Raw genomic sequence first — 144,179 nt, forward strand, 5'->3', positions numbered from 1 at the left:
TCCAGAGCAGGAGAAGTCTGGAGAGCAGACAAGAGGAAGAGGTGGAGGGGTGAAAGACGACAGGTGAAGATTGAAAGAGACAGTTATGTGGAAGCAGGACTTCCTAGTACACATCCCAGTGAGAGACCACAAATAACCAACTCCCTTCACCAGCATTACTGCGACTGGACAACACTGAAGACCCCAATATCTGCTACTGAGTTCTCCAGACTTGATTTTATTTTTCCAACACTAGGGACTGAATTCAGGGCCTTCACACTGAGCTACATCCCCATCCTCATTTTTTATTTTGAGAACAAAGTCTAGCTAAGTAGCTAAATTGGCCAGGCTGGGCTAGAATCCTCCTAACTCAGCCTCCCAGAGTGCTGGTATTACAAGCATGCACCACACACCTGTTGGTGAGTTTGCTAAAGATGAGTCCACATAATTATAGTTCCTTTCGCTGGCTTCCTGCATCCTTCCAGCAATCCTTCACTTTCACTTGAGAAGTCCCTACAGGACATTTCTTTCTCTCTCTGGCTCTCTCTCACACACAGAGAGAGAGGATCTTATTTCATAGTTATGGCCGGCCTCGGGCTCACTTTGTAGGTCACTGGTCTCGAACTTACATCGATCTTCCTGCCTCACATTCTGCGTGCTGGGATTACAGGAGGGAGCTACCATGCCTCGCTAGGACGTTTCTTTTAGAAAAACTGCACACTGACAGATGTGATGTCTCATGCCCAACACTCAGGAGGCTAGGGCAGGAGGATCACTGTGAGTTCGAGGCCAACATGGGCTACAAAGTCAGTTCAAGGGTAGCCTGAACCTGCATAATGAAACCTTGTCTCCAAAAAAAAAAAAAAAAAGGAAAACAACAACAACAACAAAAGATACACAGCTAGCCATGGTGGTACCTGTGACCTCAGCATTAAGAAGGACAGCAGTGAGCTTGAGACCAGCCTGGGCTACATAGTGGTGTTAGGCCACTATGTCAGCACTACAAAGCAAGACCCTGTCTCAAAAAACAAAAATAACAACAAAAAGATCACACACAAAACCATGGATACTCAAATAAACTGCAGAAAACCATTCCACATTATCTTTTTCTCAATAAGTTGTCTTTAATCTACCAGTATTTGAATAGATAGTGTTACCTGACGGGACTTCAAAAAGCTGAAAACCAAACTGAGTTTAAGGTTAAACATTTAAAACTTCAATAACAGAACAATGTCTCTTGGGGAATATAGATGTCATTATAATCCTTAACTGCTACTGGTTTTAGTTAGATAAACTGGAGATTTCTGATACAGAAAACACGAAATACTTTATAGTTTAAAGCTGTTGCAATGTATGAACTGGCAAACAATTATTTAACAGGGGGTAAGGTGAGACAGAAGTTTCACCTCTCGGCAACCTTGCATCAGAAAATAATCATTATTAAATGCCTAAGTACACGCACGTGAAACCAGTTGTCACCTCTGATTAAACGTAGGGCCAAGTAGAACATTATTGGATTTATCACAAACATATGTGTACCATTTTAATATCTCTTCCAGGAAAAAATATTGGGGAATACATTTAATTTGTGAACCAGGGCTACTTCTGCAATTTAAAGGTCCAAGTAATATTTTCAAAATCCATAAAATAGTAACTGCTTTACTCAAGGGCACTTTAAATAGATTTCAGTTTGTGGTTGACGATCGGGCGGGGAAGTGCACGAAATCAAACGCCTGGGCAAAGGTTTCCCATAGATAACACGGCCGTCACTTTGGAAGCGGCTCAAGATTGCAATTCCCGGAAGCCTCCCCAAGCGCCAGTGGGAAACTTTCACAGGGCGAAGGTGCTGTGCGCAGCCGCCCGACGCGCCGGCCAGCTGCACGCACCCCGCACCATCCTCAGGTGCCCGCGCCCCGGCCTCCCAGCGCCACGTGCGCCGCCGCCCCGCCCCTCAGTCGCCGGCCGCGGGAGCCCGCGAGTCACAGAGGGCGCGCCCCGCCCCTGCGCCCGCAGGCCGGGGTGGCGCCGTCCGCCCTCCATCTCCTCCGCCAGCCGCTGGGGCGGGGCTGGGGGTCAGGCCGGCGGCACCGGGCAGGCTCGGCAGTCAGCCACCGCGCGCGGCCGCGAGGGGAGGGCGGGCGGGCGAGCGGCCACGTCACGCTCCCTGGGAGACCCCGCCCCGCCCTCCGATGGGACCGCCCCTGAAGCCCCGCCCCTCCACGCCCCGCCCCGTGAGCAGTTACCGGCTCCGCGACTCGCGCCTGCGGAACTGGACTGGAGCTAGCGCGGCCCGGCACGCTGAGGGTCGCTCGTGGCCGAGGGTCGGGCGCGTGTTGTGGGCTCCGGGCGTGCGCCGCCGAAGAGCGCCGGGCCGGCCGGCGGGCGGTTAGCTTCCCGCTCGACGCGGGGAGGGTTGGCACGCCGGGCGCCGCTCGGCCTCGGCGGGCGGCGACGGCCGGGCCCTCGGGTCCTCTGTCCCGGGCCGGAGCCAGCGGGTGCCCCGGCAGAGAGACGGGCGGCCGGGCTCCCTGGTCCCGGGCGCCCCCCGGCTGGGGCGAGGCGACCATGTCCGCTCGCGCCCCGGGGCCCGCCGCTCCGCGTCGGGAAGACCCGCCCGCGGTGGCCGCCAACCGGGAGCCGCTGTTGAGCTCGGTGAGCCGGCAGGCCGAGCAGCCGCCCCCTCCGGAGCCAGACGGCGGGGAGGTGGCGAGGGCGGAGCGCGTTGCGGCCGCCCTCAGCGCGGGGGCGCGGGGCGAACCGTCTCCGGCCTCGGTACTGGGGCGCAGCGTGCCTCAGGCGGCCGTGCCCGTGCGGCCCCTGGCGCTGCACCTGGCACACAAGGCGCGCGGCTCCGGGGGCCCCTCGGCCGGGGAGCCCCCCACCCCGCCGCCCACGCTCCCGCCACGGGGTCCGCCGGCCGAGGACGCCCGAGAGGAGCTGCCCGCTGCGGTCCCGGTGGAGAAGCTGCAGCCGCCGCCGCCTAAAGAGAACCCGTGGACCAAAAAGCCGCCACAACACCTGGCCCCCGCCGCGCCGGAGCCGTCGCCGCCCCCGCCGGACGCCCCGGGAGCAGGTCTGTGGCTGCCCCGCGGTGGGCTTGGCGTGGGCTCGGGAGAGGGTAGGCCCCGTCCCTGTCAGTCGAGGTGTTTCGTGCCAAGGTGTCATTCACTGTGCTTATTTACATAAATGGACATCTTGGAAGGGAGCGACAGGAAGAGGTGGGACCTCAGGTTCTCCTTGGCTGGTAGGGGAATCTAGGGGGAACTTGGCCTCGCGGGGAGACTGACACCACCACGCGTGTTTGGCCCCCACGTGCTAGGGACCTGAGAAAATGACTGTAGATATTGACTATGCATCGTATGGGCAGTTTTCTGTGGACCTTTAAAAAAGGGGTTGAAGCAAGTCGAAACAAGGGGATTTATTATCAGGGGAAGCGAGATTGAGATCTTTTGTGAATCGATTGATGAGCTGAAAGTCTTGTTTTCAAAATAGTGCTAAATAGTAACATTTAAACAGATATCCTAGCGGGGCGTGGTGTCGCATGCCTGAGGATCCCGTGAAACCCTGGCCCAATAAATAAATAAAGATCCTAGGGTGGAGGGACGGTGGTGGCATATGCCTGCAATCCCAGCCACTGGAGAGGCTGAAGCAGGAGGATGGCAGATTTGAGACCAGTTGGCCAACCCAAGGAGAACTTTATGGGGAGCTGGTGCATGTGCCTGACACAGCTTAATTCATTTTACTTAACCTTTTCTTTGCTAAATGTGGTTGGTATTAAAATGCTTTGATTGTGTTGGGAAGATTGAGATAGGAGAGTGGATTGCACAGGATAAACGGTAGTGTTCTATTCAGGTAACCCTTGCATTAGAGGTGAGAGTATACATTTTTGCGTTGTATGTTAATCAAGGCAGCTATGTATGCAGGGCTCTTGGTGCTTTATTTTGGTTATAGCAACTGCAGTTAAAAAAATTAAAAATGAAAATGCAAAATAAAATCAAGAGAAAAAGCAGTGTCTTCTATATTTGCTTTCTAATTTAATTTGGAAATTAATTGAACTTTTAAATTTCGGAATTATAGCTAGGTCAGCAATAGAATAGGAAAAATTAGCATATTTATGAAGATGAATGAGATAAAAGATATCATGTCCTATACATGATATAGCCCCACGTTTTCTTCTGATGAACTCCAACAGAAAAAAATCAACTGGGTTATATAGCTTTTGCATAGAAATACTTTGATCAAATTTTCTTGTTTTTTTTTGGATGCTTGGTAGTTTTTCTTTCTTTCTTTCTCTTTTTTTTTTTTTCGAGACAGGGTCTCACTATGTAGTCCAAACTGGCCTTGAACTCCGTTATGTAGCCCAGACTGTCCTGAACCTCAGTGCCAGTCCTCCTGTCTCAGCCTTTCAAATGCTGGGATTACAGGACTGGGTCACTACACTCACTGTGTTTTTGAGGCACAGTTTCACTATATACACTATGTAGTTCAGACTAACCTTAAACTCATTTGTAGCCCAGACTGGCCTAGAACTCACATGGATCCTCCTTGTATCAGCCTGCCAAATACTGGGATTATTGGTGTGCGCAAATTATGTTTTCTACTGGCACTTTATGAATCATGATAAAATCAAAAGAATGTGCTATTACAGGAAGTGTATGAAGATAAAACATTTTTTAAGAAACATTTTTATTATAGCATACTAGTTTCATTTTGGCATATGTTTTGCAGCATATAACATACTTCGGTAATTTTTTTTTTTTTCCCCTTCTCCCTGTTTCTTTCCATCCTTCCTCTGCTCTGGTAGTCTCCCTTCTACTTCTGTGCTGTCTGTTTTTTGACGCTCTGATTTTTTCATGTGAGGAAAGATGTGATGCTTGACTTTTGGAGTCTGGCTTATTTTACTCAATTTTAGCATGATGCTCTTGGTTACTACTTTTTAAAAGCCTATTTACTTATTTGGTGTTGGGGATCAAATCAGAGCCCTAGGCATGCTAGATGAGTGCTCTGCATTGAGATGAGCTGTTTCCTCGAGCATGGGTCAATACACTCACCTTGCTTTTTTGAGGCAGGGTCTCATTCTTTTTCTTTCTGTTTTACTTCCTTTTTCTCCTCTGGCCGCCTCCCGCTCTGTTGGTTGAACTCAGAGCCTTTACACTGAGCGACATCTCTAACCTTTTTTAAATTTTGGTACCCAGGATCGAACTTGGGACCTCGAGCTTGCCAGGCAGGCTTTTATACTGATGAGCTACATCCCTGGCCCCTTTTAATTTTTTTTGTGGTACCGGGGATTGAACTCACGGCCTCAGGCTTGCCAGGCAGGCGCTTACGCCACGGAGCTAAATCCCTGGCCCCCCTTTTTAAATTTTGAGAGGATCTTAAATTGCTAAATTTCCTGGCCTGGGCTCAAATTTGCAATTTGTCTTATCCGACCTGACTGTGATTACAGGCATGCAGCATCACTTCTGGCTCTTTAATTCTACTTAAATTTTGACACTTGCAGAAAAAAAAACCCTTCAAATTTGCTCTACATTTAATACTGGCTTAATTACTTCCTAACTAGGAAGGTCTATTGGTTTACTGCTAATTGAAGAGAATATCCTTAAGCGAAGTTTCCATGTATATAGTTTAGCAAAGCAAGGCCTATAGGGCATTTTATTATCTATTGACTTACCTTTCTGGTGGTTTTTTTTTTTTTTCTTTTTTTTTGGAATGGGGGATTGAACTCACAACCTTACACTTACCAGGCAAGTGCTTGAGCCACTGAGCTAAATCCTTGGCCCCATATTTTTGTTTCCAGATTTACATATAATTACTGTGTTTTAGTGTTAAGTGAACTACCAAAATGTGAACGCTTTGTTGGTTATACAACCAGTTTTGACAGACAGGTAGGGATGTGGTGACACAGGCTTGAAATCCCATCACTCAGGAGACAGAGGCAAGAGGATCCCTTCGAGTTCAAGGCCATCCTGGACTTCATGGTGAGACCCTGTCTCAAAAAACAAAACAAAAATTTTTTTGGTTAGGATTTAGAAGGTGAAAACTAAAGAGTATTTAAATTAGCTGTTAGTAGAGTGCTTCTATAAGTCAGGGAAACAAGATAGTTTTGAAAAGAAAAGGGAAGATTTTTTTGTTTGAGATGGTGTCTTGCTAAACTGTCCAGACCAGCTTCGACTTTCAGCACTCCTGATTCAGCCTACCAAGTGTGTAGCTGGGAAAACAGGCATATATCAACATGTCCTCCCAAGAAAAGATATTAATTAAGCTATATTAACAGACTTGTCCCAAGTCCCTCCTGGCCAAACATGGGTTTACTGTTACTCCACTAAGGAGATAAAATAATTCTATCCACATTATTTTGTCAGAAAGTTTATTGCCAAGGTTAGAAACAGGAAACATGAGAGAAATTTCGGGACATGAATCATGAATTTCCTCTGCTTTAGAACGTGGAGATAAAAGTGAGTCTGTTTTTCATTACTTTGCTTTTTTATTTACATTTGAGTCGGGGTCTCACAAACTGCCTAGGTTGTGGTACTGTAAATGGCAGAACCCAGGAGTGCTTTATACTGAGCTGCTTCTTAGCCTATTTATCTTTGGAGTTTTGAGCCTCACTATAACTGGATTCCAGGCTCACCTTGAACTCACTATGTAACCCAGGCTGCCCTTGAGCTCAAAGGATTCTTTTTTTTTTTTTTTTTTTTGTCTTTTTCCTTTTTATTGGTACCAGGGATCGAACTCACGACTGCCTGCTTGCAAGGCAGGCGCTTATGCCGCTGAGCTAAATCCCCAGCCCCCAAGCTCAAAGGATTCTGCAACTTCCCAAGTGCTAGGATTACAACTCTGTGTCATCACACATGGTTTCGTTTTAGCTTTTAAATTATTATTTTCAACACTTGGAAGGCTGAGACAGGAGGATTGTTGTGAGTTCAAGACCAGCCTGAACTGCATAATGAGACTCTGTATTAGAGGAAATGTAGCTAAGCTGCTTGCACCCAACTCAACATTTGGGACCCTCCTTCCTTAGTTTCTTCCAGGTGCTGGGACTGCAGGCTTGTTTGCTGCTACTCAGCTCAGCTTTTTCGTTCTTGTTCTTTTTTCTCTGACCTTGTGTTGGTTTTCATTGACTCTTCTTCCAGTATCTGCATCCCAGAAATCTCATATAGCTTACTGTTATTGCCCTGATGAAGTAACATTTTACTTAAATTCCATAAATAATAAATCATGAAATATTCTCCTTGTAAAAGCAGGCCTTTTGATGTCCTCTTAGAAAAAAATCATGTTACAGTTTACTAAATATCTTAATAGATCTTTCTGTGCAGTTACTTCCAAATGGTGTCTTGTGCATGTGTTTAGAACAAAACACTTAAAAATTAAAATAACAATGCTATCACCATTTAAAAATTCTTTTTTTCTAAAAGAGGTACTAAATACATGAGGACAAAAATAATTCTAATAACTTATTTGAAAAGGGCCAAAACTCTTGGGATCAATTATTAATGACTATCTAAAAAAAGCACAAGACCTTTACAAGATTATTAAAATTAATAAGAAATTTTGCTAAGGGAAATTGAATATCAGAAATTTACCTTTTTTTTCATCCCAAAGCATTGAATGATCTTTATAACCTAAACTTAAACAATTACTGAAGTGTGGGCTTGGTGGTGCACGCCTGTAAGCCCAGTACTCTGAGGGAGAAGGATGGCTGTGAGTTGTCTGGGCCACAAAGTGAGATGCTGTCTCAAAAAAAGCCAAAAAATAAAATTAAGAATTATTGAAGTGTAGCCTGTAAATATAATTGAGATAGTTAATTGATTCTTATCAGTCTGCATCTTGGTTGTTTGCAATGACTTAAAAATTTTGAGACTTGAGCGTTCTAGCAGGTAGTGCTGCTTGCTGCTCAGCCCAGTCTGAGGAGGATCATCTTCTAGACAGCGCAGGTTTGTGAACAACCCCCAGGGGCCAGCCAGGTCAGCTGAATCAGCCCTGGCGTTCACAGGCAGGTTCACCTCGCATCATATATTATTTTTGAGACAGTGTCAATACAGGAACTTTCTGTATCCTGCCTATCTTGTACTACAGGGATGACAGGGATTGCCATATTATTGGCTTCATTTTCTTATTTTGACAAACTGAACTTTTTTTTGGAATCCAGGTTTTGTTAGTGTAGTTCAGGCTGGACTTGGGTTTACTATGGCCTTAGGTTTAAACTCATTGATCTTTTTGCCTTATCTTCCCAAGTGCTAGGATTATATGCATGCCCCGCCATGCCCAGTGATAAAAGTGAACATTTTTATAAGTGTCTGTTATGTACAGGTGTGCTTTTTTCTAGGGTAGATGTTTGGGTTTTTTGTTGATTTTTGGTTTTTCTGAGACAAGATCTTGCTATGTAACCCAGGCTGATCTTGAACTTGAAGTGATCCTCCTCCCTCAGCTTCTTGAGCCCTGGGATTACAGGCATGCACCACCATGCTTCTTCAGGGGTTGGTTGAAATAGAATTATTATATCATAGGGTGTTTGTTAATTGATACTGCTTTCAACTGGGTGACTGTAAATCGATACTCCTATTATTAGAGTAAGTACTGTCTTTTAAAAATGTTGTAAGATTTTTTTAAACACCCATATATTGGAGCAAAATGATGTATTTTTCTCTTAAACATAATATTGTGTACATTTCATTAATTAAAACTTTGATGGGGCAGGAGTGGTAGCACATGTCTATAATCCTAGCACTTAGGAAACTGAGGCAGAAGGATCACTGAGTTTGAGGTCAGCCTGAACTACATAAACCCTGTCTCAAAAAGAAAAAAAGAATTCTGTGTTCATAAGAATTAAAGTGGGTGAAGCAACCTGGTGTGTTTCAATTTCTGATAAAAATTTAAGCTCCCAAAAGTAAGTTTTCTTTATCTAGAATTATTTCCTTATAAAGTTCCGTGGTTTAAGAGTAACATTTAAAAAATATTGAAGTATTGCTCAAAACGTCATGCAAAATGTGTCCTAACCAAGATGTTTGAACTATAAATGCATGTGTAAAGCTCTTTTTCATTTTTCTTTTCTTTTTTTTTTTGAGACACGATTTGGCTTTGTTATATACTCGGAGTCTGGGGTAGCATAAATCTGTTTCTAGTTTTGTTTGTTTAATCATGAATGTAAGGCTTTTTTCTCTGAATTTTAAATTTATTAAGCTTTTATTAACATGAGATTTTTTTGACTTTTAATAGGACATGTTTGCAGTATATGATTATATTCACTATAGGAAATTGGTATATATAGATAACACTTTCAATTCTTTTTTTCCCCTTTCACTGTACCTCTCCCTTTATTTTCCAGCATCAAGTTCATTTATAAAGTTAATATATATACAGATTGAAAACCAGACTAATAGGCCAAAGAACATACAGAAATGTAAGACTGTATATAAAGTCAAGGTATACTTTCTCAGGTACATTGCCAGAACTGGGTTACCGGTTTTCCCAATTTTTTCCTGTTATCTGTCATTTATTTCATATAATGTAATACATATTATGTTACAAGTGTATTTCATGTAATATATACATCATATGTTACAAATGTATTTCATATGATCAAATATATATTGTATGCTATATATTATATATGTGGTGACTTTTTTTTTTTTGATGCCAGGGATTCAATATTGAATTTATGACCTCCCCCTTGGCTGGGAAGTGCTTAGGTTACTGAACTGTAGCCCCGGTCCTGTAGTGATTTTTTTTTTTAATGTAAGAGAAACCATGTGATATTTAAGCTTGTGTTTGTGAGTTGCCTAACATTTTGAGCTCAAGGTGCATCCATTTTCCTTCAGATGACTCAAGTTTATCCTTTTTTATGACAGAGTTGTACTCCATTGCATATAAATAACAGTCATCTGTTGATGTGTATATAAGCTGTTTCCACAAGATTTTGCTTCAGTGAATTGTGCTGTATTATCTTGATTATGCAGCCATTTCTGCGATATAATGTCTGTAGCTCAACATAAGATGGTGGTTTTGTTTTGGTTTTCGAGTTAGTGTTTTGTTATGTAGTATAGTCTGGGCTTGATCTTGAGATCCTCCCACTTTAGCCTTACTGAGTGCTCAGATTACAGGCGTGTGCCACCATGCCCAGCAAGGTTATTCTTTTTGGAGGGTGTGGAGGGTCGTTGAGACAGGGTATCATTATATAGTTCAGACTGCCTTGAACTCACAACAGTCCCCCTGCCTCAACATCCCGTGTACTGGGATTATAGGCATGTGTCCCACCATTCGGGCCAGTAAGATTATTCTTAAAATGTGAGTATGGAACACAACAATTTTTATTTATTTTTCCAGAAAACAAATCTATTTTATGTTATTTGTACCGGGGATTGAACTCGGGACCTTGCACTTGCCACACAGGTGCTTGTGCCATTGAGCTATATCCCTAGCAAATCTTTTTTAATTTAAAGAGAAAAAACCCACAGAATTCCGAATCACACAATAATTAGGGGATAATAATGGTATATATGTATATACACACACGTACTGTTTCAGCTTCTCATACTAGTAATACGATGTTCACATATGTGTCTTATTTATTTCACTTATAAGTATGCTCTCAAGTTGATTTATTTACCTGTAAAAGTCTCAAGTTTATCTTTCTTTATGGCTGAGTAGTATTCCGTTGTATAAAAGTACCACATCTTTTCCATCCATTCCTCAGTCTGTGGGCGTTTGGGCTGGAACCTAACATTTTTTAAATAAAAAAATTTGGGAGGTTTTTGAGACAGGGTCTTACTTTGTAGTTGAGACTGGCCTCGTTTGTGGTGTTGCTCCTACCTCAGCCTCCTGAGTGCTGTGATTATAGGCGTGTGCCACCTTGCTTGATTTAAATCAGTAAAAACATTAGCCTGTCATGTTACATATTCCCTGATCTAGTTAATGTAATTATATTACTCAACATGGTAACTAAAGTGATAATATTTGTTTTTTGTTTTTTTTTTTTTTTTCTTTATGCTGGCCTTGAGCTCATTTTGTAGCTCAGGCTGGTCTTGAACTCGAAATGATCCTCCTGCCTCAGCCTCCCAAGTGCTGGGATTATAGGCATGAGCCACCACCCCCGGCTTCAAAGTGATATATTTGTATGTTCAGAATAATTTTTGAGTATTTAATTTCTGACTTGGGCTCATGATTGTGTTTCATTTGTGATAAGAAATCACATAGCTTGTTACTTACCATTACATCAAATGGTATGTATTAAACTGTATTTTGTAATGACCTAGCACATAATGTACCTGATTTATTAGCAATATTTTTAGTAACTTTTCCATATATAGAGAAGTCTTTTGTAAATTATATACCAAGTAGTTTGTTTATTGAGACAGAGTTTTGCAGTGTAGTGCAGTTTGACCTTGAACTCACTGTGTAGCCCAGGCTGGCCTCCACCAGGCCCAGCTATACCGTGCAGCTTTTATAAAATGTATTAAAATTGCAGATCATGTTTAAATAAGTTCAGCTAATGTTAGTTTTTTTCTCATCCCCTTGAGGTTTTTTGTCTGTTTTCATTTTTGATAAGGGGGTCAGATCTAGAACTGTACCGCTGAACTGTATGTATCCCTAACTTCTCTTTTTGTCCTAGTTATCTGTATTTTTAATTTTCTTTCCCTATTGCATCTGTATTTGTGTGTGTGTGTTTTAGTACTGGTGATTGCGCTCAGGGCCTTTGTACTGAGCTACATTCTCAGTCCTTTAAAAAAATTTATTTGCTGGCACATGTCTGTAATCCCAGCATTTGTGATGCTCAGGCAGAAGGATTACTGTGAGTTCAAGGCCAAGCTGAACTGCATCACAAGACCCTAACTCAAAATAAAAAAGAATTTAAAAAAAAAATGAGACAGGTATTGTTGAGTGGCTATCTTGTCCAGGCTAGAGCAAACTGGGATCCTCCTGCTTCAGCTTCCCAGAGTGCTAGGATAACAGGTGGGCATCACTACGTCTGATTTCTACATGTGATTTTTCTTAATATTTTATCCATATGCACATGTACTCATCTATGTGCACATGTATATAGGTACTTAATGTAGAAAGACAAATTAACAGGAACATTTGTGTGCTTATAGTACTTGAAAAATAGAAGATTCAAGATTTCCTATTTATCTATGCCTGATTACATCATCGTTTTCTTCCTTTAATTAAGTGTTTTATATCTAACTTAAAACTGCTTTTAGCCAGATATGGTAGTGCATGCCTGTAATTCCTGTGATTTGGGAGACTGACAAGAGACTTGCAAGTTCAAGCCCAGCCTGAGCAACTTAGCAAAGACTTTCAAATGAGTGAATGTCCAAGCTTTCAGATTAATCACTAGTACTGCAAAAGCAAGAAAATCCCAAACTGCTTCTGGATTGTTGTTATTTTTAATTTTAGTATCCTTCTACTTTGGTTTGGTTTTTTGTTTTGTAGGGATTTTGAGGCAGGGTCTGGCTGTGCAGTTTAAGCTGGCCTTGAGCTTGCTGTGTAGCCCAGGCTGGCCTCAAATTTGAGTGCTGGGATTACAGGTTTGTACCACCACACCTGGCTCCCCTTGTTTTAAAAATTAGTATACATCTGCAGTATATCATAAATATATTCATAGGTAAGCGATATGTGTAGATATGTACCCATGGGGTTTCTGGGGGCGGGGGAGTGTTTTGTTTTGTTTGAGACAGGATCTCACTATGTACTTCATACTGAGTTTGAACTTACTATGTAGCCCAAGCTAGGAGAACTCTTGCCTCAGCTTCCTGAGTGCTGGTATCACGAGTGTGTTCCACTGTGCCCAGCTATATATCCAGTCCTGATCCTCTTTATTTTTTTTCCCCCAAGCCAAACTATCCAACTTTATTAAAGATACTTTTCATAAACAATCATGGTATTTCAGGCAGGGCATGGGCACACAGCTGTTAACAAACTCTCTTCTTGGATGGACTACCAAAGATCAGAAAGCAACTATAGAATCTAATGAAGTCTTTGTTTGAGACCTTGAAGTAGGGAAAGTTTAGAGTGAGAACTGACATTTCACATTTTGCGTGCTGCTTAACAACGTTTCACAAGCAGACCCTGACTTTCAGGAAATAAAAATGGCAGAATTATCAATCTGAGGACCCATAATGTAGAAAAGGAAATCACTGCTCTTGTGGGATACTGTCTCAACATCACAGGCAAGTCCAGATTGCCTGATGCACTGGTAACATCAGCTTTTGGGAATTGGGTCCCAATAGGTCTCTGGGCTTAAGAGAGTTAGGTCTGTGCTGATGGGAGAGGAAAGGAGGACATAAACCGGGGGTTGTTGCACACCACAAAGCATTTATGGCCGCATGTGTCAACATCAGGGAATCCTTCCTCCTGGGAGCCAAGAGGAAGTCTTGCATAACTAGCAGGGAAAGGTACTTTGCTCACATTAGTCCAGCTTTGGGGACATTGTGCCAGTGACACATGCTCCTTCTCCAAAAAATAATGAAGTATTCTGTGTGGTAACAACATAGTTTAAGAAAAAAGTAAAAACAAAATTTTGCATTTTTATAAAACTTGATAAAAAAGTATTTCAAACTTTTCAGAAGTATAGAATTATCAAAAATGCACACCCCTCACCTGGCATCTCCAGCGCCTTCAGCTTTTTGTGCCTGCTTTGTTTTGGGACCTCCATTTTCTGCAGGGTTATTCTCATCCTTGCTGGCATCAGCTTTTCCCATTGGGCATCTTCTCCCTTTTTTGCAGGGGCCTTTTAGGCTTGGGCTCTTGCTTTGGAGGAGCTGAGTTAGCAGATTCAGAAAAATAAAATCTTGCACAGATTTTCTCTGGGTTCATCCTTCACCTTGGGTTTCTCACCTTCAGCGTTCCCTTCGGCCTCTTTCTTTCTTGAGCGTGGCGGCATTGGCGGTGCCAGGAAGGTGCTGGGTGCGAGGTACAGCGGCGGAGCGGCGGTGCAGCGGCGGCGCAGCTTTGCTTGGTCCAGGGTCATTCTGGCTGCTTCACACTGCTCCCAGTCTTGATCCTTCTTCTCTTCTCCTTCCTCTTCCCATATCCTCCATCCCAGGTACTTTTGTCTTTTTGAGACAGGGTTTTGCTACGTAGCCCAGGCTGGTCTGGAAGCCGTGAGCCATCCTCCTGCCGTAGCTTCTCAAATTGCTGGGATCCCAGCCTTGTATCACTGTGTCTGGCTATGTCTGCATTTTTGCTTGTTTGTTTAACTCAAATACTGCCTTATTCTCTCAGTTGAGTAATGGCATGACTGATAAAATTCACACTTTGCTGAATTACTGTGTTACATATAGATGCAGACTGTTTTTAATACTTTGGTAATGTTCAGCTGGATGATCAAACTATCTGGTCATCTTGATCAGGTAATAAAGCAAACTAAAAGGAAATAAAAGCTTCTACCTTTGGAGGTAGTGTACTTTTGGCTTTTTTTTTTTTTTCCATTTTTTTGGTCCACCACTGCTTTTACTTAAGACAATAACAGGTATATGAACTTTTACATAGACCAGCTGCTCTCTTTCTTATGGCTTGATTCTATCTCAAACCTAGTAAGTAAGGTTGGGGCTGGGGATTTAGCTCAGCGGCATAAGTGCCTGCCTTGCAAGCAGGCAGTCATGAGTTCGATCCCTGGTACCGATAAAAAGGAAAAAGAAAAAAAAAACCCAAAAGCCTAGTAAGATTGCCAAACGTGTTCTTTGCTAGGACAAATAGTTTAGTGTATGTGCTGCTGAAGTGAGCTACTGTTTAGGTTTATGTTTAGGTGTACGTAATGACCGTATTCATCGTGGGGGATTTGTACTTGTTCATTGTATAACTTGATCCTTGTTTTCCTCTATTTCCCTTCCCTCTCTTCAAGCCCTTCTTCCCCTTCTTATTTCCAAAAGCTTACCTTTTTCTTATTTTTTCTTTTCCTTCCCTTTCTTTCCCCCTCCCTCTCCCTACTTCCCTTTCCTATTTGAAAATTTTCTTCCTATTTCCTGTTTGTATTATACATTTTGATGACCTATTTTCTGAATGCTCCTTTTTGAATATATAAATTTATAGAAAAATAAAACCTATTAGAAGTTGACAGTACTTACTGTATTAAAAGTGTATTTCTAGCCAGCCATGAGGTGTACTGGGAATCTGAGGCAGGAGAATTGCAATTTTGAACCCAGACTGGACAACTTAGCCACTTAGCAAGACACTATCTCAAAAAAGGAAAAGAAGAGGCTGGGGGTGTAGAGCAGTGTGAATGTCCTGGGTTCAGTCTCCAGTGCTGCACTCCCCCACCACCCACTGTTATTTTTCTCATTTTTCTAATTCTGTTAATGAAAGATTTGGTCCATGAGTTTGCTATAAATTGAACTGTTCATATTTTCCCCTTGATTGTGGAAATGGAAGACCAGTTTGAATCTACATATTAAATGTAGTTGATTTTTTGCTAGGAATTTGAGTTTTATAATTTTGGGTTTTGTTAGGATTGAAAACTACACTATCTTAGTGAAATTGGTATAATAGTTATTTTGCTAAACATATCAAATGAAATAGTTGTTAAAACAGTTCATGTATTTTTCTTTAGAGCTCAGTTCCCCAAAACTTGTAAAAGCAGGAATGTTGAAGACAAAGAAATCCAATAAGGTATGTTTTCAGGAAATATCTTAACTCTGTTGATTTTAGTAATTGTCATTAGGGACTCTTGTTAGATTATTGGTGAAGTTGCCTTTTAGAGCTTTCAGTGATAAGAAACAGCCCCAGCTGGTGCATGTGTGCCACAAGTTCGCCACCACTGTTCTAGAGAATTGTACCCTTTATCCATATATGCCCCATATGCTTCTGTTATCACATGTATCTCTAATTAATGTCATGTAGTACTGTTCAGTGTGATCATGAGACCAAGGCATTTTTATTTCAAAGTGTTCTGTTTGGAGAAACTTTTGAATGAATTTGGCAAATATCTTCATGTAACTAAATATAGGTAGGTGATTTTTTTAAAAAAATTGCTATCATTTTAGCAAGTATTTTTTCCTCTTAAAAAGTTTAAGAACAGGGGCTGGGGATTTAGCTCAGCGGCATAAGCACCTGCCTTGCAAGCAGGCAGTCGTGAGTTCGATCCACGGTACCTATAAAAAGGAAAAAGACAAAAAAAAAAAAAAAAAAAAGAAAAAATTTAAGAACAGAATTTGCTGACATAACATTTATTTATTTATTAGGCCAGCGATTTCAGCGATATGGCTCTTTGGCCAACACCAGGTGAATTAGTGAACACTGGAGTAAGTATTTTAAATCCTTTAAAACTAATCGAACATCACATATTATTTCAACATGCAGAATATATTTTACTTAAAATCTAAGTCAGACATGGTGGTTATGTGCCTATTATCCCAGCACTTTAGGAGGCTGAGGCAAATTTGAGCCCAGCTTAGGCAATTATTTTTTTTTTTTTTAATATATTTTTAAAATTTTTATTTTTTACTAAAATGTTTTGAGATGAGGGATGTAAGTATAGACTTGATCCATTGGTAAGAATACTTGTTTGTTAAATTTGTCTTTTTTTTTTTTTGTACTGGGAATCCAACTCATGACTGCATGCTTGCCAGGGAGGTGCTGCGCTGCTGAGCTATGTCACTAGCCTGTAGTCATCTCTTGACATTGCCACTGGTATTAGTAATAAACTTGGTGACTGGAGAAGGGAAAGATGGAGAGGGAGAAATTGGCCTTGAATATACTGACCTCATGGTGATCCTCCTGCCTCGGCCTTTTCTGAGCATTGTGATTACAAGTGTGTGTGACCATGCCTGAAAAAATGTAGTTTTATATTTCATAAATTAATTTGTCATTTGTTTTCCAATATTCAGGTAATGTATATTACTACAGATTTTTGGATATGCTAGTGAAAATGTTAATGAAAAATTGTTCTGTTCAGAAAACTTTTCTGCAGTTTCAGAGTGTCCTAAGCCAAGGAAATAAGAAGCCTCAAATTAGAAAAGAAAAAGAAGAGAAGGTCGAAAAGAGAAGTAACAGTGAGAGCAAAGAAAACAGAGAAACCAAGTTAAATGGTCCTGGTGAAAATGTGAGTGAGGATGAGGCTCAGTCAAGTAACCATCGGAAGAGAGGTCAGTTATCTGTATCTCCTTTCTGGTATGAACGTTTGAAGAAAGTTGCAATAATCAAGAATTGTTGCAGGAAAGCCCACCTGCCTTAGTTATTTGTTACTATAACACTTCTGGACCCATAGACTTTCTGTTTCTTTCTTTTTTGTACCGGGGATGGAACTCATGACCTTGTGCTTGCCAGGTAGGCGCTTATGCTGCTGAGCTCAGTCTCCAGCATGCTTGCGCTCGATGTCTTGCTCTTTTTCTTACTTTCTTTTTTTCATTGTACTATATGTAATCAAATGGGATGAACTTCCTAGTATAGCAATGAGGGTAGATATAGTCATAGAAAGTTACGTGACTATTCTTTTAAATCTGTCTTTGAACTGCTCCCTGTTTTTTATGGAGTTATGAGGTGATGAAATTTTTCAAAGAATTCAGGATCTTTCAGAATCAAGAATCTTTGATTCTTTGATTGAAAAATTTCTTGAGAAAGCAGGAAAAAAATGATCAAGTGGTCAGATTAAGAAATAAGAAATTTCTCTAATGGTACTTGGTTGCCCTGTTTTTATCTATTTTTCCACAATTAACTCTTGCTCATTGTATCAAGAGAGCCTAATGCATATTCCACAGCAAATAAGATATCCATGAAAAAAGGTAAATTATTCAGCTAAGTGCTGAATAAGAATAAGAATTCTTTGATTGAAATTTTTTTCTTTTTTTTTCCTGGGTACTGGAAATCGAACTCAGGACCTTGTGCTTGCTAGGCAGCACATTGGGCTTTGACCCTTAGATTCATTTCTTTAAGAGAAAATAGAGAACATTTTTGATTACCATTTCTTTTGAGCATTTCCCTTAAAAAATACACTTTAGGGGCTGGAGGTTTAGCTCAGTGGCATAAGCACCTGCCTTGCAAGCAGGCGGTCTTGAGTTCGATCCCCGGTACCGATAAAAATGAAAAAGACCAAAAAAAAAAAAAAAAAAATACACTTTGAAGGAAAAATAAATTGTCTTTCCAACCGTTTCCATTTTCTTTTCTGAACTTCTCCTGTGTCTTTTCTGAACTTTTCATATGTCATGTACCAAGAAAGTATACCTGCCTTGTAAAAACTTTGACTCTGTCAGTGTTTTGCCCAGATAACATGGCAGGAAGTAAGTTGAGAGACATAGGCATGGCCCATAGTCTATATAGCCAGGTAACTTGAAATTAATGAATTTGTTAACATACTGGGGATTAAATCCAAGGCCTCACACGTGGCAGACAAGTGAATACTTTACCAGTGAGTTATATCCTCAGCCCTGTTTTTTTTTTTTTTTTTATTTATTGGTACCAGGGATCTAACTCATGACCTTGCACTCACCAGGCAGGTGCTTATGCTGCTGAGCTAAATCCCCAGCCCCCAGCACTGTCATTTTTAGTGCCATGGAAGAGAATGAAACATTTATTTACTCTACAGTAAATGCAACATATAAGTACACAGTATGTAAATACAGCAAACACAACTTGTAAATATGCAGTATGTACACAGTATGTAAACTAACAGCAAATACATGTAAATATAGCACGTAAATATACAGTATGTAAATACACAGTATCTAATACACAGTTAATATAACATTGGAGGAGACATTGAGTAGCATAGTAGATACTTGACAACTTCTTAATTCTGGAACTAACAGGCTGTCATATACCAAGCACTTAGCTGAATAATTTACCTTTTTCATGGATATCTTATTTGCTGTGGAATATGCATTAGGCTGTCTTGATACAATGAGCAAGAGTTAATTGTGGAAAAATAGATAAAAACAGGGCAACCAAGTACTGTTAGAGAAATTTCTTATTTCTTATTTCCTGATTACTTGATCATTTTTTTCCTGCTTTCTCAAGACATTAGTCTTTGGGTGTCTAGAATTCATACATATAACAGAGCAGGCATTTTAAAATTTGTCATTTTCTCTGTACTGAGAATGATGGGGGTGTGCCATCATACCCAGCAAGAATATATTTATATGGAAAGAAGGGCTTACTTTTGCCTGAAAATGTTGTTGATAGAATTTATGAAAGGTCTTAAAGAGTTACAATTTTTTTCATGTTCTGGGTCCTTTATCTGATCTGAGTTTGACATTTATAGGAAGTCAATACTTCATTGTATATTTCGTTTTCCCTTAGTTAGTTTGAAGTTTTTTTCTTTGCCTTGAACCTTTTTATTATAGTAGAAAATGTCAGTTGAGTAGAACACTGAATAAGAAGCCTTAACTTCGGAATTCATGAAATTGTAATCTTCAGAATTTTACTCTAACTGTAACAGTTATGTCATCAGTCACCCAGAAAAGTTAATCTGATTGTATCTCTTCTTGAGTTAGATGTGGAATAACTCCAGAATATTTTTCTATCAAGTTAGAGTTTTACATTCACCCACTTAGGATTTGGGAAACTTCATTTGTTAGTAATAATCCTAGATAAAGTAACATTTCAAACAGTTATCTGAGACTGTTTTGAACCCAAAACCTAACTTTCTAGCATTATAATGTCTTTTCATGTATGTGTCATTCTAAAGCCTAAGGATTAAGTTAGGATTAAGTTAAGTAGAAAGGAGTAGTATGTATATGTATTTTTTTTTGTCTTTTTCCTTTTTATCGGTACCAGGAATTGAACTCACGACGCCTGCTTGCAAGGCAGGTGCTTAGCCTCTGAGCTAAATCCCCAGCCCCTAAGCATATGTATTATTATCATTACTTTTGTTTGATTTTTTTTTTTTTTTTTTTTTTTTTTTTTTTGGTGCCTGGATCTTGCCAGGCTGCCCCTGACCTCACTATATAGCACAAACTGGCCTTGAATTTGCAGCAATCCTCCTGCTTTAGTCTCCTGAGGGCTAGGATTATAGGATGGTGCCTGACCACACTCAGCTCTATGTATTATTTTAAATATGTTCATCAAAATTAAACAGAATAGTAGCATTTCACTTAAAATAATACCAATAGTGTTCCACCATTGGCTTTTCACTTGATTTTTAGTCATTTTACTTATGTTTATTAAATATCTATGTGAGATGGGAAAAGATTTTTTGGTACTCTGCAAATAATCCCTGTAAGCTATTTAATTAAAATGCAGCATGCTTTCAGAATTACAAAGCTTTAGTGAAAATTATACCTTGTCACTAATGATTTTATCTTGTTTTCTTTAAGCTAATAAGCACAAGTGGGTACCACTCCACTTAGATGATCTTAGGCCAGACAGTCAAGAAAGACCTGGATCCCGGAATAATTCAAGATGTCAAGCTGAAGCAAATAAGTCAGCACACAATAATAGGCGAAATGATACACGAAGTAAGTTGCATACTAAGAGAAATATAACTAAAAAACTTTGTTTTGGTACTTATTGATAACCAAAGTATAAACCATTTAAGAGTAAATTATAGTTAACCTATTTAAATCCCTTTAGACTATATTTCATAAGAACAGTATAACCATAACATAGTCTTTTAATTTTTATTTTTGTGGTACTGGAAATTGAACCCAAGGCTGTATGTATGCTAGGCATGTGCTCTACACTGAGCTATATCTGCAGCCCTTTTTAATTTATATTTGAGTATAGGTCTTGCTAAGCTGCCCTTGCTCGTCTTAAACTTGTGATTCTGCTTTAAGCTTCCAGAGTAGATGGGATTACAGGTATGCACCAGTGCTGATAGTTACATAGCATAGTTCACAGCGCTGACGTGTAGCATTCTCTGTATTTCTTGAAGCCCATTCCCAGCCCCTGGGATCACAAACTGCTGTCAGTTGTTTTTTTTTTTTTTTCCCTCTTTGGACTCTTAACATTGTCTGACATTTCTCTTGGTTTGTCTTTAATGATTTTGATTTTTTAAGAATATAGGACAGTTTACCATAGATCCTTTTCACTTTGCTTTTTGATGCTTCCTTATTGTTGGGTTTGGGCCATAAAGTTTTGGCAGATACAGTTTTCCTGCTAGTGCACATCCCATGGGAATACATAGGATACTTGTCTGCACCTTAGGTGACTTGGTCAGGTTCTTCAAATTTTTGATTCTAAAGATGCTCTTTCCTCTTATTTATTTTTTTTAGATTAGGCAAATTTATTGGAGAAAAGGCATGGAGAATGGGGAACAGAATAGCTCCTGAGAGACAAGAGGGTTCCTGAATAGCTTGCCTATTCTTTCCTCCTTTGTAGTTAGTATATAGTTGGTGAGGCTGTGAAAGTGATGGTTTCCTCTTCAGATTTTTCACATAAGCTTTAGCTTCCAATAATAATTCTTGTCAGATTGAGTCTATGATGGTTGCAAGGCAGTATGATTTTTTTCTTATTGCATCATTCTTCTGAAGTTAGAAGTTGGCATTCTACTATAAGGAATGATATCATTGAGGACTCATAACTTCTTTTTTAATGTGTTCTAACAACATTTGGTGATTTCTCTTCTTTACGAATGTGTGTGTATGTATGTATGTATTTATTTATTGGTATGGGGGCTTGAACTCACGACCTAGCACTTGGTAGGCAGGTGCTTACGCTGCTGAGCTACATGCCTGGCCCTTCACTTTTTAAGCTTCCAGATTTGGTTTATGGGAGCATCTTCTGAGTGGTTTCTCAATTTTCAATTTTTGCTTTTGTATTTGTTGTAGTGGTAGAAATGAAACCCACGATTATAGATAGGTCCTCTGTCACTGAGCTATGTTCCATCTCTGGATCCTTTTTTCAACAAACAATTCTTGTGAGTACAGGGCCACACACTTGTAATTCCAGCTGCTGTGGAAGTAAGAGGGTCAAAGGTTCAGGCCAGCCTGGGCAAGACCTTATCTGAAAAGTGGTTGGGGATGTAGCTTAACTTTGTTATCATGTGTGAGGCCCAGGATTCAATTTTTGGTACTACTGATAACACATAGATAATCAGCCAACCCCAACTAGTCTGCTTACTGTCATCACAGGACATTTTTCTAGAATTTCATGTAAGTAGAGCTATACACTATGCTTTATGTATTTGCATTCCCTTATGCTCAACACTTATTATTGCTAGTATTATTTTGGTTTAAGTTTATTGGTACAATTTAGGTATATAAAATGATCACATAATCTTAGGAAATTTGTATCTGTGCATGGTATGTCTTGGTTTCTCTTTTTTCTCCCTTTTCAGCAACTGCTTTCAAATTCCTTGCCCTCACCACCTTTGCTTCCCCATAAAAGCTGTTTTCATGTTCCTTTTCCCATTTTTTCTTTCCCTTTGTTCCTTTCCACCTCTCCCTCCCTAGTTTCCTTTTCTTTTTGAACAGTTTCTTCCTGTTCCACAATATCTATTGTTCATTTTTGTTTTTATTTACATTTTCAGTTTCTCACGCCAGAGATAATGTGATATTTATGTGTGTCCAATTTTACTTTCGATTACTGTCTCAAGATGCATCCATTTAGCTATAAATGTCTCAGTTTTAGCTTTATGACTGAGTTATACTCCATTATATTAAAAAATTACATCTTTTTTTTTGTACTAGGATTCAAACTCACAACCTCGTACTTGTCAGATAGGCGCTTATGCCACTGAGCTAAATTCATATCTTTTTATCCATTCATTGGTTGATGGGCATTTGAGTTGCTTCCAGGATTTAGAAACCATGCCAATATAAACATGGGTATACATAAATAGCTGTGCTGCGATGCTTTTTTTTGAGAGCAGGGTCTTGCTATGTAGTTCAGGTTGGTCTTGAACTTACTCCATGGTGGCCTTGAATTTTTGGTGATCCTCCTGCTTTACCCTCTTGAGTGATGGGATTACAAAGCTCAGTATTGTTTTTTAGATTCATCTGTATTGTTCTACATATTGGTAGTTTTATCTCTTTATTGCTGAATAGTTTTTGTGGTACCAGGAATTGAACTTGGGACCTCATGCTTGCCAGGCAGCCACTGTGACACTGAGGTATATCCCCGACCTTTACTAGTATTCTTTGAATGGATAAGTCCTGTTACTCTTTTGCTGATGGATAATGGACTTGTTTCTACTTTTGGGCTATTAAGTAAAATGCTCTGAGCATTTGATTTTTTGGTTTTGTTTTTGGGGATACTGGGTATCAAACTTAAAGCCTTGTCAAGTGCTCTTCCACTGAGTTACTTTGTTTCTTTTCTTTACTTTTTTTTTTACTTTGTTAAGTAAATACCAGTGAATGGATTGATTGCTCCATCCTATGGTATGTTAATTTTCTGTCACTAAAAAATACCTGACATAGTTGTCTTACGAAGTAGGGAAAAATTTATTATTTGGCTCACAGTCATGGAGATTCTAGTCTGAGATCAGTGGCCCCATTGCTTTGGGCCTGGGTGGGAAGGGCAGATGGTCACATGCAAAGCCATTAAACAGTTGGGACAGGGTCCCGCAGTCCCTTCTTGCAGTGTGCCTCAGTGACCAACTAAGTGTTCTGCCATCTCCCACTCGTGCTACTCTGAGGACATTCAACATCCAAATTGTACTGTTTGAGCAGGGCATGGTGGCACTACTTAGAACCCCAGGACTTTGGGAGGCTGAGGCAGGGAAATTGTACATTTGAGCACATCCTGGGCAATTTAGAGACTTCATGAGATGCTGACTCAAGTAAGAAATTAAAGAATGATAGGGAATTCACCTCAGTACAGAGGCCCTGGGTTAAATATACCATAAATATAAATAAAAGTTTTAAAAATTGCAAACCCAGGTGTGGTGGTGTGCACCTGTTGTCCCAGCTACCTGTGAGCCTGAGGTGAGTTCAATACTAGATTGAATGGCATAGCAAGACTCCAACTGAGAACAAAACACCCAAAATGCTCACAGATTATTTTCCGGGTATATTGTTTCAACGGGGTGTGCTTAGATTTCAGAAAGCAGAGGACAAAATGATACATGAAATAGAATAATCCAATTGGGTTTTCAGCTTTTTGTTAAGATCTTACAAGTCTGTTAAGGCATGTGTTCTGTGACTGGATCTGAAGGCATAAGAGTTTTTTTTTTTTAACAAATTTATTTAAAAATTTCCAATTGTGAAAAACTGTTTAAATTTTTTGAGAAAGGGTATTGCCTGTGCACTTCAGGCTGCCTTTGAATTCGCTATGTAGCCCAGGCTGACCTCTGACTCAAGGCTGTCCTCCTTCCTCAGCCTCTTGAATGTTGAGATTATTACAGGCATGCGCCACAATGCCTGGCCTGGATAACTAAATGTGAAAGAATTATATAATAACTACCTGTGGAGCTGTTACTTAGATTTAGTAATTTTGCTGTATTCATTCTTGTGCTGAATCATTTGAAAGTAACTTGGAGGTGGCACACTTCATCAGTGATGTCCTAAAAAGAAGTTATCATCTAAGAAAACCATTAATTTCCTTGTCACTAATCTTTTTTTGGGGGGCACTAATAATCTTGTATTTTCCTGTTATTTATAAAATAGCACTTTAATAGTATAAAACTTGTCCATAGAAAAAATAAAGGCCTCTTTGCCTTTTGTTTTTTAATGTATCATGTAAAGGTTGTATTCTAAAAATACTGGGTACTTATAATTTGAATTTTCTAAAAAATTGATTAAATTTTGAGACTATAAGAAAATATACTTGTGAAATTATAAAGAATAATAATGTAACAAACACAAACTTAGCATTTTAAGAAACATATTAGCCTGGGCTGTGGTGTTGTATACCTGCATCCCCAGCACTTGGGAGGCTGAGGCAGGAGGATTGGCACAAGTTCGGGCCAGTTTTGGCTACATAATGAGTTCATGGTCAGTATAAACTACGTAGTGAGAATGTCTCTGAAAAAAAACAAAAAAAAAACACAGGAGCATATGTTAAACTTTCCAATATATCTTTTGCAGTGTCATTCCATTGCCACCTCCTGAGAAAAAAATAAGCTTGAATGTTTTAGTTTTTTGCATGTTTGGAAATTGCAGTATAATTGCCATAATATACCCTTTAGCAACAGTTCTTTTCACTTTAGTCTTAAGTTGGAGATTCATGAATGTTGGTGGTCTTGCTGTGTAATTCATTCTTTTTCTTTTTGCTGAAAGATACTTCACTGTTTGAAGTCAGTTTAGTGTTGGTGAGCATTTGCTGTTTATTTTTCATATGAAAGTGCCACCATGAATATTCTATGCATGCATAATAATACACAAGTTCGAGAGGCTCTCTGTGATAATTTCTCAGACTGCAGATAATTTTTCATGCTGCAGATAATTTTTCAGGTTTCAGACTGAGTGAGGAGTAGGAAATCAGTATCTGGGATCATAGTCTGTTTTTTTTGTTTTTGGTCTTTTTGAGGCAAGATTTCTCTGTGCAATTCAGGCTGACCTTGAACTCATTTTGTAGCAAGGCTGACCTCAAACTTGGAGTGATCCTCCTATCTCAGCCTCCTGAGTGCTGGGATTAGAGGAGTGTACCACCACACCCGCATGATCTGTGTTTTAAAAATATTGATAGAAGCCAGGCACAGTGTCCTGATGCCTGTAATCCTAGCACTGGGAGACTGAGGCAGAAAGAAGGATCATTGCAAGTTCCAGATAAGTCGGGGCTACAAAGTGAGATCAAGGTCAGCCTGACTGCATAGTAAGACTTGTCTGAAGGGAGGGAAAAATGTATATGTGTGAGTGTGTATGTGTGTGTGTGTGTTGTCAGAGTACTTCACATAGTAAACATTGTTTCACAGTACTTGGTTGTATTAAAAAATTTTGTGAGTTGATAAGGTTATGCTGATTATAGCAGAAATGTTTGAAAAAGACTCTTTAAGTATTAAGGATGGAATTATAAGAGCCTAAAGCAGTGGTTCTCAAAGGGGAAGATTTTGCCCCCGTTAATGGGCATTTGACAGTGTTTGGAGATACTATTGGTTGTCACACTGGTGGCTGAAGGAGCCCTACTGACATCCAGTGGGTAGAGCTGATAGTGATGCAAAACATCCCACAGTGCTCAAGACCCCCTCTCCCTTCACTGAAGAGCCTGAAGTTCAGAATCCTTGTTCTGAGATTTGCTTATCTTTACTTTTATTAGATTATTCTACTGAAGAGCTTTTCACTCTTAGCACTATACAAATGTCCTTTTTCTCTTCTATATTATATAGTCTTAAAATGTCTTCTAGGTTTGGTAGAGGAAAGACTATTTCATTGTCTTAATGTTATTTCTCATGGCCAGTGAGGCTGAGCATTTTCTATATTCTTTGGCCATTTGGATATTTGGTTGCCCTACTAATTGATGTTTCATACATTTCTCTGTGTGCATGTTGTATTAGCATGAAAAGAGTAATATCAGTTACTGTGTGCTATATTTTAGATATAATTCCTATATTGTGCCTCATGTCTGTTCTGCCTTTTTTTTTTTTTTTTTTTTTTTTCCGGTCTTTTTGAGATAGGGCTCACTGTGCAGTTCAGGCTGGCTTTGAGCTCACTTTGTAGCCCAGGCTGGTCTCCAACTCGCAGTGATTCTCCTGCCTCAGCCTCCCAAGTGCTGGGATTATAGGCATGCACCACTACAACCAGCTTTTTTTTTTTTTTTTTTTTTTGAGAGAATTGCACTCAGGACCTTGCACTTGCCAGACAGCTGCCTTGCTGCTGAACTATATCCCTGGTCCTCTTTTCTCACTTTTTGCAGTGTTTTTGTTAAAATGGAATGTCTCTTACTTAAATAGAAACATCTTTAAACATTTTATGAAATGTTTTGTGTTTTGCTTTGTTATGAGACAGGGGTCTTACTATGTAGCTCAGGCAGTACTTAAACTCACTCTAAAACCCAGCATGGCCTCAAACTCACAGCTGTCCTTCTGCCTCAGACTTCCAAGTGCTGTTCTTCTGCCTCAGACTTCCAAGTGCTATGACTACAGACATGTACCACCATGCCCAGTATTTTTAAGTATTCTTTATGAAGTGAGTCTTTATTTTATTTTTTTGGTCATCCTGGAAATTAAACATAGGATTTTTACACTCAGCTGTTCATCCTGGGCTTGAACTTTGAATCTTTTTTTTTTTTGTACTGGAAATTGAACTCGGGGACCTTGTGCTTGCTAAGCAGGCTCTTGAGCTGTTAAACTAAATCCCTGGCCCTAATCTACCTTAACCTTGCAGAGTTATGAGTTTAAGCATGTGTGCTGTCCTGTTGCTTTAGGAATTTTATATTGTATATATTTAGTAGATTTGGAACTTTGTATTTAACTGTACTATGAATATTTAACTGAAGTCTTTGCAAAGGGCCTGTTAATAATTTTTCTAGTATATTTTATTAAAATATCTTTATATGCTAGTACTAAACACGATCTTTTTTTTTTTTTTTTTTTGTACTGGGGATCAAACTCATGGCCACGTGCTTGCCAGGCAGGCGCTTACACCACTGAGCTAAATCCCCGGCCCTCTAAACATGATCCTTCTTATAACAGAGATAATGTTTTTTAAAGAAAAGGTCTATTTTCACTCAGTTTCAGAGGTTTCAGTGCATGGTGAGCTGGTGGAAATACGGCAGAAGGGCATAAAGGAGCAAAGCTACTACTTTGTGGCAGAAAGCAGAGACAGGGAAAGCACTATAAATATTTGTGACATATTTTTTAAGCATGTGAAATAGACTGGCTACTTTCACTAGTTCTAAACTTGGAGGGGAGTTGCTATGTTCTCATAAAGATAATTGTGTCGTTTTATTGCTAATTGGATGTATTAAAATGTTTTTGTTTTACAAAGGTTGGCGGCGAGAAAGAGAAAAAAGAGAAGATCAAGATGAAGTATCCAGTGTGAGAAGTGAGGGTGGTACTATCCGAGGTTCCTTCAGAGGCCGAGGAAGAGGCCGAGGATGGGGAAGAGGACGAGGCAGAGGAAATTCTCGACGTATGACATACTTTTTTGTTTTGTTCAGTTAGATGAACTTTGAAAAAAAGTGAGCAAAGTGTTACTATTTTATGTTATCCTCTATTATGTTTTAACTAGTTTTTTTGGTCTGGTAATAAAGATGGCTTTATTTTTATTAACTTTTGAAGTACTTCACTTTGCATTTTCCTTTATTTAAAGTTTGTGATCATCCTTTTTTTTAATTCACATCAAGTGAACTTTGAGTATACATATGGTTATGGAGAACATGGTGAAAGGACTGATCAACCATTTCAAACAGAACTTAATACCAGCATGATGTATTACTATGATGATGGGACAGGCGTACAAGTGTATCATGTGGAGGAAGCATTGCTTAAAGAATACATTAAACGTCAAATGTAAGTTGATGTCAGATGTAATTATATGGGATAGTAAAATTGTTACAACATTAAACTTTTTATCTGAATACTTACCATGAAAGTGAACATTTTTAAACTATTAGTAAAAGTTAATATTGTTATGTTAATATTGATTATCTTTTACTAGGAAATACTACTAAAATGATGTTTTTAAAGAGATTACATCTGGGGGCTGGGGATTTAGCTCAGCGGCATAAGTGCCTGCCTTGCAAGCAAGTAGTCATTAGTTCGATCCCTGGTACCGATAAAAACGAAAAAGACAAAAAAAAAAAAAAAGAGAGAGAGAGATTACATCTGGCTGGATGTGGTGGCATATATCTATAATCTTAGCTATTTGGGAGTCAGAGACAGAAGAATTACAGGTTCAAGATCAACCTTGAGACCCTGAATCAAATATATAAAAGGGTTAGGAATGTAGCTCAGTGGTAGAGGACTTACTTAATGTGAGTGTAGCCCTGGTTTCAGTCTCCAGCACTGAAACAAGTCTAGAAATAGGTACATGAGCCTATAAGACAAAAAAAATATGACTATTAGTCTTTAAGTTTCTTCTGTATGTTAGTGTTCTTTAGAGCATATTATATATTTCTATATAAAAACCTCCCCAAGTGATTTGCTTAACCACCTTATAAAACTTGAGTCTTTTCTACTTTTGCAAGCTGAAAGGAAAGGACTACTTTTGAAAGAATGTAAGTTTTTTTTCTAAAGTCTATTTAAGAAAGAAAATAAGCACTGCTTTGTTATTAGGAAGGAATTTCTTCACCACATCTGCTGGGCACCTGTCTGGGTAGATTTGATTGGCCTACAGTATGAAGCAACTTGTTTATTTTGTTCTTGCTGCTTTTGTTACAAGTGATGCATACAACTGAATAAAGAGCCTTTTGTGGGCCAAAAGTGTTTGGCATGTGACTGTTAACTTCCTACCATTATTCTTTTCTGTAACTGTTGCTGCCAGGTTCCTCCTGAGATCTAACTGTAGACATGCAGCAATGAGAGGATAATTGGCCTCCCTGTGCTCTTACAAGTGAGGGAGGAGCAGAACTGCTTGACTGTTGACAACATTTCTGATCATGCAGTGGAGAATCCAGAGCTGCTAAAAGAGGACATGGTAATGCCCTCAGAGCACTGAGCAAACAATGTCAGCTACACCATTGGTGTCATGACTGCTTTTTTGTTGTTGTTTCAGGAGTAGTGTTTTTGCAAATGTTAGAAGAGCCATCTGGTGTAAGGAAGCTTGTTTTTGTTATCATGCTTTGATTGGTAGAGATCTAGATTTGAGGAGTCATACTTTGACTTTGTCATTGAGCTTTCTAATATAGTATATAGGTGAGTTGACAGATTAGGATTAGATTTTCCTTTTTGAAGTCATTTAGCTTTCCTTTTATGTGTGGCAAAATGATGCTAAATGTTTTCTTACTCTCCAAAATGATTAGGAAATAATTTTCAGTGAGATTTTAAACTTTTTGTCAGAATATTTTCATTTTTAAATATTTTGATTGTTTCTAGTTGGGACCGTGTTTGGTATTCAAATTTAGAGATTAGAGCGTTTGTACCATATTAGAAAATTTTAAAAGTATGTATTATAGATAATAGACTTAAATATATTTAGAGCACTAAGCAAACTGATTCTTACAAAGTATTACATTTAAAGGGAAGCCTTTTAAATGTCTTGTTTGCTTGGTTGCTTATGGTGCCCAGGGACATTGTACCACTGAGCTAACAGCCCCAGCCCTTCCCTTTGTTTAAATTTGGAGACAGGCTCTGAATTTGCAGTCTGCTTGCCTTACCCTCCCAGAGTGCTGGGATTACAGCCGTGTGCCAAACTGGGAAGTTTATTATTGATTCAGAGAAATTTTTATCCAAGAATAATTGTGACTAAAACAAATGTCTGTCTTAATGTATGAAATTTTAGGGTTTCTTTTAGTATGTGCCTGATAAGCACTGTGAATAGGGCTTTTGAGGTATAACAAAAATCAGAATATTCATTTCCTTAAGTCTTAGTTTTTTTCAGTGCTTAAAGAGTAATAACTTACACGTATTACTGAGATGTCAGTATTTGCTGATCTTTTCGAGAGCTTGCACAAAGTCTTGCTAAGTTGCCCAGGCTGGACTTGAACTTGTGATCCTTCTGCCTCATCTTCCCAGAGGTGTGTGTTGCCATCCTGATGAAAGTTTTGTATTTGGAGATTCAGATAAATATCATATTATAAAGAAAATTTGTGTATTTGCATTTTTGCATGAGATGATTTTTTTTTCCATTTTCCAGTTAGAGGTCCTAAGTGCCTAGGGTTAAAATTTACCTTAAATAGTCCAGAGATAATCTAGTCACTGAATTTTAGACCCAATGATACAAACTGGTGTACTCTCATAAATTACCACCCTTCTTTGAAAATTTTCTCTGTGATTTAGAAACTGTATGCTGATTAAGCTGCAGGCCACATCATCAAAATCATTGGTTTTGTTGTTGTTTTTGAGACAGTGTCTTAACTGTATAGTACAGACTGGCCTAATGTAGCCTAGGCTGGCTGCCTCCTGCCTCAGTCTGGGATCACAGGCATGTGCCACCACACCCAGTTATTTAGTATGTATGTGAACCAAGTAGAGGTAGTTTGGGAAGCTGAGACAAGAAGATTGTGAATTTGAAGTTAACCTGGGCTACACAGTGAGACCCTGTCTCCAAAAAAATTAACCACTGACTGGATGGACTATTTTAAAGTGAAATGAGCTCTTTTTTCTATTTAGGTGGAGCTGGTCTAAATAATGCTTAATGTTTTTTAGAAAATAATCAGTTTTTGTACTCATATAAGAGAAATTAGTAATTCAGTAGGTTTTTTTGTTGCTATTTTTCTATTAAACTTATGTCTATGCTTAATATACTGTAATATTAACCAAATTGAAATACTTCGATAACATTTGACATGTAAGCAATAGATCCTATTGAATAAGTGGATGATATTTATGTTTACTGCTTATTTCTTTTCTCAGTGAATATTACTTTAGTATAGAAAATTTGGAACGAGATTTCTTTCTTCGGAGGAAAATGGATGAACAAGGTTTCTTGCCTATTTCCCTTATTGCTGGTTTTCACCGAGTTCGGGCTCTTACCACAAACCTTAATCTCATCTTAGAGGTAATTATTTATTTAAAACAATCTTAACTTTCACCCAGTTTTTTTCTGTGAACCTAAAAGTAGGATGAGGCAGCTATAGTCTTAGTTAGATACTTGAAAAGCTGAATTGGTAGGATCATTTTGTGCCCACGAGGTTGAGATCAACATGGACAAAATAGTGAGATTCCCTAGGCCCGAATTAAAAATCCTGTCTGTATTTGCCTAAAATTCTGACAGCATCTCATGCTGTTTTGGGGGGGTCGAGAGGGGTCCTTTTGAGACAGGGTTTCACTGTATAGAACTTGTGGTCATTTGGCCTCAGCCTCTTGAGTGCTGGAATTAGAGGCATGTGCTACCATGCCTGGCTCATCTCATGGTATTTCTTCATTTGATAAAATGTAAATGTGCCACTTTAGAAAGCCTACAAAGAATTGCTAATGATATTGCCACCTCTTTTAAGTTCAAACCTTCAGACCTTTTTTATTTTTGTTTGGTTATGTCTGAGATTGGGTTTCAGTTGTCAGTAGGTAACCTGGGCTGGCTTTGAACTTGAGATCCTTCTGCCTTGGCCTCCGGAGTGCTGGGATCATAGACCTTCCACCACTATGCCTAGCAAGCTTTGACTTTCAGTATTCTTGGACTTTTAATCTTCAGGTTGCTATAAAATAGCACATATTCCTATTTAATTTTCCATATGCTACTGAAAGACCAATTTAAAAGATATTTATAATCTTCTTACTGCTTTTAATTAAACCTCTTACCTGTTCAGTTTCTAGAAAGGTTTTTGAAATTGTGATTTTTTTTTTTTTTTCCCCCTCAGTTTCCTACGTGTATAGTATACTTTGTAGCCAATGTCTTTCCCTACACACAGTCTCTGGTAACCTAATTTACTTTTTGTCCCTATAGCTTATCTTTTTTCAGAATAAAATTATACATAAATTTCACTAATTTTTTTTTTTTTTAATTTTATTTAAGGAGAAAAGAAAAAAAAAGGGAAAGGGTACAAGTTATACAGATTTACAGAAAAAAAAATGAACAGTAGGAAATCACTAGTTAATGGATTACATATTGTCATCTTAGAAATAATTGTTCAAGTCACAAAATTAAAGCTTGTAAAGTGGACATTCCATCAATGATACTGCAAACAGTTCTGTTCATTGATCCAATAAAACTCTGTGATATCATTTTCTATCTTACACACTTAAATATACATGCAGTTATATAGTTTGGAGCACTTTCTTTTCCTCTCTTTTGTACCATGACTATTACACATTTTGGGTCATTGCTCCCACGGTTCTTATTACTTTTTTGGAAGAGAGTAAAACCAAATGTGACATAACAGAACAGAATCGGTCAAGTCAAAAGGGTGGACATAATAGATAATGTAAAAACATAATACAAGGTGATCAACAATGGTTACTATAATGCCTCCCGCTATCTCTAATAGAATTGCCTATATCGCTAGTTATAATACAATTGAACAAAACAGTAAAGAATAAAACCGACAAAACCAAAACATTGGAGACATTGTAGGTCTTCAAAAGTAGTTAAAAGTCAACAAGAATGGGCGTCATAATGAATCTCATTATCTTCACAGCTGATGCCTAAACTTTCGAACCTGATACTATCCAGCAAAACAGAATAGGGGAACATCAGTTAAAAAACAGATGGTGAGAGTAATACAGGGCTTTAAATCAAGGTAATAAAAAGTCAAAGTGGGTTACTATAATATATCCTGCTATTTTTTTCCTTTAATTAAAAGGATAAAGATAAAAAAGTAAATAATGGAGTGGAGATTGAGATAAAAGAGGGCATAACAACGAAACAGCACAGATCAAAACATAACCATTTAAGCAGAATAGTGTTTCACCACCAGATAATCCTAACCTAAAAGTAGTTACCATATTGTCTTTCTTTGAAATCCTTGAGTACAACTTCGTATACTGTAGCATTAAGTATATCAAAGCAATGTAAAACCATTCAAGAGAATGACAGCATTACAGAGTATTTAGAATCGACTAACAGGAAATGAATAATGGTTTCTGTATAATCTCCTTGTCTTTACAAGGTTTTTGCTTATACTACCGTACATAATAAAATCCAGTAAGATACAACCTATTTAGACCATTGGAGACACAAGGACAAAAGCTAGATGAGACTTCAAAACAAGATGATACGAAATCAGTATTACCTATTAAGATGTCATTTTCTCCAAAATAGCTGTTCCTATCATCCAATCTTCTCTGCCTCATTTCTGTTGAGCTCTTTTTCTGTCAGTAGCTGTCAGTTTGTCTTCTTCATTTTGTTCTCTGCTCCATTCGTTGTGGCCTCTCTGCCATTATTTCTGGATTCTTTGTATTTTTCTTTTTTTAGAATATCCTGCAATACTCTCTGTAGAGTTGAATTGGTGGTTGCAAATTCCCCCAGTTCCTCTTTATCCTGGAAGCACCTTGTTTTTCCATCAATTTCCAGGGACAGTTGTGCAGGATATCTCAATCTTGGCTGGAGATTATTATCTTTCAAAGCTTGAATTATTTCCCCCCATGCTCTTCGTGATTTGATGGTTTGTGCAGAGAAATCTGCTGTAATTCTGATGGGTGTTCCCTTGTAAGTGGTCTGTTTCTTGTCTCTTACAGCTTTTAATATTCTGTTCTTGTATTGAATTTCTGGAATTTTTATTATTATATGCCTGGGTGTTGCTCTGTTTGGGTTGTAGGTAGCTGGGGTCCTGTATGCCTCATATATCTGAGTATCTTTACCTTTTGCTAAATTAGGAAAATTCTCCTGGATTATTTCTGTGAGTAGCTTTTGTAGTTCACTTGTTTGTGTCCCTACTTCTTTTATGTTCTTAATCCTTAAGTTATGGCTCCTCTTATCATCTTCTTGTCTTTGTATTATTGCTGTTTGTTTCTTTGTTATTTTTAAGAAGTTTTTCATTTCATTCTCCCATATTACAAGTCTGCCCTCCAGGTCAGATAGTCTGTCCTTAGTTTCTTTCAAGCTGTTATGCCAGTCTTCTATGGACTTCTTGGTATCTTGGTAGTCCCTTTGAACCTGCTTCACGTATTCTATGCTTTCTCTGTTTTCTCCATCAAACAATTCTCCCCTTTTTTTCTGCTCTTCCATTCCACCGCCTGTTTTTTCTTGGGTGGTACTTAGCATTTCTCTAACTATTCTGCATACTTCTAGCTTCAGGTCGTTGATAACTTCATTCCTGAATTGGTCTATGAGGCTCTCTATATGGTGCCTTATGTATATTGGTGCGGTGTCTGCTATTGCCTGTTTCTCAGAATTGGGGGCCGAGGAGCCTTTCTTGTTGCTGCCTCTTCCCATGCTGCCTCTTCTTCTCTGTTCCTTATATATGCAAGCTTATATAAGAGGCCCAGCTTCTCTCCCAGTCAGCCACAGCCTGATCGAATTGCGCCAGTTAGGTGTTCCCGCTCACCGCTGCGCACCAGGGAGTTACGGACCAGGCAGCCTACTCGTCTCCCCTCCCGGCCACTGTCAGGCTCTCGGATCTGGGTTGGGACAGCCTACCAGGTCCGCAGGCAGCGTCACGCAGGCCAGGCACTTTTCACCAATCTCGCCCGAGAGGGGGATGTGTGGCTGGAGTTGCCACCGCGCCCTGCTCCCACAGGACTGCTCGGGCCCAGAAAGTCCTCTGCTGGAGTCAAACTGTGGTAGAGTGTCAGCTTCTCTCACTCACCTCACCACAAGTCAGTGCACGCCTCCCTGCCTTTCGCAGATTGCCGTTCTCAGAGCTTCTGGGAGTCTCTCTCCTTGCTGAGCCACTGTAGAGGCAGCCAGCCGCCGCACGGTGGGAAACCCAAATCGCGGCTTACAATGGCGTGGGGTCCAGCCTCCACACCGAGGCTTTTCTGTTCCTGTTTTAGCACCAGGAATGCATTCCAAGTTGGCTTCTCTCAGCCCAGTTCGTTCCTGAGTCAGCAGAGCATATCTCCACCTGCTTATGTCTCCTTAGTCCGCACCATTCCTGGCCTCTGAGCCGAGTCTTTCAGAGAGCCTCTGGTAGTTGTTGTTATCTGTCCGCCATGTTCTCCCGGAAGTCTATACATAAATTTCATACTTTGTAACTACTGTTTCTGGTTTCTGTCCAATTAGCATAGAGTTTTTGAAATTCATCTGTGTTTCATATATCACTATTCTTTCTTTTCTTTTTCTTTTTCTTTTTTTTTTTTTAAATGCTACCATGAATCAAATTCACAGCCTCATGTTTGCCAGGCAGGCATTGTGCTTCTGAGCCATATACCCTGCCCAGTTTGTTCTTTTATGTTGTTGTTGTTATTATCTCGTAATATGGCTGTGCCACAGTTTATCCATCCCCTTGTTAACATTTAGGTTGTTTACAGATTTGGCAGATTGAGTAAAGCCTGACAGTTTTTGTGTGGGTATCTGTTTATTTGTTGAGTAAAATATCTGGGATGGTAATTGTTGAAATGTGTTTTTGCTTATAAGAAACAGCTATCATTTGGGCCATAGGAGGTTCATATAAAAAGTATACTGTGGACATATCTGAAGAGGTTTTATCATTTTGCATTCACACCTTTGTGTGTGAAACTTGTTGTTCCACAGCTTCAGCATAACTTGATATTGTCAACTATTAAAATAGTAGATATGTAAACCAGGTATGATATGTAAACAGGTTCATGCCTGTGATACCAGTATGTAGAAGGCTCATTCATGAGGATCGGGCTATCAAGCCTGGGGCACATAGCAAGACCCTGTTTAAAAAAACATAACAAAACAGAAGATCAGTGTTGGTTTCTTATTATAGTTATTTTGCATTGTCCTAATGAATTTGGAAATGTTTGTAACCTGTTTTCTTAGTGTTGAAACACCTGTCCAAAGCCAGGCATGCTACTACATGTCTGTAATTCCAGCACTTGGGAAGTTGAGGCAGGAAGGGCACAAGTTTGAGGCCAGCCTGGCTATATAGTGAGACTCTCAAAAAGGGGTGTGTAATAGAGCACTTACTTGCCTCCCATGTGCAGAGCCCTGAGTTTGGTCCTATCCTAGAAGAAAACAAGATCAGGCGTCAATTTAAAAAGACAGAGTTAGGTGTGGTAATATTTGCTTATAATCCTAGTACTCTGAGAGGTTCAGGTAGGAAATGTCAAGTTCAGTGCCAACCTGGAAAAGTTATTAGTGTCTTAGACCCTATATTGAATGCCCTGGGTTCAACCTCCAGTACTGTGAATGAATGAATGAAAGAATGAATGGGAAAAGAGCAGAAAGTGAAATGCTGATCATTTGGGCCGTAGGAGGTTCATGCAAAAAGTATACTGTGGACAAATTTGAGATAAAAACTTAGACTAAACAGTGTTAGATATAATTTTATTCTGAACCAAGCCTTGTTAATCATGAGTCCCTAAACGATTACTTATTGTGTACAGTCAGTATTTTTGGATATGAGATTCTGTACTGTGTGAATATTAGTTTGTGTCCTTTCCTTAATCATGCAAACCTATCATGAATGACTCCAGTGGTACTCTACATAAATCCATCCCTTCGTGCCTAATAGTGAAAAACATACACGTTTGCAAAAATCTACAGATAAAAGAGTACAAGTTCTAAGAAACCACAAGTTTATTCCATTAAGAACACAAGGCTTAATATGAGAGTAACAGGCGTGGTTCTAAGGCTAATAATATATTAATAATGCTCCTAAATCCTTTGTACAATATTATAGCTTAAGTGTTGGATCTAATGAAAGACACTAGTAGCAAAAAAGTCACAGGACTAGAATCAAGAATGTAGTAAGCCAAAAAGTAAACAAAAGGGGAAGAGCTAGAATCAATGGGTTCAGCTTTTTTTTTTTTTTTTTAAAAAACAAGTTTAGTTTTGTAGACCTACTAACCCCAGGCAACTGAGTGTCATCTCAAGTGTTTTGCTTTTCTTGTTTTTTCAAGAAAGAAAATATTTGTGTGTAATCAAGCATATATAACATGAAGCTGATATAAGTGATTGACAAAAATATAACCAGTAGAGGGACTTGAATAACAAAAGTAGCAAATGCTTACTTACAGGTTACCACATGCGCCAGATACTGTCAGTTACTCTCATGATGACCTTAGGAAGTATATATTGTTTCAGGACATTGTTCAAAGTCATAGAGCTGGAATTATGTGTATGTATTCATGCTCTTGATAATGTTTAATTGCAAAGCATAATAAATCCATATTAAACTGGGTTTTGTAGAACATGTACTTCATCACTTCACCAGTACTTGGGAGGCTCAGGCAGGATTGCTGCAAGCTCAAGGCCATCTTTAGCAAACATAGTTCAAGACCAGTCCAAATTACAAACCAAGACTTCATTTAAAAAAAAAAGCAAAAGCCATATCTTATCAGAAAAAAGACACCTTTCCCACTATTATAAATTTAGATGCAAAATGAATATACACTGTTCTAGAACATTTTCGTTTTCTCAAGGGATTTTCTTACTATATCATTGGCCCACTAAAATCAATAAAAGGCTAAGCATAATAGCAACTAAAACTTCCTGTTAAGTACTCCTTCCTAACAGTGTGCTTAAGGGCTTAATGAGAATACTTTCAGACCAAAAAAGCAAACAATAACATGAAAACCAAATCCTGGATCCTAGGTACCAAAAAAAAGAAAAAGCTGAAAAAATTAGTGAGAACTTGATTGAAAATCATAGTAATTAATAAGTTTTTATACTACATATCATAATTTTATTCCCGGAATAACCTTTTAATGAAAAGGCAAGTTTCCCAGTGGCTGTAGGTGTAGCTTAGTGGTAGAACACTTGCTTAGCACATGCAAGGCCCTGGGCTTGACTCCCAAGTTCCACAACAAAAAATAAGTAAGTACAATAACGATATTGTTTGAAGTAACTTCAGAAAACAATCTTCAGTCACACACCAGTTTTTTCATGTGGTTTTGAAAGTTAGACTTTCCTATAAGGTGGCTTCAAAGTATAGGCTTAGTGGTACATGCTTGTAATCCCAGCAGTATGGAGGCTGAGGCAAGACTGCCACAAGTTCAAGTCTACCTAGACCATGTGACGAGTTCAAGGTCAACCTGGACTATCTGGCAAGACCCTATCTCAAAAAAAAAAACAAAAAACAAAAAAATATGAAGTGACAGTTGTTCATATGTAGTATTGTGATACCAGTACTCGGGAGGGTGAAGGCAGGTGGACTGCCACAAGTTTAAGGCCGTCCTGGGCTTCCTAGTTAGTGAGTCAAGACCAGTGTGAACTGCTTAGCAAGAACCTTTTCACAGAGTGCAGTTAGTTTCAAGTGTAACATGTAAAATACAGTAATCTTAGGTGTCCAGTGTAAGTTTTGGAAGTTAAATCTGACTGCCACTCCAAGCAATAGATTATGTCCATGATGACTAATCTGGATGCTGAGTCTACTGCTTGCTACTGGGCTTCCAGATCCTTCAGTGAACATATTGAGGAAAATACATAAATAATAATGAGGAAACACATTGAGGAAAATAAATAATGAAACAGATTGAGGAAAATATGTAAATAATGGACTTGAACAGTCCATTGCTATAGAAGCTTTACATTTTTCTCCATGACATATTTGACTCCCTTTTCAAAGGAATTTGCTTTTAAAATTATTTTAATTCTAATTTTAAAATAATGAGAAATATTTAAGTGCTGGAATTAAGGAATACAAATGACAGATTCTAAAAGTAATACATGACCATCTCATATTAGTGAATTTTAATTTTTGTACATTAACATAACACATAAGATATATATAGTGGTATCTTGGTTGAGGAACTTTAATTCTCTCCGTGATTCTGGTTACAAACTGAATTGGACCAGAACAAAATCAAATTTTCCCATAAAGTCAAACAAACTTTTTTTTTTAGGTGCCATTTGACTATGTCACTCACGCTGGCCTTGAACTCATACTGTAGCCCAGGCTGGCCTCAAACTCATGATGATCCTCCTATCTCAGCCTCTTTTTTTTTCTTTTTTTAATTTTATTTAAAAGGAGAAAAAGAAAAAAAAAAACAGAAAAAGGGTACAAGTTAAACAGAATTTCAGAAAAAATAGTAGGAAATCACTAGTTATTAGATTGCATATTGTCATCTTAGAAATAGTTGTTCCAGTTACAAAATTAAAGCATATAAACTAGACATTCAAACAGTAAGATTACGAATATTTTTGTTCAGTGATCCAACAAAACTCAATAATATGGTTATCCATCTTCTATACCTATCTCAGCCTCTTAAATGCCAGGATTATAGGCATAGCCACCAAACAATGTACACAGCCTGCCTCCTAAGAATTGAACTCAGGACTTGCTCTTGTCAGACAGGTGCTGTGCCTCTGCGCTAAATCCCCAGCTACATTTTTTAATTATCCTTTCTAAATGATAAACATCCCTAAATTTCACATAAATGTTAAATGAGCAAGTCTTTAATTGTTTAAAGGTTAACGTCATGCTAGGTGTGGTGTTCCATGCCTATAATTTCACCACTGAGGCTGCGAAAGGAGCACCACAAGTTCAAACTTAACTTGGGAAGCTTAGTGATTTATTTAGCAAGATCCTGTCTCAAGGGGGGGGGGGGAGGCAGCTTAGATTACTGTGAAGCCCCCACCCCAACTCTAGTACTACAAAGGAAAAAATTTATCTTTAGTTTTTTTATTAGTATAAAGAGAATAAAAGCCAACAAAACAAAAGAGTAAAGCCAAACAAAGCAGTGAAAGTGGCACAGAAGGGGCTGGAGGTTTAGCTCAGCGGCATAAGCGCCTGCCTTGGAAGCAGGCAGTCGTGAGTTCGATCCCCGGTACCGATAAAAAGGAAAAAGACAAAAAAAAAAAAAAAAAAAAAAAAAAAAGGAAAAAAGAAAAAGAAAGTGGCACAGAACTTCAAATCAGGGTAACATGAAATCAACAATGGCTACTGTAATATATCTTGTTACCTGTACAGCAGTTATCCATTCCATCAGACATAGTAAAATCAAATCAAAACAAAATCAAACCAATCAAAACAAATTTGCAGCATTGGTTGCAAACAGCATGGAATAAACAACAAATTGGAACAAAATAAAACTATTGGTTTTCAAAAAACAAGACAGAAGAAAATCCCCCACATTTCCTATATTGCATACTGCCATCTGATCAGGCTACTTGCCCTAGGCCTGCAAAGTCATTCAGACATTACCAGTGTGTAGTTGTTTTTGTACCTCAGTTACTGTCAACCTAGCCTGTCCTTCAAACCAGCTGGTTGCCTATGGTGGCACAAGTGGGGGAGTTCTTGATTCTCAGCCCATGTGCTGCAGATCGGCTTCTCTCTTCTGGGGCCTTGTGTGGTTTGCACAGCTTACTGGAAAGGGAACTGGCTTTTGGATGTGATCCTCCCAGACCCAGCATGGCTTTTGCCAATTCATGGGAGAGGTGCTCTGGCTTCTGTCTTCCTGAGCCCTGCATGATTTGCAATCTTTAATTTTTTTAAAAAAGAAATTTGCTTCTGTTTTATAGCACATGTTTAAGAGACTCCACAGCTAATGGCTAAGGCTTTTAATTGTGGACAGTTGAATGATTTGTTTCATAGTAGGCCTGTGGTTTTTTTTTTTTTTTTAAATTGAACTTGTTTAAGCTTCAGTCTCCTCATCTATAGAATATGCATAATACCTTGTATGTGAAAAGGTATTAGAATCAGGTATGCATATTATTACTTAATAAATAGTGTTAGTTAACTACAATAATGCTACTTTTTATTTGGTGATATTTTGAGGGACAACAAGGAAATATGAGGGAAAAAATAGATAATGAAGCTCAATTGGTTGCAAAAAGCATTTGCTTCTGTTTGATTTAATACTATTTTTTTTGTCTTTTTCCTTTTTAATTCTTAAATGACTTAATTGTGCGAAAGCCTCATGCTACAGGATAAACACTTGATAAGTCAGAATAGTTGTTTTACAAGAGTGATTTTTAAGGGGCTGAGGACTTGCTCAGCAGTTCAAGTGCTTTCCTGGTAAGCACAAGGTCAAGAGTTCAATTCCTGGTACCTCCCCTCACCAGAAGTGCTAAGAGTGATTTTAAAATTTGTTACATTCTGAATTTGTGGATTTTTTTAGCTATTAACTGCAACATAGTCTGCTGCCTTCAGATTTTATGGTTTTTAGTTGCTATAAATGTAATATTTGCAATGAAAATTTTTAATAGTTCTGTAATAACTCATAATTCCTATTGCCAGGCGCTGAAGGATAGCACAGAAGTTGAAATTGTAGATGAGAAAATGAGAAAAAGAGTAGAACCAGAAAAATGGCCAATTCCAGGCCCTCCTCCACGGACTGTGCCGCAAACAGATTTCTCTCAACTGATTGATTGTCCAGAGTTTGTACCAGGCCAAGCTTTTTGCTCACATACAGGTAACAGCTTTTCTTCTAGAGCAAACAGTGTAACAGTGAGCTATTTGATCCATTTTACCTCTTTTTAGTCTGCGCATCTTTTGTAGGAAAACTAAAGATGACTAAGTGACTTCTGATGCTGTAAATTTTATTTACTTACATTGCTCCTCATGCAGAGCTATAATTTAAATAGGGATCCATGAATTATTGGTGACTGTCTTATGTTTCTTGCTGTTAAATTTTATGTGTACTTGATCATGTGTGGAATTTTTGCCTTTTAATTTTGCTCAGTGATTATAAATACATCATGCCAGTTTTTCCCTTCTAAGACTGGAGTGGTGTAATAAGAGTTTTATACTCAAGAGTGGGATAGCCTTCCTTTTTAACTGTGTTACCAGTGTGCTACAAACTTGTCTTACAAAGATATGATGACCCATATTTTAAAGGAGAATTGGGGTTCTCTTTAATCTGGTTGTGGTTAGAATTTTCCAGAATTGCTTTAGTGTTAAGAACTTTTTCCTGGATCATTTTAAGATGTTCCCTCTTGGGAAAAAAATATGTGCTTAAACTTTTTTCAGTCAGGGTGATGATCTACTGATGCTCTTGGATGTCATTTGATCGGAATGTGCAGTGGAATAGGTGACTCAATGAAATGCCATTGTAAATATTGGAACAAATCGTGCTGTGGAAAGGAAAGCAACCAGACTGTCTCCTGTGCAGCAGTGTCTACTCCCAAACCTCTATGGAGGAGGCTGGGCCAACACTACAACCACCTTGCGATGATGCTGTGAGACAGACCAGAGGACTGCTGTTACTATTGGAGCTGCTTATTTCTATGTAATTGACCTGGGCTGTGTGGGCTACTTTTCTTCATGGTGGGAAAGTTAATTATTATCATTGTGGACATACTGCAAGATTCTGTTGTTTACAGGCATATGTACTTGTGTCCAGATCAATAAAGCAGGAAGAGAGGATTGAGAAACGTTTCCCAAATCGTTAGGTCTTTCACTATTTGATTTGCTCTTCAGCGTAGTGTATGTTATATAACACATGTTGTCATGTTTCACATGGACTGTGAGATTTATTAATGTGAACAACTAAGGGCAAAGAAATTTAAGAAATGAACAGGGGAAATTTTTATTTTACTGTTGGAAGTGTATTTTTGATACATCTAGATGAGAGACCTGCCCATTGATAAAACATTAGTGGACAGTCTCACAAATATTTTTATGTCATATTACTATCTCATATTTTTTTGTCAGCTCTCTGCTTCTAATCCCAGTAAAAAAACTTGCACAAGTGTTTTAAAAGTTGAAGAAAAGTGATATCATTTTAGTTTAAACTTTAACTTTTTAAAGAGATATAGTGGCTTATTGTATAAATTAGAATTATTTATTGTATAAAAGTGGGGTCCAAGATGACATTTTTAACCAGCATGTGAACAATCATTGGTAAGTTGGATAATATAGTATTTTTTCCACAGGATAGTTTGTCAGTCAAGTTGGTGATGCCTGTACATTAACCATTTATGTTTCATTAATAAAATTATAATTAAATTATGTTTTGTAAATTTTGTTTCTTAACATGCACTTAGGTACATACAAATACTATTCTATACACAAGTCAGTGCATATTAAGATATTATTAGGTTCTATATATTTTACATCAGAATCTAAGACCAAGTAGAGATAAAGATGGAAATATTTTTTAGAATTGCACCAACTCATATTGTCATAAGAATAAATATGTAAATCACCTTCTCAGGAATCTCCAGATTTCTGACCTTCACAATTCCCTGCTTGCACTAAGAAAGCCTAAGAGAGGTAGGATGTCAGCAAAAATCTGAAGTGAAAAGCCCATAGTAATATGGTAAAATATTTTTAAGCATACTTGAATCCTCTTCATCAGAGAAAATAAAGTTGCTATTTTTTCATCTCCAGAGGTTGAATTGTGTAACATGAGTTGACATTTGCACTAAGCAGAAGACCATCATGCACCACAAACAGTTGATAAATGAGAGTAAGATTGCTTTTGAAATGCAGGCTCTGCTGTGCTGTGAATATGGTATTGCACAGTCCACTCTTAAATAAAAGAATTTCATCAGAGTTAAAAAGCTAAGTACCTGACAATCTTGATTTTTGGGAGAAGGACTTTTTTAAAAAATATATGAGAAGATCTAATGATTATTAAAACCGGGAGATTTTCTTTGAAAACTTCATGTATAAAAATGTTCTTGAAAATGTTATGCATAAAATGTATAATTGTTTTAAAGAAACCTTTGTAATTAACCAGAGATGTGGTCCTTTCAAGGTGAAAAACAAAGCAGTATAAGATAATACAAATTTATGGCGAATTATATTTGGAGAGCCAAGTCAACAATTTTCATTTAATAAAACCAAACATAAAATTTGTATGTTCTCACAGGTTGACACCCAAGTGTTGAAGAATGTGTAAGTTTTTCCATCTACATAAGTTTAATGTCTAATCTAAATCATATTTAAACTCATTTAGACTGGAAGATTAGGAGTTTGCTATTCTTAAACTTTACAAATGTGGCTGGGGCTGGTAATACACACGTGTAATCCTACCACATGGGAGGCTGAGGTGGGAGGATCACCACAAGCTCAAGACCAGACTGAACTCTACACAGTGAGATCTTGCCTCACAAAACCAAAAAAAAAAAAAAAAAAATTACGGATGTCTGACTTGAAATAGTTTCTCTTTGTTTTCTTTTTCTTTAGGACAGGGTCACACTGCGTGGTTGAGGCAGGCCTGGAACTCTCTGTAGTCCAGGCTGGCCTCATACTCAGTGATCCTCCTGCCTCAACCTCCTAAGTGATAGGATTACAGGCATGTGCTATCATGCCCAGCTTTGAAATATTTTAATTAGAAAATACAGATGAAAACTTAGGACATATGTCCTATTTTAATTTTTAAAATATCTTCTTAGTTTGTGGTATTATTACATTCGTTATGGAGAGTTGGTACATGTTCATAACACATAGTTCTTTTTATGTCATTTCCTTATGTATAGCTTATTTTTATTAAAATTTATCAGTTTTTTTTAAGAGCAGAATCTACTTATTGAGAGAAAAATAGCTTCTGAGAAACAGAAAAGGTCCTTAGTGGATTGCCCTTCATTAAATATTTTTAAAGTCTCATTGTAAGACTTGTAAATTTTCTTATTTGTCCAAATGCTTTGGTATTTTAATATTACATTTCCAAGCACATGGAAATAGAATCAAACACCTTCATGGTAAAAACCTAAAAGCTGTGGGTCATTATTTAATAAACTATTGGAATGTTAAGATTAAATTTTCACATTAAGGACAGTAGCTTTTGATTTTTCTAGCTTGTGCTATGCTAGATGCTGTTCTTATTTATACATGTGATGTTATAATTTAATTCCCCCATTATGTATGTAGGGAACTGAATCAAATATAATGACCTAGGGATTGTTTGCTTTTAAAGTTTCATTCACTGTATGGATATAGATAACACAGTATTAGGCACTTCTCCATTACTGAAAGCTTTGTGAGTGTGAGACAGTGTACACTCTGTTTTGCTTACACTACTTCTGTGAATGAGTTGGTGACAGATGCACCACTAATTTAAGCAGTTGTAGCTGGCTGTGGTAATTCACACCTGTAAGCAAGCCCCGGGCCTTTAAATTCTGTCTCAAAATACAACAAAATGCTGTGGCTGTAGTTAAGAGGTAGTGTACTTGCCACGCGTACATAAGGGCCCAGGTTCTGTCACTAGCACTGAAGAAAGGAGGGTGTTTAGAATAGTAACCTCCAGGAAAAATATGTAAGCATATAAATAGTTCAAAATTCTAAAATTTTTCAGTATTTTTAGTGCTGAAAATGGAACTTGGGGTCTCATGCATGGTAAGTAAGCATTACCATTGAGCTACACCCCCAGAACCTTATAAATATGTTAGAAACCTGGCATGGTATTATTCACCTCTCAGCACTTGGAAGGCTGAGGCAGAAGGCTCTCTGGAGTTCAAAGGCTACATAGTTCAAAATCAATCTAGTTGAGACACTGTGCAACAAAAGATTTTAGGATGAAAACATGTAAAACTCACTTTTGAAAAGATACACGAAAGCAGTTTGAATTTTACTTAGAGTATATAATTCTTTTGATTAGAAACTGGCAAAAATGCAGCCAGGTGGGTTGGCCAACACTTGTAATGCCAGCATTCAGATGGCTGAGGCAGGAGAATTGCTGTGAGTTCAAGGCCATCCCGGCTACATAGTTCAGTCAGCCTGAACTACATGATTGAGACCCTGTCTCAGAAAACCAAAAAAAAGCCCTGTCCCCTCAAAAACCAAAAAACCACCAACTGGCAAAAGTGGTAATGTTGAGAAGAAAGACCTTTTAACTTGAAACAGTTTATGGTTGGTTCTAGGGGGGTTGATCTTAGGGCTTTTGCACTGAGTTATATTTCCAGCTCATTTTTCTTTATTTTGAGACATGCTCTTGCTTAAATTGCCCCAGTGGGCTCAGTTGGTTGTCTCCCCCCGCCCCCACTTCTGACAGCCTTGCAAATGCTAGCTAGGATGACAGGCCTGCTCCCTCACTCAGCTGTTCTGGGAGTTGTACCCAGGACCTTCGCACCAAACTACCTCCCAGCCCTTTTTGTGCTTTGATTTTGAGATAGGATGTCACCAAATTGCTAAATTCAAGCTTGGCTCAAACATATGGTCCTCCTGCTTCAGTCTTGAGAGTACTGGGATTGCAGGTATGTGCTGTCATGTCTGACCTACATTCTTGCTTTATCGCCCAAGCTGTGTACTTTTAACATGACAATTTGGTGCTTTGCAGTGTTCAGTACGAGCCAAGGTAGAAGGTGGGGGAATGCTCTTCAGTGCATGCAGGCAAACTTTTTTTTAAGCAAAGAAAATGTAAAAAGTTGGAGTGATGGTTGTTTTAAAGTCTAGTTGAGAATCAGTGTAATCTGAGGTAACATATGTATTAGACTTAATTGGCTTAACAACATTTGAGATTCCATGATTATAATTTATAGGTTTTAATAATTACACAGATAATTTAATTCACAAATGACTTACCAACATTTTGGTGACTCACATTGACATTGTTAAGTTGGAATGGTGGCCTGTATAAGGATTAATGATATTCCTTTTGTTTGTTACTCAATGGCTGTTCTTCTGAGTAAATATTATTAAAAACTATTTGAAAATCACAGGAAAAATTTTAATTGAGGTTGATATGTTTTGTGAAAAAATACCAAGGAACAAATGAAATATTTAAATTAGAAAACCTGTTATTTTAACTGTAGAACTAATTTAAAATTTTAGAGTCTGCCCCAAATTCTCCAAGAATTGGAAGTCCTTTGATTCCAAAGAAAAATACTGAAACAAGTAGTCTTCAAGCAATGTTTAGAGGTTTGTCTACCAGTTTACCTGACTTGGATTCAGAACCTTGGATAGAAGCAAAAATGAGGCATCATGTGTCCCCAGTGGAATTAAAGGTAAGTTGTTACAAACCAGATGAAGTGTGATATTCTTTGGTAGAGTGTAAGGTCAGTGACTTTTCTATTTGTCAGATATGCATGCTGGAATGACAGGAGTGTGCCACCATGCTTGGCTTAGTGTGCATTTTAGTATCCTAAAGACCCTTTCTCAAAACACTTTCTAAAGATGCTAAGTGATTTTTACAGCTTGTCAGGGTATACTGTTGAAGTTAGTTATTTTTTGACAGTGCTGTTGATGTACTACTTTTTGTTTTTCAAATCCAGTTTATTCAAAGGTAGAAAGACGACAATAAAATTTCAAAGCATGTCAATCAGGGAGCAACAGTGGTACATACATTGCAGATTTGTTTTTGAAATAATGTCTTGCTGTGTAGTTGAAGCTGGTACTGAACTCTATGTAGCGCAGACAGGTTTCAAACTTAAGATGATCTTCCTGCCTCAGCCTCTCCAGTGTCAGAATTGCAGATGTGTTGTAACATGACTGGTTATTGTCAGTGTACTTCTTAAAAAATTGTCTTTTAATTTTTAGCACTGGGAATTGAATCCAGGGCCTCTTGCTTGCTAAGCATGCACTGTATCTGTGAACTTTATTCATAGCCCATTAAAATGATCTTTCTGAAACACTGTACAGTAGATATATAGAGTAATTAAATATAACTTTCTGTTGAATTCTAGAAACATTTTTATCTTACAGTTTGTAAAATTGAGATTGCCTCACATCTTTTTATAAATATTTTCTTTTGAGGATTTTTAAGGTGATTTTTTTTCTTTCCTAGTCTTGAAATTTCAGGGTGATATGCCTTGGTATGCATCTGCTCTTACTCCTTGAGCTGAATACACATGTTCAAGAAACTTTTGTCTTTCACTTTCTGGTATTGTTATTATTTGTTCATCTTACAACTGTAGTTCTGTAGTTGTGAGTTTTAAGGTTCTACTTAGATATTATAATTATTTCTACCAATTTTGTTTAACTTTTATAGGATGTTAGTTGCCCCTTAATATCTGTTGATTTTGTTGTTAGTAAATTAGCATGGGTTTCACTTGTTACTTTTTGCTCTGCCCATTCAGAGGTCATTTTGCCAAGTGTGTGGAAATAAACTTCTAATTTTGGGAGTCTATTTGGCTTAATATTCTCTTACAGTTTGGGTGCTAAACAATAATCACTGAGCATACAAGATTGATATAAGTTAAAACACAGTTATGTGACATTTTTAAAAAAGTGATAGAAATTTTTTCCTATATAATACTAATTTCTACCTTTAGGAATCAGTATCTAGACCTGAAGAGGCATCAAATCAATAGTGTCTTCCAGAAGAAAAAATAACAAAAAGAACTTGATTCTCTATTTGAGGAAGAGATGGAATAAATGGATGAAAAAAGACGTTTACTGATTGGTCTGATAATGATAGAGATTATGAAATTGATGCCCGGGATTTAAACAGGATTTTGATTGTAACTCGGCACCTTATATGAGAAAACTTTCTGGAAATTGAGCAGGCTACCACATGTCTCAGGCAAAACTTACATCAGACGTTGCTAAAGTTATCAGTGATGGTTTATATTACTATGAGGAGGATTTGTGGATGGATGGAAGATGAAAAACATGCAGCAATAAAGGTAATTATTTCTGGCCTACATCTTTCTACTGGTAGATTGCTCTAATTATAATTACTTAAACTCAAAGCCTTATTTTATGGAATTTTGATTATAAATAAATATTTAATTTGAAAAATTCCTGGAAATGTATTTGATAGTCACAATTGAGGAATGATTTCAAATGACAACATAATGAATACTTTAAAAAATAAAACCTTTGTTTTTTTCTGGTAAAAACAGTAACTAAGATCCTTTCTATTAAAAACTGAACTTATTATAGACTTAGTTTTATAGCTCATTCCTTTTGTCTTGTCTTGTTTTGTTTTGAGTCAGGGTCTTACTGTATAGTTCAGGCTAGCCTTGAACTCAATGTGTAGCCCAGCTGACCTCGAACTTAGGGTGACCCTCCAGCTTAAGTACTGGGATTGTAGGCCTGTGCCTCCATGCCTGGTTTATAGCTCAATCTAACCTGATTTTAGAAGGGATTTATGTTCATTCCCCCTTCATTCTGTCTCACTGTAATCTATGGTGCATGCTTTAACCTAGTAAAAATGACTATGGACAGAGTATAAAAGGTTAAATTAGCTGATTGCCTCTTTTATCTGGTCATTATTAAGATGCTTAGGATGTGATTTGAAACCATGTTCCAAATTTTTATTTTCTTGCATTTTACTCTAGATCCTGACCTCTATCCCAGTTACTAAGGTAAAAGATACTAGTTTAATGATTATTTGCACTTTTTGATATGAATTATAATAGCACAGGTAGGGATAAAAAGAAATCATTTTTCCTGCCATTGAAGTTATCAGAAAAAGCCCTAAAGTTAATCATTTGTTTTTTCAGATAGAATTACAAGGCAGAGTTATATAACATTATACAGCCTACTAAACAGGAATGTGGTCTTGATTAGAAAGAGTTACAGTTACAGAAAGATAAGCTAGCCTGGTAGTGGTCGAAGCCTGCCTGCCACTGACTGGGCTTCATGTCATGAAGAAGTCGCTTTCCTTCTAGGCTTCTTATTTCTTCCCAGAATTTCTGTGACTGTTTTTAGTCTGTTAGCTTCTCTAACTATGATCTTTTTAGGAGAATCTTGGATATCAAGTGATTTTAGAGTCTGAACAGTTGTCTGCCTGTCCTACTGCTGTGGGAAAGGTTTTATGTTTTGTAAACTTTTAAGTTGAAAGTGATTCATTTCTGTTGCTACAAGTTGAAGAAGAAGAAAAAAAGTGATTCATTGCATGAATATTCTTAGTTGTGACACTTAGATTCTATAAATAATATAAATCTTTAATCCCTTTTGAAACCAATGTAGATAAATTTTACTGATTTAAAATTATAGGTTACTAGGGTTAAAATTACACACCCTCTCTTTCTTGATCTCACATTGTTTCATCACAGCATAAGTTACCATCTGCTTGTGTGTATATTTTATTACTATTCTGTGTGAGCATGTGAAAGCCAGTTCCTTGAGGCAAGGATTTTTTTGCCTGTTTACTGTTATCTGCACTGCTAAAAGTTTCTGCCACAAAATATTACTCAATTTATACTTGTTAAAATAATAAATGAATTGTAGATTGTGCACTAATCAAAGGAAACTAACCACTCTAGATTGCTAGCTTTTTTGTTTGTTTGTTTTTTGAGACAGGGTCTCACTATGTATAGTTCAGACTGATCTTGAAGTCACTGTGTTGCCAAGTGGCCTCAAACTCAAGATGATCCTCCTGCCTCAACTTCCTGAGTGCTAAGATTACAGGGGTGTACCACCATGCTTAGCTAACTTTCAAGTCAATTTGAGAAACAAGGAATTTGTAGATAACTGTAAGCAACAATAGTTTTAAATTGTACGTTTACTTACTGAGGCAGGTGCTATCCTTGTCCATTTAGCATTAACCAGAAGACGGTAGGTAATATTGGCCAAATAACTTGTAAGTATTATGGGTAAATTGTAGGTGTTTTTTTTTTTTTTTTTTTTACCTGATTCTTATCTACATTCTATGGTTAACTCATTTTCCTTGGTTGTTCCTCCCTTACCCTCCCCAATTCCGAAAGAGTCTGGTAATCCAATTAACGTGTTCACTTGAGTACTATATTCACTGTGCTGGTTCTTGAATACAGAATGAAAAAACTGTGCTGGTTCTTGAATACAGAATGAAAAAAGATAATACAGTTTCTTTGTGCCTAGAACTTACAGATAATTAGAGCACAGACATTAAAACAATATGTACTTTTTTTGAGGGGGTGAGACGTAGTCTCCCTTTGTAGTTTAGACTCGTCTTGCTCATCATGTAGCCCAAGCTGGCCTTAACTCACAGTGATTCTCCTGTCTCAGCCTCCCAAGTTCAGAAGTTATAGACATGTACTACCAACAGCTAACATGTACTTAATTACAAATTATAATCATTTTTCTAAGATTAAAAATCAGACGTTACTGGATTAGATGGTTAGAGAATTTCCCTGAGAGAATCAGATTATAGTGAACTTTAGGGTATAGTTTAGAAATTAGCCATGCAGAGTACAGAAACACTGTTTTGCAGTAAGAGGGAATAATAAGTCTGTCTTAATCAGATGGTGGGGGCAGGGTATTTAGCTCAGTGGCATAAATGCCTGTCTTGCAAGCACAAGGTCATGAGTTTGAATCCCAGTATCCCCTAAAAAAAGAATCAGAAGGGGGAAAGTTTTGCATTTTGAGGAACTGAACAGTTTGTCTAATATAAAAAAATAATTATTGGTGTATTATGAAAATAATTATGGACATACAGTCATGTCATATTATAATTTGTAGGCCATGTTAAATTGTGTAGAATCTAGCCAAAGTGAAGTGCAGGATTTTACATAGTGTGACGTGATCTAAATTTTTTTTAAGCCCAACCCTCCAGTTTCTATTTTTGAAAGATCACTGGTTGCTATTGCAGACAACTAACTATATGGAAACAGGAGCTAGAAGATAGCCTGTGGGCAAGCTGACCATCTTTAGACTGGATATTGGTAGTATAGTTGTAGGACATGTAGAAGTGAGAAGATCCAGACCTGAGCCCCAGTGAATGTTTATATCAGAGTTAGGTAGGGAAATGTGGTATTGTAGAAACCAAAACTGGCTCTCAGAAGACAGAATAACCACATGTATCAGAAATTGAACTCGTTGGATTATAAAGGAATAAAAAAATACACCAAATTGATAGGACAGTTTGGATTTTTGGTGGATATAGAGATATGTTGAACTGGATCAAAGAGTGAATATAACCTTTCTGTTTCTGGCATACCCTTTATGGCTGAAGCTAAATAAATAGCTAATACATAAAAAACCATCTATTTAAAGTCTCCAAAGAACTGCAAGGTAAGTTGTTTTATTAAAGAAATGAAGTAGAATTTTAAAATCAGTTTTGGCTTAGAAGCTGCTGTGCCAGCTGGGGATTTGAAAGGTTTAGTTTTGCAAAAGCTATCGAAAATGGCTAAAAGATAAAAATCTAGCACTAGCCAGAGTTAGGGATTCCAATAGTTTTTTTTTTTTTTTTCCCCATTAAGTTGGTAGCCTTTAAAAAGGTAGCTGTAAGGAATACACTGTTAGCGAAAGAGAACTAAATTTACTTTTTCATCATTCTGTAGGGAACTACAAAGAATATTTTAGTGGTTTTGCTGAATATTACAAAGAGTAGGAAAACTGAACTAGCTAGGTGTGGTGGCACGTGCCTGTGATCCTCGCACTTCGGAGTTTGAGGCAGGAAGATCGCTGTGAATTAGAAGCCAGCCTATGCTACATACTTCAGGGTCAGCCTGAAATATCCAGGGAGACCTTGTCTCAAAACAACAACAAAAAGAACTAAAGTCATGCATCGAAATTTACACTGAAGTAACTAACAGTGGTGATCACACCTTAATCACACTTAAGGTGATTGTGGCCTATTAGTCTCATAGAAACTACCATCAATAAATGTAGGTCCATTCACTTTTAGGCCACAAAGAATGTACTTAATTTGTAAAGAAAGTGAACAGTTCACAAAATTAATAATCAGAGAAAGCATCATATGCAAGAATGAGCCAAAATAACAGAGCATATGTTCAAGTAATGAAGATAGTACAATTATTTATTTATTTATTTATTTGTCTCTTTCCTTTTTATTGATACTGGGGATCGAACTCATGACTGCCTGCTTGCAAGGCAGGCACTTATGCCACTGAGCTAAACCCCCAGCCCGAAAGTACAATTATTAAAGAAAGTGTACAGTGCTTATATATACTATGTTTAAGTAAATGAAAATATATATGGAGAAATTCTCAAGAATAACAATAGAATTTCTGGGAATAAAAGTCATAATTGAAATGAAAATTTAATTAATTGAAAATTAATAGCAAATCAGAATGTGAAGACTTAAATTGAGAAAAATTAGTACAGAGAGACAGATGGAATATGTGAAAAAGGGGCACAGAATTCTACAGTTTTTGCTTTAATGTTTGATAAGATTCAAATGAGTTACGTAATTTTAGCTTCAAGTGGATTTTATTTATAAAGCCTTTTATTTTTGAAAAAAAAAAAAAAAACTACATTACAGTGTAACAAAGAAGGTTGAAAAATATACATGTAGTACTAGTTCCAAAGGGAAAAGCAAGAGATAATGGGGTAGAGTCAGTATTTTAAAAGGTAATGATTAAGGCCTTTTAAGAACTGAGGAGAGGCCCAGAGATATGAGAGTTGAACAACAAAGAAAAATGTTCTTTCAGAGAAAGAATGGTCACTAGACAACTTGCTTCTCAATAGTTACAGATAAATCTAATAAATAATGGAAGCCAGGTGTGGTAGCACATGCTTCTGATCCCAGCACTCTAGAGGCTGAGGCAGGAGGACCGCCATGAATTTGAGGCAAGACTGGACTACATAGTGAGTTCAAGGCCAGCTTGAACTATATAGTGAGACCCTGTCTTAAAAAAAAAACGAGAAACAATAACAGAAAAAATGAACTGAGAGCTTTAATATGCCAGGGGAAAATAACTATAAACATATAATTATATGCTTTTCAAAAATAATCTTTAAGAGTAAAATAAGAGAAATAGTCCCTCATAGAGCCTCACTGAAGGAAGTCTCAAAGATAGACTAAAAACCATTCCAGCTACTGGGGGCACAGCAAGACTGTAGAACAAAACAAGGTGAATAAGTGAATAAAGCTAAATGACTGTTACGAAACACTCTGTCTTAGAGATCAATGCTATAGTATTAACACACTGAGCGGTAATCTAGTATTTATTTGTTTTGCATTTGATAATATTAATATTAAAGTTATTAAAAATTTTGTATTGCAGTATAAATGATAGCAGTTTTGTTTTGTTTTGTTTTTTTTAAAAATAAATTAGAGGCCATGACCTTGAAATTAGTTGAGAAGGGAACACATGGCATAAGGCAAAATTAAGAGAGACGGGATGGAGCTCAGCAGTAAAGTGCTTGCTTAGCATTTTTGATGCCCTGGGTTCAGTCCTTCACACTAGAAGAAAAAAAGAAAACAAAAACCAAAGGTGAGAAGGTGACAAAGAGGGCCTCCTGTACAATAATAAAATGTATATTTAAACTCAAATACTTAAGTTTGTAAAGTAGTTCATCAAAGTGTAGGTATGTTGTTTCGCATATTTGATACATTGAAAAGCAGAAGGTTGAAAACAAAAGTATATGCTATAAGATTTACCCACCAATTCCATCCAATAGATTCATCAGAGTCCCCGTCAAATCCCAGCTGGCCTTGCAGCAGTTGACAAGCTGATGTAAAGTTGTAGAGTGGTAAGCAGCAATAACTCAGCCTTTACAAGATTCGGAGTCCAGACAATGTCAAATCACAACTTGGGGAAGAGAAAAAGAGAAGTAGATCCAGGAGCCAGGAGAGATCTGACAGGAAAACTAAAGCTACAGAGAAATTGAAGAGACAGAACACATCTCGGAGGAGGGAAGAGCCAGTGTACACCTTGTCCCTTCTCCCAGCTTGTGGGAACGGGAAACCAAAGGCCCAGAGGCAGAATGAATGCTGGAAACTCCAGGGCTCCAGGAAGTAACACAGTGGGCAGCTGCCTGGGACTGGCACGTGCGGTGATCTGTAGGAGAGAGCACAGGATTTTGCTCCCTGGCAGTCACTTGACTGGGCAAGCAGCAGCTGGTGAGTGACTAGTTCAAGCCAGTGGTTGGGCACCCTTCTAGGGAAGGGTTGATTGTTTAAACCTGAGACTCAGAGCGGTCACACAGCTTCATTCAGGGCTCTCAGTGATACAGTCTTGACAGTGATTGAGTGAGAGCCACAGAGGCAATTGCAGGCAGGGACTTTGCTGGAAAGAGAACCCCTGAGGGGTTTGATCTAAAGGACACTGGCCCCACTTCCTCAGCCAGAAGCCAGGCCCAGCCTAGGTAGGTCTGGATTTTGAAAGTTGTGGCAGTAGTACCCTCCTCTTTACTCCCACCTCCTGCTGGTGTCTGCATCCGGCACAGGTAGTGATTTGACTGCGAACATATGCTAGTGTGAACTGGGACCACACATCTTGACGTGGACTGCTCTGAAACTATACATCCTGAAAGAAAACACGCATGCAAAATTGGGGAGTTTTTTTTTTTGTCTATTCATTTGTGTGTGTTTCTTTTCTTCATTAGTTTATTGGGCTTCTGACACTTGTCCTTTGTTGTTCTTCCTTGCTATTTTTATCTTTTTTCTTTTGTCACCTCTTTTTAATTTTTCTGTCTTCAATCTTACAGGATTTCCTTCCTTTTTTTCTTTTCTATTCATCAGTTTTTTTCTGTTACCTTTATCTAATTATTTTGTGGTGGTTTTTGTTTTTTGAGACAGGGTTTTGCCCTACTTGAACTCATTGTGTGTCTCTGAATGGCCTCAAACTCATAGTGATGCTTCTGCTTCAGCCCTGAGTACTTGGATTACAGCTGTGAGCAACCACACCTCCTGACCTTTGTCTAATTTGTAAACATCTTTTTGTACTTCAATAGGATCCTTTGACCCACTTCTCTTTTCTCACCTTATACTTAAAGGTTTCAAAATTTTCTTGCATTCCTTCATGAGCAACCCTCTATAACTTTTAATAGTAAACTTTGTTGATTTTAGATAACTGAATCTGTAAAATTACCGTTGAATTCATTACTGTGATTAGCAGAAATATAGATGGTTGCATTTAGTACATATTATCTGTGAGTCAGTACTTGGGTTGTCTTGATGTTTACACTATAATTGTGCATTTTTTTCCCTAGGCGTAAGGGTGTTACATAATTGGTTTTATGGTATGTTAATAGCTGGTTTGTCTTGGATGATACTTCTGTAGCTGATTTGCTTTATTTCAACGAGGTCACATAATTGCCATTTTCAGTGGGACTCAGGTTACCTTGTGATATTAGCAAACTCAAAGAACTGGGTGTTGGGTCAGCTGTACTGTCTTCCCCTCAAAATGAAGTATGAAGTGGTTGGATTTTAGTACAAAGGCCTATAGGACTGTAGTTAGGCACACATAAAGTGTGTCACTGAAAAGTGACTAAAAAGGGATCTGTTTACTTCCAACAAAGTCTTTGTAGTTTAAGCTTCCACAAGTCTCACCACAAAGCAAAACACAACAAGAAAATTACTAGAAACACAAGAAAACAAGACAACAAAGTACTTGCCAAACTTCCAATTCCTCTAAAGTCAGTTTAAGGTGTACTGAGGCGGGGGGAATAGGATAAGCCACTCACCCGATTACTCAAGAGGATAATAGAAGCAGTTAGAAAACAGATCAAAGAGAGGTCGTCTATGAAATCATAAAACATGTACAACAGTTATTGAAAGTAATAACCACAGTGGTTCAGAGAGTTTTCTAAAGACACGAAGACAAAGCTAACTGAGCTAAACAAAACAATAGACCCTCAGTGACCAGTTTAGCAAAGAATTAAGAGTATATGAATAGGTTTCAACCAGAAATCTAGGGATTAGCTGTTGTATTCAATGTATGGACAGCAGGAGTAACAAATGAGAGGGGCAAGATTTCAGAGATAGAAGACATTGATGCCTTTAAAGACCAGCTACTCAAAGACATCTGCCAGCTTCAACCACCAGTGGTACACATATGATTGTCCCACTGGCACAAAATAAATCACTTTTATCAGTCTTCTTGCTAAAAAAAAATCAATGAAACAAATATAGTTGCTTGAATTTAATTATTCCCTATATGTTATCATTAATATTCATACCAATTAAATTATCACAATAATAAAATTATTTCATTAAAAAATAAATGTGTATTTCTAAAGTTGATATTCTTCAGATTTTAACATGGAAATCTTACATGCACCACATTGCTGATATATATAATAGTTGTATTACAAATTAGTTGTATTACAGTTTATACCACTTTAATTTTTTCATTAAGGAACTGTTATATAGTGGAAAATGATCTGTTAAATCAATGCCTTTCTCTACACTGTTGCATCAAAGACCCCAACAGAAGTGGTAGAAGCCACCCAAGGGGACAGTGATTCATGTACCACTGGTGGAAAGGATGGTATTTACAAATCAGAGCCACCTTAGCAGTGAGACAGATGAATTACAGCCCTCTCTTGAATGTTAAAAGCAAAGAGAATATGTAAATAGAACATCTTGTAGATGACCTAAGACTGCTATACAAGTAACTAGAATAGGTGAAAAATCAGAATACAGCAAGCACAAATGGCATTAAAAAAAAGTTGTTCATAGAAACAATGAAAGAAAAATTTCTAAATATAGTGAGAAGAAGGAAACTTACAGATGACTGAGACATACAAACCCAAATAGCCACAGCCAAAAGAGAACTCTGCCACATAGTAAAGTATTTGAAGTCCATCACAAGGGCAAAAATCTCAAAAGCTGCTAGACAAAAGCAGTGAATGTAAAGGTAAACCCATCAGAATTACAGCAAATTTTTAACACAAACTTTAAAGGACAGGAGGGCTTGGACTGAATTGTTTGAAGGCCTAACAACTTCAAACCCCAATTTTATATAAACCTGCAAAACTTGCCTTCAAAATTGCTGGAGAAATAAACTATTTACATGACAAAGAACACCTCAGGAAATGCATGACCACGTTACAAAATTCTCAAAAATACACTAGAAAGAGACATGCCAGCAATGGCAGTAAATCAAGTAGAATGAATACACTTGGCAGAATGAGCAGCTCAGCAAAAGCCAATCAACAGTAGGACAGTTATGCGGTGGCAGTAGTAAATCAGTAAACTTAAGTAAGATTTCTTGATATGAATGGTCTTAACTCCCCTTTCAAAAGACACAGATTGGCAGAAAGATCTAGAAATAAAACCTAACGATCTGCAGCACATTGAAATACATTTATTTATTTAGAAACATTCAATTCAAAAAGAAATTCACAGATTAAAAGGAAGGATGGAAACAATATTCCATGTAATGGAAACCCAGAATAAAACAAGAACCAACTATCCTAATTTCAAACAACTTGGATTTTAATCCAAGATTGATCATAAGAAATAAAAGTCGCTACATGTAGGTTATGGGAATAATTCAAAAGGAAGAAATAACAGTTGTAACTATATACACACCAAACGCAGGTGCACTCAACTTCATAAAGTAAGTTTTACTGAACATGAAAAATCAGATAAACACCAATACAATGGTAATCCCACTGTCACAAATCAGGCCAAAAAAAATTCAGAGTTGAATCAAACCTATTTTTTCACTTTCCAATAATTTAATTATATTTGTGTTCTCCCCACATTCATCAGCTAGACTTTCTGCTTTTGCAGAGTCAATATAACTTTCCACTAATACAGGGTATTGGAAATACTGTACATATAACAGGCAAGTTTTATATGTATAACACAAGGTCACCAGAGCACTGGATTTAAATTCATTACTTTGTAAGTAAATGGACTTTAAAACTAATTTCTGACTAATGTTTTACTGATAGTAGGCTAGACTCTAATTATATGAGCATATTAATGAAGTTTACCTATGTAATAGTAACGTACAGGTGATGTTATCATTGAAGATCAGTACTTAATCTAACTCCAGATAGTACATGAAGCATAAGACTTGAATAATTCTTATTTTTAACAGGATAACTCTTCAATTGTGTCTTCATTACTCTTTCCTTATATTTTTTCCAAAAATACCTGCCAAGGGTTCTGTATCAGTCTCTATAGAACCAAAACAGATTTCAAAATACTTTATATGGTAAACATTACCATATGTAAGTGTGGTGTGTTATATTAAATTATTATTATAGAAAATAGTTCAAAATAATTTCTGGATTTCAGGATCACAAACCTTAAAAACAGAAAATCTTTTAGCAACCACATAAACCTCACTATGTTGAGGCTTAGAACATATACTGACTTAAAGACAATAGGTGAAAATAGTGATAAAATTGATGTGCAGCCTACACCTTTAGTTCATCAGTGCTTTTTGATACAGTATAATCTCTTGCACAAACTGAAGTGAACCTGGGATTTCTATGATTATAACCTTCAAGTATATGCTGAGACCATGTACACTCTATGGGTATATACCTGGTATTTTTTGTGTAGGTCAGTTTGTAGATCATGGTCCCCAAAGCCACAGAGTTATATGAAGTGGAAATTCTGTGATCAGTACAGCATTACTTGATGTCTTTTATAATACTATGTAACTATAAATCTAGTACAAATCAGTGGACTACAAGAATAAGAAGGTATTTTATAGACTATGAAAAAATATCTGCGCTCTCTTTAGGTTGCAGACACTGTACCTGTAGAAAACTAAGCTGGTAAATTTTCAGTAGCACCAGCATTGAGGCTGAATCCTCTTTGGTTTGAATTTTTTTCCTGGATTTTTACATTTTGTTAATTTTAAAGATAGTAAGATCAAATAGAATAAAGGTTATCAGAACAGAATAATGAAAGTGATACAGGACCTCAAAACAAAGTAATAGGAAATCAATAGCAGTTACCATAATGACTCTTGTTTCTTCAAAATAGCTGTCTATACCATCAGACATAGTAAAAGCAAACAACAAAACATTAAAACCAAAAGAATGAAAGTGCATTTTAAAAAGAATGAAATGAAACAATAAAGCCAATCAAAACAAAATGAAAGTGATACAGAATTTCAAAACAGGATAATAGGAAATCAACAATGGCTATTATAATGCCTCTTGTTATCTTCAAAATTGCTGCCCATACCATTAGACACAAACAGCAGAACATTGAGTATAACAAAATGCAACAAAACAACAGCAGTATTAGAGTTCAAAAACAAGACAGTAGGAATACCCCATATTTGTTATATAGCATATTGTGATCCTGTTAATTTATGCTCAGATTACTGGCCTTAGGCCTGCAAAGTCAGTCAGACAATACAAGCATTATGTTTTTGTACCTCAGATGCCTGTCCTCCAAATCAGCCAGTTGCTCATGGGGGTGGGAATGGGGTGGCCTTTTCTTCCAGCCAGTGCACCAATTGACTAATGGGAAAGGTGAATTGGCTTCCTGTTACTCCTCCCAGACCCAGCATCTGAATCAAACTATTGAACAAAGAACTTAATAGCTGTCTACAGACTGTTCCATCCAACAGAATACAGATTCTTCTTAGCAGCTCATGGGACTTTATCCAAAATAGACCACATAGTAGTCCATAAAGCATACTTAAGTAAACACAAAAGAATTAACATCTCATACATATCAGATTATAGTGCAGTGAAACTAGAAATCAATGGCAGAAAACTACAAACACATGGAAATTAAACAATACCCATTTGCATAATCTGTCTCAAAAAAGGGAAGAAATTAGATCCTAGTTTCTAGGATCAAATGGTAATGAAAGTAAAATGTACTAGAACCTATAGGACACAGTGGAAATAGTTCTATGAGGAAAGTTTATAGCAGTGAATGCCTATGTTAAAGAATAACAAAAAGGCAAGCTCAAATAACTTGATGTACCTTAAGGATCTAGAAAATCAAGAGCAGTCCGTCTCCAAATGTAGCACAAGAAAAAAATTACATAGAGCAGAAACTGATGAAATTGAGACAGACAATACAAAGAATCAATGAATCAGAGTTGGTTCTTTGAAAGAATAAGCAAAATAAATTGGCTGGAGATTTAGTTCAGCAGGACAGTCCCTGACCGGCAAGCACGGAATTGTGAGTTCAATCCCCAGTGCCAAAAAACAAAAACCCTCAAACTCTTGGAATTAGAAATGAAAAAGACAAAGTGACAGCTGATTATGTTGAAATCCAGATCATTGGTATCTAAGAGAATCTGTACTCTAATAAAAGAAATTTACAAGAAATGTGAAAACTCATATGTGAACAAGCAAAGGTGAACCAAGAAGACATAAAAAGCCTTAATAGTGCAGTGTTAGATGTCACTAAAGAAGTACTGAAAAACTATTAAGAAAAGCCCAAGTGCCAAGGGATTCACTGTCAAATTCTGCAACAACTTTTGAGATCTAACACCAGTACTCTCCAAACCCATTAGTGAAATTAAAAAGATAGCAGTATCCCTAAAATCATTCCTAGAAGTAAGCATTATCCTGATTCCAAAACCAGAAAAGGGCTCAACCAAAAAGAACTTCAGGCCAGTCTCTTTAATGAACAAAGTTGCCAAAAAAGCCCTCAAGATTCTGGCAAATATTGCAACAAATTATCAAAAGATCATATCATAATCAAGGGAGATCCAGTGCAGGGATAGTTCAACATCTGCAAATCAATAAATTAATATATGCCACATAAAAAGAAATCATGATCATCTCAATGGATGCAGAAAAAGCATTTGACAAAGTCCTATACTCATTCATGATAATAGATAAAAAGTTTTATCTCAATCTGATTAAAGTCATTTGCGACAAATTGTCACCATATTAAATAGACAAAAGCTGAACACTGTCCCTCCAAAATCAGGAACAAGAAAAGGATGTTTGCTGTCCTGTTCAACGTAGTCCATGAAACACTAGCTAGGCTAGTCATACAGGAGAAAGCAGTAAGAGGGTTATGTATAGGAAAGGAAGATAAATTAACATTATTTGCAGATGACATGAATCTGTACATGTGGTCACAAAAACTGCAGCAAAGGAACCCTAGAATTAGTGACCAAGTTCAGTAGTACAGTAGGATACAAAGTCAGTGCTAAAAAAACAGTAGCATTTAGGTATACCAACAATTAACTCAGACTAATGAAACTACCTCTCACAGCATCAAGTAAAATGAAATATGTAGGAATAAACCTGACAAAGGAAATGAAATCCTCCATAGTGAGAACCAAAGTACTATGAAAAAGGAGTTAGAAGAGGATATTAGAATATGGAAAGATGTTCCTGTTCCTTAATAGGCAGAACCAGTATAGCCAGAATGGAATGGCCATACTTGTAAAATGCTGTACAGATTTAATGCAGTCCCAGGCAAAATATCAGTAGCATTCCTTACAGAACTAGAGAAAGCATACTTAAAATTTCATATGGAACTGGAAGAGACCTAGAATAACAAAGCAATTCTAGGCAAGAAGAGAAGGCAGGCAGGCATCACAATTCTTGACTACAAAGCTACTATGATAAAAACAGCATGGTATTAGCAAATGCACACAGGTATACAGACTTGTGTGTGGAACAAAGTAGACCAGTGGTGGTAAAGCTATGGCATGTGGGCTGGAGTGGGCCAGGTCACCCAGCAGCACCCTGCGGCCAGGCATTGAATACCTACACTAGAAGCACACAAAATGCATTTACCTTGCAATAAGAAGCTGTCTATATCATTCAAAGATCTTATGCTTTTATTTTAAGACAAATGATGTTGATGTATGGATTGTTTTTTTCTGAATTAAAAACTAGGTATTTGGGTTTAATTACGTTATTAGCACTTTGTGGTAAGTGGGTTTTGGGTTGCAGTTTGGGCACTTAGTCTCTAAAAGGTTTATCATCACTGGAAAGAGGGTGCAGAAACAACTCTAGGAACACCCAGCTACCTTGTCAACAAATGTGGCAAAGACTTTCAGTAGAAGAAAGATAGTGTTTTTAAGTATAGTGCTGGGAAAACTGGCTGTCAACTCACAGAACATTGAACCTAGCTCAGTAACTCTCACCATGTACTGAATTAAAAATGGATCAAATATGTAAATATAAAAACAAAAGCACTTACTGCCCTGGAAGACTAAATAAGTGGAACTCTTAAAGACATAGATGTAGGGAAGACTTTCTGAAAAGAAATAATACCAACCATCAATAAACAGGGTTATGTCAATTTAAAAAGCTTCACAAAGCAAAGGAAACCATCAACAGGGTAAAGAGACAACCAACAGAATGGGAAAAAAATTTTTTCCAGGTATCAGCAGACAAAGGAATAATATCTAAAGTACATATAAAAAACTCAAAAAGAATCCCCCACAGTTAAAAACCCCAATTAAAAGTGGGCGTTTTCAATGAACAGGCACTTCTAAGAGGATATACATATGACCAATAAATACGAAAAATTGTTTAACATCACTGGCCATTCAAGAAAAGCAGCACTGAAATTCCACTTTATTCCATAAAGAATGACTGTCTTCAAGAAAGCAAACTGCAGATGCTGGAGAGGCTGAAGCAACCCTTCATTGTTGTTGATAGCAATGTAAACTAGTGCAACCGCTACAGAAATAGTCGCTTGACGTTCCTCAAGAGACTGAAAATAGAAATTCCATATTTCATACTCATTCACCTTCCTGAAAGAGTTAAAGACATTGTATTAGAGTAACATGCATATATTAGAGTAACACATGCATACCCACGTTTGTAGCAGCACAAATTATAATAAGTAAATCTTTCTTGGAAGTAGCCTGTAAAGAATTTTAAGTGGAGCTGGGTGTGGCGGCTCATGCCTGTTATCCCAGCACTTGGGAGGCTGAGGCAGGAGGATCGTTGCAAGTTCGAGATCAGCCTAGGCTACAAAGTGAGCTCAAGGCCAGCCTGAACTGCACAGCAAGACCCTGTCTCAAAAAGACAAAAAAAAAAAAAATTATAAGTGGGTTTTGAGTTGCTGTTGGGGTACTCACCCTCTAAAAGGTTCACGTTCACTGTAATAGAAAATGCAAAACAACTCCAGGAACCCCCAGCACAATGGAGTACTACTTTCTTGAAAGTTAAGCTTGATTTATTTGTTGGAAAATAGATGGCACCTTGAGTCTTTACTGTTAAGTGAATGAAATCAGACACAAACTTTTTTTTATAGCATGGTTTCTCTTACATGAGAAAACCAATATATAAAGTACAAAATAGAGAATAGGAAAAAGAGAAGAAATTGCACTCTAGGATGACTAGCATATTTAAAAGTGTACCTTGACGCTAACATGTTTTACATGTTTTCTGGCTCTTAATCTGTGCTTATTACAACTGACTTGATAAAGACAAATGTAGTGCAAGCAAAAAGAAGAAAGGAAAAAATTTAAAATGGGGGTAGAGAGGAAGCAGGGAAAAATTGAGATGTGTTATGCACATGTACCAATTCCCCACAAGGAATATCATCATCATATACTGCAGACATATACTAATAATTTAGGACTTATGCTTTCTGTTTGCGAAAGCTATAGCAATCAAGGCAGCATGCCACTGTAAGGGCAGGCACATAGGTCAGTGAAATACATCCATGAGTGTGTCCTCAATTGATATTCAGTAATGCCTTACCTATTAGTAGGAAAAGAGTAGCTTTAGTCAGTGATACTGAGTCAACCTTTGGATATCCATATGCAAAATCATGAAGCTAGACCCTTTCTTACCTTACATCATACTTTAAAAAAACTCACAATGGGTTAAATGTAAAAGCAAAGACTATAGAATTCTTTATTGTTTTGGTAGTGTTGCTTTATGGTTCTGGGGACTGAAACCAGGACTTTGCATATGTGAAGCACAAACTATCTAGACAGACCTCCAGTATCATAAACAAATCTTTCTCAAAGGAGCAAAAACAACATAATGAATAAAAGACAGTGTTTCAATAAATAGTGTTAGAGCAACTGAGCATTAACATGCATAATCTAAAGACAGACATCCTTCATAAAAATTAACTCAAGTGTATGATATACTGTTATGGTTTGTGTCTAGATGTTTTCCCAAAGCTTCATGCAGTCATGGGGGTGGGCTTCGAGAGTTCATTATTGATGCGTGATTCAATAACTGGGGTTAAGGGTATGAGTGCATTCGCCTTAGGGCAGGTAGCCTGCGTACACTATAAGGGACAGAAAGAGGCTTATCTCTCTCTCGTAGCTTTTGCTGTCTTCCTCTGCCATGAACTGTTGCACCTCTGCCATGTGCCACCCTGCCTTGGAGCCAGCTGATTATGGACTGAAACCTCCACAAACTGTGAGCTAAATAAACCTTTCTTCCCTTAACTTTGGGTACCAGGTATTTTTGTCTCAGCAGTGAGAGAAAAATTAAGACAGAATTTGGCACTAAAGAAGTGGAGTCATTACTGTGACATTTCCTGATGGTGTATTTCAGGAGCCTTTGGAAATGGTTTGTGGGAAGAGATTGAAAAAGTTTGGAGATGCAAAAAAAAAAAAACAGCTGGAAGACCTTAGTTTGTTCTGTATGGCAGATTCTGGTCAGAGCTCAGAAGGCTGATAGAAATCCTGCCTATAAAGATCAGGCTTGGGAGGTTTCTACTGGGAAGAAGGACTGCATTAGCCATTGGACTCCAGACAGTGTGTGTATGATTTGGCAGAAAATTTGTCTGCATTTTGCTTGGGTTCAGAGACTTTGAGACTGAGATTAAGGACAGTGGACTATTCTGGCAGAAGTAATTTCAAAGCAGTCTGATGTTGAGGCAGTGGTATAGCTACTGTTGAGGGCTTTTAGCCAGATTTATGTTGCAAATCAGGAGCAAAAAGACTAGCAGGTTGATTTAAAACAATTGTGAGTTTGGCCAGTAAGAAGGCTCCAGTAAAGCTGTGAACTGCAAAGATAGAGCAGAGGCAATCTTAATTGCTAAGATGGAACAGGAAAATACAAAAAATAGCCTGAGCACGTCACAGGAAACAGCACGACTACATTTTTCAGCCTCAGAATTGCCAAAGTGGAAGACTGTGGTTTAAGAAAAAAGCCTCAGAGCATCATGTTCTAGAATGGTGGCAGCATAGAAAATGTGTTCCTCAAAATTGGATTCAGAGTGCCCAGAAATCCAGGCACTTGACCCCTACATCCAAGAGAGAGGAAAGCCTGGCTACTGCTTCAGCTGACAGCAGACCTTGGCATCTTCCATGTGGTGCTGGTTTTAGGCACATAAAAAATGGAAAAGTTGTTGGTTCAGGAAGACTTCCATCTAGATTTCAGAAGGCCTGATAGCTCAGGCAGTGTGCCCCTGAGATGGCAGTGTGTGAAGCCAGAAGTATGTTGGAGACCCCAGAAGTTTGAAGAAGCCAGTAACGTGGATCATCTTTTCCACAGATTGCTTTGAATGCTGCACGTACAACTACAGGACTTAATGTCTGCCCTGCTGGGGTTTGGACTTGCTTTAGATCTGTTCCTATGTATCCTCTTACTTGTATCTTATGAAATGGTAATATGTATCTGGAGCCATTGAATCCTGGAAGTGTTTCATTTTCATTTGTACAGAGGCTCACAGCTAGGAGTTTGCTTTAAATCTCAGAGGAGACTTAGGACTTGGACTTTTCGCAGTGCGGAAACTGTTTGGACTTTGGCAAATCTTAGAGATGGATTAAATGTCTTCTACCTAAAGAAATGTACATGAGTCTTTGGGGTAGGGGGTTGGGCAGAATGTTATGTTTCATGCCTGGATGGTCCCCCAGAGCCTCATGCAGGCATGTGAGGTGAGGGGCGTCAGGGTTTGTGATTAATTTATGGTCCAATGCTGGAGTTACGGGTGTAAGTGCAGGACCTGCCCTAGGGCAAGTAGCTGCATGCACTATAAAAGACAAAGAGGTTTGCCCGACTCTTCCTTTACTGCCTTGCTGTCTTCTGCTCCCAGGAACTGGTACATCTCTGCCATGCTGCCACTCTGCCTTGAAGCCAGCTGATTATGGACTGAAACCTCTACAAACTGTGAGCTAAATAAACCTTTTTCTTCCTTAATTTTGGATGTCATGTATTTTGCCTCAGTCAAGAGAAAAATAACTTAAGACACATACCTAAATGTAAAATGCATAACTAAAATTTCTAGAAGATAGTCTAAGAAAATGTAGATGACGTTGGGTTTAGCATAACATTTTAGATACAACAGCAAAGCATCATCTTTGAAATAATTGATAGGGTGAACGTCAAGACATTTGAAACATCTCCTTTTGAAAGACACTATCAAGAAAATGAGCAGGCAAGCCAAAAACTAAGAGAAAATATTTGCCAGAAACGAATTCAGCTGGAGGTGGTGGCTCACTCCTATAATCCCAGCACTTGGGAAGCTGAGGCAGTACGCTCACCATGAGTTCAAGGCTAGCCTGGGCTACATAGAGAGACCTTATGTCAAGAAAAACATTCAATAAAGGACTACTAGCAAAAATATTCAAAGATGATTTAAAATACAGCAATTAGAAAGCAGTCTGATTAAAGCTGCTCAAAAGACCCAAATAAACATTTCATCAAGGGAAAGCAATGAATTATGAATAGATGCTCAACATCATATATCATCAAAGAGTTACAAATCCAAACAACAGCAAAATACCACGTTTCAGGGTAGGCAGCATCCAAAATAATGACAGCAGCAAATGTAGGCAATGGAAGCAGCATATGGAAGTTTAGGAACTCTCATTCATTGTTGGTAAGAATACAAAATACAGCCACTTTGGAAGGTAGTATGACAGTTTCTTACAAAACCAAAGATTCTCTTAACTAAATGTCTTAGTTACTTTCTCATTACTTGAACAAAATACTCAACACCCGTAAATTGAAGAAGGAATGGATTATTTTGACTTACAGTTTGTAGAGATTTCAGTTCATAGTTGGCTGGCTCCAAGCAGGTTGGCATGTCAAAGGAGCATCACAGAGGACATGCAAAGCAGGCAGAAGACAGCAAGCCTCCCATTCCCTTTTATGCCATCCAGGCTACAGACTTTTAAGTGGTACCGCCCCTGTGTAGGGTGGGGCTTCCTCTTACCCATGCCCAAAACTGCGATAAACCAGTTAGTGGATGAGTCCAGTACCACACTCCCTTAACCCTAGCATCATACACACTAGATTCGGTCATCTCTGTAAAGTCCATCTATGAACACATGTGGCTTTGTGGGCGCCTCTAGCCAGGTAGAGTGGACCTGTGACATAAGAACTCAGTTTATTTTCGAGGGCTCGCTGTAACTCAAGTTGTTTGTAAGTCAAGTAAGGTAAATACTTGTAATGCGTTTTGAACCTCCTAAAGCACCCGTTAACCTTTTAATAATAAAAAGCGTTGTATGATACGCGTAATGTACCAAAAACACCAATAATTTTTCTAGTTTTAAAATGTGCCTATTATTCACTGAAAACTTTTAAAGTGTTCCTAGTTTACCAGAAACAACAATTTATTGCTGTATTCACCATTCAAGTTGACATCTTTGGCTTGCAGGAAGGAAGAATGAAATCAAAGATGGTTATTGTTTGGAGGGAGAGTCCCTTTCCATAAAAATATCAGGAATCTGGTGTCCTTTCTCTCCTTGGGAGAGTCTAGCTACTAGGACCTACTTCTGGCTTATTAGGTCTCAATATTTCAGAACCAAAAACTGATCCGAGGTTATCTTTAACTTTAACACTGCACAACTTTAACACTGTTGTGCAGTATGATGTGACATGAATCGCTTTTTTGCTGCTTGGGTGAGTCTTCTCTGCAAATGTTTGTAGCTCTGTTCATTGTTTCAGCATTTCCTTAGTTTCAGAAGAAGCATTTTGCTGCACTGGTTGTTGATTCTCCCTCTCCTCTTCAGAAAGCTGCACAGCTGCCATTCTCTGTTGCTCAGCCAGAAGTTGCTGAAGTTCCTCTGTAGACCATTTCCTTCACGTGTTCCTCCACCAGTTCCTCACCACACCACTGTCTACTTGCAAGCCTATAGACTCTGTTACAGTGACAGTGTCATCAACCATAGGGTCAGATCTCTGTCCTTAGAGAGATACCGGCCCTGGGTTTCTCAGTGAACCTCACTGAGGTTACGATGATGCCATGTTTCTTCCAGGACTCTGAGGGTTAAAACAGTGTCTGAGACATCTAGAAGCACATGAGTTCCTTGGTGGATAGCTTCTTAAAGTTAGCTATGTCATGCTGGTCCATAGGCTGCAGTAGAAAGGTTATATTAGATGGGGAGAACTCACCTGAGACCCACGGGAATTCTTCAGCCAATTATTCTTCCAAATCTCATGGATGAGCAGGAGCATTGTCCATGATGATAGCATTAAGTGGTAAATGTTTGTCCTCTAGATATTTTTTATCAGTGGGATAGAGCTTCCCTGATCCATTCAAGAAAAAGAATTCCTGTTACCCAGGATTCTGCATTAGATCTCCACATGAACCCTGGCCTATTCTTCATGACTATGTTTCCTGAACACTCTAGGAGTCTCAGAGCGATAAACCAAGAGAGGCTTTACTTGGAGGTAACCACTCCCATTGGTCCGCAATAAAGCCAACCTGTCCTTCATAGGTTGTTTATTAACATTTTCTTTTCTTCCTGGGTAATGTATGATCTCCTGTACATTTTCTGTCAGAAAACACCAGTTTTAACACAATTGAAAACTTGATGAGCACAAAACCATTTCTCTGTGTTGTTGTTTCAAGGTGGTATGTGTAATTTTTAGCAGCCTCTTTTTTGTAGCTCTGGCTGCTTTACCATGTCTAGTTATAGTATGAACCCCAGTTCTTGATTTAAAATTATGAAACTATAATGGCATAAAATATTTCACCATTACTACTCATTGATGGATTATCCTTTATGAGATCTGCATTTATAGTTCTAGCTCTTTCACAGATTACAAACTTGGGCTATAATCTGCCATCTGTCTTTCATTTATCCACACTAACAGCCTTTCTGCCTCATTTAACACTTGATCCTGACTTACTAATTTGAATAACACCTTTAGCAACACTAGGTTCCTTATTCACATCTTTTCTCTGTATGGTTGTAAAGATAGTGGATTTCAACATGCTGTACATGTTAGTGAGACTGGCCACACAAATGCCACTCTCATATTTCTCTATATTTCCTTCTTTTCAGCTGATTTCTTGCTTTACCTTCCCTTACTTCTTTGGCTTTTCTGACTTTTGGGGGGCCTTTTGATAACAATGATATAAAGAAAAAAGATGAGTGAACCTCATCTATGAAATGCATACTGTGTTATTCCAACTGTTGACATCCTAGAAGAGGCAAAGCTGTGGAGACTGAAAAGATCAGTGACTGCCATGGATTTGAAGAAGAGAGGGATAGAGTTATTTTTAGGGAACTCTTCGTTGTGATATTGTACTGGCAAGTATATATCGTCATCTGTTGATAAACATCCATAGGTTGTACAGCACCAAGAATGAACCATAATGTAAACTGTGGTCTTGAAATGATTATACTTTCTCAGTGAAGGTTCATCAGTTGTAACTAGTGTATCATCCTCACACAGCATGTTGATATTGTGTGGTGGTGGAGGATGTGCTTGTATATGTGCACATATTTTGTGGATTCAGCTGAATTTCTCTATGGCTCCAAAGCTGTTCTTAAAAAATCTATTAAAAAATAGAACCCATAAGGGTAAATTTTATATCTTGTAAGGGACTTGTATTTGGAGTCTGTAATAATTAACCCACATTTGGTGGCACACATCTGTAATCCCAACACTCAGAAGGCCAAGGCAGGAACATCTTGAGTTTGAGGCTAACTGGGACTATATAGTGAATTCAAAGACAGCCTGAACTACATAGCAAGACCCAGTTCCAAAAAACAAAAGCAAAAATAATGGACAATTTAAGATCACCCACCTTCAAAACATGAAGGATTTAAATACATTCCTCTAAGAAGATGAACATGTGACCAGTAAGCATGTGCAAAGTTGCTCAATATTAGCCACCAAGGCAATGAACATGAAAATCACAATGGGATACCACATCACACCCACTATGACTATAACAAAAAAACAAATCCTAAAGAAAGTTAGAATGGGGAGAAATGGAACCTTCATGTGGTGCAGATCAAAATGTAAAATGGGGTATTCACTTTGGAAAATAGTCTGATGGTTTTCAAAAGATTAAACCTAGAGTTGACACATGTCCCAGCCATTCCATTGTTACGTGTGTCAACCACGACTAAAACATACACACAAATAGCTTCTCAAAAGTCAAAATAGCTCACTTTTTAATGAACTGATAAAATGTGGTATATGGAACCACATGAAAATGGTAGGTGAAAGGACCAAGTCATAAAGGACCACAGATTGGATAAATCCATTTATGTGAAATATGCTGAACAAGGAAATACATATTATCTGTCAAATGTAGATTTTTTAGGGCAATTTTTTTTAATTTTAAAGAGGATAAGATTAAACAGAACAAAACAGATCATAAACAATTTTAAGAAATACAAATTTCAAAGCAAGTCCACTGGAGATCTTCACTTTTGTCTAATTGTCTCTAGTTTTCTTCCAAGTAGTTCTCCCCATCTTCACACACATTGAATACATACTGGACTTTATAGAACGAATCTAATCAGAACAGGATGATGAAGGCTTTTTAGGTCTTGAAGACCCGACATTGGGGGAGTCAATAATGACTGCCATGTCTCTCATTCTCTTCGAAGTAGCTGTCCTTATCTTTACATATGCTGAAACTGAACATAAGAGACTAGGCTAGTATCACTCTGAACAGTGAATAATAGTATTGCTAGATTTTACATCATAATGCTACAGAATGAGCACTGGGTATCTTAATGTCTCTTCAGAGTATCTGTTCATTACATCATGCATTATATAATGTTTCCGTAAACTGTTAGAAATTCTCCCCATGAGTGAATCTCTTCATGTATATCTATCCTTTATTGTAGGGAAAAACATCAAAACAAGACAACAAAACAAATCCTAGAAAAACATGAAATGAAAAAGACATATAAAATTACAATATCAGGTGATCTACAGTAGTTACTCTGCTTTCTCTTATTATTTTCAATAGAATTGCCCACATCATCAGACATAATATAAATGAACATAGCATTACATAGCTATTTTAATAAAAACACAACTTTGGAGACATTGTAGGACTTCAAAAGCATTTAATAATCAAACCGGAGTTGGTATCTTATTACATCTTGTCATCTTCAGAGTAGTTGCCTCTACTCTTAGACTTGATACTATCAGGTATACCAAATTCGAATAAAATCAGTCAATGCACAACAGCAGTCTAACCAGCTTCAAATAAGATCAGTCATAGTAAGACAGTGTAAGTAATACAGAGCTTCAGTTTAAGTTAATAGGAAATTAAGGATAGTTACTATGGTATAGCCTGCTATTTTTGGGATAGCTGTGCCCTCAAATCTAGTATGAGCAGACAGACTGGAACAAAATAAAATCAAACTAAACAGAGCGATAAGACTACTGTGGCTTTTAAATCCTGATATACTATTAACAATGTCCTCTGCCTTCCTTTTTTAGGCAGTTCCTCACCTTTCCCTTTCTCAGGATGCTTTGCATATTTTGGGTCCCACTAGCTCCTTTAGTTTTTAGATTAGGGGGTCAACCTGTTTTCTATCTGAGTGGTGCTGAACCTTTTCACCCCTGAGCTTGATCTTGAGCTGTATTCCTGTACTTACTAAAGCCACAAGGTTTTCCTTCCTTCTAGCTGTGTAGTTCTACACTGCACAAAAGTGTCATAACTTTTTAACCTATCTGCGGCTACTGGACGAGTTGTCCCTATTTCTCTCTGGTTCCCTGTCACATACAGCATCGTTTTCTCATCAGTTTATTAACCCTTTTTCAGGATGAGTATATTTCCTATTCAGAGCATCTCGATGGATCCTGCCCCCTAATCTACTCTGCTTGTGTTTCTTTGTTAGTGTATCAAGGCTATCTGTATTAGAGATTATAGCCCACCTTCTCTGCCTCATCTCTGCTATTCTATTCTTCTGCTATTATTTATCCACTTTTCTCCTTCATTCCACTGCTCTGTTCATTGAGGCCTCTTTGCCACTATTGCTGGAATCTTGGTATTTTTTTTCTCTCTCTCTAGAATGTCCTTCAGTACTTTTTGTAGGGTAGGATTGATGGCCATGAACTCCCACAGTTCCTCCTTGTCTTGGAAACATCTTATTTCTTCATTAATTTTGAGAGAGAGTTTTTCAGGGTACATCAATCTGGGTTGGAGGTTATTTTCTTTCAGGGCTTGGACTATTTCCCCCCAGGCTCTTGTCAATTTGATAGTTTGTGTTGATAAATCTGTCGTTATTTTGATGACTTTTCCTTTGTAGGTGATCTGCTTCTTTTCTGTGACTGCTTTTAATATTCTGTTCTTGTGGTGGATTTCTGGGATCTTGATTATTATATGTCTGGGAGTTGATCTGTTTTGGTTGTAGTTGGTTGGAGTTCTGTATGCCTCATTTATCTGGATATCATTTCTTTTTCTTATGCTTGGGAAATTTTCCTTAATTATTTCTGTGAATAGCCTTTGTAATTCACTTGTGGTTACTTCTGCTTCTTCGCTCACATTTTTTATTCTTGAGTTATAGATCCTCTTGTCATCTTCTAGTCTTTGAATTGTTACTTCCTGGTTCCTTGTTATTTTTAATAGGTCTTTTCTTTCACAATCACACATCGTAAATCTCCAAGTTTCAAAAGGCTAAAACTTCAGTTTCTGTCAAGGCATTTTGCCAGCTTTCAATGGAGTTTTTAATTTCCTGGTAATCTCTCTGGATCTGTTTCATGTATTGTAGATTTTGCTTATATTCTTCACCAAAAGGTTCTCTTCCTTTTCTGGGTTCCTCCATTCTTTCATCTGTGTCTTCTTGAGAGGGGCTTAGCATTTTTTTATTAATCTTTTTATGTCTTGCCTCAGTTGGATTAAAATTTCAGTTTTAAGTTTGTCTATGAGGTCACGAAGGTATTTTTTTATGTCCGCTGATTGGTTTGACATAGTACTGGGAGTGGATAATGGGAAGGCCCACCCTGAGGTATGAGTACTTATTACCCATCCTAAGAGCAGGTAGCCTGGACGGAGTACAAGGGACAGAAGGAGGGCTGATGTGGTCACCTGCTGCTTTTGTTGCCATTTGTCTGCCATGAGCTGTTCTCCTCTGTGATGACCCTCTGCCATGTCACTTTGCCTTGGAAACAGATGATTACTAACTGAAACCTACACAATTTGTGAGCTAAACAAACCTTTCCTCTGTAACTTTGAACACTGGGTATTTTGTCTCAGCAATGAGAAAAGTAACTAAGATAGTGACCAATTCATTTATTGATTTAGTCATAGGAATGATACTCGATTGTTAAATGAGAAATATATTTACTTTAAATGTAAAATACTGGGGTTGGGGATTTAACTCAGTGGCATAAGCACTTGCCTGGCAAGTATGAGGGTCATTAGTTCAATCCCCAGTACCTAATAATAATAATAATAATAATAAATGTAAAATACTGGATTTTGAAGACAGTAGAGAAAAAGAATAAAGTGTTTGAATTTTAATAATCCTTGAATGTTGACATACTGGATTTGATGTTAGAATTTACCTTTTACATTGTTCATATTTTGGGAAAATTTAAGATTGTATGGTATTTACGTGGACAGCACTATCCTAGAGGAATCTGAAAATACTCATCTGGAGCAACATATAATGATCTGCCAATACAGTTTGTTATAATCACAAATTAGAAATAACCAAGAAGTCCACCATTACTTGGATATATCATCATCCAGTAATCTGTATGATGCTGCACAGCAGTAAAATACCCACACACAGCTTTATGAACACGTAGAAGACAAAGTTGAGTAAAAGATACCGAATGTGATTCCATAAAGCTAAAGAAATGGATCAAATCAAACATGACATTTTTAGAGACACATCCATACACTGCTGGTTATATTAAAAGATGCTCGGAGTCATCAGAATTGTTTTGTTTTTTAGAGGAGTAAGAGTGTAGTTTACACAGACATTTTTAATATACTGGAGGTCCTGCTGAAGTTTTACAAATATGTTGCATGTGTATGCCTTCTGCTTTCTTTTTCTTTTTTGTATCAGCAGTTGAATCAAGGACATTATCATACATACTAGACAAGCAGTTTTATTTATTTATTTATTGTCTTTTTGAGACAGGGTGTCACTATGCAGTTCACGCTGGCCTTGAGCTCACTTTGTAGCCCAGGCCAATCTCAAACTCCAAAGGATCCTCCTGCCTCAGCCTCTTGAGGCTGGAATTGCAGGCCTTAAACTGAAGTTGATCCTGCAGCCTTATCCTCCTGAATTCTGGGGTTACAGGTGTGTGCTACCACACCTGGTTTAAAATGTATTTTTTAAATTTTAATTTATTTTATTTTATTTTTTTGGTACCAAGAATCAAACTCATGACCTTGCACTTGCCAGGCAGGCACTTACACCACTGAGCTAAACCCAGCCCTAAATGTGTTTTTATAAAGGTAGTTCCTGTCTATAGTGGCAGTAAGGTCTGTGGTCAAGGCCAGTATGGCTGAGGTATGAGGCTGTGCAGTGATTTGCTTTCATACCAGTAACATTTGGAACATCTTCGGTAGTGCTAAGATTGGCATGCCACTTAGTCTAGCAGTTCTTAAATTTAGCTAGTATCTGATTCACTGGAAAGCTTGTTGAGACAAATTAAAGCACTCTACCAAGTTTCTGATTCAATAAGTTGGAATATAAAAATACACATTTCTAACAAGTTCTAACAAGTTCTAGGTCATCTTGAAGTTGCTGGTTGGGACCACAGTTTGAACATCACAGTTTTAGCTTAGTTTCTGAAATGTCTTAAGCTTGTAGCAAAACTGTGTGCTAGACAGTCACAACTAATGTGCTGGAAGATTGGAATGATCTGTTTTGGGCTTTTTTTTTTAATGTAACGTGTATATCATAAAGTTAAGCCTCTTTCAGCATGGATTTATGAGTTTTAGTAAATCTGTACAGTTTTACATCAGCACCACACAACATTTCCATGGCGCTAAAATGTTCGCTCGTGTTCATGTGCTGTCAGCTCCAGCACTCACCTTCATTTAGCCTTAGGCAACAAGTTTATCTTCCTTTCTCTATAGTTTTGAATTTGCCAGCAGTTTTACATGTATAGAATCGTATGATACTTGGCCATGTATATGGTTTGTTATTTTTTTGATATTCATCTATGACATTACTGTATCAGTTTTGTAGTCCTTTTTTATTACTGTTATTCCATGACATGGATTTATGGTCGACAGGTAATTTGGATTGTTTCTAGTTTGGGCTATTATAAAAAATGCTATTATGAACATTTATGTGTAAGTTATGGCCTATGAAAATGGAACTACAACATTATAATAGCTGTGAAAGAGATACTAACATATCATCCCAGACTTATAGGTGATACAAATATTAATATATTCTTATTCCCTAGGTATATATTTTTCTGATATTTCAATATCTAATATAAATGCTTCATGCTTATAGTTAACTATTTTTGATAATTTTATGTCAAAATGTTATAAATTCTATATAATATTCTTATTAAAATTTTATACAATATCTCTTTAGAAATAAAGCATTCCATACATCTTAGTCTTCATTATAATAATGATATATCTACTCTTATTGGTAAGATTCCTAGTAAACAAACTGTAAAATAAATATTAAACTGAAATAAAATTTACCTTTTGATTATGGAAATGTTCAGATATAGATAAAAGTAGAGGAAACTGGTTAATGAAGTTCCATGTACCCATCTTGCTAATTTTAACAGCTGTTAGTAGTTTGACTTTCTTTTTTTAAAATCTTTACTTTGCCTATTTCTTGTCTTTTATATTGAATTTTTATATACGAATTGTAACATTTCATCTATAAATATTTCATCATATTTTGCAATATAATAGTGACTGAAGGGAAACTGAAATTACTCTTCGATTTTACCAAATGGCTCCAGTAGTCATTCACGAATGTTCTACCAGATCTTCTGTTTCACTAGTTACGAAAGTGATCTTTTACTTAGGCTTAGTGGCACAAGTAATTACCTGTAATCACAACACTCTGGGAGGGTGAGATAGGAGGATCACAAGTTTGAACCCAGCCTGTACTACTAAACAATTTAGCAAGACCCTGTCTCAAAATTGAAAAAAAAAATTTAAAAACCTGAGATGTGGATCAAGGCAAAGGCCTTGGGTTCATTTCTTGTGCCAAAAAGAAAAAAACCAATGGTCTTGTAATTCTGTTTGTGAGGGGAGTACTAGAGATTGAACTTACATGGAGCTACAGCCCAACCTTCTTTTTTCTTAAATTTTGAGACAGGCTTGGCCTGAAGCTGCCTCAGTGTCACAGAGTGCTGGGATTGCAGTCATGTGTCCCTGCGCCCCGCTTGTGATCTAATTCTACCTTTCCTTTTGCATTTCTTACTTAAAATTTATTAAGAAGATCTTTAATTAACTTACTCTAAATTCAATTTGTCCAGAAAAGGAAGGATAAATCATGCCTCTTTTTATGTAGTTTATCAATGTGCAAAATAAGAATGTGTTCCAGCAATCTCCAAATATGATGGAGCTTTAAAGTATTATTATGAATTCATGGCACTTATGTATTTGATGCTTTTAATCCATTTCAGTTCTAGTATGAGCCTTAAAATTTGCTTCTACATCCTTTTAACCTTTGTAAGTGGTCGTTTAGTTTTTAACTCCATTGCTTTTTGGCTTAAGATTTTCAGGTTCATAGTCTTGTTCCAGACTATTTCTCTGAGGATGCCTGATCAGTAGGAAATGTAATTTAGAGAACATAATCCAGTGCCACGAAGCTTACTCTTTCCAGCAGATTGGTTTCTTAGACCTTTGTATATATATTTTTAACAAAGGTTCTAGATTTAACAGTTTTTCAGTGTATGCTCATTTTTATTAAGATTTAGGTGGAAGGAAAATAGCATTAACACGATTCTGTTACATTTACCATTCCTTTAGAGAGGATTTCTTTTACCAGACACTATGGTAGGCATTAATATTCAGTAATATTGTGGCTGTTGTTTTCAGGAAAGCAGTAAGACTTGCTTTGGGGATATAATGGGATGATGGCATAATTTTGATTTGATAAATGAAACGATGTTAGCTTTCTGTTACTATAACAAAATACCTAACATAATCAACTTAATGGAAAGGTTTATTTGGCTGACAGTTGCAGAGGTTGCAACTCACAGTTGCTTAGCCTTATTCCCTTTTGGGCACGTGCTGAGCGTGGTATAACACAATGGGCTAGATGTGGTGGTATACGTCTGTGATCCCAGCATTTGGGAGACTGAGGCAGGAGGATCACTTTAAGTTCAAGGCCAGCCTTGGCTGCATAGTGAGTTCAAAGCCAGCCTCAACTGTTTAACATAGCAAGAGCGCATCTCTAAAACCAAAATAAAACAAAACCACACTTGAAAACATGGAAGGGAGAAGGGCAGTTTTCATTGTGGTAGCTGCAAAGCAAAAAAAAAAAAAAAGAAAAAAAAAGAAAAATCAAAAACAAAAAAACAGAGCCAGGGCCCTAATATCCCCTTTCAGGACATATTCCTGTATGACCTGGTCCCCCACTAGACCCTATGCCTTATTGGTTTCCAACACCTTCTTATAGCACCAAGCTGACTGCCAATCCACTAACCCATGGGCCTTTGGAGAACCCTCCTGATCCAAACTACCAGAAACCATACATGGATGAGATACAGAGATAGCACACAAGAAGATGAACTCTTTTGGCATGGAATGTTTAAGGAATGCTTTCTATCCCAAGGAAGGTAGCATCTGTTCTGGTTATTAAAGGAAAGGTATCCAACTGCATAGATAAAAGATGAAAGACAAGGGCTTTCAGAGGAAGGTGCATATTAAAAAGTAGATTGACATAGAGGATGGCAGCAAATGAGGCAAAGTCCAGCAAGACAGGAACCTAGGTCCCTGGAGGCAAAGGGGAAATGCTAGCAGATTTTACAGAGATGTATGAAATGGTCTAGTTTATTCCTCAGAATAATCTCTGGCAAGTGGCTAAATTCACTTTGGATTTTACAAACTTCTACCTAGAATAGAAGTTGGTAACAGTAGACACTTAATACTGTTTGGTGAATGAAATAATGAAAGATTATTACATGAATAAAAAAAGACCATAAGTATGAATTAAAACCATATAGACATACAGGTCATATTTTGACACTACTATTTGATTCATCTTCTGGCTTACTTAGTATGGTACCATGAGATTTTCATGAACAAATCATCAGTAAGTAAAGTAACTTAATATAAAAATAGAAAAATACTTAAAGGATATAAATGACAAACTCACAAAAGCAAAAGTCTGAATGTTAACTAGATATATGCAAATAAGTTCAACTGCATTAGTAACAACTAAGGAAATGCAAATACCATTTGAACCCTAAAAGATGGAAAGATAAATTTAAGAGTCTAAACAAAACCCAGGCTTGACCAGAATGTCATGTCCCTGGAACTCTTCATGCTGCGGTTGGGAGTATAAGCTGGTAAAAACACTATGGAGAGTGTGTCTTAGTTACTTTTCTCATTACTGAGACAATATGCCCAGCACATAAAGTTAAAGAAAGAAAGGTTTATTTGGCTCATAGTTTGTAGAGGTTTCAGTCTAATCAGCTGGCTCCAAGGCAGAGTAGCACATGACAGATATCACAGAGGAGAAACATTCATGGCAGGCAGAAGACAGCAAGTGCAAGTGACCAGCAATTACCACAGCAGCTCTTTTACTATTCCTTATATTTTATCCAGGCTGCATGCAGACTCAGATCCCAGCATCACATACTCTAGCTCCAGCCATTTCCAAAAAGCCCCGTCTATGACTGCATGAGACTCAAGGGGGACATCTAGATACAAGTCAGAGTGATTTGTCAGTCAATATTCAGAAAATCAGAAGATGCGTGTATCCTTTGACCTAGCATTTCCACTCAGATATAAACTTGGAGAAATGCACACAGCTGTAAAAAGAGACACATTTGACAATGTTGATTGTAGTGTTAATTAAACCAAGTATGTTAAGAAATAACATAAATGTCCATCTGTAGGAGAACAGACAATTGTTGATACATAGTAACAGTTCATCACTGGAAATGAACAAATCAGCCAAGTGAATAAAACATGAAAAAGCATAGAAAATTGTATATAAAGTATGCTGTCACTTATGTGAAATAAACTAAGCAAAAATATTATACAGTAATAGAGCAAGTGAATACAAATAATAAATATATTTATTTTTGATTTTACAAACTTCTGCCCAGAATAGTAGCTGAAAATTAAAAGGTTATTGTTTAAATAAAAGAAGTTAATAAAGTGATGAGAATTGAGAGAGAATGAAACGTCTATATATATATATATATATATATATATATATTTTTTTTTTTTTTTTTTTTTTTTTTTTTGAGACAGGGTCTCACTATGTAGTTCAGGCTGACCTTGACCTCACTTTGTAGCCCAGGATGGTTATGAACTTGCAACAATCCTCCTGCCTCAGCCTCCTGAGTGCTGGGATTACAACCGTGAGCCACGCCTGACTTGAAATCTAGATTTTGTCACTACTACTTGATTCATCATCAGATTTACTTAGTACCGTATCATAAAATGCTAAACTGGGCAAGGTGGGAGTGTCTGTCATTCCAGAAGACTGAGGCAGAAATATTGCTGTGAGTTTGAGGCTAACCTGGGCTGTTACATAGTGAGTTCAAGGTGAGCCTGAATTACATAATGTGGCCCATAATGAGCACAAAACGAAACAAAACAGAGCCTGGCATGGTGATGAGACCTGTGATCCCAGCACTCAGGAGATTGAAGCAGGATTGCTGCGAGTTCGAGGCCAGCCTGGGCTACACAGTGAGTCCAAGGCTGATGTGAACTACATAGTGAGACCCTTCACCAAACCAACAAAAGTCCCAAATTTAACGGCCTGACTATCTCTGAGGAGGAGAAACAGGAGGGAAGTGGGATTTGGGGAGGATAACAGAACTTTAGTCTTTCTAGAAAGAAAGAGGAAGGGAGGGTGGGTTATGAGTAGATTTAACATGGTGGCATACACATGTAACCCAGGATTCTAGGAGGCTAAGGCAGGAGGATTGAAAATTCGAGTCTAGCCTGGACAATTTAGGATTTAGCAACACACTGTCTGAAAGAATTGAAACAGGACTGGGTCTATAACTCAGTGCAAAGGCCCTGGGTTCAGTTTTCAATAGCCTGCTCCCCAAGATACAACAATTTAAATTTTGTAAAGTTAGGTGATAGACAGCTATTTAGTTTTTTATTCCTTCAATATATCTAAAATGTTTCTAATGAAAAATTCTTTGAACACAGAAAATTTCAGAATTATCCTTATCAAAGTGAAACATTTTCTTAGCATCTAAGTAATTTTAAGAGCTACTTATTTGCAATTTAAATTAGCTCAGATGCTGTTTGATGTTTCAGAAATAACTTTAGTAACAAAGGCCTATTCATTGTCCACTGGGTTCCAGAATATCTGAGGGCACATCCTTCAAGGACTCCCAAATCATTCTGAACACCCAGGTTACAAGATCCTAAGGAAACACTAAGATTTTATCATGTTATTAACTAAAAGCCATTGACCTAACAGTGATATTTTCCCTCTGTAAGAAGTAATTTCTTTACAATTGAGTAGTGTAATTAGAGATGATCAGAAAGTGTGACAAAGAATCACTCTAAGTTGTATTTTCTTTTTCTTTTTTTTTTTTTCTCTTTTTATCGGTACCAGGGATTGAACTCATGACTACCTGCTTGCAAGGCAGGTGCTTATGCTGCTGAGCTAAATCCCCAGCCTCACTTTTTTTTTTTTGGTCTTTTTTTCTTTTTTATCAGTACCGGGGATCGAACTGAGGACCACATATACTTGCAAGGCGGGCACTTATGCTGCTGAGCTAAATCCCCAGCCCCTAAGTTGTGTTTTCTTTAATCTTGTACTAAAAACCTAGTAAAAGGTCTTGTTACGTTTCCTGACTTGCATGTGAGGTATTTGAGTTTTGTGACTTCATGTGATTTCACAATGTGTCATCCACAGTATGAAAATGTTTGAGGTGGTTTACAGGTCAGAGGGTTTTCATTTACTTGTGAAGTTCACACTACTGAAAGTAATTGCAATGTTTGACTGCTACTTTTTTAGAGCACAAGAAAGAGAAAGACGAAGCACAGTGCACGTCCCCCTCTAGAGTGTCATGTTGGTTGGGTGATGGATTCCAGAGATCACAGGCCCAGAACATCCTCTGTCAGGTATCAGATCTGTCACACATTGCCTTGTGTGTTCCTGATTTAAAGTTTGTTGGAAAAGTAACTACTTAGTTAGTGATATTTTTAAATTAGTATAAAATATAGAGAAAATAGTAAAAAGATACCAAAGAAAGAAAATAAGCAGGATGGTTTTATAGTAAGTGCATCAAGGGAATAATTCAGTGGGACAGCTTGTTTTTTATTTGAATTCTTTTTCACAAATATTGCTCCTTAGATCTGTAAGCTATGTCGATCTGTGAAAGTTATCTGTGGAAAGATTCTAGATTCTTAGTGGCATTTAGTACATTCTTTATGAGTATTTATTGAGAGACTGCATGTGCTTCATGATGTACTCAAATTATATAAAGAATATGGCAACAAAGCACATTATTTTTTATTTTTTTCATTTTCAGGGAAATAACTTAGATAATCTGATTAGCAGGAAATACTTTTTTTTAACTTTACAAAAAACTATTATTTACCTCAAAAGAGATAGTGCAAACCATTAGAGTGCCAATTGAGTGCAGCGGCGCTCAGAATGGTTGTACACGTCTGTAATCCCAGCACTCAGGAAGCTGAGGAAAGCAGAGCTCTGCAAGATAAGGCCAGCCTGGGACGCATAGTGAGTTTAAGGCCAGCCTGAACTACACAGAGAGACCCTGTTTCAAAAAGAAAAGATTGATATGTTTTGTCCTATCGAGGAACACAGAGGTGATTTTACTGTTCATTGGCTTGTGTTTGTTTAAAATTTATCTCATGTTAATACTTGATATTTTCAGAGTAATTGTTTTCATGGACTGATAATCCTGCAACCTCCCAAACAAGTGGATGACGAAGGCTTAAGTAAAGACAAGTAGTATGATTTTTTAGGGCTCCAGGAGGATCAAAACCCTCTAGCAGAATTTGAGATTCTCTAGGGCTGAGACAAAGAACTTCTCTGGGGGGCTCTATTTATTTGGTTTTCAGACAAGGAAGGGATTAGAGTAGAAAAGTAGGAAACTGAGCAGGACCTCAGCAGTGGCTTCAAAGACTCCTTTAATAAGTTGTATTAATTTAGGAGAACTCTCTTATGTCTGGAGTGACCTGCACTGCAGGCGTGCCATGCCTGCAGCTACAGTCTATCTAGTTAATTAGGGTTGGAGCCAGCATAGTCACCTATAGGCCTCAGCCAGGGCCAGTGATTCCCAGAGGTCCACTTACTGTGAATCTGCTGCCCATCTGCAGACACGGGGCCTAGGCCTGGGACAGACTCACAAGTAAACATGGAAAGCCAGTTTGCTAATTTTATTTTATTTATTTATTTATTTTGGTACTGGGGATCGAATTCACGACCACGTGCTTGCCGGCAGGTCATTATGCTGCTGAACTAAGTCCCCGGCAGTTGGTTAATTTTAAAATCATGAGAGCCGCTTCATAGTGGTCTCCATCACATCAAATTATCCGTTTTTTTGTTTTTTGTTTTTTTTTTTTTTTTTTTTTTTTTTTTCATTTGAAAATTTAAGTGGGCTGGGGATCTAGCTCAGCGGCATAAGCGCCTGCCTGGCAAGTGTGAGGTCATGAGTTTGATCCCTGGTACCGGAAAAAAAAAAAGGAAAATTTAACTTTCAGAACAAATGTTTTTTGACTGGTTACTAGAAAGAAAGGATTAGTTTTATGAAAAGAAGTGCTTGGGAGTTTGTCATAATCTCAGTAATCTTGAAATGTGTCTTTATATTGATATCCATTTGGTAGTTTTATGTTGTTTTCATTAACTATATTGCCATTAATGGTAAAGTGGGTATATGTCAGGAACAAGGGAAGAATGTTCCCACTTGGCATTCCTATCCAGTGCAGTTCTTCAAACTCTAGCTAGCACAGTTAAGCAAGAGAAAGAAAGCACAAATTGAAAAAGCCACTATGAGATACTGTTTCACACCCACTAGGATGGTATTAACTGAGTTGGGTTCCCTCAAAATTCCTATGTTGAAACCCTAGGTCTTGATGTGACTCTATTTAAAACTAGGAATATTAATGAAGTAAGAAAATTAAAGGAGGTCTAAAGAGTGGAGTCCTACTCTGATAGGGTTTGAGTCTCTCCAGGAAAAGGAAGATACCAGGGAGTTCTCTATGTATCTGCTTAGGAGACAAGGCATGTTCAGACACAGCAAGAAGGTGTCTGTCTGCAAGTCATGAATAAGATTTCACCAAGATGAATGCAGGTAGCATCTCCTATTCTAACCTCTAGAATTGTAAGGAAATAAATTTCTGATGTTCAGTCACCCAGTCTGTGATGTCTTGTTATGTACCAACCTGAACTGACTAATATATAGGTGTAACTTTTTTCCTTTCCTTTTATTTTATTTTTGGTACTTTAAGATAGGGTTTCACTGTGTAATTCAGGCTGGCTTTGAACTCACTTTGTAGCCCAGACTGGCTTTGAACTTGCAGCAATCCTCCTGCCTCAGCCTCTTGGTTGCTAGGATTATAGTCATGTACCACCACATCTGGCTGGATGTATGTAACTTTTAAAAAATTTGAAAATGAGTATTTGCGAGGATGTAGAGAAATTGGAATCCTTTTGTGTTGTTGGTGGAAATATAAAATGTACCAGTCACCTAGGAAAAAGTGACATTTTCTCAAATCATTTAAGCATAAAATTCTGTATGACCTAGCTGTGTTTCTCCTAGTTATACATCCAAAAATATTGGAAAAAAAGGATGCAAATGGATATTCATATGCCCCTGTTCATAGAATTATTCAAAGCCAAAAAGTAACAGCCCAACTGTCCCTCAATAAATGACTGGATAAGCACAGTGTGGTGTACACTTACAATGGAATATAAACATTAGCTGTAGAAAGGAACACAGTTTGATAGATGCCCCTGCACAAAGTTTGATAATGTTATGCTTTATATATAGATATAGATATAGATATAGATATAGATATAGAAGGGTAAACACTGTATGATTGACATGAAGTACCTGGAATAGTGAAATCTGTAGAGACAGGTTAGAGTGCAGGTTGCTAGGGAAGTGTAAAGGAGTAGGTGTGGCTTAAAGGGACAGTTTTTGGGAGAATAACGAGGTTTGGGGTATAGGTAGTAGTGATGGCTACATTGCATTGTGAATATATTGGGTATGTTTTCACACATATACCCACACACACTTGCACACCCACCTGTCTGCAGCCATGCAGATGCCCCCAAAATCCACTACTGTTTTCTCTAGCAGTCTTTAAGTGTTAGTGGGAAAAGTTTCTATATCAGGCTCACAGTGACAAATACAATTTCCAAAATCCCATTTTTGCTTGAAAACTGAGATTTTACCATTGGGAACACATATTTAGTTATTTTTATTCATATTAAAGACTCATTTCCTTTTTTTAAAGAAGCATATGAAAAATGATGAAACCTAAATAACCATATTGTGTTGGCTGGTCTTCCATTGTACTCTTTTCTTTTAAGACAAGACCTTGCTATGTGGTTCAGAATGGCCTTGAACTCTCTATGTAGCCTACGCTGGCCTTGAACTTGCAGCAATCCTCCTGCCTCAGCCTCCCAACTGTTGGAATTAGAGGCGTGCTCTACCATGCCTGTTTCTCTGTTGTACTTATATGTTACAAAAGTGTTTTGTGTCTGTCACATCCTAGAAATTGTGATTAAAAAGCATACATAAAGTCAACCATCTTCCCCATCTCTAAATGTACAGCTCAGTGTATCCATATCATTATTAAACACATATCCAGTACATTTTCATCTTGCAAAACTGAAGATTCCATCGCACTGTTAACACACACGCACAGAGATGTATACTCAAGGCTTGAGATTTCATAAAGTTTGTTTTTCTACTATGTCAAGTACATCTTGTTTATTTGTGAAGCACAATAAAGTTGTGCTGGCTTATGTTGGAGTAGGCTTTTTTTAAAATAATTGACAGTGAGCAGCAAGCCAGGAGTGGTGCATACCTGTAATCCCAGCACTTGGGAGGCTGAGACAGGACGATCCTTTCAAGTTCAAGATGAGCCTGAGCTACAAAGTGAGTTCAAGGCCACCCCGAATTGCATAGCGAGACTCTGTCTTTTTTTTTTTTTTTTTTTTGTCTTTTTCCTTTTTATCGGTACCAAGGATCGAACTCACGACTGCCTGTTTGCAAGGCAGGCACTTATGCCGCTGAGCTAAATCCCCAGCCCCGAGACTCTGTCTTTAATAAATAAATAAAATTGGTGTTACTGCATGCCTCAATTGATATCAGCTGTTTTACATATCATTACTTCTGTACCATTAGGACAAATTTCAGCCCAGGGGAAAAAAAAAAAACAGGTCTTTATGCTACGGTAAAATAGGTTTTTTTTGACTTTTCAGAAGGTTCCTGGGCACCCACTAAGGGTCTACAGACCACACTTTGAAAACCTGTGATTTGAATCAGTGTCATAGGAAAGTCTTTGTTGGCAGGATAGAAGTGGGAGCTTGGGGGAAATAGAAGAGCAGTTGATTCATGTAAAAGGGAGGAAGGCCGAAATCGGAATAAAGGGGTACAGATGAAAAGGAAAGAACATTCAAAGTGGATTCACTCTTTATCAGCTTTCGAATTTAGTTGTGTGTTGGACATAATGACTTCATGACGTACACCTGTGTGCTCCGAGTTGATTAGAGAATACTTTTGTCCCACTGCTTGGACACTCAGTAATGAAAAACTTGGGTTATACGCTTGCTTCTTGATACTTTAGTTTGAAGGCTTTCCCCTCTTCCCTCCTCAAGCAGCAGTTCAAACCCTTCACCTTCAGAAGCTGCATCACTTGTGGGGAGCTGTGGATGTGCCCCCCACCCACTCCCCAAGTTCCAGCACCCTTCTCATGAACTTTTGAAGGAAAATGGCTTTACCCAACAAATGTATCACAAGTATCGCCTAAGATGTCTAAGCGGTAAGATGCTTGTCTTCTCCTACCTATGTTTAAAATATGTAATTCTAACAAATTGAAATTCTGTCTTTTAATATCTGGTTAAAATATTCTTTTGTTAGCTGGGTGTGGTGGCGCACACCTGTAATCCCAGCACTTGGGAGGCTGAGGCAGGAGGATTCCTGTGAGGGGCCAGCCTGGGCTACAAAGTAAGACCCTGTCTCAAAAAACATATATATTCTTTTATTTTTGTTATTAATAGTTATTATTATACATTTCTTTATATTTTTTACCTTAGACACATTACTACAGTATATTCTTGCTTTTGACAAATGTTTATAATTTAAGCAGTGTGTCATCAAAAGGATTAATATTTGTCCTCTAGAAGAAATTCAAATTCATTTTAGAATTAAGATGTTTCAGTTTTCTTCATTTTAAGCTACACAGAATGACTACTGTCTTGACTTTTATTAATGCATTTAACTCTACAAAAAAAATTTTTTTTTTACCTTTCCCAGAAAGAAAACGCTTGGGAATTGGACAGTCCCAAGAAATGAATACCCTCTTTCGTTTCTGGTCCTTTTTCCTCAGAGATCACTTCAATAAAAAAATGTATGAGGAATTTAGACAACTTGCTTGGGAAGATGCAAAAGAAAATTACAGGTCAACTATTATGTAATATTTTTACACTTAGGAAGAATTTTTAAAATAATTTAAGAAACAAGTACTCAAGTAACCTACTTTTTTGTACTGTGAAAGTTCCACACTATATCTCAAGTATGAGCATATTCATTCGCTATTATTGCATACCAAATTACCCCCAAACACAAAAGATTAAAACATTTTGGAGGATCAAGTCTCTAGGTAGTTCTGGCCCATGGTCTCTCATGAGGTTGCAAGCAAGGTGTTTGATGGGGCTTACGTTGACAAGACTTAAATTTGAAAATGCTTTTCAGGTTATTTTAGTTTCTGACCACAGAAGCCTCTGCATAGAGCATTTTACAACACACATGTGTTGGGAATGTGCCCCAGACTCGGTTTGTTGGTGCAGATGATAAAGCACTCAGGTGCCAAGAAATTGTGACAAGACTTTTTACTTCTGCAGAAGGGCACACTCCAGCATGAGGGGGCAGACGTGCAGGGAGTCTGCTGCAGCAGGCTCTTTGTATCCCAGACCTTCTACTCTCAACAAACAGGTTCTGTTAATCAGTGTGCTCATTACAGGAGGGGGCATTCTTGGGTGAGCTGGAATTCAAGATGGAGATACTCCCTTATTCATATTTGTGATAGCAAAGACCTTGTTTCTTACACATGCATGACCCAGAGCAAGTGATCTAAGAAAGGACTGTTGCCAAGGTGGAGCCTCAGCATCCTGTTTAACCCACACTGACTTGAAGGGGACCTGCTATCACTTCTGTGTATTGTGCACTGTACCGTCCAGGCCCCAAGACGGTTCAGGCAGAGACTTGAGGACTTGCTGTCTGAATGAACAAGCTCTCGGCCTTTTAGACACTTGGACGTATTCTTGCGTCTGCTTCTTTTCTTCTCCCTCACTCTGCTTTGCTTTGTTAACTCTTTGTTGCTTTTGTGCAGACTTAGCCTTGCCTCTTGCATCTGTGTTTAGGGAATGTGAGACCACACTAAGGGGGAGAAGGAACACAGAGTGTACCCACCTTATCTCTCTGTGGAGATAGGAAGGAAGGAAGGAGAGGCAGAAAAAGGAAAAACTGTAATTTCTTACTCACTAATATTTACCTACATTTACGTTTCTTTGGTTTTTTTTGTTCATTTTTTGTTTTTTTGGAGACAAGGTCTTGCTATTAGTCCAGCCTGGCATTCAACTCACTATGTAGTGCAGGCTGACATTGATTATGGGTGTGCACTACCAAGCCTGGCCCTTCACATTCTAAGAGTAGATTTCTGGCTAGACATAGTGGCACACACCTGTAATCCCAGCACTCAGGAAGCTGAGGTAGGAGAATTGCTGTGCTGCAAGTTCAAGGCCAGCCTGGGCTACATAGTGAGTTTAAAACCAGCCTGAACTACATAGCCAGATCGCATCTCAGAAAGCGAAAGAGACAGACAGAGACAGAGACAGAAAAGAAAGCTGGCTGTGGTGGCACACACCTGTAGCCACAGCACATGGGAAACAGAGGCATGAGGATCATTGCAAGTTCGAGACCAGCCTGGGCTACATAGTGAGCTCAAGGCCAGCCTGAACTGCATAGAGAGACCCTGTCTCAAAAAGAAAAAAAAAAAAAAATCAAACAAAAGGACCTGTAGATTCCTTTCGTACTCATATTTCAAATAAGAATTTATTGAATGAGATATTGTGATACTAAGAGGAACAAAGTGCTGCAAATAAATACTTCTGATAAGAATTGTACCTGTACCATATAAAAATGAACCATTTACTTTTCATCCGAATCTGTTTCGGTCAAGAACAGCAGATGCATGGCATGGGTACCTCCATTTCCTTCTCCCCTGTCTAGTACTAGCATCTTTGAGTAATCCCAGCACTGTTTCATGGTCTTTCTTACTATACTTTCACATTTATACTCTGGTTTATGGCTTCTGTAGCTTCTGATTTATAGAGTTGGCACATAAAAATAGAATTCGCTATTGATGTCTGTGTTGTCATTGAGGCTGTTTTTTGTTGCCCATTAGTGGGTTATAAAATCAACTTAAGGATTCTGTTTTGCTTTAAAAGATACAGTGGAAGGTATCACACTCTACTGAATTTAGCTTAACAGTTTGTACATATTTGCAAATTTAAGAATTGTTTTATGAAACATTTTATACACATACACATATACAAGTGCATGTATTGACTTACAAGGTAAAATATTTTTTCATGTTATTGCATAGGTAGGGAAATTTGAAAGCTATTGTTTTGATCTTAGTGTACCTCGTTCACCTTTTGTGCAATTTCTCTTTGTTCCTTTGGACTTTCTAGTAACTTCTCTTACTGTTTCACTGTAGCTTCACCAGGAGACTATGTTAGCTATATTAGATGCTTCTTCTAGAGAGAGATAGTTAAGTGTCTCAAGGCTTTGAAATCAGACTTTTGTTTGAATCTCAATCTGTTGGTTTACTGTGACCTTAATAGGTTATGTTCCCTCAGTTTCTTTATAACGCAGGAGAAATTGTTAGATAACTTCATAGTGTTATTGTGAAAGCTGAACAAAACATAGAAAGGACCCAACACATTAACTGTTACATAGCAATGCTCAATAAATGATTATCAATATTAGGAAAAAAGACCAGTATTGACTATCCACTGACTGAAAACAATAAAATGAACTCCAAAAAATAGAGAGCTCCATCTATAATAAACTATTTATAAAACACATACAGAGCCAAATGTGGTGGCGCATGTCTATAATCCCAGCACTAAGAAGGCTGAGGCAGGTGGATCACTGTGAGTTTGAGGCTAACTTAGGCTATATAAGTGGGTTCAGGACCAGCCTGAGCTACACAGACCCTGTCTCAACAAACAAAACAAAGCAAAACCCCCACACACCTGCTTCCTGTATACAGTAGCCAGCCAACTCTGTGTTGCCAGCAATAAAGAATTTGCAGCCTCTTCCACTGAGGTGCTCCGAATTTATGGGTTCTGAGGAATCTTTTAACTGTGGCATGTTTTTGTTGAGTCAGAGAGACATGATCCTTTACTTCTGCTTAATGGCCTTGTCCACTCTTGGGTTCTACTTATCACCATTGTTAAAGGTTGAGCCCATGTAATTTGCTGACCCACTGTCTAGAACTTGTCTTGCGTTCTCTAAATAGTTACAGGAAGAAGCAAGAAAACTTGCTGTCTGATTTATGTAGTGATCATAGCTCCTGTCAGAATAATAATAACACTTACACATTAAAACTTGGTAGAGGTGATCTCTGAGGTGCCTTTCAATTATGTTCAATGATGTTAGTTGAATGGGTTAAGTACAGGTAGGGTTCATGGCACGAATGTATGGTTTTCTCTCTCTAGAATGACTATATTTGAGATAATGAACAACTCACCATCATAGATTTTAGCTTATGAAAAATCTAAAATATTTCCATTGTCCCTAACCTTTTTGATCATTTTTTCAGAAATACTTGGGAGAGATGCACTGACCATCAAAAAAAGCTGGCCTCTTAACCAACAAGGGCTGCCTCTAATATGCAAATTCCTAGTATAGCTTTGTTATGTTCTGTGTCTGATTAAAACAAAAGAGAGAAAATGGTGGCAAAACCATCTAAGTGTTATTAGTACTTCAATTAAAAATCTGTGCTAAAATTTGATTTCTTATTCTTGTTTAGGATTATTCACATCCTATTTGCTTATATTGATGTGTTTGCAAAATTATTATAAAAGCAAAATTTTATTATAATTTTTTTTTCTTTTCTATGCATAGGTATGGGTTAGAATGTCTGTTCAGGTTTTATAGTTACGGACTGGAAAAAAATTTCAGACAAGAAATTTTTAAGGATTTCCAAGAAGAAACCAAAAAAGATTACGAATCTGGTAAAAACAAAAATCTTACTCTTTTGGAATTTGTAAACTTGAATTTGTTGATAAGTAAAAAAGGAGTTCATAGCATTCGTCTTTAGAATGTACCACTTAAGACACTCATGCTGCTCTTGTGGTTCTTGGTGAAGGATGGGGTACCATGTAGTAAAAAGAGACATACGGGAAAATACCACCCCTAAGTACTTGCTTTGTGCAAGTGTATTTTGTCATTATCCTCTTAACAAACGTGGCTCCTCGCCACTGTTCCTCACATGAAAGCCTGTGTGACAGTAATAATAGATGGGCTTGGAAAAGCAGACTGCCAGCAGTGAAGGGGGCAGGCTGTGGGCCAGATCCCCCGGGCTTGGAAGCTGGGTGACCTTGGTGAGTTTCTCAAACTTGCCTGCTTCTGTTTTCTTGTTGGTCATATATATAATACCCATCTCACAAGGTTATATATGGTTCAGATTCATTTTCTACATAATAAACACTTAAATAATACCTGTTACACAGGTGCTTTGTAAGTATTAGCTACTATTTCTATAATTCACTGCACATCTTAGTGTGCAATGGGAGTGGTTGTGTCCACCTGTATTGGGATTACCAGCACTTGGGAGGAAGCAGGAGGATCGCCTGAAGTTTGAGGTCAGCCTGGGCTACATAGTGAGTTCAAGAAATCCTGAAACATATGGTGAGATGCTACCTCAAAAAAATAAATAGATAAGAGCATATAATAAAAGATACAAGGGGCCTCAGCATAAGCGCCTGCCTGACAAGTATGAGGTTGTCATTTTGATCTAAAGTACCACCAAGAAAAAAAACAAAAACAACAACAAAAAAGAAAGATACATGGGTTATTGCTTGTTGAATCCTGATTGAAATGACTCTCTTTTAAAAGTCTATATCATTTATAGTGTATATTCTTCTTTGTTATTAGGTCAGCTGTATGGACTAGAAAAATTTTGGGCCTATCTGAAATACTCTCAATCTAAGACACATTCTGTTGACCCAAAGCTTCAAGAATACCTCTGTAGTTTTAAGAAGTTAGAAGACTTCCGCGCTGATGTAAGTTTTAAGTTCTTTTCCTAGTTAAAAAAAAAAAAAACAAAAGAAGGAAAAACTGGAAACAAAATTTTTAATGAGGAGGGAAAGACTGGGTTGAAGGCTGGGCAGAAAAATGGTAAAAAATGAAATTAAATTGTGTATAGATACAAATTCTCTATAATAAATGTGATTATTGTGTATACCTAAAATATACCAATACAATCTGATTTTAAAAAAACAAAAGGAAAAACCTGAGATTCTATTTCAATTATAACTCACTGTACATATTTTTCTGCCTAAAAAATTAGATATTATTAAAAGAATATGCCTTTCTAAAAATTTTTTTTCTTTATTCTTTTTATTGCCCATATATTTCCGTCACTTCTCAGTAGCTTTATTGGTTTTTGTTTTTGTTTTGTTTTTTGTCTTTTTCCTTTTTATCGGTACCGGGGATCGAACTCACGACTGCCTGCTTTACAAGGCAGGTGCTTATGCCGCTGAGCTAAATCCCCAGCCCTGTTTTTGTTTTTTGAGACAGGATCCCTCTGTGTAGTTCAGGCTGACCTTGATTCCACTGTATAACCTAGGCTGGCCTCAAACTGTGCAGTGATGCTCCTGCCTCAGCCTCCCAAGTGCTGGGAATTCTAGGTGTGCATCATGCCTAGCTTCTTCTCAGTGAGTTTCTTAATTTTAATTTTATGGTTTTGCTTTTTAATCTTTAAATGTGAAAAATTAACATTTCAATTTTGAAATCAAATTTTGAAATAGGCCCCAAAATAGCTGAGTGAATTGTCATAGATTCTTCACTTAAATTTTTCTACCTGTGGACATCTTATGTAACCATAGTACCATTGTCGGTTCACTTTAATTTTGATTTGCTACTACAGTTGAAAATTTTTTACACTTAGTAATTTTTTTTTTTTTGTCTTTTTCCTTTTTATTGGTACCAGGGATTGAACTCACGACTGCCTGCTTGCGAGGCAGGCGCTTATGCCACTGAGCTAAATCCCCAGCCCCCGTAATTTTTTTTTTTTTGAGACAGGGTTTCATTATGCAGTTCAGGCTGGGCTTGAACTCACTGTGTAGCCCAGGCTGACCTTGAATTTGTGGCAATTCTTGTGCCTCAGCCTCCTAAGTGCTGGAATTACAGGTGTGTTCCATCATGCTTGGCTAGACTTGGTGACTTTTATCAGGATGGTACTGATTTCTATTAGTGCGAAAACTTTTTATCCTTTTGTTTTCTGTTTCTTTTTTGGAAGTGCTGGGGATTAAACATAGGGCCTTACACATGCTAGGCAAACACTGCCACTAAGCTAGATTCCCAACACAAGTTGCAGTGTTGTTTTTTTGTGTTTTTGTTTTTGTTTTTTGTTTTTGTGGTGCTGGGGATTAAACCCACAGCCTTGCATGAGCTCGGCAAGTCCTTCACAACTGAGCAATATCCAGGCTAATTGAACTTGCAGTCCTCCTGCCTCAGCCTCCTAAGTAGTTGAGATCACAGGGATGTGCCACTGCACCCAGCTACTTTCTGTTGTTATTGTTTTATTGAGACAGGGTCTGTGTCAAAACAGGCTAGTAGAATAATTAATAATTAATACATTGCAAAAACATTGTATATTGTTGTCTTCCTAGTAGTTATTTAGAGTACAAGATACATGGTATCTTTTTTTTTTCATCCTGGGGTTCGAATTCATGAATGCTCTTATCAGGCAGGCGCTTTTGCTGCTGAGCTAAATCCCTGACTCCAGGCATAGTATCTTGTCCAAATAAAATTAGCACAAACTTTTCAATGAACTAAGAGGAACTAGCTGTATAACTACCTTATCTTGTGTATAAATATGTTTTTTCTTTTTCCCATTCTTCCTTTCCCCTTTCTCCCATGGGTTTTGCTATTCAGTTCAGGCTGGCCTTGAACTCACTATGTAGCCCATGCTGGCCTCAAACCTGTAGTGATTTGCCTGCCTCAGCCTCCCAAGTGCTGGGATTACAGGCATGGGCTACCTCGCCAGCCCCTTTTCACTTTGTAATGTACTTTAAGACACACAAGTTTTGTAACATGCTGATGTGGATTTAGAGTTCCTCCATAATAAAATTCAGGCAAAGACGTCATGTACGTAGGTGCTTGAAGGGAAGTAAACCTTAATGAATTTGATTTAAAGAGGTAAACGAAAAGTTAAGAATATGGAACAAATGTAAGAAAATTAAGGGCAAAAGAGGAAAAAGAGAAAATGAGAAGTAAAGCATGAGGAAAACTAAAAAGTTCTCATTCTTAAGAAGTAAAGGTAAAAGGGAGAGCACTGCTGCCCGGAGCTGGGACCTTCCCCTCGCAGCCTGGTGTGTGTGGCTCGGAACGGCCATCTGGAAGCACCCCCGTCTCTGCAATGAAGAGCTGTTTTTCTAGAGCAGTCCACTAATTCCATCACCAAGAGGTCCTGCTCTGCATTCCTAGCTTTTGTCCTGTCTGAATGTAAGCTAAGAATTTGGGCCTTCTCTTAAAAGCTAGAGAAAACAAGGCGGTTACCGTTCGGCTTGCTCAGCAGAAGTGCTGGTCGAGAGGTGCGCAGTTCTGTGCTCCTGTCTGCACTGACAGGCCTGCAAGCTGACTTACTTGAAATGTAGACTCCTTCTGGATGCCCACGCCTTCCTGCTTGTAGTCTGAGTGGGTTTGGAAGCTTCATGATACTAATGTTTGAAGACATTTAAATTTAGTATCAGCAGTAACACAGTAATCTCCTTACCGTGGAAATCCTAGGTGAAACTTCCAACTTGCTGCAAGTTATTGACGCGGCGCGCTTTCCACCACTGCTGCCTTCATTCATCTGTTACTTAAACATTACCACTTCAGCAAGCTTAGTAGGCGTTGAGAAGGAACTGGAGTTAGAAAAGCTTTACAGCTGACAGAAGTTGAATAAAGAAGGAAAATCGCCTTGTAGAAACATTTTCTTAGAGGCAAGACACCCAGCCTTATGCCTATGCCTTAATATGTAGCTTGGCCCACACACCATGACAGAAACTTTGTTTTTGTCTTTTTGAGACATGGTTTCACTGCAGTTCTGGCTGGCCTCAAATTCACTTCACTTTGTAGCCCAGGCTGACCTCGAACTGGCAGTGATCTACCTGCCTCAGCCTCCCGAGTGCTGGGATCACAAGCATGCATCACCAGACCCAGCCAACATGAGAGAAGCTTTATAAACATATGTCAGGAGGAAGAACAAGAAGGCCAACGCGAGGATGCTGATTTGGTTGGGGAGGAAACTTAGGTTTAATACTTAAGTTACCGTTCAGTTTTCAGTATACCAGTGAAATCAGCTGAGGTCCCACCATAATTTCTCAACTCCTTAGAAAAGGCTGGCCTTAGATTTTTAAGGGGGAATAAGTGAGAGAATTGTCAATCATCTTGTCTTTCATAATTTGCAGCCTCCGATTAGTGAGGAATCGGGAAGGAAAACGCCTACATCTACCTCTGCCGAGGAGAATAATAGTCACAGACTTGTGTCCGGCTCCTCCGCAAAGGCTGCCGCCACCGCCCAGCTGACTTCCAGCGCGCAGCCTCCGGTGCCCTCTCCCAGACTGCGCTCTTCCCAGGCCTCGGGCCGCAGCTCACCCCAGGACCAGGACCTCACTGCTGCTGCCGACCCAACGAACCCAACGAACGGTGAAATTCCCCTGGAGAAATAGACTCTTAGGAAAATTGTGTGTCCTTGAAGTCAGTATTTACATCAGGATTTGTTTGGGGAAAAAAAATCTTCTGATGTCTATGATAATCAGAAAAAAGGAAAAGGAAGATGAATGGTAGCATTTTTAAAAAGCAAGGTAAATTGCAAACGCATTTTCCCGGGCTTCACAAAGGAAGGATAGTTTTGGTGCCCTTTAAAGAGATCCTCTAGTAATGCAATTTGGGCTCAGTACTTTCTTAATCCGATGTTTACAAGAACAGTGTTCTTTCAGTATGTTAAAAGCAGCGCAAGGAATGCCAGCGGTGTAGTGCGCTTCTTGCAGAAAATATAGTGTGTGCTGTGTTCATCTCTTGCACAGTGAGCTCTCTGGATGACCCAGCTGCTTCCTGTCAGCTCCTATTTGAACTTCTGTTCATAGGTTACCTATGTGTTTTTAAATTCAGAAAAAAGAATATGAAAGAGACATTTACTTTTTCTTTCAGATGCACAGGTTCAAAGGAAACTTGTTTTAAGTAATAATTAACGTTGAAATGTATGCACTTTCGATGCCCTCTCTCCCCCTTGGTCATATTTTGTGATTTTCCTAGTTGTGTCAGTGTGGAGTTTTTCTGAATTGGTATAAATTGGTTACATATTTGGAGATACTCAGTTTTGTGATTCTGTGTAAGCTTGCAGTAATTAAAAACTGCATTGGTACTGGTTAGACTATTGTCCTAAATAAATTAAAACTGCTTTGGATGTATCTGTTGTTTGTACATCCACAAGTATGTCACAAGCAGTCAGATCAATTTAAAAGTAATAGTTAATGTTTGTTTTTATTTTAATTCTGTAGTATGCTCATAAGTGTTTTCAAGAGTTATTAAAAATTGGTTTCTAATTTTTCCTGTAATTGAAATTAATGTAAACGATCGTTTGAGGTTTTGTGAGATTTTAAAAAAATAAAGCATTTATTCTATACTGTTGGAATTTATTTTTAACAATTTTTAAAATATGTTTGAGAAGCTATATTCAATTTTGCTGGAAGACCGTATTTTATGAAGTTTTAATGATAAACATCTATTTTTACTGAGTACAAGATTCACAAATATTGGATTGACAGAGCAGCTAGTTTCAGTATACTACAGTCATTTATTATTTTCTTTTTGAGTAAACTGGATGTCTTGTTCTTATAAATAGTAATATTGAAATTCACATAGTCTTCATACAAATGGACTGTTTTTGAATAAATACATTTTTATTAGGTTATTTCCCAAGTATAAATTATAATCTGGAGTTTCACAGAGTTTTTTTTTTTTTAATTTAAAGAGAAAACAAAACAGTTAAAGGGTACAAGTAATAGAGAATTTAAAAAAAAAAAGGAAATCACTAGTTAATAAATTACATATTGTCATCTTAGAAATAGTTGATCAAGTTACAAAGTTAAGCATACAAAGTGGACATTCAAACAGTGATACTGCAAACAGTTGTGTTCAATGATCCAACAAAAACTTAGTAATATGGTCATCTATCTTACACACCTAAACACATTTGCAGTTGTGTCCATTAGAGCACTTTCTTTTCCTCTCTTTTTTTCAATAACATTTAAACATTTTGGGTTTTATTACTCCCACAGTTCTTACTACTTTTTTTGGAAGAGAATAAAACTAAATGTGACAAAACAAAGCAGAGTTGGTCAAAACAAAGGATGGACATAGTACATGATGTAAAAACAGAATACCAGGTAATCAACAGTGGTTACCATAATGCCCCTTGCTACCTTTAAAAGAATTGCTTGTATTATCAGGTATAATAAAATTGAACATTGGAGACATTACTGAACTTCAAAAGAAGATAATAGTCAAACCTAGGTGGGCATCATAGTGAATCTTACTGCCTTCAAAGTAGTTGCCCATACCCTCAGAATTGATACTATCAAACAGAACAGAATAGAGTAAAATCAGTCAAAACAAGATGGTGAGAGAAATAGGAGGCTTCAAATCGAGTTAATAGGAAATCAAGTTACTATAATATATCCTGCTAATTTTTAAAATTTTTTTCCCTTAATTAAAAAATAATAAGATAAAATTTTTTTTTAAAAAAGGGGAGATTGATATAAAAGAGGACGTAACAGGATAACAATACAGGTCAGAACAGAACAATTTAAGCAACATAGTGTTTCACCACAAGATAACCCGACTTAATAGTAGTTACCATAGTGTCTCTTTCCTTGAAATATTTGAGTATAACTTTGTATACTATAGCATCAAACATGTCAAGACAGTGTGAGAGTTTCACAGAGTTTACTGTAGGAGATAATATTGATACTTTAATTTTAAGAAATAGTCAAATTTGAATATTCAGAGAATAAACTTTATCAATGTAAAGAGATGCAAAACAAGCAGTACATTAGAATAATAAATTCTTAAGTGTTATTTTAAGTGGATATATAGTTCTAGGTTTTCAATGAGAAATTTCCAAACCATGCTTATTAGCTTTATTTAAGTAATTAATTAGTTAATTAATTTTTGAGACAGGGGCTCACTCTGCATTTCAGGCTGGCCTTGAGCTCACTTTGTACCCCAGGCTGGTCTCAAACGCAGAGATCCTCCTGTCTCAGCCTCCCAAGTGCTAGGATTATAGGTGTGCACCACCACACCGGGTTTGCTTTAAATGGTTTCTTGAAATGACCTAAATTTTTTTCAATATTCTTTTTTGTTGAATACATACATGTGAAACCTATGTTTAACTTAGGTTATTTCTACTCAACTAAATACTCAAGTGCAAATTTAATCCGGAAATTGTATAATTTTGTAGGATCATGTTACTCAAGCTTTGTGGTGGGTACTAATTAATCTTATCATATTACTGAGTTTATAAAAGAATACTTACTAGGAAATTTTTAAAAAGGTAAAGTACGTTTTTTAAAAAGAAAAAAATTAGTATTATAAACTGTAATCTGTACATGGAGTTGTGACCCACCTTTTTTGCTTAATGGGATTGAAAATTATCTGTTATTAGTATTTTTACATATGTAGTATTCCAACATATGTGTGCATGATAGTTTATTTAGCCAGTTACCTATTGTCATACTTTTACTTTGGCTAGGTTTGGGCTATAAATTTTTAATTATTATTTTTTTTTTGAGACAGGCTCTTGCTTTGCAGTGCAGGCTGGCCTTGAACTCACTATGTAGCCCACGCTGGCCTCAAACTTCTTGCAATTGTCCTGTCTCAGCCTCTTGAGTGCTGGGATCACAGGCATGTGCCACCAGACCCAGCTAAAACATCTCATTTTTAATATCCTTACAGACCAGTGTTGGTGTGTAAGCTTGGAGTTATTGCCTAGAAGCTGAAATCCTAAGTCAGAATGAATCTGGACGCATCAGGTTCCCTGCGTCCTTATCCACACTGACTATATAAATCTTTGTTCAAGTGATAAAATATTTTAATATCATTTTAATATCATGTACATTGAATTACTGAGTGATAATTTTTATTATTAACTATTAGCTTTTCTTTTCTTTCTTTTTTTTTTTTTTGTCGGTACTGGGGATCGAACTCATGACCGCGCACTTGCAAGGCAGGTGCTTATGCTGCTGAGCTAAATCCCCAGCCCCAAGCTTTTCTTTTTGTGTGATTATCCTTTGTATGAACTTAAAGGGCTTTTTGCTTATAAAATTATTAACTTGACTTTACAATTTTGTTTGTGTATTTTTTGAACTTAAACGTGTGGTTTATTTTTGTGGAAGAGCCCAGAGGCAAAGGGTATGATACAGTACATTCAGTATGTAAAATATGCTTTGTGTGCATCTGTCATGATTTTCTGTAATAACCTATAGAAATAATTGTTTCATACAAAGACTAAAAGTCATGTGACAGTAGAAATAAATTTTGTTTTTATTAAAATATCCAACCTGAAAGATATGGCTTCTAGACATGAATTTTGAAATTTGTGCCATTATCACAAAATTCCCTTGAATGCAATGTCAATCAAGGTGACAGGTGCAGGATATGGCCCATAAAATGTTACAGTATTATTCAAATTTTTGTAAATGGTAGGTCTGATTTTACTGGGATATGCTTACCTAGAAGATTATTTACAAAGAAGCAGTTCTAGCTAAGAATGACAATAATATGTATATGTTTCACATGGTATATACATTTTTCTGATAAAATTGAAAATTATACACCTTAAAGAAATTTTAAATATAAAACTCAAGCAAATTAAGGCTTTTCTATTCAATATAGAGAAGAAAACTTTGACTATAAAACTAGAATACCCTACCTAAAATTTATTTAAGTCTCTTGGGCACTTTCTATAATTTTACAAATTTTTCAATTTCATTAAACTAAAAAAGGTGTATTAGAATGTTTAAATTCAGAGACTCTTTTTTTTTTTTTGACAAGGTCTTGCTACATAGTTCAGGGTGTCCTTGAGTTTGAAATGTAGCCCAGGGTAGCCTTGAACTGGTGGCAATCCTCTTGCCTGACTCCCAAGTGCTGGTTTTACAGGGTTGTGACTCCATGCCCAGTTCCTTGTCCTGTTTAAGGGAATAATTGAAGCCATTTTTGGAGTCCTTTACATTGAAAGCAATTAGGGGGAGATTTATGTTTTAGAATCGACATCATTTTAAAAATATATTTTAGTTTTAAACCTGTTTTAATTGCATAGATTGATCCAGTATTCTATGATGCCTAGTTATTATATCACCACTAGATGGCAGAATAGAATGTCAGATCTGTCGGTTTGACAGGTGTCTCATGTTTTGGGGAACTCTTACTCCATCTCGTGGTGATAACATATAATTATATCAATTACTCTTCAGTCCCTAACACATCGTCATATTTCTCATCATTACTGACAATAGGCTTCCCCTGAGTTACAAATAAATTAGCATTAGCTATTTGGTTATTAGTAAACAAGTATAGTGACTGCATTGGGATTTGTGTATGATCACAGATAAAAACAGTATTGCTTTGGTAGGTTGTCTTTTTACCTTTTTCCTTTAAATTTGTGTTTAATGCTGGAGATGCACACTGGGCAAGCAAAGTGTCAGATGCATTTATTTAAATGCATAACCTAGCCTGTGAGGTTAAACCACATGGCAAACTATGAATGGGTCTTACCTGCAACATGATAAACAAGTTAGATTTTGCTCTTCTAACTGGAACAAATTATTACACAGTCAAGTAACAGCTATTTGGACTCCATGGTTCAGTTGGAGTTCATCTTAGCCAGGTGTTCTTTAGCAGTGTGAACTACATGGACACTGACTCTAAAATTCAACTTACAGTGATTCTTTAAGTCAGGATTCAGTTCTCATGGTTAAGACAGTCTTTTGTATGACAGACGTCCTCTGCAGTAATGACTAGTCTAATGGAATATTTAGGCGTAGTGGTGCACATCTGTAATCCGAGCACTCAGAAGGCTGAGGCAGATTCAAGACCAGCCTGGGTTACATAGTGAGCTCAAGGCCAGCCTGCATTACAAAATGAAACCCTATCTCAAAAAAAGAATACACGCATACATACTTAACACTTGCCTAAGTGGTATGTGATGAATCCTCTCTTTTAGAGAAAATTATATTTAAGAAGTATTGTTGTGGTTAAATATTTTCCTAGAATTAGATCAGGTAAAATGCAAACTAAATTGAACATTTTAATCAGAATCTGCTTAGAAATTTTGAATTAATTTAATGTTATTGTTACCAACTGAAGAACACTGAATTAGTCAGAAATAATGAGATTCTAGTCTTAAAAATGTTTGAAGGAAATATGCCACAAGGTCAGTTAAGAGAAGTCACGTCTGTCTTTTTACTCTTTGCCCAATTTCCTGAATTCTTTACAATGATTCTGTTTTTCTCTGGGCCAATTCAGAATGACTTAACAGAATACTGAATGTATTAGCTTCAGTATATTTAAAAACTATGTGCCATTTTGTGTTTTCATCAGATGAATGCAAGTCTGTAAAATTAAACACCTTCCTCATAGTGTTCTAACATGCATTAGACCTTTATTATACCACGAACCAGTTCTGTGATGTCTAATGTTACAATCTTTGGATTTCAGGTCAATGTCTGCAAGGTATAATCTAGGGCGAGAATTTTAATCAAGTTGTGAACTTTGAAGGAAGATCTATGAGATCTAAAATTTAGTATATAAAATTTATATACCTATAGGTTGTTTGGCGGAGAACCATAGCTTTTACCAGGTTCCTACAGGGGTTTAAGATGGTAAGTTTAGTAACTGCTGCTGTAGAGACACCTTGTTTGTTAGGGACGTGAGTTGAAGCCTGGCTTCTTTCATTCAGTTACAGTCCTTCATCTCCATGATTGCACTCAGCCTACAGTGTTGTGAGTAACTGTAAAAGTCATTGTAAAGCGTTTAACAGTGTTCGGCATACAGTGACACCCAGTGAACAGTACCTAATTAGAGCAAAGCAGGACAGGCTACTCCAGGTACTAAAAGGTGTTTCTCCAGTAAGGTATAATTTTGAATATTTGTGTGAATTTAATTTACTTAAATATTTTAATAAAATAAACCTGATAAAGCCTGAATCCTTGTACTTGTCTGAGGATAAATTGGGAATGCTTTTCTGCTCCGTGGTTCATTTAGCTCCATGTAAGAGTCACTGCTCTTGTACTGGTTTACATCGGCAGGAGTGTGATTTCCTTGAAGCAGGCACCGGATCATGAATCGGAAATGTTTGATGTCTCTCTTTCTAGTTCATCTCCCTTGCTTCCAGTTGGCAGTTCTGCTCATCCTACTTTCCTGAACATGACCACGGTCTCTTTCTTCTGCCCATCCCAAGTGCAGTCTCCAAGCAGGTGAGACTCGGCCTTCCTAGAGCTCTGCTAGGCTCAGTGACGCTCCAGTGAGGCCCTGCCATACGCTGCCACGTTTATTGAATCTTGCATTTCAGAAATCATGTTTCTGTTGGCTTTTGAGAATCTGCCCTGGGAAATTTTTGAGAACTTCTGTCTTACATAACAACTTCAACAATTTATGTCCCACCAAAAGCAGTTGTCTTTTATGCTCTTTAGAGGTAAACCTCCTTTGCGGAGCCCTGTCTGACAGATGCCCTGACCGAGTACTGTGGAAGCAAGTGGTACCGTGGTAGCTGCCTGCTGCTGATGGGAGGGGGCTGGCTTAATCAGGCCACAGGCAGAGCTCCTAAGAGAGAAGGTAACTTGTCAGACTGCCAATTGTCATGACCTCTAGCCTGCCCTGTTCTTGTGCTGTACTTTAATAAATGGCACTATAGTATTTTAAAACTTGCAGTGTATGCTTGTACAAAGCCTGGGTGGGAAGTTCTCATATTCTATAATAGCTGATAAATAAAGTTTTTTGTCATGGCTTCTAAAAGTTTATAGATTTCATGTAATTTAACTTTTCAGTTGGTACATGAGTGGATTGAATTGAACTTAGTACCATTGTCTTCACTTTCAAGTAGATCAGTAGTTTCTTAGAAGCAATTTTAATGACTATTCCTGAAAGTTTTCATGGCTTTTACATTTTTCCCATCTCAACTGTGTTGTTTAAACTACTAATACCCAAGTGATACTAAGATGGTGAAATAACAGCTTAAATAATCATAATGATATTTTCAGAATGTTGTGAAAGTTATGACCCAAGCAAAACTTTATTCTTTCACCTTTATATTTTACCTTTTTCTTAGCTATAAATAAGAGCCTAAGAAGCTTGTCTACTTTGGTTGCTAGTACATTCCAACAACAACAACAATTAGAAAGAATTAGGAGACCAGAAGAAAGGAAAAAGAAAAACTGGAGTCCCTACTGTGGTACTGTTCCTGACATCTGGCATATATACAGTAATATTAATATAATTGCCAAAAATATTTGATAGTTGTATTTTTAAAGTTTCATGTGACAGATTCATGGAGATTGTTCTCTTATCAGAGCTGTTATTAGAGTTCCTGTATTTAGGAAGGGTTCAGAGACAGTCACAAGAAACCAAATTTGTAAAACAGTAGCCCACGTTGATAGAGTACAAACTGATTCAGAACCTCCATGACTGACAATTTATCAACAGCTTTCAAAATTGTAAGCAGTGTTTCCATTCTGGGGGCTCTAACTGAAACACGGCAGGTAGGGAAGACTGGTTTGTGCTCTAAGCACCCAGCATCGCAGTCATCCAGGGTTTTTTTTTTTTTTGTTGTTGTTTTTTTGCTGCTAATCACCTGTTCCAGGTGTTCCCTCCTAATACCCTGGCATCACCTCTCCCAGTCACACTGACTTGGTAACTGCCCCTTGCATGCCTTTTACACTCAAAATTATGATAGCACCCTTTTCAGTTTGCTCCTCAAAGCTGAGCATAGTGGCATCTGCCTGTAATCTCAGCACTTGGGAGGCTGAGGCAGGAGGAGGGCTGTGAATTTGAGGCCAGCCTGGACTACATAGTGAAACCTTGTCTCAAAAAATCAAACCAAAACCACAATTGGCTCTTCCGGTCCAGACCAGTACCTGACTGTCTTGGTTTATGTTGGTGGCTCCCAGGCCTCATGCATTTGCATTGTGCATTTGTGACTGGTTCATTGTCTAGCATTTGGATTGGGGGTGTGAGTGCTACACTGGCCTAGGGGTGGAGCCAGGATGTAATGTAATGGCAGAAAGAAGGTGTCCCCCTCTCTTGGCGGTTTCCGCCTTGCTGTTTGCAGCCTCCATGAACTGTGGCCCAGCCATACCCGCCTGCCTTGGAGCCAACTGAGTATGGACTGAAACCTCCAAAAACTAAGAAATAAACCTTTCCTTTCCCAACTTGGGGCATCAGGTATTTTGTCTCAGCGATGAGTTAAAAGTAACTAAGACACTGCCTCAGTCTCAGTTACAACAGCTTCATGCTCCTCTAAACTTTTTTAGAACTTGTCTGAAGCCTCCTTTGGCCTCATCACGTTGTACAGTTTATACCTCAGTTATACAATTTGCCCCTGGACAACTACAGTGAATAACTTCCATCCCATTTTAATATTCCAGATGTGTGGCCGACAGTGTGTGCTGCGGGGACTAATGTGGCCCTGCCTGGGCTGGGCTGTGAAACGGGAAGTTAGTCTCTCTCCCTGCCCCCAGCTCCCGTCTCCCAGGATACTACAGCAATTGTTTGTTCATAGATGCCCCATAAGCTCGTGGAGGCGGCTGAGAATTAAGTTGCTTATTAATTCATTTAGTCTTGACCTACATATGGTTGAATAATCACAGGGCCATCTGTCCTCCTTAATTAACATGCAGAGATGAAGAGATTTCTTTCTCCTTTCTGTGGATCGCGTGTGAATCCTATCAAGAGGGCCCCAAAAGGACTTGCTGCCAGAGTCCTGCAACTGCGCCTAAGTGAAACTAACAGCTAACGAGAGGGCTTTTGTTGTTTTCGCTTGTTTTGTCTTTTAAAAAGGCCTCCTGTTGTGACTAGCCCTTGCTGTTTCACCAGCCAAAGGCAATCTCATAAATGAATCAGCACTAGTACATTTCCTTTCAGGTTCCGGGGAGAGAATGAGAGGTTCTCCCAGATGGCTGAGTCTCATCTCCCGCAGGCTTCCAAGCTTCTCCTGCGGTCCTCTCACTTGGCCACGTGAAGTAGGCGGATTAAAGTGGTGGATTCCAGATCACTGCTGCTCCGTTATCCATGTGACTGTGATGGGCTAAGAAGCTGTCAGCTAACAACACACAAACCCTTATGGATGGACCGCGGAGAATCTGAAATTAGTGGTTGTCAAGGACCCGACCTTGTGCTTCATTGCTCTGGTGTGAGGGATCGCGGCTTCTGTGGTAGCCTGCTGCCCCGTGTACCAGTGACCGCATGTGTTTTATGTCACCCAAGCCCGTAAGCAGGCAGGGCAGCAACATAGTTCATGTTCTGCAGACCACCAAGAAGAGAAGTACGAAAACTGAGATTTAGAGATGTGAAAGAGCCACTGACATGTTAAGATGCGCTGCTTTTAAATGCATAGTTGAGACCAGAACTCTCATTCTGATTCCACACAGTGCTCTTCCCCGATAAGCACCTATTGGGGTTCCCAGAGATCTTTAATTCCCATGCCATGTGCCATAATGTGACAGCAGCTGAATTAGACCTCCAGCACTGGCCACTGTGACCAGAAAGACATTGACTGAGATGCTGAAGAGGTAGAGAACTATGAGAAAGAAGTGGTGTCACATTTTTGCTTTTTTCTTTTGAATGGTCCACACGTACTCAGGTGTATATACATTACCAAACCAGTCCTTAAAGGGAACAAAGTTGACTCACACTTGCTGATTTCTTTTTTTTTTTTTTTTCTTTTTTGTCTTTTTCCTTTTTATCGGTACCGGGGATTGAACTCACGACTGCCTGCTTCCAAGGCAGGGGCTTATGCCGCTGAGCTAAACCTCCAGCCCCCCCCCCACTTGCTGATTTCAAAACTTACTACAAAGCTAAAATAATTTGAAACTGTGGCACTGTCCTACAGATAGACATAAGATAATGGAGTAGAATAAATTTTTAACAGAGGTGCCAAGATCTTTCAATGGGGAAAGGACTGTGTTTCCAACAAATGGTGCTGGGAAAGGTAGATATTGACACACAAAAAAGGGATACTTTGTATTACAGTAAAACTCAAAATGGATCGAAAATCTAAATTTAAGAGATAAAACTGTTAGATTCTTAGAAGAAAACAGGAAAAGTGTTCATGACTTTGGATATGACAATGATTTCTTAAGTATGACAAAAAAAGTGAGACAGAAAACAGGTAAGCTGCATTTCATCAAGATTATGAACATCTGTGCATCAAGAGATACTAAAGAGAATGAAAAAGCATAGAACAGGAGAAAATATTTACAAACCACATATTGAACACTGGGTTGCTATCTGGAATACATAAATAGCTATAACTCAACAACAAAATCTAATTCGCAGACAGACAAAGGACTTGAACAGACATTTCCCCAAAAATGATGTGCACATGAAAAGATGCTCCATGCCATTAGTCATTAGGAAAACACAAAACTAAACCACTTTGCACTCACTTGAATGGCTACTAGAAAACAAACGCCAAGGATGTGGAGAAAACAGGTCCCTCACACATTGCAGGTGGAAATATAAATGGTACAGCCCTGTGCGAAACAGACCCTCAAGATATTAAACATAGAATTACTGTGTAGCCAGCAATTTCCGCACTAGGTTAAAAAAGATTTTCAAAAAGATTTGAAAATGGACTCAGACAAGTATGTGTACTAATGTTGCAAGGAGTGGCTCTCACAAAAGCCAAAAGATTGCAGCAAGCCAAATGTGTAGTGATGGCTAAAAAGATAAAGATGATCTACAATGGAATAGAAAAAGGAGGGGAGTTTCGATACACAGTATGACAAAGATGAACTTTGAAATCCCAGTATGTGAGATGAAGCGGACATGAATATGGTATGATTCCATTTATACGAGATACTTAGGACAGAACAGGCTGGAGGACACAGGGGCCGGAGGGGCAGGGATGGGAATTCTTTCTTAATTGTACCTGAAGTTTTGTTTGAGATGACAGAAAAGATTGGGGAATGGTGGTAGCTGCATAACATTGTGCATATATTTAAATATTTAGTGTCACTGAACTGCACTTTTTTTTTGAGACAGTAGCAAGCCAGGATATTGCATAGCAGTTCAGTCTGGCCTTGAACTCACTATGTAGCCCAGGCTGGCCTTGAACTCACGTCAGTCCTCTTGAGTGCCTGGATTACAAGCATGCACCACTATGCCTAATTTGAATTGTATATTTAAAAGAAGTTAAAATGATAATTGTATGTTACATATGTTTTATCATGATAAAAATTTTTAACAATTTTAAAAACAGAAAAAATGATTGACTAGATAACATAATTCACAGAGCTAGAGAAGAAGAAATCACAGTTGCTCAGAAAAATAATAAAAAGCTAGCTAGACAGAGCGGGACAGAACTTGAATGGCTGAAACCAAGAGGGGTGAGCCGGAGACAGCTTCAGGGAGGAAGCTGTGCGACCAAAAGGTAAAACACAGAAGAACAAAGTGCTTTTATTAATCAGATTCCATGGATACAATGCTCAATGTTTTCCATTTCATCCTCACAGCAATCCTGTGTGGTGCGTCCTGTCATCCGCGTGTGTTATAGGAGGAAATGCCTCACGCTGAGAAACCTGCACACTTTACACGAGCTGGGGGCAGAGCCAGAAATCCAAACCTACTTTGTTCCTCCAGTTCTGATGAAACTTTTTTGGAGGTTTAGAAGTAGAATAGGTAACTCCTCCCCACAGGATTGTCGTGAGAGTTAAATATGAAGCATTTTTTGAACTAGAGAATTCTGAATCTGCCTAAGGGTTTTTTCTTCGTTGATTTTCCTTTCCTCCATGCTGCAGCTGGAGGCTGAGAGCTCTCTTCCTGCGCCCTGGACCAGAGCAGATTTTTCACTAAAGATTGTTCTCACCATGCTCCACTGTGCTTTTCTCAACCCCGAAGATGCTTTTATTCATTGATTTTGGCAGAATTTTAACAAGTGTGTGAAACTAAGTGCTTTTTTGAACAAAGAAAAAAACACTGCATTAGAATAGGCAAGGATCCCTCTGAGAAGGGTGTTTGAAGGACACACAGGTTCCTTGGAGCGGAGTGCTTGGCTGGTGCATTGCATAAGATGGAAAAAGAGAATTTAGCAGAAGGATGACTAGCGACAACTGTGTGCTGAGTGGACTTTGGGACTAATTGCAGCATTCTGGGAGGTCGAATCCTGGGAGAAGATGTGTGATGTCGCCCCGTGAAAGGATCCTTTGGATGGGAAAGAAATGAAAAGCAGCATTAGGAAGGACTCTGAACTGGAGCGATGGGGTTGGCATGAGAGACAGGATGCAGACAAGTCGTCAGGGTGACATCACATCTGTGTGGGTTACTGCAGAGCTTCCCAGGTTCCTGGGAATCCAGTGGCCTCATGGATTCCTGTGTTAATTACTATCATTAACATTGTCACCACCTCAGAGATCGTTCAGCCTCCGCTCACAAGGTGTCCAGAAAAATCTCCACAGCTTCCCGCAGCCTGGCCCTGTCCTCTGAGGCCAAACCGTGCTTTCTCAGGGCAGGTCACTCCCAGCTGCTGACAAGGAAATGTCCTGCTCCTTGGCACTTAAGCCTTCCCAATTGGGATCTTAATATACTTTAAAAATAATGTTATTTTCCTTAGAATAGCTATCAGTGCACATCAGTCTGTATCCCCACTCCCTTCTCCTGCTCCCCGAGTCTCCTGTGTGCCGGGCCAGAGGGTGCTGAACACGTCCTGTGAACACTCCCCACGCCAGCCTTCCCGCAGGATCATCCCCCTCTCCCAGATGCCGTGCTGTTCTTCCTGCCTGTGCAGCCCTCCTCCTCTGTCTCCTCCTCCACCTCCTCCTCCAAGAAATATCTAGGATTTCTCCAAGGATGTGATTTATTTTCTAATAAAAAGAAAAAGGACAGGAATAGTTTTGATATCAGGAGTCCAGGAGGTTTGGAGGTGTTGTAGTCAGGGTTTACAAGGGAAACAATTTAATACAGTACACACAATTTACAGTTATTTTACAGGAGTCACCCAATGAGTCAAATACAAAAGAGTGCAGGATAGCTGTCCACACACACACTAAAGACCCAAAGAATTCAGCCTGCATCCTACAGCAATGTCTTACATGAGTCCAGCTGAAGACCTAGAGCCCATGACAATGGCCCCCATGGGTCCACCTGGTGACCTAGAGCCCACAGCAGTGTCCCATGCAAGTCTGTTTCAAGGTCTGCACTGGGAAGTCCCAGAGATCAGTGGTGGAAGCTAGAAAGTCTGTGCCAGTGAGATGACTGATGTGTGCCAGCAGGTTGAGGGATCTGCACTGGAGCCAGGAGTGGGTGCTCAAAGGAGGGACCAGAGCGCTCCACAAAAGCCATCCTCAGTGGCAATGAGATCCCAAGCTGCTCTGACGATGAGAACACCTGAGCTCGTATCAGGAAGCCAGCGTGACAAACTTCTGGAGACCGAGAGCATACATCTTCCCTTCCGGAGCCAGGAGGCAGTGCTCAAAGTAAGGACAAGAGCTCCCCCAAAGTGAAACGCAGCCGTCCTCGGCAACAAGGCCCTCAACTCCTCTGATGAAGAGAACAACCAAGTTCTTATCAGGAAGGGAGCTCAGCAAGCTCCTGCAGGAGGAACAACGACACTTTCCTTCCTCTGCATTTCTCCTTTCTGTGTTGGCAGCGTTGCCCAGCTGGGCCCTCACACCCAGCATCATGCTGATTCAGTTCAGCTGGGCGTTACAAACTGCTCACCAGTTGTCAACCCGCCACAGGAGGAGCTACTAAAATGCTCCTGAAGGAGCTGGTTGATTTGTTTTTTGGTGTGTGATGAAGTGGTGGAAGTAACCCCCTTCTACCATCATTAAAGAAATAAAAAGGCAGGCATGCTGGTCTGTGCCTGTAGTACCAGAAACTCAGGGTTTGAGGCCAGGATGGGCAGCATAATGAGACATTGTATCAATACAGCAACAACCAAAAGCCAACAAAACATTAAAGACCATACTTCCTTTTTTTGAGACAGGGTCTCATATAGTTCAGGCTGACTTTGAATTCACTTTGTAACTCAGGCAGGCCTGGAACTCACAGCGATCCTCCTGCCTCAGCTTCCTGAGTGCTGAGATTACAGGCATGTCCTACCTCGCCTGGCTAAAAACCACTACTATTTTAAAACACTCTACACAGTGTTGTCTTTAAATTGCACAATAACACCAAGTATCTGTCTAGAAAGATTAACTTCAGTTTCATTTATTGGACCAGATTTGGTGAATATAATTTTCTTCCAGAGGAGCAACTATCAAAAGTATCTGATTCACAATAAGATTAAAAACATTTTGTACTCTGAGGAGATTACTGTGTGCAAAAGAGCTATATATTAAAAATGGTGTTGTGGCTTGGGTCCAGATGTCACTCCAAAGCCTCATGTGGTCATAGGTGGGGCTTTTCAGAGGTGGCTGGATCTAGAGTGTGTGATGCTGGGATCAAGGGCATGTGATTCCTAAACTGGTCCACTGATTGGTTCGGCACAGCTCTGGGAGTGGATAAGGGGAGGGCCGCCCTGGGTGTGAGTGCTGCCCCCTGAAGGGCAGTAGCCTGGGTAGAGTATCAGGGACAGAAAGGGGGCTGCTGTGGCCGCTGGCCGCTGGCCGCTTGCACCCTCTGTGCTTCACCGCTCTCCTGCCTTCTCCCCATGATGAACCGTTTCCCCTCCACCCTGCCGCTCTGCCTTGGAACCAGCCAACTGTGAGCTGGAGCCTCCGCGCACTGTGAATCCAACAAATCTTTCCTCCTTTAACTTTGGTGTCAGGTACTTTTGTCTCAGCAACACGAATAGTAAATAAGACAATGGGAGAAGAGTCCCAGTCCCTCGGGAGAGCTGTCCCTCTCTTCCAGCTGTCCCTGACCTAGTGGACAGAAGTAGAGGTGTTGCTGGCAACCTTTGTTCACTGTTTCACGTTTCACTAAAACAGCAGCAATTCAGTCGCAGAAAGAAAACACTTTCTTATCACTTTGGTCTGTAAGACATTTGTGTGGGGTTCATGTGTGTACAGTGAAGTAGGGAGTGGATGCCTTTAACAGCGATCCCCAGCTGGAACAGTGACCACAAGTTCAAGGCCAGCATGAACAATTAAGTGACATCTTGTTGTAAAAACAAAACACCAGTAGTCTTCTACAAACGCAATGATGTAGTCTGAATTTCTTCTACAATTTCTAAACTTAAAGGCACAGCACTACAATATAAATCAGAGTAATCTGAAAGATGACAACGAATTTCATATACCACTCTGTGATAATTCAGGGAATAGAAGCCATCTAAAGAAATCAAAGTAATCATATTTTCTTAAAGATCTATTTTTGTTTCGTTTGCTTTTGGAGGCAGGATCTCCCTATGTAGTTCAGGCTGGCCTTGAACTCACTGTGTCACCCAGGTTGGCCTTGAACTTGAGGCAATCCTCCTGCCTCAGCCTCCTGAATGCTTGGATTACAGGTGTGTACCATCGTGTTTGGTTCATGATCTATTCTTGCAAATGTCTTTCACCTGGACTTTTTTTTTTTTTTTTTTTGTCTTTTTCGTTTTTATCGGTACCAGGGATCGAACTCACGACTGCCTGCTTGCAAGGGAGGTGCTTATGCCGCTGAGCTAAATACCCAGCCCCTTTCACCTGGACTTTTGGAAAAAAAAGTTAAACATAGTCTCACACATAGTCTTTTACCTGAGCCTGACGTTCAGATATTCTGTGTGAATGAGTGAGCACTTAGGAAGATCCAAAGACTGTAAAAATCTATTAAGAAAGAGAATGACAACTCTTACAAAAATTGCATGTTTAGAACTATAAGGATGCTACTGATTGCAACTTTCAGAAAGCCCGGCTGAAAAGAACTTAAAAACCTGGATACTTTACTTTTTTTTTTTGGATGTTTTATTTGTTTCCTCAAATTATATTTAAAACTATGTATGCCCTTAGGTGAAGTTCATAAACTTTGACATGCAGTATTTCCATGATCACTCAAAAGCCTTCTGTTTAATATAATTTTTCAGTTTCCAAGTATGAGAGATTTTTTTTAAAAGACATCCTTTGATGCTGATTTCTAATTTTATTGCATGTTGGCAGATAATTTAGTCTCCATAGCAATCCTTCAGAATTACTTGGGCTTGCTTTTTGACCTAATACATTAAACTATTTTTGTAAATTGTTCATGTGCTGTTGAAAAGAAAGTATATTCTTTGTTGGATGTAGAGGTTTACATAATAGGGCGAGGTTATTTGATTGCGTTGTTAAAGTCTTCAATATCTTTTCCTCTTTTTTGTTTTCTTTTACTTGAGAGGGGTATCCAAATCTCTAGTTTTATTCATTTACCTATTTATAAATTTATATAATTCAATAGCAATACAAAATTTTTTTCTAGGAATTGATTAAGACAAACTATTTCTGTGAAGTAAATTTTAAAATGTTAGGAAAGAATATAAAAAGATCTGGTCAAATAGAGAGATATTCTGTCCTCTGGAATGGGTTGAATTAATGGTAAGATGTGGTTTCCCCAAACTAATACGTGAATTTCAAAAATTCTAATTGGATTTTTTGGAACTTGATAATTTTCCTTATTTATTTATTTGAGGTTTTTTTGAGACGGAATTTCACTATGTAGTACAGGCTGGGCTCAAAGTCATGGCGATCTTCCTGCCTCAGCCTCTGGTACGCTGGGATTACACACATGCACCGTCATGCCCAGTATATATATTTTATTTTAAAGTAATATGGAGAACTAAAAGTCCAAGAATATTTACTTTTACAAAGAACAAAGGGCTGGATACTTATACTATCAGATCGTAAGATATGTTGCTGGGCTATAGGAACAAACCGAGTGATTTTGTGCAGCAATAGACAGACAACGAGCAAAGTAAAGCACTCAGATTCAAATCTGGGAAAATTCTGTAAAACAAAGGTAGCAAAGAAGGACAGGGTACAGTTTCTACTGCATGTTGTTGGGAAAATGTACTCATTTTATGTAGAAAAAATAAAACCTGATGTCTTCATAGAGTGACGTGGATCTCTAAGTGGATCAAAGTGGAGCCATTGTAAGATTTCAAAGATCTAAATGAAAAAGATCAAACTATGAAATTAGTAGGAGCAAATATAGGTGCACTTATTCTGAGGTAGCAGTATGCATGGACTTCTGAGTAAAACATAAAGAGCCAGATGCGTGCTACACGCACTGGGAAGGCAAGAGGATAACTGTGAGCTCCAGACCAGCCTGAATTACATAGTGGGAACCGTCTCAGAAAGACACACACACACACACACACACACACACACACACACACACAGGCCACAAACATAATGAATATAATCATCATGTAACACAATGCTAATAAAAAATAAAAACTGAACAGTAACACATCCATAAAACACAAAAGATACTGATTGCATAAAAATTAAAGATTTCCATTAAATGAAAAAATAATGGGATGAAGTTATTAGATGATGTCAGATTGGAAGAGGTAACTCCCATGAATGAAGTGCTCAAGGCAGTCACCCAGGATTCTGGGAGCCCCTTACGAACAGGAAAGGACAGAAACCTCAAAGGACGGTGCAAGCCAGCTGTGTGGTGCACACCCGTAACCTCAGCGCTCAGGAGGGCCGCTGTGAGTTTGAGGCCAGCCCCGGCTACACAGTGAGTTCGAGGGCAGCCTGAACTACACAACGAGACCCTGTCTCAACCATCCAAAACCTACTCTCCCCCTCAAAAACGACAGTACAGTAAGGAAAGGATAGGCACAGGCAATTTACTAAAGCAGAGGTTCCTCCCAAACTAACAGACACTAAAGAAATGTGCAAAGTCGTTATTAAATAAAATGATTACAAGATATCACTTTACACCTACTAGTTAGGTACAAAATTAGAACACTGGGCATTGCCATGGGTATGAGGATATGAAAGCTCTCGCAAATTGCTGGTAGAAAGAGGACTTAGGGTTAGGGTTAAGGTTAGGGTAGGGGTATGGGCTGTGGTTGGGCATTAGGGCTAGGGGTTAGGGGTTAAGGCTAGCATTTAGGGTTAGGGTTAGGGTTAGAATTTGGAGTTGGGGTAGGGTGCATACAGCTGTTCTGAGTAATCTGGCACTGCAGATTCAAATGAAACATACGGTGCCTTGTACCTGGGAAACTCCCTTCTGGTACATGTCTCCCTAAAATTCTTTGAGGGGTCCCCAAGGGAAGGTGGAGGAGAATAATTATTGCAATGTTACCTGCTGGAACAGAGCAAACCTCAAACTTGAATGTGCATCACTTCTGAGGAGGTGAAAGATGTGGATCTCTAAGGTGTAACCTGCAGAGTTAGGAGCCACATATGAGGAATATACAGAGTAACAGGAAGACACTGCTTAGCAAAAACAAATCACCATAAATAAGCAGAATGTAACCATAACGGTTATATGATGATCTATGTACAGAAAATAATCTACATTTTAAATGACGTAGTATATTTGAAAGAAAAAGAACTTTAGTTATAAGAGCTAGATTGTTTAGCACTGAGCAGAAGTTGCAGTCTAGGCAGAGAGCAATAGGTTAAGTGAAAAAGGGTGTCCTTTTAACTTTGGTTCTCCAGCTTTATGGCAAACCTTGCTTGCCTAGGCAATGCAGGAAGAGTTAGACAGGAGGGTAAACACTGAACTCTTCATTGGAATCCCCAAACCAGGCTCCTATGCCATCCGCGGTGCCCCTTCACTCCCCCCCCCCCCCAGCCGAGTCAGATCAGCTTTCAGTCAACAGGGATGCAGTGGCCTGGGATCAGCCAGCCCACAGAATTCCTGCTACCACCGTGCAGGGAAGAGCAATGGGAGGCCGACAAGCAGGGGAGGGATATCCTGCGTGCCTGGGGAATCACCAAAGGTGATCAACTGTGGCTATTGAGGTCCTAAGGACCGGAAGACCTGGGGGCCCTCACAGGAGGGTGAAAGGATACCCTCAGTGTTTGCAACCAGCACTCCTGGTTTAATGACGTAGTCACACAGCTGTGACTAGTTGCTAAATGAATTGGTCGCTAAGTGAAAATCTGTTTACAATAGTACATCACAATATTCAGCACAGAAATGGTCAAAGGAGGGTCCAACTTGATGACTTTGCTTTTATTTGTATAACTCTTACATGCAGTCCTATAATGTATAACAAAACACAAAACTACTCTACTGTACTGCACAGTACACCTGGTTCCCAGATCCCTTCTCTCCGCTCTTTTTCTGCTCTCTGCTTCTCACATGCCACAGGTTGAGTGTACTTTCTCCACCACGTCCTCTGCAATGATGCTTCTACCTCAGAACCTTCTATGGTTCTAAGTCTACCATGGCGGAGCCCTCTGACGTTACGAGTCAAAATAAACCTCTTCTCCTTTAAACTGTAGGTGTCAGGTATTTGGTCCCCATGACAGGCAAGCTGACAAAAATACAGGCAGGGTAGAGTTGGGATTTGTAACTTACTCTGAAGATTCAGTACCTACAAGTTTGGAGCTTACACACTTGATCTGCATAATCTTAACTAGGGCAGTAAAAATGTACACTCCTCTGCAGACAGGGGAGGAATTCTCATCTGAAAAACACCCTGTGCACCTTTCTGCTCTGTTGACCAATCAGGCAGGCGAGCCCTGCCCCTCCCCGGCGTTTCCTGGGCACTGAGATCCGGTGGAGGGAGTGGCTTTGGGTCCTTAATCTCCTGCTGACCTCCTCCTCTCTGCCCGCTGAGTTAGAGAAATGTGAGCAGGCAAGGGACACAATCACTTGCTAGTAAACCGCTTTAACTTCACCTGGACTGAAACATTTATGGCCTCATTTATAACAGTGAAAAGCTCACACATCCTTGCGGGGCCCAGAGGAATGTTCTATCTTGTTCCTTACCTCTCTGAATGAAGAGACGCGGCACTCGTTTAGCCAGGGGACCCACTTGAAAACTCTTAGCAGGACTCGATTCGTGTTCTTATTTCTTACAAGGCACAGCCTATGCTTGTCATCCTCTGAGCTTGCCGCTGAGGGTGCTGACTAGGATGCCACTCGGTTCAGAGCTCAGTTTCCCAGCCAGCCGCAGCTCCAGCCCTGGCTCCCACCGTGGCCTGGCCAGGCAAGCTTCTCGCCGAGGCTGTTGTTGGCTCTGGTTTTAGGGGCTAGAGATACTGTCTTACTTAGTCTGTTTAGGCTGCTGGAGCAAAACAAGAAGGAACTGGCAATTTATACACAATAGAAATCACTTTCTCATGGCTGTGGTGGCTGGAAGTTCAAGGCCAAGGTGCTGGGAGGCTCAGGGTCTTGTGAAGGGGAGTGGCCCAGAGGGCGCCATCTGGGGGTCCTTACGTGGAGAAAGGGATGCACTAGAGCTGAGACCTAACACAGAAAAGCCTCAAACTCTTCTACACGGCATTAATTCATTCAACAGGATGGAGCCTTCGAAGGTCAACGCGAATTTTGGAGGGGCCACAAACATTTGGACCACGGCAGACACCAAGGTAGACAGGACCTAACTTCTGGTCCTCAGAGCTCACGCAGAGGTGTCTAAGCAAGGGCGGGAAGGTCCGAGGCAGCGCCACAGCGCATGCGCAGAGAGGGGCGCGCGAGGCTGGGGGGTGGGGTAGGGCTCCAGGAGTGCTGGTGCTGAGGGGCGCTTGCGTTCAGGCTTGGTGAGAAAAGCAGGAATTAGTTAGCAAAGAAGAGTTCCAGGACGATGGGGCGGGTGTGTGTGTGTGTGTGCAGCAGGCCCTGGACCATCACGCTGACGGCCTGCAGTGTGTCCTCTGGGGAAGGGAGTCGTTCCCCGAAACCTCGTTCAGTGCAGAGACTGCGGTGCACGTGTACTTCGGGGGAGCTGCAGCGCTGTGGGGCGCGATCCCCTCCCTCCCCGTCCCCTCCCTCTGCCTTCCCCCTCCTCCTCGGGCGCTGCCCTGCAGGGCCGCCTGGCGGTGACCTGGGGGAGCAGCGCGGGCCCAGGAAAACCCTGTTGTGCTAGAGCTGGGGGCCGGCGGGAGAGCGGGGAGGAACGGTTGTTTTCAGCAGAACCCGGACCTGGGGAGCCCCGGGGGGCGCAGAGAGGGCTAGTGCTCCCGGGCGGGCGGGGGCTCTGCAGCTCTACATCCAGGAAATGCCATCATCCGACGGCAGCAAGGACGAGCCGGATGGAAGAGTCGCTCAGGAGGCTGTGAAGTGAGCAGAGTCCCAGAGCGTGCGCAGCTGTGCAGGGGCGCAGGGGGCGCTGCTCTGCGGACGAGGCCAGCGAGGCCAGGGAGGGGCGCGGTGGGAGTGGAGGAGCATTCACTGAGGGCGACTCTGCAGAAGGAAAGGGAGGGTCTGGAGCATGTCCTGAGCAGGGGCAGCCGGGGCAGCTGCCTGAGCTCACCCTTCCCGGACCACCGCCGGGGGCCAGACTCGTGCAGGTGAAGGCTCCATCCGCAGGTTCTCAGAGCGGCCTCCCCCCCCCCAGCCTTTCCAGGTTAGATTTGCTTTTCGTAGTGCATTCTTCTGATGCATCTAAAAAGAACAAAATCTTTTTCCACACATAGTTCTCCACAGTTTTTCCTGCTTTTAAACTTCATGTTGTTCCTAGATTCTCTCCCTTACTTTTAAAAACGTGAAATATGCTTTGTCTTGCTCGGGGAACCGAGCTCAGTAGATTTTATGTATTTCACCAGCAAACATATGCTGAACACCTGCCCTGTGCCAGGTCCTGGGCCAGACGCTAGGTTTACGGAGAGAACACATGGATCAGAAAATGCTGGAAAGCTCAGAGGGCCCACCTCCCCTCTTTTACCCCTTTTGTGCCCTTTTGCCCAGTCCTCTGGCTTTCCAGGTGCCAGGGACCCACGCAGCTCAGCTTTTCTCCACCCACGTCCGGCCCAGCTGGGAGTCAAGAGCAGAGACCAGTGGCAGTGAGTCTGAGGCTTCTGGGCCCCAGTGACAGGTACAGCTTTGTCTGAGTTACTTTTTCTCCCGTTGTGGAGCTGAAATACCTGACACCAAAGTTACAGGAGGGTTATGTAGACTTATTTAGTTTGTAGCAGTCTCAGTCCCAGATCGGCTGGCTCTGAGGCAGCGTGGCACACAGCACAGGGGTATTTCAGAGGAGAAACAGTTCAATGCAGGCAGAAGACAGCAAAACAAGCAACAACAAGCTTCTTTCTGTCCCTTGTATCTTATCCAGGCTACTTGCCCTTAGGACAGGCAGCAACCACACCCTTAACCCTAGCGCCCTTGATCCTGAGTTGCACTATGAGGCAATCCCAGTACCACACACTCTGTACCCAGCACCTCTGGAAAAGCTCCACCTGTGATTGCATGAGGTTTGGGGGGCCATCTAGACAAAGCCGTAACAGTCTCCCAGGTGGAACTGCAAAAGGAAAGGGACCAGCAGTGCAGACCTCACCTTTAACCACACCAGTCATTCTTCTTCGGCTTCCTTTGAAACACACCCCATTCAAATCATTGAGTGGCAGAGTTGCAGGAAGAAGGGAGACGAGAGGCAGAGAGTGTGGCCACTTTGCCGAGGACTGGGGAGTCAGCCTCTTTAGTAAATGCCTCTTTGGAGAGTCAGCGTCTTTAGTAAATGAAAGCACAGCTCAAAGACAGAGGGAAGCTGCCGAGGGTAATGCATCTGTCCCATTCCATCCCTATAGAGAACCCTTTCCTGTCCTAATAACGAGCCAGGAACGTTTATTTTGTAATCCCATAGAGAAGTTACTGGAATTCTAGTGAGTTAATTCCAATCTACCACTTCCAGTGCAACCCAAGGCAAGAACAAAGACACTGGGACATATATACAGTTGTAGGGAGCCAAGGGATCCTAAGTTCAGCCCAGTTGGTGGTTCATTGGAACAAAGGCTCTACCCACAGCCCTTTCCAGGTTTTATTAATTCTCCATGAGAGGAATGGCTTAGGGATGAGTGACAGAGTGGCGGGAAATCTGTGACTGCCATGACTATGGTGATCTGGGCTAGGGAGAAGGTCTGAGATGTCAGATCACCTCTTCGGAAAGCAGAGGGCAAGAAATGCATAAAGGGCAATCTGCATGACACAGCTGAGGTATATCTAGTAATTTGGGGTCGGTGCTTCAGTTCTGATGTACTATCTTTTTTTCCCTGGGAAGTCATAGCCTCTTTTTTGAGACTCAATCCCAGCAGGGAGCACGGCTCTCCATCCCACCTGGCTCAACCACATATTTGGGGCAGTCACTGGGTGAGGTAACACTGACCTGTCGATATGCTTCAGAGATTATATGTCAGCTCTTCAGCAGCTCAATTTACACTGCTTAAAGCCAACGGAAAGGACAATGAAATAGCCTCAACAGTCATCAGTACATGGAGATTGGGCCAAATTTATCCAAAATGGAGATAGTTGCTCTTCTCTTCGAGGAAATCAAGGAGTCATCTGGGTGGTTCCCTACAATCCCCAGTGGCAACATCAGCATGAATAACATCCTCACCATCAAGTCATATAGAAAAAGATACACTACTTGGGTAAATATACTTTTCTAGGAACTGTTTGAAATCACGTGGAAAATGATAATTGAAGTTGTTGGAAAGAAGAGATTTTATCTATAATACTATGAAATATTTCCAAAGTACATTGATCAGTTAAGTAGTATCCCGTACTGCCATTTATTTTGAAAAAAAAAAAGGAGGAATGATGATAATTAATACTGTCTAGTGCTCATTATGTGCCAGACACCTCATGGGCAGACTCATTTGTTCCCAAAACCCTATGAATTGTGTGCTATTATTTTCTGTATTTTACAGAATCGACCACCTGGACAAGGAGGTTAATTGTCTCGCTCAAAGTCACACAGCTAATGAATGAGCGGTAGAGCCAGAGTATAAGCCAGACAGTTTGCTTACAGAGTTTGGACTTCAACCTCTGTAATATTTTCACAAGTACAAGTATCTGAATATAAACACTTACAATTAGATCAGAAGTATGAACACCACATTGCAAGTTAGGGTCATCTTTGGAAAGAATTAGGAATTTGAGTTGGGGAAAAGTTAATCCAAACATTTGCTGTAATGTTTATTTTTCCCCCCAAAGAGAATGGTTTTATGTTACTTTCATAATTAGGTATCTTTATAAATAATTTTAATTTTTTTGTGTGTGATACAGGGAACAGAATCCTGAGTTATATTACCAACCCTTTTAAAAGTTTTTTAAAAATTAAAAAAAAATTTTGAGACAAGGTTTCACTAAGTCATTAGTTGCCCAGACTGAGCTCAATTATAGGTGTTAGACCCCAGGCCCAACCTTTTAAAATATTTTAAAAAATGATTCTGGATAAAATGATCAGATCAGGTTCTTTAACTTCCTTGACATGCTAACGTCACAGAGAGATTATCTTATCTTTCCTCTCGTTCAGTCTCATGACATCTGATGAAATTTTATGTGTATGTATACTGGGAATTGAACTCAAGACCTTGTACTTGCCAGGCAGGTGCTATGCTGCTAAGCTATATTCCCAGCCTCAAATATTATTTCAGAGATTAGATAAAAGTTATTTCAGTTTTATCTGGAACAATGGAAAGCATGTTGGTAAATGTATTATTTCAGGGATGAAAGGTATTTCAGAATTCAAACCTGCCGTTTGGTTGGCCATGCTAGGTCACATATTAAGTATTAAGCTAAGTCAAGGAGGGGTTTATTTAAAGTCAAACAAAATAAAAAACCTAAATATAAAAACAGAAACAATCTGCTGGAAGATAAATAGATAAAACTTTTGAAGACATAGGACTGGTAAGGACTTTTTGAACAGAGACCTAATTGCATAAGAAATAACACAAGAATCAACAAATGGGCTCATATCAAATAAAAAAATCTCACAGCAAAGGAAACCACCAACAGAATAAAAAGATAACCTACGAAACAGAAAATTTTTGCCAGCTATCCCTTGGACTGAAGACTAATGTCTAGAATATGTAAAGATCTTGAAAAAAATCAGACACAGTCAAAACATTGGTTAACTGAAATGAATGGACACTCCTCTGAAGTATAAAGGCCAGTAAGCACGCAAAAAGAAATGCTTAACATCTCTGACCATTAGAAAAATGCAAAATAAAACAACACTGATATTCTACCTTACTCCAGAAAGAATGGCTGTCACCAAAAAGTCAAACAATAACACATACAGGTAAAGCTGTGGGGGAAAAGGAAACTGTCTATGTTGGTGTGCATTTAAACTCGTACAATCATTATGTGTGACTGATTTCTCAAAAAAGCTAAAAATTGGAATTTCATTCTTCCAGCTATTTGCCTTTTAGCTATCTTTTGAAAGAGTTTAAAGGTGTCATATTACGGGGACACATGCATGCCCATGTTTACAGCAGCACAACTCATAATAGCTAAATCTTGGAAGCAGCCTATAGGTCCATCCACAGATGAAAGCATAAAGAGAATATGGTGTTTATACCCAATGGAGTACTACTCAATCATAAAGAAGGAAGATGGTGAATCACTGGTAGGAAGATGAATGTACCTGGAGACCATGGGTTAAGCACAGACTCTAACCATCCTGAGTGGTCATCTCATCTTCTGTCTCCCACCAGTCTCCATCTCACCAAGGCCTCACACCGCAACTCTCGGGATAAGCCATGTTTTGTTATCCAATTTGGTTCTTAATTCCTTATATTCTATTAATTAATTATCTTTTTCACAGCAGGACTCTTAACAGTCTTCCCACATCATGTGTAAGATCCTCTTCATGTTATTCTATGTGGTAACTGTCTTAGTTCTCTCTACCCTCAGCTGTTTAGTCAAACGTGAGATCCCCGTGGGCCTAGGCTCTTATCTCCCTTATAGTGACACAGCCACAGCCCTCCCCTCCTCTACTCTGTAATTTCCCAAATAAGATTCAATCAGGCCTTATGTTTCTCATGCCTCTTATTCTTTTCTAGCTCAATTCCTAGACCAGAGACAAGCCCTACCTACCTACACTTTTAACTTTTACCCTTTCAGATGGGGGAACAATCACCTTTCATAACTTCACTCCTCCTAACCCTGCACTTATTTTTCAGAATTGTACTTCACTGTGGTCCTGATGAAATGGCATATTTAAATCAAAGACACCATTCCTTCTACCTCACCTGGGTCCTTAAATATGATAGTGGCCTTCCTCCTCATAGCACCTTGTCTCTTTGTTTTTCCAGTCTAATGTGTGGGCATTTATTAATGATAAAGTTGTCCTGGCTGAACCACCTGGCACCAGCTTCTGCCTGGGCATCAACCATCATCCCATCAACTTTTCCTAAACCCCAATATGGTGCCCTCTTTCAGCAGGAAGTAGTAAGAGAAAGACCCCGCCATTTTCCTAACAACAAAAAGATGGGAATGAAAGAATTTTGCCCTAAAGTAAGTTACAGCCACCAGAGAGCAGTGGGGCAAAAAGGGTCGCAATTGGCTGCTTGCGTGTCATCAATGCCCGCCCTAAGTAACACCCCCATCAGAGGTTATATGTATATCCCATACTCCATGTTCTGGTAGAGAAAGCCAGGCCACCAGTGGTCATGGACTTTTCTCCACATCCTTGGAATAAAGGCTATTTTTACCTTATAGTCTCTCTTTTATCGTGCCAAAAACTCTTTCATTAATCATATCTGCATCTAGGGGAGTGTTTGACCAAACAACCAGACATGGCGGACTAGTGTAGTTGACATATAAAAATAACCATCATGAGAAGATTCCTTGGAATTAAATTCTGGCTGTCCCAGAATCTGTTTAAGATACGTGAGCCTGGTAATTTTTAATTTACGGTGACTATACTTTTAACTTGATTGACAAGAGTTCTATCAGTCATTTGGGAAAAATCTTTGGACAGAACATAACATATTTAGCCATTCTAATCACTACATCGTAACCCAAGTTGGATTGTGAAGTGATTCTCAACTATGTTGAGGTGGTTGAAAGGTGAACAAAAACAAGGCAAATGAATCTGTGAAACGCACAGGAAGTGCATGGGTGAACTCGTGGCTGTCACCTGGCATTTTCAATTTTGCTTCTGGTTAAAAATAGTTGACAAGCTTACTGAATAGTTTACTGTTCAGCAGTAAGAACAGTGAGTCATGATGGTTTCTTGCAATTTGCTATAATCTCTTGGTTTCTTTTCTGCTAACACCAGGGTCACCATTTGCAGATGGTTTCAAGGTAACCCTACTCTAGGAGCCCCGATTGAAAATAAGTCACAAACTGGGCACATGACAATATCGATAAATGTAGAAACTGTCTCCTGGCATTATTGCTGAACTTTAGTAATTTGATCCTGTTACTACATATCAGATGTACTTTGTAACCATCAGAGAGTGAACAGTTTTTAGATGCAAAACTGTCCAGTTAATCAACAAAGGATTGATTATCCAGACGATTATCCAGACCCTTCCTTTAAATAAAATGACGTGTGGCCCCCAAATGTGTGTCGGTCTCCTTCCACACCTGAAGGAAGTCAGGCTGAGAGGAGTGGAGGCTGAGCCACTCACTGCAGGCCATGCTCTTGCTGAAGTGGGCAGTGGACGCAGCCTGCAAACACAGGGCTGGCAGGGCTCCCCCTGCCTTGGGGACACCGGCTCCCTGGAGCTTTGTTTTCCTTTCTCACACTTCTTACACTTGCAAGGGCAAAGGGCTTTCCCCACAAACAGAGTTTCCTGGGGAAGCACAACAGGTTAGGCTGTGCTCTTCATACTGATTATGTTGGAGTCTGTCTTCGGGAAGATCCATTGAAATGTTTCTTGTCTTTTTCTTAATTAGCACCAGCACTGGCCAGGCCGGTGTTGCAAAGAGTGTCTCTGTGACAGAGGGGCAAGACTCGAGTCTCCGAGTGAGATGTCTGAAGGGTGGGATGCTGTTTTTGTTACAAGAAAAAAACTGGACACCCCTCCCCCCACCCCAGCTGCACAAGCTACAGCACGACCCTGATCATAGGTGCTGAGGTGAGGGCCTCTCCTCCATCCGGCTGTCACGAAGACAGCTCTGTCTTTTGCACTTATGCGGCCACACTCAATATTTATAAGCATGCATAATTTTACCTAGGATTCATAAACTGAAAGAGCACTGGAGATCACCTAGTCCCATGGTTTTGATTTCTTTTTTCTTGTTTTTTGACAGCATAGAAACTCCTGATTAATTGCAAGCCCAATAAGCAGAATTCACAAGTGCTGGTGTGGCACGGCTCCTGTTTACCCTCTCAGTTTACAAATTCATTTAACAAAATGGACTGAGCAAATATGTAGTGGCTGGGGAAAACACTGGGCCTAATCGAGTATAAATCCGTCCGGGCTTTTAAAGAGACTATTACAATAGTAATCTCAGTGATAGAAATGCATCTGTTATTAGGAGAGAAGCGGGCACCCAAATTCAACCTTGGGCCCTGAATCTGAGCCTTGAAGACCCAGCAAGTCAGCCAGCAGGGCGGACAGCTGTGGGCTGGGAAGAGTAACACAGCTGCAGACCGCAGACCAAGCCAAGCTGTCCCAGCAAGGTAGAAGCAGTTCTCAGCAGCAGTCAATGAAGTAGGAAGGGAAGAGGCAGTGTGCAGGCCTAGCAGGTCTGGGTTCTGCAGAAAGGAGCCACTGAAGGCCTGAAGAGCAGGGAGCCACGGGAGGCCATGAGTTTGCAGGAAGGGAGCAGGGAGGAAGACAGGTGAGGGAGGACAGCACAGGACAGAGGTGGGACAGGAGTGACTGGAAGGGAGGCTGCGCAAGCATCTTGAGATTGCAAGTCCAGTATGTCTGGGTGGGCATCTTGAGCCTGAAGCCTTGAACAGGAAAATATACTCTAACTCCACACAGAGAAAGAATTGAAGAGAAGTGTTTTGGGAAAGATTAACTGCTTAACTCCAAAGTTTTGGTCATCTCTTACTTTTTATAATGAGCATACATTGTTTTTATAACCAACCAAAGCATATGTGGATCCATCTTTAAATTTGTCCTCTCTTGGTTTTTTTTTTTTTAAACAAACTAAAACCGTACTACATATAGAACAAACTAAAATTTTTACTTAGATGCATTATTACACAGCCTTTTAAATCACACTTTATAGCATTTAAAATCATGTGCCAATACTGTGGTACTTCTTACACTGCTGCATGAAGTTTAGTTGGGTCCTGGTGGCTGTAACAGAGAATAAACCAGAGCTCACAGGGTATCTCATGCTTTTTTCTTAGTACTGAGGACTGAACCAAGAGCCTTCCCACTGAGCTATATTCTCATCCCTCTAGTAAGTTTCTGAGACAGGATCACCATACCATGTCACCAAGTTGCCCAGACTTGGCTCAAACTTGCAATCCCCTAGCCTCGGCCCCCTGTGCAGCTCATGCCCTTGGATGGAGTAATCACAGGAAGCTGCACGACTTGCCCATGACAAGTGATGGCAGAACAAAAGCAAAGCTGACAGCTAGGGCAGGGCCTCCTCTCAGTGACTCAAGAGTGTGATGAGACAGTCATTCCTGACAATGCCTAGGAATTACGCTTTTAGCCTAAAAATAGTCAAGTTGAACATTTTTGCCATTGCCAAATAGGTCGAAGTCAGATTAATACCACTTACCAAACAATAGCTGACCTTGGTGGAATGGAACATACTCAAAAGCTGTCCTTAGGCATTTGCTATTTTCATTGAAGGGATAAGTCAGAACTGTAATTCAATCAGTATCACTCTAAGTCATGCCTCTTGTTTTCAACATGCTCAAAGGAATTTTTTTCTTGGTACAATATTGCCAATTTATTTGTCTATAAAAGCTCTGTGCAATTAGTGTTAACTTGTCAATGACACACATTCCTAGCAACTAGCTATGTGGCACGGACTCATCAATACAGATTAAGTGGAATCCTTGGATGAGTGATTCAATATCGTTTCCCAGCGAACATAAGTTCTCTAGTGTTAATTCAACATATTAAAGTCAAGTTCCTTGGTTGTTGGTAGAGGTGGGTGTGTTGCCAGACTGCAGATATCTGAAAGGGTGGAAATACCGTCAGGACAACATAAGAAGATATATAGCACCACGGTCAAGTCTTTAAAAACCACCTCTGTATCTGAATGGGGTGTTAGTACAGAGAAACTGACTAATACGTACAGCAGAGCTTTTATCGGGGGACATAAGCCAAGGTGATGCTGGCAAGATAAAAAAAATATTAAAATTTGCTATTTTCTAAAGTCATGTATTAGATTTTAAATCTTAACTCAGATAGCTAAGGAAGTTTAGGAAGTAATACAAAACTGAATGTATTACCTATCAGTAAATTCTATTTGAGTTGCCTAGCAAATATGCAGTAACTTGGAAAGTTCAGTATGCATGGTGTTTCTCAAGTATGCCCAATCCCAAGCGTTACCTGAGGCCCTTCTCTCAAAGATTCTGGCTCCACAGGTGGCAGGCTGGAATGGGAGGCAAGAATCTATCGTATGAGCATTTTAAATGATCTGAAATAATCAGACAAATCTGAAAAATGCTGGCTAACAGGAACACAACAGGAACCACACACCAAGGCTGTGGCCCCACACCAATAGCCGGCCGAAGCACCTGGGAATGGGAAACATTCACTGGAATTAAGGGATTATCTACAGAACACAGTTTATTTGAAGTCCAAAACACAAAATTACTCTTAACAGACCACATAGCTTTTACTATATGAATACTTAGGGTTTCTCTATTCACAAGTGCAGGTTTATTGTTGAACTGTAGGCTCAAATAATTCATATATATACATATATATATCTGTTTACTGCAGAGGACATGTACTTTAACAAATGTTTTTTAGAAAATACATAAAAACACAAAGCATTTCCCAACACTCTTAAGTCCTCACAACCATTCTTCAGCCAAGATTGACTAATTTTTCCACAAAACATCACAAGATTGAATAGAATGTAGTATTTTACACACTTCAGCTTACTGCTGCAGTCCCAAGTTCCCTTTTTGATGGCTTTTGCATGTATCATGCCTATTAAGCAGAACTCTTTTAAAACTGGTGACTGAAAATTATTTTGGTGTGACCTGTCCTCAATCCAGAACTTACACTGTCATGATGAAATCATGATTAACATATGTAGGGCTTTTAGTAAGGACCTCTTCAGTCTACTGAGGGAAGAATTTAATAAGATCAGTACATTATCTTTCACTGTTTTGCAGTTCATAACTTTTGCCTGGAGTGCTATTACTTCTAATCCAATCGGTTGGCATCAACATATAAAGTAAAAATATGTATGCTTTTATGAATCAATTCTTACCTGAATACTCTCAGACCTTTTCATGTTCCACCAAAGTGGAATTTCTTCCGACAGTTACACTGCATGTGGTACAATGTGTACAACTTGGCTAACCAGCGCCTGCTTTGCATTTCCAAGAGGTTTCCTCATCGTGAATCAAATGGACAATCTTATTACCATATCATAATGCACTGACTTACAGTTTTGCAATATAAAATCCAACTCAAGCTTATTTTGGTTTATTGTACATGCTTTATTAAAACGGTACTTATATTTACAGTATCTGCAGAAAGAATCCCTTCCAAGGCACTCACACACATACAGACACATCCACACAGACATCCACACTGCGGCCCCACGCGCCCACACCAGCGAGATGTGAACGTCAGACTCCTAAAGTTAGGCAGCTTCTGTAAGGGGTAAGAGCTGTTGATCTGATTTCCAATTTTTTTTTCTTTTTGAAAAAGAAAAAGCATTGGGGAATGCATTTGGCATCACAATGCTAATTAAGTTTGTGTATATCAACATATATGGCAGTTAACACTGAATATTCCTTTTACATTCTATATACACAGAATGACATCAAGGTTTTGTGGGTCAATAGAATATTCCAACCTCAGTCTCAATGCTGTTTGTAGTGACTTCTAAATTCATATAGGGGCTTTCCCTAAAAATAATTCAAGTCTATGGAGTTTGTGAAATAAGGCACAATTAATATTGATTTGATCTAGGGGAAGGAAGGAGAGGGATAAAACTGGTTTGAAATGATCTTGGGGGAATTTCCTTATTTCAATCCACTTGAAATTGTCTCCCTCCCCCAATTTCTCCCTTTTTCCTGATGAAGCCCAAAAAGGAGAGTTTGGGAATAGAACTGTTAATGTTTCAGTAGCCTGAAATACTCAAATGAAGGTGCAACTCCAGCCTCCTCTGCCCAGGCCCCTCCCTCTTCAGTGCTAAAATAAAGACACGGCATGTGACACAGGAGGCCTGCAGTGGTTTTTGAGATTTGTCCACTTGAGTTGCAAATACCTATGTGGTTGTCTTTGATATTATTTTGAAAAAGGAGAGAGGGAAAAACAAAGAGGAGAGAGAATGAAGTCTGATGGGGGATGGGGAAGGGAGCGGGAAGGGGGTGGTTATGGGGAAGGGTAGGGAGGCGGGGAAGAAAAGCTAAAGTAACCTGGTGGCTTTCGTACTGTTTAAGAATGCCTGTCTGTTCCTTCTCAGGATGACGGAGCCCCACCAGACATTACAAACAACTGCAACAAATGAGTTTGGCAGCACACATAATGTCTAGTTTCAAATCTTCATAGTGAGACTCATTTATCTTGCATACAATCTGTCGAATATTTTTCGCAGCAGGTGAATCAAACCAAAAGACACTGGACATTCCGTGAAAGGGAGTAAGAATTACAGTTCTGAAGGCCCCTGACTTTGGTTGTTTACAAAGTTCAATCCTGTTTATTATGATCCTTGGTATCTTCTTCATCTGTGTATTCTGAAGGTTCTTCCCCAGGTTTTAGGAGTCTGCCTACATAATCATATTTCTCTGAAAAGATACAGCAAAAGAAAATCATTAGCCAAATTGTTTCACTGTTCTGTTATAGAGGGAAGACAGGCACTTGGTGCTTTTAGAAATGTACAGAATAAGCTAAACCTTTCCTAATGCTTCACCATGGCTGGTCTTTTTACATGCAAAGCTTGAGCAAAAGAAAACAGTATTATAAAGCCTGGGAATCATTTTCTGCAGGACAGTGTTCCATATCATTGGCTCTTAATCAGATACTATACAGAATCACTTGGAGATCTTATAATATATATATATATATATATATATATATACACACATACATACACATACACAGATGGCATCTACCTCAGCTGTCCAACCCAGGCTCGTAAATTAGGCCTGGAGAGGCCTGAAGCTGGCCCAAGGTGCGCTGTGGGTCTCAGGACTGTTTTTTAAATCCTGATAGCCCAAGCTATGGAGCTGAAGAAATGAGCTGGCAATGCTGGGAATTTCTAAGTTTCTTTTTTCTCTTTTTTCAAATTGGTACACTTTAGATCTAATGATAACATTAACAATAGGGAATTTGGACCTGTACATGATGCTAGTTTTTAAAAAATCTATTAGATTTTGCATGGAAGTGGAAAGAAAATAAACCCTAGGGCTAATATTTTAGAGTACAGACCATGAAAAAAGAAATGCTGACTTTATTGGAGCTAAAAGATCCAACCGAGACATTTTTGGACATGTGACGGACAGCAGTGGTCCTCAAGGCAGTAAACTAAATGCAGAGATGAAAATTCATTTGCTAGTGGTCACCCTGTGACAGAGGCCTGCATGTGGCTTCTAGTATGATATTATTCCTCTTTTAAACTTTCTTTTTCCGATCCCCGGTACCAATTAAAAACAAAACAAAACAAAACAAAACTTTCTTTTGCTTTTTGGTGAGTAAGTGTTTAATTTCAAGTTTTGTATGTAGGTAACACGTTTGCTTCTTGGTCAGAAATTGAAACCTAGGATAAGTGATGTTAACTTAGGTTAAGTAAATCAGCTGTAGAGAGGATGAGATAAAAGGACTATTTCATATAACAGAACCAGTACGAGTGGCAAGAAGCCAAAATAGCTATTCTGAGAGATTCAGGGGTCATATATATAGGTCACGGTGTCATACAGGTAAAAAGTAGTGTCATGAAAGTATAATCAGGGGAAGAATACTTGTTACTGTTGGAGAGTAAAACTAACATCTTTTACAATATAAAGATCACTAATGAACACTTTGGTGGTACTGGGATTGATCTCAGGGCCATGTGATCTATACTTAGCCCCACCAACCAATTCAGTTTTGAATATGTCTGTAATTAAAAAAATATAAAAACACTGTATCTTAATGAACAAGTACTTAAAAGACCAAAAGTATCACCATCTTTTAGGTTTTTTTATCTTTTTCCTTTTTATGGGTATCAGGGATTGAACTCACAACTGCCTGGTCAATCTTTTAGGTTTATAGCTGATACAAGTTTTATATATTTTACAAATAATCACCATATATAACCATTAATATCCAGCTATGTTTACAATATCATCAAATGATGGCAATAAAACCACTGACATTCTTGAGTTTCTTAAGCATGTGGAATAGTATACTGAACATATATTTACTCTGTCTCTGAACATATATTTACTTTGTCAAGAACTTAAAATGAAAGTACCTTTAAACTGCATTTCCCATTCTCGAACACTCTCCATCTGTACTGCATTCAAATCTGAGAGGTCATCGTATTCATCTCGAAGTGCATCCTTATCTAGGCAAAACGTTGCTAGTCCTCTGGAGGCATCTCTGCCAGCAAATATTCCATATGGCCCCGCTGTAAAAATGAAACATTTAGATTGCCTACAGTATTTTAGAACATCCAAATTTAAAAATTCTAACCATAAATGCTATCTGGTACAAAGCCTTAATTTCAAAATTTGCATATGTAATAAATAAGAAAATGGAAAATTTGTTAGAAATTTTTGACCAAAGTAAAGCTTTTCATTGGAATCTTAAACTTTAAATTCCAACTACTTCACACAGCGCCTATATTCAAAATAGAGACTGTGAGGTAGTTAGGGCAAAGAGGAAACTCAAGAAGTCTGGCTTAGGAGCCAGTTTGCTTAAAAAGAAATGCTTTACTAATTGTTGTTAGTGGCATCCAAACTAACAGACTACCCACCAGACAAGTACTACATAAATACTCAGTGTGAAGCGAGGTGTGGTGCATGCCTGCAATGTCAGCACTCTGGAGGCTGAAGCAGGAGGGTCATCTTGAGTTGGAGGCCAGCCTGGATTACATAGTGAGACCTTGTCATAAAAATAACAACAAAAACAAAACAAACAAAAAGATGACTCCGGTGAGCTGAGGGCCTAAATTTTTTCTTCTGTCCTCTGTAGGTTATAACTGTGACAACAGAGACCATATCACATTTGCAGCCACAGTAACTAGGTTTGACGCCCAGCATGTGTTCACATGTTCAGTCAATCTTTCCTAAATGCTGGTCAAAAATGTGACCTGTTTTAAAAATAAATACTATCAGAACACTAATACAAACATCATTAAGGCAACAGAAGCAAGTTGTGAGAATAGTCCTAGATTAACACATTGAAAATGAGGTGGCACCCTCTCAGGGGGTAAGTAAGATTACTTCCAAAATAAGTAATTTTACAAAATAAAATTTCTTTTGAATCTGTAAGTCAGCCATAATAACAAAGGTTGTGTAGAGAAAACAGTGCAGCTCAGTGGCACAGTGCCTGCCTGGCAAGTGTGAGGTCGTGAGTTTGATTCCTGGTACCAAAAAGACGCAAAACAAAAACAAAGCAAATGAACCAAACAAACAAACAAAAAAGAAAAAAGGAAAAAAGAGAAAATAGTCTCTCTTTTTTTGGTACTAGGGATTGAATTCATGACCTTGTGCCTGCCAGGCAGGTGCTGTGCCGCTCAGCTGTATCTCTGGGCTGATGAAATAAGTCTTAATTTGCTATCATGAATGAGAAAGCTTATTAGAATAAAGCACTTTCTAATAACAAGTAAACAAACAGGGAAACAACATAGAAAATCTAAGAGCACTATACTAAGTACCACTGAAAGCTGACTGGACCAATGCCTGTAAACTTGAAAACAGTAAAAAACAGTAAAAAAACACAAAAGGGGCAAAAAACTCTGATCATGGCCATAACAACTTACAAATGAAAAGTGTCAGGGTTTTTTTTTTTTTTTTTTGGTAGTCCAGGCTGATGTCAAACTCAGATCCTCCTGCATCAGCCTCCAAGTGCTGGGATATATGCCACTATGTCTGGAGTCAGCTAGTTTCTGTGTTTTAAAGAATTTTCCAGCAATCTCATTTTTCTCTTTTATTTTAGAGTTTCATGAAATAGGAGAGACAGATTTTGTGTTCTTCCCCACTTGACAGACAAAAAAAAAAAGAAAAACCAGGCCTCAAGATATTTAGTAATATACCTAAATTTACTGACAGGACTGGAAGCACTATTTCTGTTTTATAACTCCAGACACTGTATCTTAAGAAAACACACAGAGGATCCACAAACCCAAAGATGGAGTGACAACCTTAGAAACTGGAGCATCTGCTAATTACCAAATTTCAGGGGGATGGAATTTTAGAATACTTGTTAAATTAAAATTTACAAACACTAACCAAGAGCCAGCCAAGGTAGCGCACAATTGTGATCCCAGCACTCGGGAGTCTGAGGCAAGAGGATTATTGTGAGTTTGACCACAGCCTGGGCTACAAAGTGCGCTCAAGGAGAGCCTGAACTGCACAGTGAGACCCTGTCTCTAAAAGACAGACCAAAACAAACCAACCCCCAAAGACCCCAGCTTTTCTTAGAATTCTGAATTATTACATGCTTCTATGGCCTGCAAGTGTTAACCTAACTCAGGCACTTCAGAGTATAAACCATAAAACAAATTTAAATGATATAAAGAGAAAAAAAAGATAATCACCGCAAAATTAGTAAACAGCAGCACCACAAAAATGAACAGAAAATAAAAAAAGCAATCAGGAAATCCTCAATTTTTGAGTGTATTAACATATACCAATGTATTCTCTAGTACATTTCTGGGCCAGTTTCCCAAAAGAAAACCCAATCCTGAACAAACATAAAAACAAAACTTCATGTTCTCTTTTTCTGGTTTTAGATAACTGACTTAGTAAGAGAAACCTAAGCCAACAATTAATAATCCAAGCCAAATTCTACATAAAACGTTTTGTTAATTCTTCAATAGAAAAGAATGAGTATTTCTCTACTCTACAAAACAGTAGTAAGCTGCTTTCCTTGTATGTTTAGAATTTCCCTCAGGAAGCATTTAACTTCTGAAACATTCTTTTCGGTTAATAGTTTTCTTTACTTTTTCCTGTAAGATCATCAAAGAATTTGACAATAAAATTAAGAGTACAATTAGAATTGGACAGGCTTCTCTGGGACGGGAGGATTTGCAGTCTAATAAAAGGTATTCCCCAGAACTAACAGAGTCAGAAGCAAACCCTAACCCTCCAACTACCCTTTTTTATAACAAGTCCCAATTTAAATATTTTGATAAATATACTTAGGCATCTATAAAACTAAAATAACAAGGCACTGCCCTAGCAAAGCAAACCTGAAACAGTATTAAGTTTTTAGTACAGCATAATTTACTAAAAAAGTAAAGGCTGTCCTATATAAATTTATCTGGTTATTTTTGACTAGTGACTCATTTAGACATCAATACAGAAGGCCCTCTTCCAGCCTAACACTGGTCTGACCTAATGGTTTCTTGACTTTATAAAATCATACTTCAAATGCAACCTTCCACTGGAACTAGTGACAGGCGGTGACTGCAGGCAGTGACAGCCCCCAAGCACGTGTGGGATTACGAGGAGGAAAAAACTCATACTCCACAGTGTACGAGGGGCCATCAAAATATAAGGAGCATGTTTAAATTAAAAATATTTATTACAGTAAAGACACACCGATGGCTGGGTATGGTGGCACACACTTGTAATTCCAGCGCTGAGAGGCAGGAGGATTGCTTCAAGTTCAAGGCCAGCCTGGGCATCAAAGTGAGTCCAAGGCCAGCCTGAACTGTACAGTGAAACCAGGTCTCAAGCGCCCCCCCCCAAAAAAAAAAACAAAAAACAACCTTGCCACAAATTCTCTGCACACCCTGCCCGCCTCACTTCAAACAGAACGGCACTGTTCTGCTCCTTTCTGAAGCCCTTCTGGAAGCCCTCCTTTAGGAGCAGCTTCAGGGCTGAGATGAAACACATGGGGAGTGCTATTGCTGACACCCAAAGCCAAGTCAGGCTCACAGCAGTGTCAGTGTATCCTCCCCACCTTCCTCACGGCATCTGGCAGCTGGTCTTCCTCAAAGGCAAAACAACCATGATGGGTCAACATTTTGAATCTATTCAAGACATCAAAGCAGACATGATGGAGTAACTAAACACATCAAAGAGGACTTCAGAACTGCTTCAGAAAGTGGCAAGGATGATGAAGTAAGTGTGTTCCAAGTAAGAGGAAGTGTGCTTTTGTGTGTGTGTGTGTGGGGGGGGTAATGGCAATGTGTCTATACAATTTAAAATTTCAGCCTATTTTTCAATCATACTAGTATATGGTATCAGCAGTGATTTTTGGATAAAGTAGTCAATACACTACCTGAGACATTCAACACCTTAGCATAAAATATGCCTTACATAAGATGATTGTCAACTGTGGGCTAATCAATGTTCTGAACAAATCTAAGGTATTCTAGATTAAACTGAGGTATTCATGAAATTGGATACATTAAATGCATTTTGAACCTAATGTTTTTTGAGGTAGTGATCACATAAACTGAGGAACATCTGCATTCTAATCATAATGAGGAGAATTAAATACTATTGCTTTATTAGACTAAAATATAATGTGGATAGAAAAAAAGACAATTTCAAGAAAATTCCTGCTACAAAAATGATGAGCATTATTCATTAAAGGCAGATTCTCTTAAGTGTACACACACAGCAAATATCCCAAGACATTATTTTAAAGATAAATTTTGGGCTGGAGATTTAGCTCGGCAGCCCAAGTGCGTGCTTTGGAAGTGCGAGGTTGTGAGTTCAATCTCTGGTACAAAACCAAAAACAACAATAAAAAAAGGTGAATTTTTTTAACAAAGATAAAATTTAAAACATAAAGCTACACAGACAAAAGTGACGTTATTGTTAGAATTAAATATCACTATTAGCTTTTAAAAGCAAACTAAATTTCAAAATTAAAAAAAATAAACTTAGTTACTAACCGTACCTAAAACTGCTTAACTTACTTTATTACAGGCATGGAGAATGGGTGGACATATTCCTGAAATGACAAAACTATATGCTCATGTCAGTGTGGTTTTTGTTTCCCCTCCGTTTTTTGGTCTTTTTGAGACAGGGTTTTACTATGCAGTTCAGGCTGGCCTCGAACTCATAATCCTCCTCCTGCCTAGGCCTCCCAAGTGTTGGGATTACAGGTGAGCTCCACCACACCCGTTGAAAGCAGTTTTTTAGTAATTCAATAAATATAAAATGCCAGCAAGAAGTAAATAAAAGGTATAATAAAGGATAACTCAGTAATTATAGCACTATGATTAGAGAGGGAAAATATTCCTGGAAAGAATAAAAAGCTTACGAAGAGAATAAATACTCTGCAATGAATATCTGAGGTATTTTCATGAATTAAAAACCACAGCTTCCAAAGATGAAGTTTTAATTCATTACAGCTTTCTGGTCTATTTTGACAAGTGTTTTCTGATATTTATTTCAAATAAAGATTATGATGGGCCCAGGGACAAAAATGAGTATATAAAATGTTTAGTGAAGTCAACTAATAAATATACTTCATGATGGACCTGAGGACAAATGAAACAATAGCCAACGCGATTAAGTTAAATTAATAAACACACTTAAAAAGCGCTTACTCTATTCAAGACAATGTGGTAAAGCTGAAAGACCACTTCTAAGACAAAATGCTTGCACCGTGAGCATCTATCCAACAAGTGATGCTGGGCGAGTCTCCATTTTCGCAGTTCTCAGATTTCTCGCATAGGAACAAGGACATAATTCTAGGCCTGGGGTCCGGGGTTTAGCTCAGCTCTGGGCTACAAACTAAGTTCAATGACAAGCTGAACTACATAGTGAGACCCTGTCTTGAAAAAAACAAAACAAAGAACAAAAACAAAAACAACAAATCCTTGACCAATGCCATGTGTGGGAGTTTACCTAACCCATATAAAATGAGAATTCTAACGTGAAAAAATATTAAGGAGTCAAACATCTATAGAAGTTGAATAGTGAAAATAATGTATCAAACACTCGGGGGAGCATTATTCCAGAAATGATTGGGACAACTGGTAAGACTTCGATTAAAAACAAAATACAACAACGTGGCAGCAGTTGGAATTTCACCTCACATGTTAAAGCAAGATAAAATCCAAATGGAACTAAAAAAACTGCAAACAAAAAGTTCTACAGAAATTAGATTTTAAAAATAACCTTTAGATAAAACGCCTTTTAAGTATGAAACATAATTTAGCAGTCATAAAAGGCAAATTTGATATATAAATTTACAAGTGTGCATGCTTTAAAAGCACCATAAACGAGAACAGAAAAAAATATTTGTAGCAAAGTCTGAGTAGATTAATACTATGATTGAAATATCATGGCAACTGAGCTATACCCACAGCTCAAAGTTTTTGAAAAGACACCCAGGGCTGGGGATAGCTCAGCAGCAAAGCACCTGCCCGGTAAATGCAAACTCCCGAGTTTGATACCTGATACTTAAAAAAAAAAAAAAAAAAAATCTGACTCAGAAAGCAAGAAATGTAAAATAAAACAATCTTGAGTTACCATTTAACGCCATATCCTAAAAAAGACGAAGAAGTTTATAACACATTTTCTCCAGGGGGACAAAAAGGCATCTTCATGAAGGATGCACTGGTCCAAGCTCTCCAGAGGGAACTCAGAAATAAGTACTATTATTAAAATGTATTGCCAGCCTCAGTAATTTTAAACTCTTGGAATTTATGAATATAATTTTACTCGTATGTGTAAATTTCACGTGTGTGAATATTAAACCATCATGTAATAAGAAATTAGAAGCAACTTAAATATTAACAGTGGGCTGTCAATGAGATAGCTGTCTAGACAGATATGAAAGGCTCTCAAGACATTAAAATATTGCTAAAGGTATGTCTGGCACAATGTAGTCAAAGGATGGAACAGGGTGAATAGCCGTATGCTTGCAGCTTCACAGATAGCTTCTGAACAATACTCAAATCAATCTCTTGCCTCTGAGGAGCTGAACATGGTGACTACGGGAAGGAGATTTATTATTCACTGTGTGTCCTTTTCTAGTTTCTATCCTCAGCATGTATTACCCAATAACATGTAAGTTTAAAGCTACATGACACTTTATGTTTTCCAATATACCCCAATTACTGTATAAGAACACTTGTATACCTATAATTCAAGGATTACAGTAAATAACCCATGAAACAAAAATGTAGAAACTGCTGAAGATAGTCAAAAGAAAAATTATAAACTACGTGAAGAAACAAACCACCACAGAGGTAGCACACACAGGAAGAACTGGTATCCCAAAAAGAGACTGAAGACATACAGAAAATTTTCTTAAAATTATCAAAAAGCTAAGAAATGGAACACAAAAAGCAAAGATTGATAGAATAAATAGAATGCAAAGCTATCTGGAAGGGTTGGGTATGGTATGCATGCCTACACTCCCAGCACAGGGGAGGGTGAGGCAGGAAGATAAGGAGTTTGACTACACAGGGAGTTCAAAGCCAAAAGATACCACACAAAACAACAACAAAAACCAAAGTAGCTATCCAGAAGAGCTAGGTGTGGCAGTGCATGTCTGTAATCGCAGTTCCTGAGAAGGCTGAGGCAGGAAGACCTCTGAGAGTGCAGGGCTAGCTTGGGATATATAGTGAGTAGAAGGCCAGCCTGAACTACAGTGTGAGACCTTGTCTCAAACAGTGAAATAAAAATAAAAGTCCATTTGTCATACCAATTTACTGGACAGGATAGCTTAGCAACTGAGTACACTGTAGAGTATCAACTGTGTACGTGACCAGGTGGCCAACAAGAGTTGTAGCTTGCTGTCTTTCTGCCCATATTCATAGGAGTATTATACTGTCACCAGCTCAGGAAGATATAAAATGTCAAGATTTGAAGGACAGTTTCTTCTGAGTGTGTCCTGCTATCACACCATTGCAAGGCTAAAAAATTTTAAGTGAACTATTATAAACTTATGATAAAGAGAAGTCACAAAATAAAGTGGTAGAAATAAACTTGATTGTATCTGTAATCACAAAATATATAAATTGATTTAGCTATTAAAAGACAAAATGTTGATTTAATGAAGCAATGTTATAAACCATGTTAATAAGAAAAAAAATAAGAACATGATACAAATTGGTTGAAAATAAAGTGTCAATAAAAAGTACTTAGCTAGGGCCGAGGATTTAGCTCAGCGGCGTAAGTGCCTGCTTTGCAAGCATGAGGTTATGAGTTCGATCCCCGGGACCAAAAAAAAAAAAAAGTACTAAGCTAATATTAAGCCTAAAGTAAAATCTGAAAAATCCTCAAAGATGATGTTTCTAGTACGATCAGTTTTAGATCTAGTGTTAGATAGCTTCAATTTGTTCAGTACAGTTGTGTACAAGCACAGCAATAAACTGACTTGAGGACATTCCTACACTTAAGTTTTCTTCATTGTTGGTATCTTTAGGTTTTTGTTTAAATGTCAACATGTTTTTCTGACAATCTAATATAAACAAGATTTTTAAAGCACTTAATCTAAAGTCCCTTACTCTGGTGTGATAGGGCATGCCTGTAACCCCAGCACAAGGGAGGCTGAGACAGTAGGATCACAAGTTTGATTACACAGAGAGTTCAAGGCCAGCCTGAACTACATACTGATAGACCCTGTGTCAATAAACCAAAATAAAAAAAATTCCTTGTTATCCACTTATAAATCTTAATTCCTTCAGGATATAGTTACATATTGAAATACTTGTTTACTATTGTTTTGTTCAATAGGTAAATCATTAACTGCATGAAGGTAGGTATGTGTCTGTTCTGAAGATGCAACTGACTTAGTTTCTCACCAAGTTTTTACTGTAATGAAATCCAGGGAATACTTAAGTGTTTAAAAATGGAGCTGAAATACAATATACTTAAGATCTAGAGACAAGATATAGACTCTAAAATATTACAAGAATGGTGATGTTGGCCATGGATACATAGAGGGATTGTTGAAAGAACAAAGAATTTGAACAGTTAATTCCAGATGTTTCTTTTTTGGTCTTTTTCGTTTTTATCGGTACCAGGGATCGAACTCACGACTGCCTGCTTGCAAGGCAGGCGCTTATGCCTGCTGAGCTAAATCCCCAGCCCTAATTCCAGATGTTTCTAAATTAACATCCTTCTTCTTCTTGAGCACAATCTTTTGCTCTCATAGTTGTTTTAAGCTCTGCTTTTGTAATTTGTTCTACTAACTAAAACAAACTCATTAGAAACATGGGATGATACTGAAATCAGAAGGATCAGCTATAGAAATGACTAGTAGAAATTTGAGCAAAATATCCCAATTCCTCAGAAAACTGAGCTGATCCTTTTGTCTTACTGATATAGTTGTGTCTGCCCATTAGTCCAAATCATAGACCAAGCTGGCTTCAAACCAAGAAGACAGGCTGACCGCTGGGGTAGTGCCAACTCAGGACACCCATCAAGTGGTCAAGGCTGGGTCCGGTCTTCATGTTGCAACCACTGCTTCAACTGCAATTTGGCAAACCCAAAGTGTTACACAAAAATTAATACACTGAAGCGAAATTTTAAAAAGGATGCAAATGTACCCAGCCTCCAGCCCCTAAATATTAGGCACCATATGGGGCATTTCTTATGTGACTCTTTTTTTCTTTTCAGTGGAATTTACAAGCTAGATAAACTTTTTTTTGTTTTCTTTTATTTTGTTATACTTTAAAGAACACTCAGGAATAAGAAAGTATATTCTAAGTTTCAGGAATACAATACAATACAATCCATGTAAAATGCCAAATGTATAGCATTTGCCATTTGAAAGAATAAAAATATTTTTTGATATGACAACAGCTAATCAAACTGCTTAAAATTATATTATCTGTTGGAGGCTTTGAAGCCTATTACGACTCTCCACATGTGCAAAACGACCAAGGGAAAGCTTGGCCTGTAAGCCAGGAAGACCTGGGTTTGGTTTCTAGTATTGCTACTTACTAAATTTGACTTTGGGCAAAAACTCTCCAGGTTTCAATTTTCAGATATAAAATGGTAACATTACTTGCCTCATAGGGCTGTTTGCAAATTAAACGACATAATAAACTCAAGAAGTGGAGTTTCCTCCTCTTTCTGCTACTCTGACCTCTACAATCAATGCTCAACAGAACTCTCTGGGAAGACAGAAATACACCAGTCTGTGACCTGCGCTGCCTAATGTGGTAGCCATGTGGCTGAGCACTTGATTCGTAACTTTCCTCACCCACAAACTTGATTTTTAATTTCATTATTTTAATTGGCCATTTGTTGGCATCATACTGGACAGCATAACATGAAGCCATGAATGTTTCTTTGAAGCTTTAATCCTTAGAGGAGCCAAGGGAGGGTAAAAGAAAAACTGCCATAGGTTCTTTACAAGTGTATCTCTGAATGCAGTTTACTAGATATGATAGATAAGCTTTGTGGTCAAACATATCTAGACTACTTATCAGACTTAACTATGCTACTCAAGCTAATTTACCTAAACCTCAGATTCCTCATTCACAAGGCAGGAATATTTAACACCTTCACTGAGGAACTGGGAAGATTACAAATAACTTGATCTGATCTGGTATGTGCTTAACTAATCTTGATTCCTTCCCCCCCCCCCCCCCTTCATTGTTTCTGACTTGACCACACTTTCTTCACATGCTGGCCAAGTGCCTGACCTATTACTAAATTTAATATTGGCAAATGTAGTTCAGCAGCTGGCATTAACTATATTTGTTAGCATTAAATTTTAATTTATTTTTCTGGTCCTGGGAATCACACTCATGACCTTTGCACTTGCCAGGCAGGCACCCACTTAGCTGAATCTCCAGCTCCATACCTACTACTTGTAAGTTTTAATCGTGACAGACCATTTACTATTGGAGGCTGTCCTCTTCCTTAGCTATCTGCAAGATAGTGCACCAAGGTATATTGTGCGAGGAGGAGGACTAATACAATTCTTTAACACTTTGCTTCACTGTCAGTTTAGACAGGGCATTTGATCTTTTAGCCAAGTAAATTTCTGTATTAGAAGTTTAAACCTGTACACAATTCCTGATCATCAAACACAAATCTTAACACCAGTGGGGGAAAAGTGTTAACCAGCTATAAACTATTGTGTACTTTATTTGGCCTGATTAAATATTCTACTTTGGCCTTATCCTTTTGTCCCACCGGCTCTTAAGTAAATAAATAACAAAACTAGTATTAACCATTTCATCGAATATAAGAAACATTACATAACCATGGGAAATAATAAATTATCTATAACTTGGTTGTACTGAATTATGTATACACACACAAAATACAAACAATAAATAAATGTATCAACTCCAAAAATCTCATCTTATCTCTATTTCAATCAACAAACCAAAGTACTTGTAAAACCAACCACTGTACACCAAAATAATAAGTATGTATTTCCAAATGTCAATTAATCTCATGCATTATTAGAGTAAACCAAGAAGAAACCAACTTGTTTCCAGACTGCCACCTCCCTTGACTTTAAGGGTTGGATGTACTCTTTCCAATAAAAAGTCACTTTAGTTGTCTAAAATTATTATTCTCAGCATAGATACTTTTTATAAAAGTTTAGTATTATCATGGCAGAACCAACGATCACAACTGTGTTCAATTTTATGGGACGCCAACAAGTTCCATCAGTCTGAAGTTCATGTGCACAATCAAAAGTGTGTTATAACAACACTTGTAAAAGTCCTGGTAACTCAACTATCCTACTTAGTCGTGTGAAAGCACAGTTTTAAAAATCTTCAACTTGCAGAGGGGGTCTGAATTTAGTTTTTCTAAATCTTTCTCCTCAGTTGTGATAGGTTAACATACACTACCTATCTGAATGTTTGCCTTCTTACTCGGTATTTAAAAAAAAAAAAAAAAAAAAAAAAAAAAAAAAAACAGGGAAAGGAAAACTAAAAAAGACAGGAGTACTGGGTACAGAGCTCCACCCCAACCCTCTTGTCAGTTTTTAATAAGATCTGCATTCTGATCTGTTCTTATCCCACATATAGTGTTAATCTTGGAAGAATCTCTGAACCAAAACTAGTTTAATAAAGAGTCCGAGGTGTTTGTTATATGCCCGGAACACAGCCTGGGAGGGGGAGGACTTGAAACTTACGTGTGCCTCCCTGAACGTGGTCTTTGGGAGACTAGTGAGAGTTTTTTTTTAAAAAGGGAGATTAGTGGCAGAGAGGAGTAAAGAAATGAAAATTGTGCATTACAAGGCCTAAAACTTTACGTCTTTATCTCCTGCCCCCACTCATCCCAACGATCAGAAAGCTAAGAGCCAGCGTGACAGGCGACAATCCTAGGAGATCTGAAAAATTCAGCCCCAAGAAAAAGGTGCGAGGACAAGTGGGACGCGAGAGAGCTCCACGCTGGAAACTGCTCTTCGGGCGTCCCAGGGACCCCGACTTCTGGGGCAAAGCCCGGGACGGCCACGGCGGGGGCGTGTGCGGGGCGGGGTGTCCCAGGTGCTGCAGCCAAGGCGCGGGTCTGGGCCACCAGACAACTGGGCCAAGTCACCCTGAGGCCGAGGGCCTCCCGGCCAGAAGGTGGGTCGTACTGGGGTGCAGGGTCTTCCCCTCCCCACCAACTCCTCCTCACCGGGGCCGTAGAACTTGCTGCCTTTGGTCACGTCGAAGACTTTCCCATTGACCGCCAGCAGGATGCGCGGGGTGCGGGACCCGTCGTACTGGCGCAGCTGTTCCAAGCTGAAGTCCCGCTTCTTCATGCGCGGCAGGGACGCCGCGGGGCTCTCCTCGCCCGACCCCGCGCCCGCACCCAGACCCCGCCGCCCCCAGCGCACCCAGAGCCGGTAGGCCCCCAGCAGCACCAGGGCCACCAGCGCCACGTTCAGCAGCATTTCCCCGCCCCCCGTCAGAAGCGCCAGCGCCGCCGCCGCCCAGCCGCCGCCTTCCGCTGCCGCTCCCGCGCCGCCTGGGCTCCCGCTGCTGCCGTCGCTGCCGCTCTTGCTGCCACTCCCCAGGGTGCCTAGCTTCAGGTCCCCATCACCCGCCGCCATCACTGCCCGCCAGCGCCTTCCTCCTACTCCCCGCCCCCTACCCTCCCCAACCCCACAATGGCCCCTCCCACCTGGGCCCCCTAGCCAATCGCGTGGGGGGAAGGGGCGGGGTCGAGCCTGCTCCTGATTGGGCGTTAACTGGGTAACGTCTCGGATCTCGTCCTCCCCTCGCTTCTTTTGCAGGCCGCGCTCGCGTGCGGCTCCCCGCCCACCTCGCCCCACATTTCCCCGCTCTCTTTCCCGGCCTCCACGCTGTGAGGTAGACGAGTAGGGCGGGACTGAAGAACAAACAGATGCTGTGGTCTCGCTGCCTCGCGCGCGCGCGCAAAGACCAGGGCGGGACAAGAGCACAGCGCG

At 38.9% G+C, this 144,179-nt stretch overlaps 2 protein-coding genes and 1 pseudogene across 2 annotated transcripts; 1 reads left to right on the forward strand and 2 right to left on the reverse strand.

The window, feature by feature from the left end:
- The first annotated feature begins 2,265 nt into the window (after positions 1-2,265).
- Positions 2,266-97,177, forward strand: Larp1b (La ribonucleoprotein 1B). The gene is given in 21 exon segments (XM_063260754.1): positions 2,266-3,052; positions 15,524-15,582; positions 16,155-16,214; positions 16,883-17,057; positions 20,223-20,363; positions 27,711-27,854; positions 28,069-28,234; positions 31,238-31,382; positions 41,572-41,746; positions 47,050-47,222; positions 48,489-48,548; positions 48,550-48,586; positions 48,589-48,684; positions 48,687-48,814; positions 48,816-48,842; positions 82,029-82,135; positions 86,868-87,031; positions 87,526-87,670; positions 91,405-91,514; positions 92,437-92,564; positions 95,961-97,177. Coding segments are annotated over 21 exon segments (3,009 nt in total). The 5' UTR covers positions 2,266-2,544; the 3' UTR covers positions 96,222-97,177.
- Positions 13,572-13,945, reverse strand: LOC111753577 (non-histone chromosomal protein HMG-17-like; annotated as a pseudogene).
- Positions 97,178-128,152: 30,975 nt separating the features above from the next.
- Pgrmc2 (progesterone receptor membrane component 2) lies at positions 128,153-143,845 on the reverse strand. The gene is made up of 3 exons (XM_005006777.4): positions 143,405-143,845; positions 131,140-131,295; positions 128,153-129,472 (listed from the first exon to the last, which is right to left on the reverse strand). Exons 1-3 carry the CDS (start codon positions 143,820-143,822, stop codon positions 129,375-129,377), a joined length of 672 nt encoding a protein of 223 aa, XP_005006834.2. The 5' UTR covers positions 143,823-143,845; the 3' UTR covers positions 128,153-129,374.
- Positions 143,846-144,179: the final 334 nt, after the last annotated feature.

The sequence above is a fragment of the Cavia porcellus genome, unplaced genomic scaffold (genome assembly GCF_034190915.1).
Source record: "Cavia porcellus strain 051 isolate PalLab524CR breed Dunkin Hartley unplaced genomic scaffold, mCavPor4.1 scaffold_14, whole genome shotgun sequence".
NCBI lineage: Eukaryota > Metazoa > Chordata > Mammalia > Rodentia > Caviidae > Cavia > Cavia porcellus.

Excerpts from the sequence above, each read along its gene's own strand:
- Pgrmc2 (XM_005006777.4), bottom strand. The coding sequence starts at position 143,822 with ATGGCGGCGGGTGATGGGGACCTGAAGCTAGGCACCCTGGGGAGTGGC. Across the intron at positions 131,296-143,404 it reads CAGCAAGTTCTACGGCCCCG|CGGGGCCATATGGAATATTT; the intron begins GTGAGGAGGAGT and ends TCATTTTTACAG. Across the intron at positions 129,473-131,139 it reads ATGGGAAATGCAGTTTAAAG|AGAAATATGATTATGTAGGC; the intron begins GTACTTTCATTT and ends GTATCTTTTCAG.